Source organism: Saimiri boliviensis, chromosome 2 (assembly GCF_048565385.1).
Source record: "Saimiri boliviensis isolate mSaiBol1 chromosome 2, mSaiBol1.pri, whole genome shotgun sequence".
In the NCBI taxonomy this organism is placed as follows: domain Eukaryota; kingdom Metazoa; phylum Chordata; class Mammalia; order Primates; family Cebidae; genus Saimiri; species Saimiri boliviensis.
The window spans coordinates 9,282,059-9,426,237 of NC_133450.1; the positions used below are offsets into that span (position 1 = coordinate 9,282,059).

The 144,179-nt window shown below is 40.0% G+C and overlaps 1 protein-coding gene across 5 annotated transcripts; it reads right to left on the minus strand.

Annotated features, from left to right (window-relative positions):
* Positions 1–254: 254 nt before the first annotated feature.
* GLCE (glucuronic acid epimerase) lies at positions 255–97,271 on the minus strand. 5 transcript variants are annotated; one of them, XM_074392740.1, is made up of 7 exons: positions 97,089–97,271; positions 59,869–61,378; positions 51,423–51,517; positions 49,618–49,708; positions 20,522–21,120; positions 15,994–16,239; positions 256–8,772 (listed from the first exon to the last, which is right to left on the minus strand). In XM_074392740.1, exons 5-7 carry the CDS (start codon positions 21,105–21,107, stop codon positions 7,748–7,750), a joined length of 1,857 nt encoding a protein of 618 aa, XP_074248841.1. In that variant the 5' UTR covers positions 21,108–21,120; positions 49,618–49,708; positions 51,423–51,517; positions 59,869–61,378; positions 97,089–97,271; the 3' UTR covers positions 256–7,747. The 5 variants fall into 5 exon arrangements, with proteins under 5 accessions (XP_074248844.1, XP_074248843.1, XP_074248841.1 ...); XM_074392741.1 differs by lacking the exon at positions 59,869–61,378; XM_003929683.4 differs by lacking the exons at positions 51,423–51,517; positions 59,869–61,378.
* Positions 97,272–144,179: the final 46,908 nt, after the last annotated feature.

Below are 144,179 nucleotides of genomic sequence, written 5' to 3' on the forward strand. Positions count from 1 at the left end.
GCATCAACCAAGACGTAGCCCTGCCCTCAAGCGGTTTATCCAGGGCTCGCTGAGGATGGTTTCTCAGCCTCAGCACTGACCTCTGGACTGGGTAACTCTTGGTTGTGGGGGGTTGTCCTGTGTATTGTGGGATGTTTAGCAGCATCACTGGCCTCTCCAACTAGATGCCAGTGGTATTCCCTCCCTCCAGTCTGTGACCCTCAGAAATGTCTCCAGACATTGCCAAATGTCACCTAGGAAGCAAAATAGCTTCCGAGTGACAGTAACAGCTTGCGGAATGGATGTCGACAATCAAATCAGAGAGGACTCAGGGAGCACACTGTAGTGCCAACACCCCCATGGCTAGGAACGGACGGGCAGAGGGATGCAGGTCTGGCTGTGGGGCTATCAGGGATGCATCACGGAAGAAGGGGCTATTTAAGTTGAGCCTTGGAGTTGGCCAGACCCCTGGGAGAATGGACAGTAGTATGGAGGAGTAAAATTAAGGTAACTCTTACCAGGTAAAACTGAGGAGAAATAAGCTCATGCTCCTGCAGAAATAATTGGGCTTGACTGGGTGCCGTAGCTCACACCTGCAATCCCAGCAGTTTGGGAGGCTGAGGCAGGCAGATCATGAGGTCAGGAGTTTGAGACTAGCCTGGCCAACATGGTAAAGCCCCGTCTCTACTAAAAATATCAAATAAAAAAGCCAGGCTTGATGGCAGGTGCCTGTAATCCCAGCTACTTGGGAGGCTGAAACAGGAGAATCGCTTGATCCTGGAAGGCGGAGGTTGCAGTGAGCTGCATGAATGAAAACTCAGACCTTGGTGATGACATTGAGCAGTAGGAAATAAATAACTCCCACATGCTTAGCATTCCAATAATGGAACACTAGGCAGCAGTGTTTCCTTTTCTTGCCTACCACGAGTCGGATTTCCAGAGTCATGGTCAGTACTTAATGAGAGCTAGTTTGAGGAGCATCTATAATGGTGCCTTCTTCCTCTTGCTATTCCTAAACACTCGTTAGCAAGAAACACTAATCCAGAACCATGTTTTCGTGTACCCCAGACACTAAAACCTAATAATTCAAGCTCACAAAAAGTTGCCCAGGTAATTTCTTCTGATGGGTATTTCCAGATGGAGAGCGTGCTCTCTCTGTTGCCTGCAGTAGCTGAAAAGACAGACACTTTCTCCAAGACTACCTTGCCATGCCATTGAGAGGATTTGGAAATCTGTGTGGGGCTTCCCATTGTCTTCAACTGAACTGCAGAGATTTAACTTCACCGGTGTTAAAAAGGAAAGACAGAATAACAGGCATTAAATTAAGATCATGCATCTTTGCTATGTGTTTGCTTAAAAACAAGACCTCTTCCTCACTCCACTTCAGAGATTTACTTCCTTCTCTAGTCCCCAAAGAGGTGAACTCTCTTTACTAGATTTTCTGAACTGAAATGGAGCAGCCATTCTTATCTCAGTGATTTCACTAGGTGCTGATGAGAACAGAGCAAAATCCCAGGGGACACCAGGTCTCCTGATGTTAAGCTTAGATGCAATGAGCATTTGGTTGCTTAAGAACATTCTATCTAAACTGTGTGTTTAATACCAGCTGCTGGCTGCTCTATTTCTGTTCCTTCACAGGGCTTTCTGCCCCTTATAACTGTCCTCACTGCTACTGCTCCTTGATGGCTTGCTTTGCAGTCCTGTCATTTTGTAATATCCTCCTAGAAAAGGATTAGCAAAATTACACAGTGTTGCTGCTACTTAACATTCAGGAAATGCAGCATAGGCATGCAAGTTATCAATCATTCTTACCAGATGGTAAATGTATCTCTTTTCACCAGAAACTGAGCAGCAAACATCCAAATTCATCACCAATACAACATTTACATTCACATCCATTTTCAGTTTGACACCCTTAGTGAGCTGGTATAATGAAAACCAATATTTTATCCCTATACTGTTGACTATTTATAAGTTACAATAATACAGACGTGGGATTAAAAAATTATCATTAAACAAAATCTCACCACTATTTGCACTTTTATATACTCTGTATCTATCCCTTCCCCTGAAATACCCCAGAGTTCTGCATTCAGAATGAGCTAATGAAAATGGCTTACAGATAACAAGAATAAAAACCTAGAAGTTTATGTTTTTTAACCACTGCTTAAATTTAGTTTAAGTTACCTTTTGTTAGTTTATTACAAACTTTGAGAGCAGAGTTCTCTATTTACTGAAAGGTACCATGAGGCAACTGAAGCCTATGGTGTGAAAGAGTAAATTTTTTTTTTTTTTTTTTTTTTTTTTTTGAGATGGAGTCTCACTCTATTGCCCAGACAGAGTGTAGTGGTGTGATCTCAGCTCACTGCAACCTCTGCCTCCCGGGTTCAAGTGATTCTCCTGGCTCAGCCTCCCAAGTAGCTGGGATTATAGGCATGCACCACCATGCCCAGCTAAGCTGTGTATTTTTAGTAGAGATGGGGTATCACCGTGTTGGCCAGGCTGGTCCTGAACTCCTGACCTCAGGTGATCCGCCCACCTTGGCCTCCCAAAGTGCTGGGATTCCAGGCGTGAGCCACCATGCCTGGCCTGGGTAAATTCTTGAAGCTTTAATGGCTGAGCCAGGGAGCTCTGTAGCATTCTGAGGCCCAAGTCCAGATTTCTGCCCAACAAATGTTCCCCAGAGATTTCTGAGTTATGGTCTTCACTGATTATCACCAAATTAAATGGCAACCCTTTGAGTGGTTCTTACTGGCTTAATTGTGTCCCCCTCATCACTTACATGTTGAAATCCTAACTCCCTGGCATCTCAGAACGTGACTGTATTTAGATAGAGGGCTTTAAAGCAGTAATTAAAGTAAAATGAGGTCATATGAGTGGGCCCTAGACACAAAGAGCACAGTTGGAGACAACCGTGAAGATACAGCAAGAAAGCACCATCTGCAAGCCACAGTGAGAGGTCTCAGAAGAAACCAAACCTGCCAGCATCTTACTCTTGGACTTCAAGCCTCCAGAATTGTGAGGAGAATAAATTTATTGTGTAAGCCACCCAGTCTGTGGTATTTGTTATAGCACCCTAGCAAGCTAATACAGTAGGGTCCAGATTGGAGGACAATGCAGAATTTACACTGTATTTTTCTCATAATGAAGATATATATTATTAACTAGGGTTCATTTGTTGCAAGTAACAGAAACCAAATCTAGCCAACTTCAGCCAACAGGAATCTATCCTAAGGATACAGCGGTATCTTATGTAACCTGAGCGGAATACAGCTGGCCTCAGAAGTGCATTGGATCCAGGGCCTGGAGCATTGTCAAGATTCTGTTTTTCTTCTCTGCTTCTCACTGTGCATCTGTTTTAGTTTTTAAATCCATCCCATTTTGAATTCCTGGGGAAAAGACTGATTGGCCGGCCAGCTTGAGTGAGGGGGACTCGCCCCTCATCTAAGTCATGGCCAGAGGAGGCAGGATCACAGGCACACAGTGGCCGCCAGAGCCTGTGGATATGAAGGGAAGAAACACTCATCAGACTACCAATTAAGTTATCTGGAGTATGGAGGGCCCACCCCCTCTCAAGGGCAATGGGGAGATGAATATGAGATGCTCAGTGCGCTAACACAGAACAGCCAACATATTAACAGTTTGGCTACAAGCAGCAAAATCAAAGCAAGAGCAGCTGGAGACCTCATTCGGCTCAAGACTGCTTGCAACCTTACGGCCATTTCTCAACCGAAGATGGTGGAGAAGGAAAAGCTGCCAAGAATATTGACTAGTAGCCTGTCAAAATCTGTGCATCCATCAGCTGGAAAAAGTTGATTGGTGATCAACTGTAATTCCATTATACGAGTGGTGCAGAATGTTTATAGTCCAAAAAACACTGTGCAGTGAAACGTAACATGAACCCAGCCTCTGGTCTCTGGTTTTATCTGTTTGAAAGGCTAAATCACTACCCTCTGAGAAGGCAAACATTAAATAATGCTAATTGTTCTGAAGAGGCAAGTAGAAGAAAATACATGAGAAACAAACTCTCAAATAAAACTAGTTAAAAAATGGTTACACAGCCTGAATGAGCGTGGGAAAGGCCATCCTCTCACCTGGCATGGGCACCTGTTTTTTTTTTTTAGGAAGGAGTTTCACGCTTGTTGCCCAGCCTGGGGTGCCGAGGCGTGATCTCGGCTCCCTGTAACCTCCACCTCCTGGATTCAAGTGATTCTCCTGCCTCAGCCTCCCGAGTAGCTGGGATTACAGGCATGCGCCACCACACCCGGCTAATTTTGTATTTTTAGTAGAGACGGAGTTTCTCCATGTTGGTCAGGCTGGTCTCAAACTCCCAATGTCAGGTGATCTGTCCACCTTAACATCCCACAGTGCTGCGAGTACAGGTGTGAGCCACCACATCCGGCACATGGGCATCTATTTTTGCTCAGGTTACTCTCTCCTCTTCTTCCACCAGGTCTCCACTGCTGGAACCCCAGCTTAGGCTCTGTCTCTTCCATAACACCTTTCCTGAGTACACAATTTAGCATTTTCTTTACCTGAAAGTGTTTAGTATACATTGTTTCCCCTTGTAGACTAAGGCTCTTTAGGATTAAAGCCCATGCAAACTCTTGGTTCCCACACATTGTCTGAGAGAGCCTGGTATGCCTTTGATGAACAACATTTATTGCCTGACTTCTCGTCAGGGGTTGAACAGGAAATAGTCAGCAGTCTGCTTGCTGGGCTCAAATAACCTTTGAATAATTTGGGAAGAGAGAGAAATATCCAGATATATTACTTTTAAGATAAAAACTTTATTTTACAATTTTATAAAGCGCCTTTACATTAAGCACAAACAATCCATTTACTTTGTATAGAAACAAAATACTTTTCCATCTGCAAAAAATCAAGTTTTGCTGTATATAAAACTAACATGTGCACATTGTGCTTAAACTGCAAAGTCTGTACAGCTTTACAAAGGACTACCCTTCAGAAGGGCATCCTGTAAACACATTATTGCATATTTGACACATGGTATATAACCCACATGTACAATGGAAGAGAAACAAGGAAAACAATCACAAGGAGGATGAAAATAGCAGCTTTCAGTGAGAGGTCGCACTGAAAAAGGAAAAGGACTGCCACATCTGGAGAGTTGTGCTTGTGTCTTTTTGCATTTGCTTCTGTACACTGGATGGTTCTTGGATGAAGCCTTTATGTACAATAACTCCTAAAAGGTCAAACTTGACCTTCATCCAGAAACTTTTGGCTGGTTTTACAACCGAAGTGGCAATAGATTTAACATCAAAGTGAACTCAAGATAAGTGGGAAAAAAACAAACCAACCTAGTACCTATAATATTAAAGCAAAGAAGAAACGAAACAATAACATGTAAAAAATACCCTCCCCATTCTCTCTAAGCTCAGAATAAGTAAACATTTTACATAATTTTAAACCCTAGAAAACTCTGTAGTTTTTTTAGAGGCAAAAATGCAATGGATAGTCTAGGGCAGTGTTCCTCCCTGTATGCCCCCAGTTCACCTGCATCAGAATCACCTGAATACTCATTAAAAATGCAGACTATCATACTTCTCAGGCAGATTTACTGACTCTCTGGGATCTGCATTTCAATAAGCTCCCAGTGATGCTGAGGCATTTTCAAGTTTGAGAACCACTGGTCTGTACCAATAATGCTGCTATGGGTTCAACTCATCCTCTTAGAAAATTCTGGGATCACAGACAAATCAAGTTGCTGTTGCAATGTGGAAGGCAGTGTAAAACCAACAGCAAGGAAATTGTAACATTATTTCTAGATCAAAAGTCTTTCCTTCTTCAGTGGGAAAGGACAGCCACATTGTTAAGGCACTGATATTCATCACAGAAGCAGTACCATACTGTTATTATTGATTCCTATAATCTGAAGACCAGTTTGCAAACAAAGCAGACGTAGGAACCATTCTAAATAATAACAAATATGGGGAGTAAAAAAGGTTCCCAGATTGGAAAAAGTTTATTTTGAACATTGCCACCTGGAATAAAAATTAGGGGAGACCAGATATTCTTGCTGAGACATCTAACATATGTGAAATGCAAAGGTCAAAGGCTAGGGGTAAATCTAATAACTCAAAAGTGTTTTTATTGGGATCAAAATTAAGAGGAATGTGGTCACATAAATTGGGAGTTCAAGCTTACTTTTCTATGGCCAGTTTAATGTCTTCAGTGCAGATCTGTATCTTCTTTGCTTCTGCCCCCTTTGATGCTAACATACATATGTATATATGTTTTCCAGTTTCTAAGTAGTGCTTGGTAGGTTGAATTCAATTAAAATATAGTGTGTAACCAGGTAACCTACCTGGCTCCTAAATGTGTACTTGATATAGGTCACAGATCAATGCATTGTGTTTGTCAGACTCAGTCGCCTCAAAGTGTAGGGTATCATATTTTCAAACTGTATAAGATATAGTATTGATTTAGTGTACTGTCATACCCTAAAACAAAAGTCACAGCAAAATCAACATCCCATGGTTTTAACTTAATGCCTGAAGCCCTATAGCAGACACTGCCCATTGTGTGAGGGCTCTGAAATCTATTTATGTGAGGTACAGGAGGATATACATAACCTAAATAAAGATTGATTACACATGTATAGGAAATGCAGTAGCAGTAATCTCTTCTATCTAATAACTGGAATAATTTAAAATTAAATTTCAAAGAAACCCCAATGATGCAGAGACTCAATGCTTTGGAAAGCTGATGATCAAGAATGATCTGGGTAGGAGAAGAAAAACAACTTTGCTATGATTCGTGTATGTAGTATTTGACCTAGTATTTTTATTTAAAGGGGGAAAAATCCTAAAAAAATTAAAAATGGTGGTGGCCTTAAAACTACTAGCTCCTTTCCAAATTTAGATTTGTAGTAAGTTTCCCAAATAATGTCCCAAAAATATCTCTCTCAAAATATACAAAACTCCAAGGTGTAGTCTGAAATAAAATACAAAATTCTAGATAGTGACAAAAAGAAACTATCACGATGGGGGTTGGGGAGGGATATACTGATTATCAAACTTTTACTGATTGTAGATCAAGTTTCAAAACAGAAACATCTTTGTAATTTCTTGTGCAGTCAACAAGTTTCATTTTAGTTGTGCTTACATTATATAACTGTGAAGCCTGAACACTGGTTGTGTTTTTAATTTACACATTTCAAGAAAACCATAATTAAATATTCACCATATACAACAAATTGAACAAATGTAACAAATACTCATTTGCTCCCAAGAAATTAATCTATAGAAAAGAAACATCTTTTTAAAAAGTTGAACATAGTCCGCTATCCAGGCTACAAGTACATATTTACTGTATTACAGCATATTATTTTTCTTAAGTCTGCTTCCAACATAAATATAAATAATCACATTTTAAAAGAGCTCCATACTAAGTCTTCAGGTTAAGTGCTTACAGTTGGCCAGTAACAACTACTTACCATGATCTTTCTCACACAGAGTGACTAGACTATCTGTGGAACTGTATAGGGTGGTGGGCAAGGCAAAGTGAAGTATCTTTGTTCAGCCCATTGATTAAACATTTTGTTCTAAACGCCACCTACATTTCTAAATACCCAACCCATGGAATGCAATTACTTTAGAAGACTGGTTATAAGGATCACTTATCACTTCGATAGAATCCACAAAAACCTAGTACATAACCTTTTAAAATGTGCCTATGCTCTCCTGAGACAGAGCCTGCAGTTTCTGTGTACAGCAGAGGCTGAGTATAATTTTGGTTGTGAGCTCTAGTTGTGCTTTGCCCTGCTGCCTTTTAGGTAGCTTTTCCACCTCTTGACAAATTCTTTGAAGATTGGGGACTCATCAATGGTACTGAGTAGCTGCAACTGATTGATGTGGGTGGTATGATAGTCCCAGCGAGCCAGGTTAGGAGCGATGCCAAGCATGAAGTGACGGAGGTCGTAGATGGTTCCTGAGCCAGTATCATATAAGGGCAGCATGGCTTTAAGAGATTCCATGCCACGCTCATACAAGGCCCTTGCTTCTTTTCCGAGTTTTTCCCCTGCAGTTTCTTTTAAGTCATACAGCCCAATTAAAGAATACATAAAGCCATTTAAAACAAAAGAGCTAGGTGTGGTTGGATATTCTTCATACCAGTCATGTTTATTCATAAACACAGCTTTAACTCCATGCTGCTCAGACAGAAACTTATAAGGGGCTGTTGCCCTTAAAGCTGAATTGAGGAATATATGGTCTTTTGTTAACAGATAGGCCCTGACTAATGTAGAAATGGCTTGCCCTTGGGCCATGGCAGAATACCATCCTGGCTCTAAAGACTTGAACCCTTCCCCTAACTTACGGGTCACCATAATTGGCCAGCCACCTTTCTCATCCTGGTTCCTTACCAGCCAATCACTAGCAGCAAAAAATGCGGCCATGTGGGCAGTGGTAGAGATGGTAATGTTGTCGAGGAATCCCTTCCCTTTTGCAATCAACCTAACCACCTTCTTGGGCATTATTTTGGTTGGCTTGACAGCTTTTGTATTGGAAAGACCCACTCCTTTCCTGAGGTCAGTGACCAGATCCCTGGTAACTGTGCTCCATGAAGTTCTGGGCCCAATGCCGTAGTATATATCTCTTTCTTTAAAAGCAATTAGCTGAGCATTTGAGACATAATGTATAGTGAAGAGCTGATTCTTTTCTGTGGTCTCTAGAACCACGGACACACTTCCATTAGTCAAGAACTTGAGGTCGAATGAAATAATGAAATCTTTTGTGTTTCCCAGTTGCAAGGATACACCTTCACTGGTTTCTGTAGGAGAATATACCAACAAAGACTAGTTAGAATAAAAGCACTTTTGTATTTGAAATTTAATTGCAATTCATCCTTGACAACTCTGACCACACAAAATTAACATTTAAATATTTTTGTTATTAGATTATTCATAATTTCCTTTTTTACTGAATTAACTAAAAACAAATAACAGAATTGGTGAGTTCATGATGGCTTGTGAGCATCAGTACAAAGCTCTTACCTTTTTCCCTGTCTGGTTTATAGTAGAGAATTAATAGCAAATGGCTAAGGTATTGTTGATAAAAATTGCCTTTCCTAAATCTAGTGCTAGCTGATCAGTGATCAATGACTATTCTAGTATACCCATTCTGCGAACAACAACAACAACAACAACAAAAAAAACAGCCAAAAGCTGGCTCAGCACGTAATATTGCAAGAAAGAGGCTAGAAAAAATAATTATACATGAATTTTAAATTGTTTAATGAACATTTCATATGTACTTACTATGTTCTAAGTGCTTTACACCTGTTTACTCATTTAATCCCCTGAACAATTACAAGAGTAGGTGCTATTATTACTCGTACTTTATGGATGAGGAACTGAGACACAAGGAAGCAACTTGCCCAAGGTACAAGACTTGAACCCAGGTTGCCTAGTCTGGTTCTACAATACATTATTGATTTGATTTCAAAAATGATAGATTTGGTTTCACATACTTGCTAGAATTACTAGTAAAATTTCTGGAAATTAAGCAACAGGCTCATGTGTACAACAAAAAGTGAGCGAATGGTGGGGTGTGCAAGGTTAAAGCACAGGCTTTGGAGTTAAAAAACCTCAGATTTGAATTTTTTTTCTACCTCTAGCTTTTGAGAAGTCTGGCAAGATGCACCTCTTTGAGCTGCAGTTTCTTCACATGTTAAATAGAGATAATATTACCTTGCAGGGTAATTGCCAGGACTTTAAAAAAGATAATGGAGTGGAATATAGTAATAAATAATAGTTATTTATTTATTAATAGCTAATAAATAATAAATTTATTATTAAATTTATTTAATAAATATAATTACTAGCTTCAGAGGCTAATAAAATAGTTAAAGCTGTTTTATCTGACAATTTTTTTTTCTTTTTGAGACAGAGTCTTGCTTTGTCACCCAGGCTGGAGTGCAGTGGTGCGATCTTGGCTCACTGCAACCTCCATATCCCGCGTTGAAGTAATTCTCTTGTCTCAGCCTCCTGAGTAGCTGAGATTACAGGCGCGTGCCATCATGCCTGGCCACTTTTTGTATTTTGTTAGTAGAGACAGGGTTTCACAATGTTGGCCAAGCTAGTCTCGAACTCTTGACCTTGTGATCTACCCGGCTCAGCCTCCCAAAATGTTGGAATTACAGGCGTGAGCCACCGTGCCCGGCCTCTGACAAATTATTAAAGAGGAAATTTCTCTTGAATATTTATAGTATTAATAACGGCTAATTCCCAGAAAGATGACTTTTTGAATATTGCTCGTCTAGATCTACCAAGAAACTGAGCATATTAAAACAGCAGCAGCAACAAGAACAAAAATATATGTAGTACACATTTAAAAATATTAAGGGGAAATATGAGTATCTTGATCTTTCCACAGCTTAAATGTCCACAGTGCATTCACATGTATTATCTCATTTGACACTTAATCTTCTGAGGCTGGTAGGGCAGGAATTATTATTATTACATCTCCATTTTAGAGATGAAGATATGCAGGCTTTGCCAAGTTAAATGGTTTGCCAGATGCCAAAAGCTAATTAGTGGTAGAGAAGGGACTAGCATCCAGGTTTCCTGGACTCAAGTTCAGACTGTGAAAAAGACAAATGATATTGGAAATGGTATTCTTATGAATATTCAATAGAAGGGTTCTCCTAGACACAGCCATAGAAGCAGATCTCTGCTTTGCAGAATCCTTGAAAAAATCTTTAGTGTGTCACCAGGAGCAAAGATCAGAAATGTGACCTGGGCTGGGCACAGCTGCTCACACCCAGCACTTTGGGAGGCCAAGGCAGGGGTCTGCTTGAAGCAAGGAGCTTGAGACAAGTCTGGGCAAGAAAGCGAGACTCTAACTCTACAAAAAAATATAATAAAATAGCCAAGTGCAGTGGCATGTGTCTGTAGTCCTAGGTACTTGGGAGGTTAAGGTAGGAGGATTGCTTGAGCCCAGGAGTTTGGGGCTGCAGTGAGCTATGATCATACTATTGCACTATTGTCTGGGTGACAGAATGAGACTGTCTCTTTAAAAAGAAAAAAGAAATAAATAAAGGGAAAAAGAAATGTGAACTGACAATAGTGTACACTTGGAGGGCATCAGTATGTTGAGTTGATCATTTAACTCTTGCAACACTGGACTCTAGCAGTATGGTTATATTTGGCCCAAAGCTCTTAATTACTTCATTGGATGGAACAGACAATTTTGAAAGATGTATCAAGAATGAGAATAGCCTGATAAACTTATGCATCAAACAATGCTCTGAGTGACTTAATAGAAAAACTGATTTCAGAAGTAAACTTCTAACATAGTAAAATTCCATTTTTATGTGGCAAAATGCCAACATGTACTCTCTCTCTTAACTAGCATATTTCTGCATTTACAGTAAAATGGGATCTGAAGTTCAAGACAACATTCCTGAAACACTGCAGGATTCTGAACTGACATATGAACCACTCAAGATTCAATTATATTCAGTGGAGCAGACTATCTTGAATGCTACTTATTTTTTCCTCTCATCAGATGGGATTATTATCTATAACATCTATTCTGGCCAAACTGGATAACAATGACCCATCTTTAGAAGTCCAAATGTGAGGAAGCAGAAAGAGTACCTATGTCCTCTCAAAATTTCAACTTTATTTACACAAATTTAATGAAATGACATGGTTTAATCAGTCACTTTATGTCTTCGTATAGCAAATCAGTCCAAAGAACTCAGTCATGAACGAAGTCAAGGGATGTAACCTTTTAAAAAGCCAATTTATTAATTTCCCTAAAACCTTAACACCAGCAGAGGGGGTTACTGAGTCATCTAGGAGAAATGACAGATGTCACAATTCTCAATTTAAATTAATCAACCAACAATTATAATCTTTACAACAATCTTATAAGTCTTTTAATTCCCATTTGTAGATATACAGAGGAGGTTAAATAACCTGCTGGCATCATTCAGGAGGATCTGAGTAGCAAATGGGATGGTGGCAACCAGTTTGGCAATATAACAGGTGAGGTTCTGAGCTCTACTGGAAGTACTATGCTATCTGAAGATTCCTCCTGCAAATCTAATAGAAAGTTTTGTTTTTTTTATTGTTTGAAATCCATGACCCATCTTCTCTCTGACCAGTTATTTCCAGGAGTTACTTAACTGTTTATTTTTGGTATATGCGACATATGTATATGCACTTTAAGCAATAAAGGATGGTCAACATTTAAGAATAGTTCTGACACTGGTCTTAGCAATGATTGTTTAGATTTGATACAAAAGCACAGGCAAAAGGGGCACAGAGAAGTGGGACTACATCAAACTAAAAAGCTTTTGCACAGCAAGGGAAACAATCAAAATGCAAAGCAACCTACAGAATAAGACAGAATATGTACAAACATTTATCTGATAAGAAGCTAATATCCAAAATCTATCAGGAACTTACACAACCAAACAGCAAAAAAAAAAAAAAAAAGAAAAAAAATCTGATTAAAAAATAAGCAAATGATCTTCTTTTTCAAAGAAGATATACGAGTGGCCAAAAGGTATATAAAAAGGTGCTCAACATCATCAGTCACCAGAGAAGTAAATGCAAAGCAAAACCACAATGATGTATCATCACCTTACACCTGTTGAGATGACTATCATCAAAAACGGAAGAGATAAGAAGTACTGGTGAGGATGTGGAGAAAGGGGAACCCTTGTTTAAATGCAAATGTAAATTGGCATAGCAATTATGGGAAACAGTATGGAGTTCCTCAAAAAATTAAAAATAGAACTACCATATGATTCAGCAATCCCACTTCCTGGTATACACCCCAAGGAGATTAAACCAATTATCTCAAAAAGATATCTGCACACCCATGTTATTTGCAGCAGCATTCACAATAGCCAAGGCATAGGAGCAACCTAAGTGTCTAGTATGGATAAAGAAAATATGGGGGGTGTGTGTGTGTGCGCACGCGCGCGTGTGTGTTTGTGTGTATACATAAACATATACATATATAATGGAACATGAGCCATAACAAAGAAGGAAATCCTGCCATTTGTGACAACACAGATGAGCCTTGAGGGTGTTATGCTATGTGTGACAAGTCAGAGAAAGATACTGTATGACCTTCATTTATATGTGGACTCCAAAACAACTGAACTCACATAAACAGTGGAATGGTGGTTGTCAGGCTAGGGAGTGGGAAAAATGGGGAGATGCTGGTCAAAGGGTACAAACTTCAGTTATAAGATAAATAAGTTCCAGGAGTCTAACATATAGCATGATGACTACAGCTTATAATACTGTATTATATACCTGAAATGCGCTAAGATGTTTCTTAAATGTTCTCACCACCACCACCATACAAAGAAAGGTAACTATGAGGTGATGGATGTGTTAACTAATTTAATTATGATAATAATTTCATAATATATATGTGTATCAAAGAATCACATTATATACATTTTCCAGTTATACCACAATAAAGCTGGGGAAAAACAGCCTTTACATCAGTGTTTCATATCCAACAAAAACTGTTATCCACCCATTCATTTAATCAACAGATTTACCATGTAGCATGAGAAGAGGCCCTACTCAAACTCTTGAGAAACACCAAGAGAAAGAACAATCAGGCAGAAGAAGAAAAGCTCCCAAGAAGCCTGAGCCAGAATGGCTACAGAGATAGGAGAAAGTGAGGTCATGGAAATCAAATAAAAAGAGGGCTTGGGGAAAGGGAAAGCTCATTTAATTTAATAGAGTAGGACAGGCCTAGAGTGTCAATTATTCCACTTTAAAATTAGAAAAAGGAATAAAACATTATTCAATAAATAAAACAACAAAAATATGCTGCAGAACCATATTACATGACTCTTTACTCTTTGATTTTATCCCCTTTCAGAAGAAAAATTCAAGGCCAAGAAAGAAAAAAAAAGGGCCAACAGCATTCAGCTTGTGGTCCTCCAGGGTCTCAACTCACTTAGGCCTATGCTTTTATGTACAAATTCCAATTTCCTCTTAATGGAGATTCTCTCAATTTATCTCCCATAAGGTCTATATCCTCCCAAAAGCCTCATTTCTCACACCTGTGCTTCAATAAAATAGTCTCAATTCTTTGATTCCCTTCTCCTGCTCTGTTCTGAGCAGTAACTCCCAGGTAACTCCACCTCACCTGCCCTCATATTCTTATAGTACGCAACTGCAGGTTGAGCATCCACAGTTCGGAAGCTGAAAATCTGAAATGCTCCAAAATCCAAAACTTTTTGAAAGCTAACATAATGCCACAAGTGGAAAATTCCACATCTGCCCTCTTGATGGGTCACATATATTATTAAAAATATTTTTAAAAGTCACCCTCAGGTTATGTGGATAGCATATGAAATATAAAAGAATTTTGTGTTTAGACTTGGGTCCCATCCCCAGGATCTTATTATGCATATCTAAATATTCCAAAATGTGAAACACTTCTACTCCCAAGCATTTCAGATAAGCGATACTCAACCTGTACATGCACACACAGAATTATACAAGTGTGCATCCCATCTCCAGCTAGCACACTTCCAGCAACAGGGAGCTCCAACTTAGAATAGCTCTGTCCCACTCACAGAGTGGCTGTTACAGAGTTCTCTCCTCTATATACGTAAAACCATCTTAGGAGGTACTTTTATCTCCAGCTATTGGCTACGGAATGAGGGCCCAAGGTGAGGATCCCTCACTTAAGATGTGGGAATCTATCTTTTGTATTACTCAGAGCACCCAAAACTGCACAATGAAATCTGTTGCTCTAAATAGAACAGGGTTCAAAAGACTGTCCTAGAAAACCATCCAGGCACTCAAGAAGATCAAGGTGAGGGTTGCTGATTCTTCCCTAATGCAGACAATCATTATTAACTATCACAAAAATAAGTTTCTTGAGTATATCCAAAAGTTCTTTTGCATAGTCTAATCATTTCCTGTTACAATAACCTCTTAGGTATCACAAGCTAAATATCCTTAAATTTCCTTGTACCTTCTCACTCAGCTAAACCTGTTGTTTTACAATAAGCAAAGATGCTCTATGTACCGGAATATCACAGCATGCCATGGGAGAAAAGGAGTTCTAGTCACAGAATAAAAATTAAAGGTCACCCATTATTTGCATTGCATTCAGTACTCAAAAATCCATTACTTAAGGCTATGTAGAATGAGTAGGCTTGTATTGTGGCTTTCAGGGTCTGTAAATTACAGTCATCAATGAAGAACAAGGAGAAAATACAAAAGAGGTCTTTTTATTTATCAACTGCAAGGTTGGTGGGAAAGTGGAACAAATTCTGTACTTGACAACATTACCCCATAGAGAGTTAAGCCTGAGGTGCTAACTAAAATTATTTCATTGTCTTCTTAAGTAACGGACTCATTAAATCTCATCGATATTGATTAGTGCAGGAAAATGCGTTACATTCTAATTAATGAGACTGTCTTAGTAAATGGGAAAATGTTGTATAAAGTTAATTTGATTTTGTAAATTATTTTATTAAGGAAAATGGTTTTACATGAAGTTTCAGATAATCTAGTACATTAACAAAATCTAATACGGGAAACAGGCCTCTTCAGTAATGCTATATTATCCTGAAAAAATTAAAAGCTATTGGCAAAAAATAATCAAAGGAAAGGATGGCTTTAAAACCATTCTATTTACTGCAAAAGTTTAAAAATTAAACTACACTGGACTAAAATACTAAACGGAGGAACTTCATTCCTATTGGATATAGACCCTTGGAGGCAGGTACACATTTTACGGTAATCTGGAGCTTAACATTCAATCTATGGCTTGGCTCTTTACATAGTAAATATTCCTTTTTATAACCTTGACATTTTAGCTGTATCTTTTTTAGTGATTGCATTGGGGTGACACCATTTGTTGCTTTATATATGTAATGTAAGGGGTCTGCTTAATGTTTTTTTTTTTTTTAAACCATGTCAAAAATTTAAGGGAACATCAGGGTCCCACAAGTCAACATAAAATTAGCAGGCACACATAATATATAACTTACCTGGTGCAATAAACTGTTTGACATTGGTAAATCTAGACTTATCAGCCACATTAGCCATAAAGCAGCCCTTCGGCACAGTCCAGTCATTAGGCCTGCTGTTTTTGTCTCTGTCTTCTGCTGTTTCATATACCTCTATGTGAGGAGGTTTCTCAGTTAGATTCTTGCTGTAATGACTTAACCCATACTGTGCAATCTGGATTGGATAGAAATAGCCTTGAGGTCCCCATTGTGTAGATAATGGTACACCTATAAAATAAAGAAACAAAATGAATAATCATATCCAGACATTTACAAGCGTATTCCTAATAACACTCCTCGCTGATTTACTTCTGGGGAATCTTACAGGTTTATCAGGATGTTTTGAGCTTCCTTATAATACTGCTCTCATAATGACCAGATCTAGTACCAAATTAACCAGACATGAAAAACAAAAATTAAGTGAGTATTCATTCACTCTCATTCATTATTTGTTAACAAACAGTGAGTGCAATGCTATAAATTACCTTTTAAGGACTGACTTCTTACGCGAGTTACTTTTGCTCATGGCTACAGATGTCACGTTTCATAATCCTGTTTCATACATTCAAATTCTGCACTATCTAGATGCATATAGTTAATGTAATCACAGTTCTGTTTTCAATATTAATCCTGGAACTTTCTTAAACATTTATACTTATCAAGTTACTACACACTCATCTTTCCCTCCAATGTCAAAGTGTGGTCTACTAAGTGTGTTATCTGATGGTTTAAGTATTTGCTTAAGGAGCCAGTTGTGGCTGGGCTCGGTGGCTCACGCCTGTAATCCTAGCACTTTGGGAGGCTGAGGTGGATGGACTGCCTGAGCTCAGGAGTTCAAGATCAGCCTGGGCAACACAGTGAAACCCTGTATCTACTAAAATACAAAAATTAGCTGAGTGTGGTGGCAGGCGCCTGTAATCCCAGCTACTCAGGGGGCTGACACAGAAGAATCGCTTGAACCTAGGAGGTGGAGGTTGCAGTAAGCTGAGATCGCACCACTGCACTCCGGCCTGGTTGACCAAGAGAGACTCTGCCTCAAAAAAAAAAAAAAAAAAGAAGCCAGTTGTGACTTGGCAATTTAAATGTAAACACAGCTTAAAATTCTTTTTCCTATTTTTTCTGTTACAATGTAATTCTTAAGAATAAGAAGGGTTTTTTTTAAACATGAATTTAGGTTGCATATTTAACCACAGATTCTTGAAATAATTCATTAATGGACTACCTTTTGTAAAGTTCTAAGTACAACTTTTAAATGTTTGGTATTAGTGTTTATCTTAGTAATTTCCTGGATAGGAGCTACAAATACTACAGTTACACAGTATTGTATTGTTGAATCATGTATGTATTGAGATAAAAATTATTTGTAGTTTTAAAATTACTAAGAATCTGATAAGCACAGCAGAGACTGGGAATCTACAAAATTGTATGTGTTTTGTTGTAGTTTCAAAACAATGTTTACAGAATTAGGGTAGGCTACAGATACGCTTTTTAACATTTCTATCTTTCCTCCAAGAGGGGTATCCCCTTTGCCTGCAATTCAAATTGAAAAAAAAGAAAAAGAAAAAAAAAAGAAACTACAGGTGAAAAGCTAATCATAATCTGGTGTGGCAAGTGTCTTTCTAAGCATAAAGAGGTACAAAGATCCAAAACACCCCATAAGTTTAGTAAATGGAATTAAAAACTAAAAACCAACAAATCATAAGTAAAATAAAAAGACAACCAAATTGAAGAAATATCTTTTGAGTATTGCTACCATTACTATATAAGTTCACACAAATACATTTTTTAAAAACTCCACTTATCACCTTAAAGAGGTAAAGAACATGAAAATATGGCAAAAAGCATAAGAAAAATATATCTGACCTCACTAGTTGTTAAAGAGAGAAAATTATAATATCCCTTTGTAACCAACAGATGAAAAAATAACGTTCCATGATGGCAAGAGTTGGCTGACAAGGGCACCCTCATACTCTGCTACTGGAAATATGAGCAAGTTCCACCTTACTGAAAAACAGCTGGAAAAACAGTTTGAAGGTTTGGCAGTTTATTTGACATGGCAGTTAATTATATTCTCAGAATAGGAATATACTACACTGATAATAAAATTAAAATAGCAAATAAAGATCAACAATGAAAATCTGTAAGATTTATAATAGCAAAAAAAATGGAAATGTAGTCCCTTTGTACTATCAAATAGCAGATTTTATTCTCTCGATCCTAATTTATTATACATTTAAAAATAACTGAAAGAATATAATTGCATTATTTGTAATACAAAGAAAGAATAAACGCTTGAGGTGATGGATACCCCATTAACCCTGATGTGATGATTATTATACATTGCATGCCTGTATAAAAAAAATCTCATATACTCATAAATACATATACCTACTATGTACCCCAAAAAATTAAAAATAAAACATTAATTAAAAAACATAAAAAACCTGGAAATGACCTACGTATACAACTAAAGAGAAGGGGTCTTATACATTATGTATATCATGGCATGCCCTTACCACAAATATTAGTTATTAAAATGTTCAATAAATATTCAATAAGGGGAAATAGTCATAGCATGTTAGGTAGAAAATATCAGAATACAAAATTGACCATACGGTATGATCTGCCGCAATAAAAAAGAATGAGATCACGTTCTTTGCAGAAATATGGATGGAGCTGGAGGCCATTATCCTTAGCAAACCAACGCAGGAATGGAAAACCAAATACTGCATGTTCTTGCTTCTAAGTGAGAGCCAAATGATGAGAACACAGGGACACATAGAGGGGAACAACACACACTAGGCCTACTGATGGAGGGTAAGTGGCAAGCAAGGATCAGAAAACTAACTGATGGGGCCTAGGCTTCATATCTGGGTGACAAAATACTCTGTAAGATGAACCTCCATGACATGAGTTTACCTATGTAACAAACCTGCACATGTACTCCTGAACTTAAAAGTTAACGTAAAATAAAATAAAAATATATTTCTACAACAACAAAAAGATTAGAAAAAAATAAAAATATTAATAATGGTTATGGATACTTTTTACTTTTCTATTTTAGATCTAGGCACCTATTACTTTTATGCATTAAAAAAATGCTGAAAAAAAGGCTTGACTATGAATATCTTTGAAATCTCTATTACTCTCCTGAATCACTGTATAGCAAATATCATTACAAATAGCTAATACCTATGTCTAAGTACAAAGACCTCCAGAGAATATACAAAAATAGTAATAATTATATTGAGGTGAAGAGTATAGGTGAATCTCCTTCTCTCTTCTAAACATTTGGTAAAGATACTGGCCAGGCACAGTGCCTCATGTCTGTAATTCCAGCACTTTAGGAGGGAAAGGCAGGAGGATTGCTTGAGTCCAGGAATTTGAGACAAGCCTGGACAACACAGTGAGATACTGTCTTTACAATAAATAAATTTAAAAAAATTAGTTGGGCATGGTGGAGCACCCCCATGGTCCCAGCTATTTGGAAGGCTGAGATGGGAGGATCACTTGAGCCTGGGAGCTCTAGACTGCAGTGAGTCATGACAGTGTGTCACTCCAGGCCTAGGTGACAGAGCGAGATTCTGTCTCAAAGAAAGAGAAAAATACATTATGAAAAATTTATATAAGTAGTAAAAACAAAGGAAAAAACTCCTGCATCAGAATATGTAAATTCCAACTTCCAATTTGATGAATAAATACACAATTAACTTCACAGACATGGGTGGGCTATAATCCTTTGGTCTGTGGGGTCTGAAAACATCCACATGGTCACCAAGTGAGCACAAACTACTCTCCAGAGTAAAAAAAATATATTTAGTTAAAAGCTAGTTTCAGTACAGATTTTAAAATATTAAGATCTTCAATCACTTTATAACAAATTGAGGAAAATAAAACCTAAACCAAGAAATCTCAAAACATATTAAGCTTATTAAAACCAAATTCAATTTGGTTTTCTGGTTTGAAAAACAAATTCCAAAGCATATTAATCGTATCCACAAGGAACCCTTACTGCCCCAGGTTTCAAAGACAATGAAAAACAGTATGTGATAGACTATAGGAGTTCAGCATAAGTTCAGAGAAAAAGCATCTAGGTTTTGAAGATTTGAAACCTCCTTCCAGAGATGACACCTGGCTAATTAGGTAACCAGACTGCACTGGTATATTGATGGGACCACTGGATGGTCTCTCTCCTTTTCCAATCTCTCATAGGATTCTAGCTATATATTTCTGGAGAGGCAGTGCTTTCACCTTACTGGTGAGAATTTTAGATTCTGAGTTAAGTTAATAAAATAATAATATTTGCTCAGGTATGGTCTCACTGCAGCCCTTAAGTCATAGCATCTTGAAAGTTGCCCTAGGTTCAGACTTAACCTGCCCCCCTGCTAAATTAGAGTGATGAAAGGTCTTTTGACAGTAAGCTATGTACTTGCTGTATAATTAACAACATTTTCTTATTCCTCAACACAATCAGGCTTGAAAAATGCAAATGAAGCAGACAGATACCAACCTTCAACCCCACTTATGCACTTGACTCTGTCTCGGACTTCCACGTTGTAGCCTTCAAAAGACATAAACACACCATCAGGATGATAGGGGGCTCTCTGTGCGTAGACTTTGGAATAGCTATGAGAGAATTCAAACCGATCATAGCCATCATACTGAACCACCTTTCCATAAACATCAAAATATTTCTCAACCCAAGTGAAAGGAAGAAAGACTTCAGTCCCCTCTCGTCTCCCTTTAATTGTGTGTTCATCATTTATGAGACAGTCAATTTCTTCATATTTGAGCCCTAACATCTTACTTCCCACATTGCTATTGAAGCCCCCAACAACAGGGGGTGCTTTCTGCTGTTCCTGAGGGAATGCTTCCTCAGACTGTTGTTTGGCCACATGGTTCGCATAGTTGTTACTCTCAGATGCTGCTGCCCTTTTTTCTAATCCATCCACTCGGAAGCCACTACTCAAATGCCGTGGAAACTGGATCGCTTTGTCGCTGGAACACTTATTCCACAAAAGTACTGTGACAAGAGTGAAGAGTGCGCAGATAATAATCAAAGTCTTATAGTTGACCCGAGCTGCCAAGCAACGCATATTCAGAGCATACCTATGGAGGCAAGAAGAAAAAAAGTCATGTAAAGATGTACTACTGACATTTCATAGGATAAAGTTGGTTTTTTTGTTTTGTTTTGTTTTTTGTTTTTCTTTTTCTAATGTTGAGCAACTGTATTAGGACAGTTTTGGATTGAATTTAAAATTGCTAACTCAAACTTTTCAACACAAAGAAAAGGTAAGAGGTACTTCCTCCTTTTGGTGAAATCCTTATAATAAGCTTCCAAAGCAGAGATGTTCAAACTTTCTTAGTTTGTGGCTCCCTTGGTATCTCATTAATTTTTCACAATGCCCCCTAGGCCAAAAGAAATAGCTAATACAGTTTGAGTATGCTGTACCCAAAGTGCTTGGGACCAGAAGGGTTTTGAATTCTGGATTTTTTTCAGATTTGGGAATATCTGTATTACACTTAACAGTTCAGCACCCCAAATCTAAACTCTGAAATGCTTCTCTGAGTATTTCCTTAGAACATCATGTTGATGCTCAAAAAGTTTTTGATTTTGAAGCATTTTTTATTTTGGATTTCTGAACTTGGGATGCTCAACATACAGTTTCATTTATTAAATAGTTGGGGCCAAATAACTACTTATGTACAAGCATTTATGTCCTAACATCTTAGTAGCTATCTGAAAAAACATAGTAGACCTTTTCAAGGAAAATACCAACATCCATGTTGCTAAATCCAACAGTGAATTTTTAGTGCTCATCCTACTTGACCTCTTAACGGCATAATATAGTCAATGATTCTTTCCTTCTTGAAATATTTTCTTCCCATGGTTTCTAGGGCACCATTCTCTCTTGGTTCTCCTATTATCTCACTAGCTGTCCTTCCTCAGTCGTCTTTGAGTCTTCCTTTTCATCTCCCTAATTCTTAAATGTACGAGTACCTTAGGGTCTCAGTCTTTTGACTTCTTTATCTCTGTTCACTTTGATCTCACCCAATCTCATGCCTTTAAATACCAGGCTGACTATCCCCAAATTCTCTCACCAGGCCAGACCTTTCTTCAGAGGTGGATACCTATATTCAGATACATCTATATATATCTCCAAATACATATATCTTTATTTGGAGGTCAAATAAATAAATTTCTGAAATAACATATAAAACTTAACTCCCAATGTCTTCCTCAATCTGTTCCTCCCTTCCTACTGTTCAGGTTAAAAATCTTGATCCTTTCTTATCACTCAATATCCAGTGCATCAGAAATTCTGTTGGCTTTGCCTTCAAACTATACCCAGAATCTGACCTCTTTTAACCAACTACATTGTTACTACCATGTCAGAAACCATTGTTGTCTTTTTCCTGGAACACAGCAGGGATATTCAAACTGGTCTCTCTCCTTCTACCCTTACCCTACTACTCCACCCTCAAGTCTATTCTCAACACAGCAGTCAGAATGATGCTCTTAAATTTAAGTCAGATCATGTCATTCCAGTCTTGATGGGAGGAAAATCTGATGCTGCCACTCCTTCTGGCCATATGGTATATCAGCTTGTTGTGATCACAATGCAAGTAGTCCTGGGTCACCTATTGCTGGGATGATTGGAAAACATGGGAAATTATGGATAGTTCTATGTATAATATAAGTTTCAGCCTGCTAAGAGTAAAGGGAGTAGTTTCATTGCCATTTGCCACAGTAGCTCTGTAATTCATTGTATGGTGTGAATCAACTAATTTTATTGTTTTTAATCCCCCCTTCTCATTTTCTCCTCAATCTTTTTGGCATCAATGAGATATTTTTAATAAAAAATCAAGTGCTAAATTTCTGTTTCTCAAGAAATTGGTGGTGAATATGTAATTCATTCATTTATTTTACTTCCAAAGGAAGCAAACTTTGCACACTCTGTGTCTGAAAACAACTGTATTCTGCTCTTACCCTTGATTAATAGTTTGGCAGGATATTGAATCCATGGTTGCATATTATTTTCTTTCTAAATGTTGTAGGCAATACTTTGCTGTCTTAAATCATTAAGAGTTATTAATAAGGGTTTTGATTTCAGTCTCTTGTTACTATGCGTGTGATTTCTTTCTGGGTCTTTTTTTATCCTAGGAATTCTGCAGTTATGTCACAGTGTCATGTTTGATTCCCTATATCAGCGCTTGGTGTGTCCATGCAACCAAAAAACTTGTGTCCTCCTATTCTTGTTTAATGGATACAGTAGCTTCTTGGATCTCTGAATATATTAGATGACTTCTTGTTCTTTAAAAAAAATAAAGTTCCTTCTGATTAGTTTTACTTTTTACACTGGCAATTTTCCTGGTTATTTAGTCTTTCATGCCATTAGTTTTTTCCACCATGCCTGATGATCTTTGGTTACTCATTCACATTTAAGAGAGAATGATTCATTAGCGAACATAGATTTCCTGTGTTATTTTGAAGACAGTCTGATTTTGGCTATATTATTCCCTTGGAGGGGATAAAAAGAGGGAACTCTGTGTGGGCTGGACATAAGCTGACTGGCAGTGTTTCTACAGGGTGAGTGGGTGGATAGCCAGCAGACCTTTCAAATGCCAGAAAGAGGATTGTGTTTTCTCTTTTGTTACATGAACATAGCACTCACTTTAGAAGCTTTCGTCTTTCTCATGCTCTCTAAAGAAAATCTGCCTAGTGTTTGCCTGGGATTCTTGCCAGCTACCTGTATCCAAGTGCAGGGGTGAGAGAGGTATGAGGAAGGAAGGAAAGTTGGGCCTACTGGTACTCAAATAGAGATTCTGAAATCTGTTCAACGATCATCTTTGGGTAGTCCTTCTATTTATTGTTACTGGTTTCTTCATTTCTCATTTTTAGACATTTTATTTTGGTGGGGCATCAGAAGGGAAAGGAGGTGAATACAGATTTTAAGAGCTGAAACCCAGTAATACATTTTTAACCCTATTAACTGGAATAATTCATTTCATCATCGGCATTATTACTATAAAAAAAATGTTAAATGCTAAAAAAAAGCACTTTGGGAGGCTGAGGCAGGTAGATCCCGAGGTCAAGAGATCGAGACCATCCTGGTCAACATGGTGAAACCCCATCTCTACTAAAAATACAAAACATTAGCTGGACATGGTGGCGCGTGCCTGTAATCCCAGCTACTCAGGAGGCTGAGGCAGGAGAATTGCCTGAACCCAGGAGGCGGAGGTTGCGGTGAGCCGAGATCGCGCCATTGCACTCCAGCCTGAGTAACAAGAGCGAAACTCCGTCTCAAAAAAAAAAAAAAAAATCAAAGCGTGTAACAAGCAAAACTTTAGAAGTCATATAAATTGAGGATTTCCTTATATTGTATTGGGGGCAAACTGATAACACTAAATGGTGTTTTTTTTTTTTTTTTAAATCCTTCATTTAAAACACTTATATGTCAACAGCTAAGTAATCTGTCAGCTATGCCTAACATTTTAACCAATTAAAATAGAAACAGAAAGCTTTTTATCCTATCTTTAAGAAGCATCCTTCCTCCACTACTCGAATGACAGTAACCTTGCTTACAGAGCAAGGCTGCTGACATAGTTTGGATATTTGTCCCCTCCCAAATCTCATGTTGAAATGTAATCGTCAGTGTTGGAAGTGAGATCTGGTGGGAGGTGTTTGGATCATTGGGAGTGCATCCTTCTTGACTGCCTTAGTGCCATCCCTTTGGTGATGAATGAGTTCACATGAGATCTGGTTGTTTAAAAGTATGTGGTACCTTGCTTACACTTCCTTGGCTCCTGCCCCGGCCATGTGACCTGCCTGCTCTTGCTTTGCTTTTTGTCATGAGTAAAAGTTCTGTGAGACCTCCCCAGAAGCTGAGCAGATGCTGGCACCATGCCTGTATAGCCTGCATAATGGTGAGCCAATTAAACCTTTTTTTAAAAAAAAAAAATTACCCAGTCTCAGGCATTCCTGTATAGCAATGCAAGAACAGACTAACACAGCTACCAATATGACAAACCACATGATGGGAAAGTAAAGCAAAATCAAATTTAAAAACTTTCAATAATCCTTATGTCCAGGTTTTATTGTCTGATGCCATTCATTACTAAAGACACTCAGGGCTTCTTAAAGAAATGAGTAAGCCCAGGACTAGGGATGGGATACCTTGCCACACCAGAAAACAAATTTTCAACTACCAATGAGATCAAAATCTAGGGTGTCAAAAAGCAGACTGAAACACACTGAAGCAATACAAATCCATGTATCTACAATAATATTTAAAAAGGAGAAATATAACAAAAAATTTATATAATCTTCTGAGCTGATGAAAATTGGCCACAGAGTAAAAAAATTTTTTTACTTATCTTGTCTTTGTAGGAGCAACTATATTTTGGAACAAATCAATAACCCTAGTCAATAAAGTACTCTATTTGACAAAAGACTATCTAATAATAAGAAGTAAAATTTTTAAAAATCAGAAAATTAGCATTACATAATTCCTCATGAAATTACAGATCCAGGCAAGTGCTAAATGCAGATATGTGTTTGCCATGACCTAGATTCACACTGTGCAAAGTAATACCAAATACATTATTTTCTAGTTGAAAGAAGAAAAAGATTAAACTTGCCAGGGAAAGGATCAGATAGTCATATCCTAATTCAGTGGTCAACTTCAGTCTCCTTAACTGTGACCCATCCAGACGCTGTCTCCTGATAAGTCATAATAAGAAATATATCACTTATCATATATTCCAGCCCAAAGTGTTTCACTTGGATCTCTCAGGACTTAAAACTTAATCTCTGGCTAACAGGGAATACAAAGGATAGAGGAAAAAGTTAAAGGAGGAAGCAATCAGACACATCTGGCAGGTAAGACATTCTGCAGAACAGCTGGTCCTTTCTTCTCAATTCAATTAGTGATACAAAAAAAAAAAAAAAAAAAAAGAGAGGACTGGGTTTTTTTTTTTTTTTTTTGAAGAGACTTAGGTACATATAACCAGATGTGAAACTTGGTCCTAGGCTGAGAAATTCAACAATGGACTTGATAAAATGGAAAGATATTGAAATGAAGATTGTTAACTGAAAAAAATAGATTATAAATAGCACATTTAGTATTATCTTGTTTTAAATAAACAATGTATATGAACATCTTTATTTTCTAATTTTCCATGATTATGCTTACTTTTTTTTAACTATAAAAAAATGGCATGTGCCTGCAGTCCCAGCTACTTGGGACTGGGGTAGGAGGATCACTCGTGCCTAGGAGTTCTGGGCTACAGGGTGTTATGCCGATCAGGTGTCCACATTAAGTTTGGCATCAATATGATGATCTCCCAGGAGTAGACGACCACCAAGTTGCCTAAGGAGGGGTGAACCAGCCCAGGCTGGAAATGGAGTAAGTCAAAACTCTCATGATGATCAGTAGCGGGATTGCACCTGTCAACAGTCACCGTATTCCAGCCTGGGCAACATAGCAAGATTCCATCTCTTAAAAAAAAATGAAAAGCTAAAAAGGGAAAGGTCAAATTTGTTAAAATACTGAAAGAAAAAAATGTAAGTTAAAAATTTGTAGAAAGACTTAGCTTTCAAATGAGCACTGGCTTTTTTGGGGGGATGGGGATGATTAGGGAGATGGAAGGAGGATGAAGAGAAGGAAATCTCTTGAGTGTAGACATATAGTATTAACTAAAAAACAGGCTTATCTAAAGAGAAACTTGGTAATTTCATTATAATGTTGGCAAATTATAAAAAACTGACCACAGGCATCGAAATTTTAAGTAGATTGCACTGACATTCTGCTAGATATAAATGATGGTAACCTTGAGTGGTGAGAAGCTTCCTACTTATTTTGAAGCTTTTGCCACATCCACAAAATAGATTGATGTTTCAGGTAAAAAAAAAACAAATGAAAAACTCATAAATAAAATAAAAAATCTTGAAACCTCACCTACTGCTGACCCTAAAGATTTATTTCATTAGAAACAGAATCCAATAAACATGAGGTCTTATAATGCTGGAGATCTAAAACAGAAAATATCATGCAGTAAGCTTCATAAAGAAACTAGGATAATTTCTTTGTAGAAATAGTTAAAAATTATGAAAAGTGAATTATAACTTTTAGGGGTTTTGGGGAAAGCAAATTGTTCTATTCTAAAGCAATTTGCAATTCAAAGACCTTTTCTGTGATACTTTACTTTTCAGATTTATTTTCCTAATTACTTCAAGTAACTATTAGAGTAATTCACTAAATATCAGGAACTATGGATACCATCATGAGCTTTCAAAATATGAAGGTTGTATTTCAGTAAAGAACAACCTTTCAACAGGTTTTAAAAATAATTCACTTACATTGTTACTGGCTTTTTTTCCTTTGAATAATGTAGGCCAAGGTTTTCCTGCCTATTATTTCTCTTATTTACTTATATATCTAACTATTTATGTTTCCTATAATTCCTTGATTGAGAAAAATGCTTACTCTGATAAAAAAAAATAATTTCTTGATACTGAGTAAGAAGAAATAGTAGGTATTCAACAAATAATCAAACTCACTGACTGGTTCAATCAATATTTGTTCAGCAGCTACTATCTGGTGGGTAAGGCATTATCCGTGTCCCTAAAGGACAGATTAGCAGACATAAAAAATAATAATGCTATGATTTAAGAACTGCAAAAAAAAAGGTATGTAGATTATTCTATAAAACACCTTACCCTTTTAAGGTGTTAAGAAAAGCTTCCAGATAGAATGAACTGATGATTGACAGCTAAGCATGCTCCTATGCCAGGGTATTTGCGCTTGTCATTCCCACTGCCTAGCACTCTATTTCCACAGATATCCATTTGGATGGCTCTCTCACTTCATTCAGGTCACTGCTTAAATGCCAATGTATTAGAAAGGGCTTCCCTGACCACCTTATCTAAAATAGCAGTTCTTGCCCCATCATTCTCTAGGTCCTTACTCAGTTTTATTTTTCTTCATAGCATTTATCACCATTTCACATATTACACATTTACATTATTCATCCCCAATCCACTAGAATGTAAGTTCCATGAGGGTTGGGGTTTTGCTTCTCCTGGTCACTGTTTTATCCCCAATACTTAGAAATGTGCCTAGCTTGGCTCATGACTGTAATCCCAGCACTCTGGGAGGCCAAGGCAGGAGGATCACTGGCTGTGGTGGTACACACCTGTTGTCCCAGCTACTTGGGAGGCTGAGATCCCTTGAACCCAGTAGGCAGAGGTTACAGTGAGCTCAGATCGCCATTGTACTCCAGCCTGAGCAACAGAGACTCCATCTCAAAAAAAAAAAAAAGTTTGCCTAGCTCACAGTAGACATTAATTAAAGGTTTGCTGAATAAATGAACACTGTTAAATATTCTTTCCTCTCTGTTGCGTCCTCCTTTCCTTCCTTCCTTTCTTGAAAGCAAGCAAGCAAGCAAGCACTTGGCCTATATAATTAAAAAAAAAAAAAAAGACAGACATTTCAACAAGATGGCTTTGTTTTCTTTCCAATATTTGGGTATTCAGAAATCGTAATCCAAATAAAAATGAACATAACTGACATAACAGAATATGGATTGTGATGCTGTATATTGGCCAACTTTAAAACACATTTACAATTTAATTACTGCTGTTAGTAATGTTCCATCTGTTTATTGCTTAATAGACCAAGATTTAAATTACACAGTCAAATGGTTAAATATCCAGGGATAGATGTAACTCAAAGGAGAATTGCCTAATATGTTTGGTTGTTAGGACCCTTCCAGTAATATGAACAAGTAGAATTCTATGGCAGCTACTCACAACAGTAAGACAAAACAGGAAGGAAATTTTGCTAGTCCACTTTACTTATTTAGTAACAAAATTAAAATGATCTCTGATACAAGTGCTCATAATACTTCAAGTAAGGTTGTATTTCTGGGAAAAAGATCCCACAAAAACTGAGTAGGGGGTATATATGGACATGCTTTGTGTTACTGAATTCTCATAGTATTTCTGGTATTTTCTCATAATTATATCTGTTATGGTGATCTGTGATCAGTGATCTTTGATGTTGCCATTGTAACTGTTTTGGGTTACTATGAACTGCACTCACATAAGACTGCAAACTTTATTGACAAATGTGTGTGCTCTGACTGCTGCAATGACCAGCTGTTTCCTGTTTCTCATCTTCTCCTTGGGCCTTGCTATTTTCTGAGATAAAAACAATATGAACATTAGGCCAATTAATAACTGTACAGTGACTGGTAAGTATTCAAGTGAAAGGAAGAGCCATGTGTCTCTCACTCAAAAAAAAAAAAAGCTTGAAATCATTAAGCTTAGTGAGGAGGGCATATCTAAAGCCAAAATAGGTTAAAAGCCTGGCCTCTTGTGCCAAACAGCCAAGTTGTGATAGCAATGGAAAAGTTCTTGAAGGAAGTTGAAGATGCTACTCTAGGGAATACATAAATGATAAGAAAGTGAAACAGCCTTATGGTCGATATGGAGAAAATCGCGGCGATCTTAAAGTCAAACCAGCCATGATATTCCCTTAAGCCAAAGGCTAATAATCCACAGCAAAGCCTTAACCCTCTTCAATTTTATGAAGGCTGAGAGAGATGAGGAAGCCACAGAAGAAAAGTTGGAAGCTAGCAGAGGCTGGTTTATCAGGTACAAGGTAAAGCATCAAGTGCTGATGTAGAAGCTGCAGCAAGTTATTCAGAAGCTCTAGCTAAGATAAATGATGAAAGCAGCTACACTAAACAGATTTTCAATGCAGACACAGCAGTCTTCTATTAGAAGAAGATGCCATCTAGGACTTTCATAGCTAGAGAGAAGTCAATGCCTGGCTTCAAAGCACCAGTTGACTCTTGTTAGGTGCTAGTGCAACTGGGGACTTTAAGTTGAAGCCAATACTCCTTCGTAATTCTGAAAATACTAGAGCCCTTAAGAATTATGCTAAATTGGCCGGGCGCGGTGGCTCAAGCCTGTAATCCCAGCACCTTGGGAGGCCGCGGCGGGTGGATCACGAGGTCAAGAGATCGAGACCATTCTGGTCAACATGATGAAACCCCGTCTCTACTAATGGTGCAAAAAATTAGCTGAGCATGGTGGCGCGTGCCTGTAATCCCAGCTACTGAGGAGGCTGAGGCAGGAGAATTGCCTGAACCCAGGAGGCAGAGGTTGCGGTGAGCCGAGATCGCGCCATTGCACTCCAGCCTGGGTAACAAGAGCGAAACTCCGTCTCAAAAAAAAAAAAAAAAAAAAGAATTATGCTAAATCTACTCTGCCTGCACTCTATAAATAGAAGAACAAAGCCTGGATGATGGCACATCTGTTTACAGCATGCTTTACTGAATATTTGAAGCCCACTGTTGAGACCTACTACTCAGACAAAAGATTCCTTTCAAAATATTACTGTCCATTGATGATACACCTGGTCACCTAAGAGCTCTGATGGAGACATACAAGGAGATTAATACTGTATCCATGCTTGCTAACACAACATCCATTCTGCAGTCCATATACCAAAAAGCAATTTGACTTTCACATTTTTTTTTTTTTTAGATGGAGTCTTGCTCTATTGCCCAGGCTAGAGTACAGTGGTACTATCTTGGCTCACCTCCGCCTTTCAGGTTCAAGCGATTCTTCTGCCTCAGCCTCCTGAGAAGCTGAGATTATAGGGATGCACCACCATGCCCAGCTAATTTTTGTATTTTTAGTAGAAACGGGGTTTTACCTTGTTGGCCAGGCTGGTCTTGAACTCCTGAACTCATGGTCTGCCCACTTTGCCCTCCCAAAGTGTTGGGATTATAGGTATCACCGTGCCCAGCAAACTTTCAATTCTTAGTATTTAAGAAATACATTTTGTAAAGCGATTCTTGTGCCTCAGCCTCCTGAGTAGCTGAGATTACAGGTGCCTGCTACCATCCCTGACTAATTTTTGTATTTTTAGTAGAGATAGGGTTTCACCATGTTGGCCAGACTGGTCTTGAAATTCTGACCTCAAGTGATCCACCTGCCTTGGCCTGCCAAAGTGCTGGGATTACAGGTGTGAGCTACTGCGCCTAGCCAGGTCTGTATATTTTTTAGACATAATGCTATTCTACACTTAACAGACTACAGTATAGACTAAATATAACTTTTATACGCACTAGGAAACCAAAAAATGTGTATGAGTTACTTTATTGTTATATTTACATTATGGTGATCTAGACAACCTCCTGTATCTCCAGTGTATTCTTATAGTAAATTATATTATTTGAATTTCAGAAATGAAAAGACTAAGGCATAAGAAAAAGACTTACTAAAGGAAAAGGACAGGAACAAAGCCAAGATGAGAACTTGAATCTGATAAAAAAAATTTGTGCATTCCCTACTTACAGATGATGAAACTGAGGTGTTGTGGTGTTAAGTAATTTACCTGAAGCCACACGATCATTTGATGATTCACATAACTAGTATTAGGAATGGTATTTTAACTCCATTTTTTTAGTCTGATTCCAAAACCTGTGCTCTTGATATGTCACAGGGTATCTTAGAACAGATACATAAATATTATATTTCAGAAGCTGAATACTTCCCTTCTCCAGAAGATTTTAACTTATAACAAGTTACTAGATTATGAACTGAATTCAGACATTCACAGGTCTTGTTTTGGCTATAGTTTAATTTTACCTTAAATCAACAGTTCACACAGGTACATACAATTTTAGGAAAAGTTATCTAATTATTCTAAAAACCTATTAGCATTTCTGAATGAAGCTACTGAAATTTCTGAATTTTCTTGAAATCTAATTAATTAATTATTAATTAATTAATAATTAATTCTAATTAATATTAGAAAAGGACAGAAATGAGAGTCATGATTGTGAATGCTATGTGTGTGTGTGTGTGTGTGTGTGTATATATATATATATATATATTCTAACAAAGCTACCTGGTCCCCAGGTGGATCAGAATAATCAACCTCTTGAAAACAGGATCCTCAGTGGCCCCATAAATCCAGCAATAGCTTACATATGCATTATAATGCCTTATTTCTGTTAATAATTATTGTGATGTTATGGTATAGCTCATTGAAGCAAAACTTTCCCCATGTTAATCTGAGGTTTTGAAAATGTATTGGTGTCCTAAAAGCCCCAAGGTGGCAGTATATATAAGAGTAACTAACATTAGTACAAGAAATTAGGATGTAAAAAAGACGAATCTAAAGATAAAGCTGTTTTTTTGGCTGGGCATGAAGGCTCACAACTGTCATCCCAGCATTTTGGGAGATCAAGGTGGGAGGATGGCTTGAAGCCAGGAGTTCGAGACCAGCCTGGGTAACATAAGACTGTCTTTTTAAAAGAAAAAAAATTATTTTACTCTATAACTGTCTTTTTATTAGCCATAGCAAAAAAAAATAAAAGAAATCAAGCCGAATAAAAGACTTTAACATTTTTTTTCTACTTAGTTTAATTTCTGGCAAGAACATATAATCTTGAATACAGAGTGTAATTGCCCTTAGAATGAAAAATCACCACTGACATCAAAGATCAAATTTACTTGCCCGGGTGCCTCAACACAAATCAGCTTTTTCTTGTTTTTGTTTTTGAGATGTGGGGGAGGGTCTCACTATGTTGCCCAGGCTGGTCTTGAACTCCTGGGCTCAAGGGATCCTCCCATCTTGGCCTCCCAAAGTGCTGGGATTACAGATGTAAGCCACTGAGCCCAGCCAATAAATTGGCTTTGAAGCTGTGAAAGAAAAAATGCAAAACAGAACTGAGAAGCTGGGGGAAGACATATTCGTGGTTATTGTGCTTTACTTTTACTTATAAGGAGACCTGAGGCTACCTGGTGGCTTCTATTAGCTCAGGGTGTGGAAATTCATATTCTAAGCCTACTGGGCCTTCTACTTGACATACTTTTGTGGGAAAATCTTCGTTTACCCCTAACAGGACACCAAAGCAATTCCAATTTTCTTTCTTTCTTGTTTTTTTGAGACAAGGTCTCTCACTCTGTCACCCAGGCTGGACTGCAGTGCCATGTTCATAGCTCACTGTAGCTTCAATCTCCTGGGCTCAAGTGATCCTCCTGCCTTAGCCTCCTGAGTAGCTGGGACTACAGACGCACACCACCATGCTTAGATAATTTTTATTTTCATTTTGTGTAGAGATGAAGTCTCAGTGTTTCCCAGACTGGTCTTGAACTCCTGAACTGAAGCAATGCCCTGTGCCTCGGCTTCCCAAATGCTAGATTACAGGCATAAGCTCCAGTTTATGCCTGTAATCCACACCCAGCTCCAGTTTTTTTAACTTCAGCAACCATAAACCAGGCAGAAAGAATAATATGGTGAATTTAAAAAATGTTAAGAAGTACATATGTTGAGTGGTTCCAGACCAACAAACTTTTCATACTACTAGAAGGAAAGCTGCTTGTATCAAAGCACTAAATTGATGAAATGGAGAAAGAAAATCCTCATAAATTCCTACAACAGTTAATGGCAATGAGCTAATGAATGGACTAAATTCAATGAATGAAGCATTTTACTTAGTATTACTATATATCTATAGTACATAGATATATAGATAAACAGCTTAGCCTCAGATCTGATACTGAGGAAAATACAAAATATATACAGTACAATCTCTGCTCTCAAATAACTTAGAACCTTGAACATACAAGACTTGAATATATAGAAAGCAACTGAAAACAAACCCACATTGAAAAGGTGGTAAAATTTTAAAAAAATAAAATAAATATAATAACTGAATTTGAAAATCAAATAAAAAGTAGTATGGCTGATAGTTTAGTTAGGAAAGGGAAAGATGCTAGAAAGAGCTATATGGGCAGAGCACTTTACTGAAGTCCAACACAGATAGTATATAATGGTCTCTAAGAGAATATTAACAACCATTAAGCGAGGCCCTTTTCAAACACAGGATAATGAACTTACAGCTATGGATTTCCTTATCTACACTGCAAAGTACTTTTGTACTCATCTCTTCATTTAATTTCTGTAACAATCCAATGAAATGGTCAGGAAAGTGAGTGCTATTTTACAACAGAAAATACTGACGTTCAGTGATATTAAACAGCTTGTCCAAACTGATAAGGTGGCATGAAGAATAGAATTTAGGTCTTTTGGTTCTAAGCTTTATCAGATCAGCGATTTCCAAATCCAGATAATTAAGTCTCATCTGGGCTGACAAAAGATGTTTCAAAGTCTTCACAAGTGATTCTGATGATTAATTTGGTTTTGAGAACCAATATAACTGGTTCTAAAATTTCACTGGGCATCAGAATTACCTAGAAGGCTTGTTCAAACATAGATTGCTGTTCCCAAACTCCACAGTTTCTGATTTACGAAATCTAGGTAGAGACCTAAGAACCTGCTTTTCTACCAAGTTCCGGTAAAACCTATGCTCCTGGTCAGGGGATCACGCTTTGAGAATCACTGTAATATACCATATGCATTAAGTAGGTACTATGTTCAAGTGGAAACATATATGCTGCCCAAACTCAGAACTATCTTGGGCAATTCTGAAAATTAAGGTCATTAGCATATTGATTCTTGCAGAATAATTAATTTATGCTCCAGTGAGAATGACTTTAGTTAGCTCTTGAATCAATTTACAAGGCAGTGATTCAGGAGTTAGCTAAACCCTAAAGTCACGCTTGGAAAAAATTTGTAAGTTTTGGCTTTTGCCTGTATGTTGAAGAATGTCTCAGTTAGCTACAGTATGTTTAGAAATAATTCTTTTGGAAGGGTAGGTGGGTGGGTGGTATATATATTGAAGTCTTGCAGAATTGAAAATATGTGTTGCTTCTTCATCAAACAACTTGGCTGAATAAAGAATTTTGGGGTCCAAATTGCCTACAGAAGTCTGTATACACTGCTCAACTGTTTAATGGTAAGAACAAGCTGGTGTTTCATTGTTAAGAATAAGCTGATGTTTCATTGTAAGAACAATCAATCTAGAGCTAGTCCACATTTTCTCCCCTTGTGAACAACTTGTATGTTTTCTTGTTTTTCTACCTTCCTGGATGACTGATGATGATGATGACGATGATTTTAACAAGGGAAAGTACAAAGTTTCACCAGAATAGATTTAGTCATTAGACTGTTTTCATTAATTTTTCCTGGTGTTTGGCAACAAGCCTGTTTGAATTGCAGGCTCAAGATATCCTTCATTTCAGAAATGTTTTTATCCCATAGTGTGTTCAATAATTGTTGAATTTATTCTGGTCTCTTCCAAAATGTCAATTGTATATATTGAATCTCTGTACTCTGTCCTTTATGTCTATTACCTTTCTCTTCAAATTTTCTTTTTTCATCTCTTCTCCCCCTTTTCTCTGCATTTTCGGAGAGCTTCCCAAACTTGTAGTCTGTATCACGAATTCAATTTTCTAATCCACTCTCTGTTGTTCTGGTGCAGTGTAATTTATATACTGCATATTTAGGTTTCATTTTATTGTTTCTTATTTGGATATTGCATTTTTTAGTTTCTATCCTATAGGCCTTACTTACTAGTGCTAAAATTCTACCTCTAGGAAGCAAAGTGAATTTAAAAAGAAGTTTAACATATACTGAATTTGAAGACATTACACTAATGTTTCCCCCCATTACTATTGCCCAGGGTAGGGAGGGAGAAAGCATTCAAGTATGTTACTGATATCTATTTCTTTTTTTTATTTTTTATTTATTTATTTATTTTTTTTTTTTTGAGACGGAGTTTCGCTCTTGTTACCCAGGCTGGAGTGCAATGGCACGATCTCGGCTCACCGCAACCTCCGCCTCCTGGGTTCAAGCAATTCTCCTGCCTCGGCCTCCTGAGTAGCTGGGATTACAGGCACGTGCCACCATGCCCAGCTAAGTTTTTGTATTTTTAGTAGAGACGGGGTTTCACCATGTTGACCAGGATAGTCTTGATCTCTCGACCTCGTGATCCACCCGCCTTGGCCTCCCAAAGTGCTGGGATTACAGGCTTGAGCCACCGCGCCCGGCCCCTACTGATATCTATTTCTTGAATTAAAATGTAATTTTTCTTGCAGTTTCTTGGTACACAGCCTGAATGCAGAGATAAAACAAGGGGAATTTATAAACTAAAAACAAACATAAAGTCAATAAAATTTTGATTTCTCATTTCTCCATGTTAGTCACAAGAAGTGACTGAGGAGGTCAAACTTCAAAACTTTTGGAACCCATATAGAATCTTTTTACATGTTTTTCATACTTTACCCCTAAATCCTTAGAGGTTATAGAGCACCCAAAAGTTAAATGTGCCCATTTAACTGGACACACTTTCCTGAAAGGAACCCCCTTATGATGACTATGAAATTTTAAGCCAGTATTCCTTCTTTCAGCTTTTCTAGGATAAGAAGCTACCCTAAAATGCTCAAATATGAATATTCTGCAATATTTAATAATCAACATCAAGTAAGTCATCTTACACTGTTAGAAAATTGTTTCTCAATTGCATATTCTTGGCTTCTTTCCTACTGTCTGCTGCTCCTCCCCAAACAGCATATTCTCCACCCAAACAGGAATACTCTCATTTAGTCTATGACATTAGAATAATCAAAAGCTTACACTCAAGGATAAATGTCTTACATGTCCTTGCTGTTGCATTTATGTCAAAAAATAAACTCCTTGAGAGGAGAGGCCATGTGTGAACAGATTTTCCCCCCTTTTGTTTTCAATTTAATTGTCTAATTGTTTCTAGTATACATATGAACAAATGCTGTGAATATAATTCCCCCCTCAAATTCTACTCTGCTATTCTAAACACTTACTTTTTCCCTGTAAGAAGCAGCAGCTAGTTTAAGAAGTATAAGGGTTCTAAGCTCTGCAACAATAAAAACTACAAAGCAATGCATCAATTTTTTTCTAAAAAAGTACTTGAAATATTTTAGACAACTGGCAAAGGCACAACTCAATGATTCCTATTTTCATGACAATTGAGGAACAAGAACATATGGACATATTAATGTACACACACACACACACACACACACACACACACACACACAACCAAGTGACTAATCAAGACTTTTGTTTCTAGGAAGACATTTTGTAATACAACACAAAACGTATCTCATCTTCGGAGCCACTGCCTGAAAGTATCAGCGATTACTAAGGACATAGTATTAGTCCTAGATTAGCACTAGCTGTTAGAAAGGCATTAATGACTATTCTACCATACTGTCCTACCAGACTGACACTATGGCTTGACCCATTAACATACTAGACACAGGAAGTTGTCCTCTAGCTCAAATAATTATAATTTTGTTATTTTCTTACAAATAAAAGGAAACTATAATCACTCAGACAATACCCTACTTTACTCCATCCAAAGGTATATTTAAAAACCTGAGGACAGGCGTGGTGGCTCACACCTATAATCCCAGGACTTTGAGAGGCCGAAGTGGGTAGATCACGAGGTCAGGGGTTCAAGACCAGTCTGGCCAAAATGGTGAAACCCTGTCTCTATTAAAAATACAAAAATTATCTGGGCATGGTGGTGTGTGCCTGTAATCCCAGCAACTCAGGAGGCTGAGGCAGGAGAATTGCTTGAACCCAGGAGGCAGAGACTGCAGTGAGCCGAAAATGCGCCACTGCGCTCCAACCTGGGCAACAGAGCAACACTCCATCTCAGGAAAAAAAAAAAAAAAAAGAAAAAAGAAAAAAAATCTGTAACACACGTATATTCTAACTGGGAAAAGCTTATAGGCATATATAAAGATATTTGAAAGTCCTTTAAGAGCTAGAAAAAAACAAAAACAACAAAACAATGAAATGAGGGCATTTGCTGAGGATGTTGCCAAGTGCTCAGGGAATACTTCATCAACCTACTTAACATGTGATTTTTTAGGAATGACTGGACAAAAACTGGTAGTAAAGGCAAAATCCTTGGCTGCTTATAAAAATTGGTAAAATTAGACATTTTAGCTTCAAAAATCTAAAGTATAATAAAATCTGTCTCACCCCTTACTTACCCATACCTAAGTAGAGCACCAGGAGAAAAACCATTGTCAGAATTGCAAAGGGGATGTAAACTGATACTTTGTTTCTTTTTCAAAACTTTTACTTTCATGGTCTTGTTTGAATAAACCAAAAAAGTGGTTTTATTCACTTGATGGATTACATATACCAAGTATTCCATCTGAAATACAGGCCTTTTTACTTCTTTAGGAGGGAGCCCTGACCAATGAATGCAAACAGCTGCTAGAAGTTGGAACATGCAAGGAAAAGATCCCCACTACAGCTTCCAGAAGGAACATAATCCTGATGGCCCCTTGATTTTAGCCCAGTGATATTGCATTTTGAACTTCTGACCTCCAGAACTGTAAAATAAATCTGTGTTGCTATAAGCAACTAAGGTTATGGTAATTTGCTATAATAACAATAGGACACAAATACATCTAGTAAGCCCCAATAAATATTTGCTATTTTTACTGACCTCTGGTTGCTGATACTTCTAAACCAATTATTGAGAAAGAATAGAGACTCCAATTATAATTGTGTATTTGTCTATTCTTCCTTTGAATTCTACCAGTTTTCCTTCATCTATTTTAATGCTCCATTATTAGGGGTCTATATGTTTAGGAACTACTATATACTCTTGGTAAACTGACCCCTTTTACATTATCATTGTCCTTCATATTTCTTGCTCTAAAACCTATTTTATGTGATACTTATTGTGGAACTCCTGTTTTCTTTCTATTAGTGTCTACACGGTATATCTTTTTTTTTTTTTAATTGAGATGGAGTCTCACTCTGTGACCCAGGCTGGAGTGCAGTGGCATGATCTCGGCTCACTGCAACCTCTGCCTTCGGGTTCAAGCAATTCTCCTGCCTCAGCCCCCTGAGTAGCTGGGATTACAGGCGTGTGATACCATGTCCAGCTAATTTTTGTAGTTTTAGTAGAGACAGGGTTTCACCATGTTGGCCAGGCTGGTCTCAAACTCAAGTGATCTCTCCTCCTTGGCCTCCCAAAGTGCTGGGATTACAGGCATGAGCCACAGCACCCAGCCTCATCGGTTTATTATTAACTTGTGTTTTTGTTTTTTTTTTTAAATTTAACCTGTGTTTTTATATTCAATGTGAGTTTTTGTAAACAATATGTAAATAAATTATTTAAATCAAATCAGATTATCTCCATCTTTTAACTGCAGTGTTTAGAACATTTACATTTAAGGTGATTATTGCTATGACTAGATATATATCTATTATCTGGTTATTGGTTTACTATTTGTCTCATCTTCCCTTTGTTACTTTTTTTCTTACTTTTTTAAACAGTAAATCATCCTTGATTTAGGCAATAATTATATATATTTTATACTCATATCTTTTTCCGTACTGACATCCAACTCAAGAATATACTAATTAGAAAGCTCACTCTTGGCCAGGTGCAGTGGCTTACGCCTGTAATTCCAGCACTTTGGGAGGCCAAAATGGGCAGATCACCTGAGGTCAGGAGTTTGAGCCCAGCTTGGCCAACATGGTGAAACCTGGTCTCTACTAAAGCATAAAAATTAGCCAGGTGTGGTGGCAGGCGTGTACTCAGCTTGCAGGAGTGGCAGTGGGCAAAAAAAGGACCTTGTCCTCCAAATATGGAGCTCTGTACTCTGATCACCGATTGTTGCCAAAGACCACGTGGCGTAGTCATAGAGGCTGGCAGCTACTGTTGTTGCACCTCCTCCCACTGTTGCAAGGGCCCCCTGCTTCCCTGAAATGACTTCTAGGGAACTTAAAGGACCAGAGCCAATTTTTCTTCCTGTGTTTATTTTTCTCTTTTTTTCATTTTTGGAGCCAGACATAAAAGACTGGGACATTCAAACACAACTGTAAATATGGACAAAATTGGAAAACGATCATACATGCCCAGGAAAAGGTACAAAGAAAATACCTGAAAAGACCTTAGTTTATATTTCTATCCCTGACATAGGCTGATCCCTGTTTCCTTACCCAGTCCACAAAAACCAAAAACAATAAACAAAATGATACTAAAACAACAAGCCCCAGTGAAAGGAGAAAATCTGATTTCCAGAGTTATCACATTATTAGATTTAAATGTCTAGTTTTCAACAACAACAAAAACCACAAGGCATAAAAAGAAACAGGAAAATACGACACATTCAAAAGCAAAAAATAAATCACAGAAATTGTCCTTGAAAAAGACCTGACAGCAAATCTACCATAGCTTGTAAAATGCTGTCTTAAAGATGTGCAAAGAACTAAAGGAAGATGCAGATAAGAGTCAAGAAAATGATGTATGAACAACATGTAAACATCAATAGAGATACAGAACCTAAAAGGAACCAAAAAGAAATTCTGGAGCTGAGAAGTACAAAATGAAAAATTCTTCTCACAGCTCCACTAGGCAGTGCCCCAGTGGGGACTCTGTGTGGAGGCTCTGACCCCACATTTCCCTTTGGCACTGACCTAGCAAAGGTTCTCCGTGAGGGCTCTGTCCCTGAAGCAAACTTCTGCCTAGACATCCAGGTATTTCCATACATCTTGTGAAACCTAGGCAAAGGTTCCCAAACCTCAGTTATTGACTTCTGTGCATCCACAGGCCCAACACCATGTGTAAGACACCAAGACCTGGCGATTGTACTTTCTAAAGCAATGGCATGAGGATGTATGTCGGCGCCATTTAGCCACAGGTGGCGCTGAAGCAGCTGGGATGCAGAGAATCATGTCCCGAGGTTGCATACAGCAGAAGAGCCCTGGGCCAGGTCCATGAAACCATTTTTCCCTCCTAGGCCTCCAGGTCTGTGATGGGAAGGGCTTCCAGGAAGGTTTCTGACATGCCCTGAAGACATTTTCCCCATTGTCTTAGTGACTAACATTTGACTCCTCATTACTTAGCAAATTTCTGCAGCTGGCTTCAATTTCTCCCCAGAAAATGGGGTTTTTCTATTGCATCTTCAGGTTGCAAATTTTCCAAACTTCCTCTGCTTCCTCTTAGCCATGTGATTAGCATTAATAGGTATTATGCCGATAGTTCTCTTATGATTTGTCCAAAGTCACACAACTGCACCAACACTAGAACGATGTTTCGTGATTATTTACAAAGGCTTTACTTCCTATTACAGCTTTCTAACTTTGTTGTTCTACCTACAACACTGAAAATAAATACACAGACTCGGATACTACTTTTATATATCCTACTTAGTATTACGATATACTTTACCCTGGGATGTTATAAAAGAAATATTGAATTATTGGACTTTTCCCCTTACCAAATGTCAACTAACATTTATCACTTTTTCAACAGAAAGTCTAGAGTTTGACTGCTTATATATACTGAAACAACTGTCCATACAATTTCACTATCCTTGAAACATGTTCTGTATTTTATTGATTTTAAAATATTAATATGCTGGAAATAAATACTAAATAACTAATGACTTGCTTACAGATAAATTTATATTAAATGTACAACAAAACTGCTAATATAATAAAAATTTTAAGAAAAACCTTTACAAATGATAATTCTACATAAAATTATTAATGCTTACAGTATAACATTACTACATTACTATCTCAATATCATTAAGATAAAGACACTTTAATCACTATGCAAATGGAATTTACTGATCTACCATAAAGAGTTTATTGACAAAACAGTTTAAAAGCATTATTTGCAGCTATCTGAGTTTGTTCTGCAAATATTGTAGTAAGTATCATTTTAAGAGTTTAATTGGACTATCAGAAAGTTATATTTGCAGTGTTGAATCTTTGAGATGAGTATTTTTACTGCTAATAGCAATTCAGATATGTGTATTATTTCTGATTCACAGATAATTTCTGTTTCCAAGAAAACTTTTATCAGTAATATCATTAATCTTTTCCAAGTTATCAAATGGATATTTAGCCATATAATTAGCATTAATAGGTAATATGCTGACAGTTCTCTTGTATAACACACATAAAACAGGTTTTCCAAAAGTGAAGCTACTTGAGGTTGCGAAAAATACTGCATAAGGTTGAAATTTGAGTCTTGTCTAATTATTAGTTTCCCTCCCAGAGGCTTAAGTTTAAAGAGACTTTCTAATAATTCGTATTACTTTTCTTTTTCTGTGTTTTCTTTTTTGAGACAGGGTCTCACTCTGTCCGCCAAGTTGAAGTGCAGTGGCTCAATCTTGGCTCCCTGCAGGCTCTGCCTCCCAGGCTCAAGCAATCAAATAATTTTTGACAAGGGTGGCAAGACCACACAAAGGGGGGAAAAAGCACAGTCTTTTCAACAAATGGTGTTGAGAAACTAGATCTCCATACGCACAAGAGTGAAGGTGGATACTTACCATACGCAAAAATAGATGAAAGACTTAACATAAATTCTAAAACTATAAAACTCTTAGAAGAAAACAGGACAAAACTTCACAATATTGGACTTAGTAATAATTTCCTGGATCTGACTCAAAGACACAAGCAACAAAAGAAAATAGAGAATTTGGACTTCATGAAAAATTTAAAACGTGCATCAACAGACAGTATTAGCAGAGTAAAAAGGCAACTTACAGAAGGGGAAACAATATTTGCAAATCATGTATCTAATAAGGGATTAATAACCAGAATATACAAATAACTTCTAAAACTCAACAACAAAAAGCAAATGACCCAATTCAAAAATGGACAAAGGCTGCCTCTCAGCCTCCAGTGATTCTCTGGCCTCGGCCTCCCGATTAGTTGAGACTATAGGTGTGCACTACCATGCCCAGCTAATGTTTTTGTATTTTTTGGCAGAGATGGGGTTTTGCCATGCTGCCCGGGCTGCTCTTGCTCCTGAGCTCAAGCAATACATCTGCCTTGGCTTCCCAAAGTGCTGGGATTACAGGCATAAACCACCATTCCCAGTCTACTTTTCTAATCTTAAGAGAAGCAATATAGCACAGTTGATAAAAGTATGAACTTTCAAAAGACAAAGGTTCAAATCTTCACTCTAAGACTATTAGCTATATTCCTGTAAATAATTTTTGTTCATAAAATATGTGTAATCATGCCTACTTTGTAGGCTGTGAAGATTAAATAAATTGTGAGGATTAAATAAAATTATAAGGAAACAAAGTGCTTGAGTCATAGTCAACCAAAGAATAGCTATTCAAAAGAAGTTAAATTCCATCCTTCCTCAGTCCCCCAATTTTAGAAGTGCTGATCTCGACAATGAAGGTGAAATTGATAACGTCATCTGCCATACATGCACAATTGCTAGCAGGTGCCACTTTATTATGTTTCAGGTTCTAAAGTATACTCAATTGAAGTCACAAAGTTCACCTTCTTAGTCTCCTATAAACAAGGAAGTAGGCTACTATTAAGATCTTACAGAACAAATAAAAACTCACATTCTTTGCCTTTTTTTCCCTGCTTTTCAGGAGAAGGAAGAAGGAAATAAAATATGTATAATGTATGCATAAATAGTAATTTTTCTACTTTTACAAGGCTTGGAAAACAGTCTGTCTTATTTACATCTCATTTACATTTCTAGGAATAAGGATCAATAAAAAACAAACAAACAAAAATACATCTCATTTACAAATAGGGTCTGAGATGGGAAGACAATGTAAGATTATATACAATGACTACAGCAGCCATTATAGAAAGGTCTGCCCTTTCAAATATGTTATATGTTTTATATTGGAAAAGGTGACCTTTCTATAATGGTTTTGGTTTAAATCAAAGACTGCCATCATCATCATCATCATCATCATCATCATAACAACACTGGGTTTAGCCATTAGAAACATCAGTCATGTGATCACACTATTAAATATGACATTTAAAGAGTCATGCTTATTCTAAAGCAGAAAAAGTCTTCTTCCCATATGTAATGACTTCTAATACTAACATTATTTTCAGAATCTGAATATGTAAATAAAACATTGTTTCATCTGATTTTCTCCTACTGAAATAGGGAATAACTTACTCAGCTAATCAGAATTATCAACAGAATCAATCATCATTACCCACATAATGTGACAGGAATGCTATCCTTTAAGGCATACAGTATTTTCCAAATTTAAGTATATTATTTTATGTAATATAGTAAGTTCTTAAAAGGGCAAGAACTATACAACAGTTATACAGTTTGCTGTATAACTTTCTATTTGTTATACAGCAAACAAATAGAAAGGCCTAATTAAATAACATGGCATCCCTGCACATATTCTAATGGGTTAAACATAGGTTTTTGCAAAAAGACATAGTAAATATCAGGCCTAAATAGGGTTGAAAACTCCCACTGAAACTTGCTATGTCTTTATTCCATTCTGACAGAAACTAAATGTAAGCCTTAAGTATTTTAAGTTGTTAGTTTAAATCTTTATGTAAAGTAGCCCAAGTTTAAAAACATTCATTTCTAATCTCTTTCACCTAATATTAACTGATTAGTTGTAAGAACATACCAAAGGTTGTCCATATTGACAGATATCCCAAGAGAGCATCAGTTTCTTTGTTCATTTGATACTCAAAGGTGAAAAGATCTCATCAAATACCCTAAAATTTATTTTTCTAAAGCAACATTTGTCAACCCAATTGCCAATCTTCAGCACTAGCAGAATTTATTAGTTTGTCTTATCTTACTGTTGTTTCAGTCACAGATGTAATCTTTGGATAGATTCCTACACTGCAGTGTAGCTTCAGACAACAATAAAATTATCATTCGATTACTCAGCTATATAAAACTATACATACATTTCCTTTGAATAGGTACTGATAACCAAAACTCACATGGAAATGTGTATTTTATTATAAAGTATAGCTAAATAGAGATAATGGCAGCTAATTTGAGTAAAAAGATATTGGAAAGACTATTCACCTGGTTGATCAATAAAAGAAGAAAATACAGAGAAATAAAAGAGACCAGCTACCTTTTCACAAACATATAAGGATGACACATGAAAAGGTGCTCAACATTATGAGGCATCTGAAAAACACAAGATGCCACTACACATACATTAGAACAGATAAAAGGGAAAACTACACTGCACAGTATCAAGTGCTGACAAGGATGCAGAGAAGCAAAAATTCTTATCTACTGGTGGCAGGAATGCAAAATTGTACATTCACTTGGAAACAGTTTAGCAGTTTCTTATAAAATTAAATATACACTTAAAATAAGGTCCATAATCTCACTCCTAGATATTCACTCAAGTGAAATGAAAACTTATGTATATACACTCACACATAAACCCTATTTTTTTTTTTTTTTTTTTTGAGACGGAGTTTCGCTCCTGTTGCCCAGGCTGGAGTGCAATGGCGTGATCTCGGCTCACCGCAACCTCCGCCTCCTGGGCTCAGGCAATTCTCCTGCCTCAGCCTCCTGAGTAGCTGGGATCACAGGCACGCACCACCATGCCCAACTAGTTTTTTTGTATTTTTAGTAGAGACGGGGTTTCACCATGTTGACCAGGATGGTCTCGATCTCTCGACCTCGTGATCCACCCGCCTCGGCCTCCCAAAGTGCTGGGATTACAGGCTTGAGCCACTGCGCCCGGCCATAAACCCTATTTGTAAATGTAGTAGCTTTATTCATGATTGACTAAAACAGCAAACAACACAGATGTCCCTCAACAGATAAATGAATAAGCAAATTAAGTACATATAATAAAATACTACTCAGCAACAAAAAGGTACAAACTAAGGATTTATGCAACAAATGGATAAAACTTAAAAATGTATTTCGCTAAATGAAAGAAGCCAGATCTAAGAGGCTACACATTGCATGATTCCATGTATATAAGATTCTGGAAAAGGCTAATAACTAAAGGGATAGAACACACATTAGAGGCAGCCAGGAGATGGGACTGGGGAGACAGGCTGACTACAAAGTGTCAGCACAAAAAAACTGGGGGTGGGAGGTGTCACAGAACTGTTGTTGGTAGATATGTGACTCTACGCATTTTTCAAAATTCACAAAACTGTACAACACAAAGAATGAATTTTACTGTATATAAATTAAATGCAAATAACCAGGATATCAGGGAAACCCAAGATGGAATGCGAACTGTGACAAATGAATCTAACTGTGGTATGAATGAAATGGCAGAGTAGACTGAAGGGGATATACAGAAGAAAAGACCTGACAGCTAACTTTGGAACAGAGCATTTTGGCTGGTTAATGTGAGAATAAAGATAAAAATAACTGTACACAAACACTGTATTGTGTTTGGTAATGTGTTTTTCACAGGAGTATGGGTTAGCAATTTGGAAACTACTATATATATATAATAAATACATAAATATAAGTGTAGAGAATGAGAGTCAGTTTTCTCACTGTGAGAGAAAGAAACTCCAAATAAGCAGAGGGGAAATGCTAGAATAATCCCTGTGGTGCAAAACTGGAGTTGAAGGTACCAGTATGAATTAATATTTTAAGCATGTATATGAAAGTAAACACAGATATAAATATAGATGTCTGTGTATATGTGGGTTGGTATATGTATTCGTCTGTTTTCACACTACTATAAAGAACTGCCCAAGATTGGGTAATGTTTAAAGGAAAGAGGTTTAATTGACTCAGTTCCACATGGTTGAGGGAGGCCTCAGGAAAATGACAATCATAGGAGAAGGGAATGTGTTACATGGCAGCAGGCAAGGGAGCAAGTGTGTTAAGGAGGAACTGTCAGACACTTATCAAACCATCAGATCTCGTGAGAACTCACTCACGAGAAATGCATGGGGACACTGCCCCAGATCCAGTCACCTCACACCAGGTCTCTCCCTCAACATGTGGGGATTATGGGGGTTATAATTCAAGATGAGATTTGGGTGGGGACACAAAACCTAACCATATCAGTATACATACCCTAACTCTGACCCCCGAAAGGTCTAAAAGCAGTAACAGCTCAGCAGCAAATACCTAGGACCCAGATGCTGGTTTCTAAATACTATCCTCCAATAAGTTGGACCTGGGTTCCTTGGAGAGGTAAGTAATTTCAGTGCTAGAGCAGGGAAAATATAAGTTGAGCCTGAAGCATCTTATATAGTCAGAAAGTAAAGAATTGCTTTAAAAAAAGAAAAGAAAAGAAAAAGACAATGACATATTGAAAAGTGCTCCTAGTGGCCAAAGCTGGAACAATATGAGCAACAAAATAAATAACGAAAGAATTTTGATTCTAATCCAGAGAATAAAATAAATATCCATGAGGTCACACTGATATAAGTAAATGACTGAGTAAATAAATATGAGGAGGGACTATTCGGTATTACAGAAGAATTATAATTGGTAAATGTAGAGGAAATATGGAGAACAGAAAGAAGATCTACCTATAAATGCTAAAACTAGTGGCCAAAAATTAAAGGAGAAACAAGATATTTGTGAAGCCTCAAAGCATTTTCCCCAAATATTTATTAATTAAGGGAAAAGTATTAACCTTTTGTTAATATGGATGAGGTTTTACAAAAGTAAAAAGCTAACATTCTCTTTTAGTCTGAATGACTTCAAAGACTTGAACAGAGAAAATTCCAAATCAGGTCCATTCAGGCCCTTTTTTATCTAGCCACAATATACTTTATAAGATACACAGTATATTCAATTTAAAGAAAAAATTCTATGCCTGTCTTTAACGTATACATATTTAATTTCAACGATACTATCAAACTGGTAATAACTCAGTATTTGATTTTTTTATGCCGAGCTAGAAAAATCTAAATAATCTAAGATTACATGAAAAAGAAACTCAAAGTGTAAACTTTCCTGTAAGTTTATTTCCCCTTGTTTTACTTTTAAGTAGCACAACTAGAACATAAATCAGGGAAGTTTAAAAAAAAAAAAAGGATGTCTTAAGATATGATATTAATAGATACAAAAACCATTAGCATTACCTTCTTGTATCATCCATCATTTAAAAGAAAATTTTACTTATTCATAAGTCTTAGTTTACAAATCAGATACTCTCCACAGCTAAACACACACAATGCTAAGGTGGCCTTATTAACATATTAAAGCTATCAAGATTTCCATCCCTTCTGGAGCTTAATTTTATCACCTTTCATGATTCAAATGTATAAGTACTCAAATTCTAAATCCATACTGATTTAAATATAAAATGCATGATGGCACAAAAGGATGCAAAGTATTTTCTTCCTGGTAAGTTTCCAGATTTCCTCCCTTTAAAAAGTAAATTTTAAAAAGTTTTAAATTTGCTTTATAAAAATGCAAGCAAAGATACCTCAAGTCTATTAGGAAACCAAATATATTTCAGGTTAGGCATGATATACAAGAGGCTGTTTTCAAGTCAAATAATAGTTCTTTATGTGATGAAGACTTCAGAAGCTGACTTTATTTTGCTAAAATTACATAGAAAATAGCAAAAATAATTTGTTTCTGATTTTGGTGCCCTGAACAGAGAAATTCCTTTATGATACTGATTTTGGTGCCATAAACGGAGAAGTTCCTTTATGATATTGGTTGGAAGTTCTAACTTACATGGCATGTTTTTAATATATACTTTTTTTTTTCTTTAGCCAAGAGATTCCTGAGGAGTGTAGCAAAGATTTTATAGACTTTCTAGGCTCCAATTTTAATTTCTCCTTCTATCTTATGTTTTTTAAAATACTCATAATTTTAAGAATCACAAACAAGTATAAGCAGTTCTATTTAAATCTCAGAGAGAAACGTAACTCCAACTTTAGCCACTAAATGTAGTTTTATATTAGCATGTTTTCAATTAAGTTTATATATGCTAAACTACTTAAATTACTAGATTAAAAACACACAATCATCACTCAAGACATTATTCGTTCCATTTAAATTTAGTAGGAAAGACAAATATAATTAAACGCATTTGTGTGAGTAGTTTTTAGAAAGGAAACAAACTTGACCTTTATCATATAAACTTTTATTTTTGAAAATCTAAGCAAAATGAAGGCTTCTACTTAAAAAATAAGCACCTAGTATTTAACTGCTAACAACATTAAGTCTTATTTTTAAAGTCAATTACTTCAGAAAACTAGCACCTCCTCTAAGTAATAACACAGACCCTTCACTTCAAGAAATTAGAGTTCCTGTAGCTCCATATACACTTATATGCATATTTAAATCTCTAGTAAGTTTTCATACATTATAATTACATAGCATAAGATACCCTGCTCCAGTTTTCTAGGCCAAGGGTCAGCAAACTTTCCTAAAAGAGCCAGATTTTAGGCTTGTGAGCCATACAGACACTGATCCAACTAAAAACTCCGCCACTGTAGTGCTAAGACAGTCACATACGGTATTAAGTGGGTGTGGCTGTGTTCCAATAAAACTTTTTTATCAAAACAGGTGGCTGGCCTGTAGGCCATAGTTCGCTGACTCCTGCAAACAGATTTGATATCAGTATATAACACTTTCAGCGAATGCATAATCATGTTTTCCTTGTATCTAGTAGTTGTTACAAGGAACATTAGCTATTTAAATGGTAAAGAAACCAGGAAAATATTTCCCGAGGTCAGAATCTCAGATTAGACTGGGAAATTTAAACATGTTAATAAAATACACATTAAAATATGTCTAAAAATGCAGAGTAAAGGTATAATTAAATTTTATTAAACAATCTTACCTTAATCAAATGAAAGAATCTAAATTCTAACACATCTCTGAAAATGTATAGTAAAGGTATGATTAAATTTTATTAAACAATCTTACCTTAATCAAATGAAGGAATCTAAACTCTAGTACATCGCTGGTTTCAATTCAAAATATATCTGAATCAAAATTTCAGTTTCTTGTCAAATTCCTAGAGAAACACAATTGAAAACCTTAAGTCAGGTTCCAGTTTCAGATAAGATGGGGTAATTACATGCCAACAAGTTAATGTAGCTATAAGACCTGGACAGAAGGCATTGAGCAGCTACTAGGGAACTTTGAAAAGTAACAGTAGCAGGCAGATTAAGTAAGACAATCAGAATTTGATATACCACTGAAGCAACCACAGGTTTACCATTTATAGCCTCCTACCCCACTTTCTTCCAGACTAAACATAATACAGACCAAATGAGGGCTTCAGAAGGATCCCTCTATCTCTGGCTTGAGAAGAAGGAAAGAAGACTCCTAACACTCACAAGAAAGTATGCAAATCCCCCCCTTTTCTTCCCTTCTTTCACTCTCTCAAGGCCAGCCACCCATCGCAGCTGTGGCAGCAGTGGCACTGGAGGCCCTTAGGAACCTAAAACTCTGAGAGAGGGAATCCAACTCTCTGAACACAGAAGCTGTGGTCCCAAGAGGATGTGGTGAATCCCTATTGTTTCTTTCTCTGTCCTCTTGCCACTTGGCCCTGGATATGGGCATAGTTGCAGGGAGTGAACATTAAAGAGAGAGAAAGATCCACTTCCTGGTCAGAAAAGGGGAGGTAGGCAGAATTAGAAATTACTGGGAGATAACAGGCAAGGAACACGGGAAAGCAATACCTCAAAGTTGTTTTATGAACTACTGGACTCACCCTCAAGTGGCACTTGTGTGCATCTGACCCAAACAAACATACACAGGCTTTGAGAATTACGGAATAGACCCCCACCCAAGTTCCAGACTGGCAATGGGTGATACCCATGTGGGACAGAACCAAGTAGTATGGTAAAAGCTTTGAAAATCAAACTTATGCTGTAACTATAACCTACAGAAACTTGCAGTGTGAATCTAACTGGGTTGACGGTCTACTAAAACAAATACATCAACATTCTGCATAGTATTTAAGCAAGATCCAATGTCTCCTAACATAATAGTCAAATGTCCAGGATATAATCCAAAATTACCAGGTATACAAGGAATCAACAAAATCTCAACTTGCACAGAAAAAATGCCAACATCAAGAAAACAAAGATGTTGAAATTACCTAAGATATTAAAGATATTAGAGCCATTAAATAAGTAAATGGATGATCAAGGACAGGTTTCTGTTAGAAAGGAAAGCTACAGATAAAGCAGAAAAGCCTAGAATGAACCCTGTGCTACTGGATTAGTCACAGACATCAGTATGAACTTGATATATATACAGCATAACATGTAATACAAATAGATACAGAAACAATTATAGATAAACATAAATATATGATTAATATGCAAATGTATTATTTCCTAGCTCTATCCTTTGAGAAGGCCTTGAAATGGTGATACCCCTGTATCAACAAGTATATCTAGTACCCAGAGAGACAATGGATCTAAACACAGTTCTCCAACACAAGAAACTAGGGATCCTAAAAGGAAATCGCCAATTCTACGGATAAGGCAGACAAAATGTATGATGAACCTGGAGTATCTTGCAGAACCAAAAATTAAGGAAGTATTCAAAAAAGAAAAGGATGGGGACATGTCAAAGGAATACAGGGATCAACATTGGAACAATTTTAGCAACAAAATAACAGTACTGAATTATAAGCCAATGTATAAAGTAAGTATACATATTGATATAAATAACTGAATAAATAAATGGAAAAGAAGGGACAAAAGCTTACTTACAGAAGAAATCTTAATAACAAATACATATACCCCATCCATAAGATGAAACAATCTCCCAAGCACTTGGATTGTGGGTTGAAATTAGCAACTCATTTCTAAAGAACAGAATACAAAAAGACAAAAATGTCAACTTTACAGTGAAGACATCTGATAAACAGTACCTTAATCAAGTAATGTTGTCATCATGTACTTTGATAAGATGTGAGGAAAAGGGCATTTCCCTCTGTGGATTCTTCCCTAAAACTTAGAACCTAAGTCTAATCACAAGAAAAACATTAGACAAACACAAATCGAGAGACACTTTGCAAAGTATCTGACTGACACTAGTACTCAAAACTGTCAAGTTTATGAAAAACAAAGAAAGGCTGAGAAACTGTCATAGACTACATGAGATTTGGGGAGAGTGACAAATGTAACATGTAAACCTGGAATGGATTCTTGAACAGGAGACCAGTGGAAAATCCGGCAAAATCCCAGCTTGGAATCTGGAGTTTGGTTAGTAGTAAGGTACCAGTGTTGGTTTCTCGGTTTTGAAAAATCCATTTGGTTTTGTAAAATGTTATTATTATGGAAAGCTATGTGAGGAATATAAAGGAACTCTTTGTATTATCTTTGTAACTCTTCTATAAATCTAAACTTCTTCCAAAATAAAAAGGTTCTTTTTAATGGTCAAAAGACCTGAATAGATCCTTCACCAAAGAGAGTGTAACAAAATATACGACAAAATGTGCAACATAGTACTAGCTATCAGGAAAATGAAAATGAAACTCATTATCAGGTACCACTGCAAATCTATTAGAATGGCTAAAATGAAAAAGATGAACCACACCAAGTGCTGACAGGAGAGCAGAACAACTAGAACACTCATACATTGCTGATGTAAACGCAAAGTGGTATAGCCATTTTAGAGAACAATTTATCAATTTCTTCACAACAAACACCATATGACCCACCAATCCCATACCTATGTATTTTTACCCAACAGAAATGAAAACTCATTTGCACAAAATCCTATACACAAACGTTTATAGCAGCTCTATTCAAAATAGTTAAAAACTGGAAACAACTCAAATGTCCTCCAATTAATGAATTTAAACTGTGGTACACATCCATAAAACTGAATACTACTCAGTAATAAAAAGGAATAAAATATCAATACACAGAACAACTTATATGAATCTTATAAGGCATTATACTGAGTAAATGCACACCTAACAGCCTTAACTGGCTTCATGCTCTATTATTCTACTTAATGATCATTTTTGAAAGGACAAAAGTAAAATGGCAGAGTTACCAGGTATTGAGGGGTAGGGAGGGAGCACAACTACACAGGTATAACACAAGGTAATTTTCTTGTGCTAAGGAAACTATTCCAGATATTGACAGTGATAGCGGTGAGATAAATCTATATACATGCTAAAATTTATCAACTATACACAGAAAAAGTTTTACTGCATGTTCATTTGAAAAAATAAAATTTACGATACTTAAAAGACTTTTAAATCATCAAGGCTTTTTCAGAATTATTTAGTTTGGATTTTATAGTCTGTAAAAATCCTCTTGTTTATTCTGCCTATTTTTAAGATAGAGGAAGTGACAGATAGCTCAGTCCTGACATGTAAAATCACTGGTCTAAATGTCAGTTCTCCTAAGCAATGCATCACTGGCAAAGGAGTCTAATCTGCTCATCACCACTATCCCACCTAATTGAAGAGTAAATCCTGACATCTGTTTAGTGGTATCATAAAAGACCCTTCATTAATGATTTTTTAAAAAATAATACTGATTTACAATCAGTAGAGAATTCCACATTGTGGGGCAGTGAGAGGGATTCTACTTTCATTGCATAATAAGCATTCTGAAGACAGAAAAAGTAAAACAGGCCAGGTAAGGTGGCTCATTCTTGCAATCCCAGCACTTTGGGAAGCCAAGGTGGGCGGATCACCTGAGGTCAGGCATTTGAGACTAGCCTGGCCAACATGGTGAAACCCCATCTCTACAAAAATACAAAAAAATCAGCTGGGTGTGGTGGCACACACCTGTAGTCCCAGCTACTCAGGAGGCTAAGTCACAAGAATCGCTTAAGCTTGGGAGGCAGAGGGTGTAGTGAACCAAGATCACACCATTGTACTCCAGCCTGGGTGACAGAGTGAGACCCCCTCTCAAAAAAAAAAAAAAAGTAAAACAATCATTAGTTTCTACCTTTCTTATCAGGGAAAAAATAGTCGCTTTATTTGAGTAGTGGGATGAGGAATACAAGCAGGAAAACATAGTATTTCAGAAGTAATTCCACTCTTCTGCAAGAATTTCTTTGTCGTACTTCAACTAATATAGTACACTACAAGCTTACAGTGAATTATTACTATGCTATACATGCATGTGGTCCTAAAACATTAAAACCTACATAATACAGGCATTTAAATTTTTAAAAATTAAGTACAAAGGTACTACCTCTTCTGAACACTTTTGTCATGCTAATATATTTGGTTCCTACATTTACCTTAAGTATTATTTTTAAAAATCATATTTAGCCAACTATTTCCACTTAACCTAGATTATGTGTTTTTAAGGATACTGTTCTCAGTTGTGTTACTAAATTCAGAAACACCTTCAGATTGCTATATTTAAAAGAATATGAGATTTAAAAAAAAATCAGCAATTGCACTAATTTTAAATGGAAAACTAAAGGCCTCTATAAGCAACAGTTTTTGCCTTAAGGCCTTTTGTTCTCATAATATCACATCCAATTATAAGTGAAATTATTTGCTTCAAGAATTTAGGTTATTTTCCTCAGAAACACATTTGGAAAAACTGATGACATTATCTGGTACCACACCCTTTCTAACTGAAGCCATTTGTGTGTAGTAGCTATAGTAATTCACTAAAGTCAGTTTAGTTTTGATACCCAATAAAATCCACTGAATGGAGTACCTACTGCAAATCTGTATGCTTACTGCTCCATGTAATCTTCTCACTAGATTTTCAATTTACTAAACAAAGGCTGTTTTATTAATAATCAAAATCTGATTTCCACAGATGCACTACACCTGTCAAAAGTTTCAGTAGGTTAGTAAATTTCCTGTCTCTTCTCTCTGTAATACTGCATGTGTTTAAGTCACTACTATATTTTAATGACGATAAACACAGGAGTTTTTTCCCCTCTCTTTTTCAAATAATCAAGAAAACCTCAGTGATTAGTATTGCACTATTCACAGTTAAACTTCCAGTTCTCTTCAAAAGTTGCCAATTAATAACAATTTTTACATATGAACTAAACCCAACAGGATGCTTTATCTTACTAGCCACTGAAATGCTAAATTCACAGAAATCAACATTACCTAGTAACATTTTAAAGATTACATACAGTACAATAAACCACCTATCTCTATAAGAGTGGCTATTACTTTCCTTCATCCAAATTAATATCATCCAAACTTAAATATCACAATAGCCATCTCTACACTTAAGCAAATCAAATGAACTTTCCACCCATTATTCCAAAAGTTCTTCTTTAGAAATGAAATTTATATAAAATATATTTAGGCTATTTGTTAAGAAACACAAAAGGTCAGAATAAGAAATTATCCATAAAGAATGTTAAATTATCAAAGAATCGAGAAGGGATTTGGAATAGAGAACTTAGTATGTACTGAAATTAAGAAGGCCTCATGTGATATTTACACTCTGTAGCCCAAACCTGTGTTACAAGTATATTTAGCCACTTGCTAATAATTCTATGATGGCCCAGTTTGAAAGCAATGCCTGGGTAGACTATAAATCTCATACACCTGTGCTTACTCCAATCCACCATTACTAAAGTTCCCTATTGCTGCATTGGGAAGCTACGTGATACAGAATTGTAACCATGACCATTACTGAGAGAAATATGAATAACTATCTTTAGAAGGCATTTAACAATTGGTAAGAATACTGCAGTTTTTCCATGAAGAGTAGACCCACACTCAGCACACAGTGGGAGCACAACAGGAAATTGTATATGAGAAAGACAGAAAGAAGATCTAAGAGCAATAAACAATACATAAAATAAGTCTATCTCATAAAAGCCATATTGAAAAATTTAATTTGCTTCTGAGTTGGCAATTCTTCACTATAGGTGAATACTGGTTTAAAGCAACTGCTGATTACTATTTTTTAATTGGGTAAGTACTTTCTGACTGTTGAATCTAGGAGGAGAAAGCAAGGCTGAGCACTATGGTTCATTCCCGTTATCTCATCATTTTGGGAGGTCAAGGTAGAAGGATAGCTTGAGCCCAGGAGCTCAAGACCAGCCTGGGCAACAGAATGAGACTCCGTCTCTATAAAAAATTTAAAAATTAGCCAGACATGGTAGAGTGTGCCTATAGTCCCAGCCAGTTGGGACGCTGAGGAAGGAAGATTGTTTGAGCTGAGGAGATCAAGGCTACAGTAAGCCTATGTTCATATCAATGCACTCTAACCTGGCTGACAGAGCCAGATCCTTTCTCAAAAATAATAATAATAGGAAGAAAAAGCAAAACAGAACTGCCCTTAGCACTTTAGAATCTTTACCAAGAAAAGTAAAACGGAGTAAATGGCCATTCTTAAGGCCTTTTTAAAAATTCCTCAGTGGGTATCTCATTAAATCTTAAATTGTCCTCTAAGTCTGGATTTTTGAAGCAGAAATAGCCGAAAAGAGAGATAAGTGAGGTTCCTAACTCAATGCAAAGAAAAACAAAGTAAGTCTTTGTTAGCAATTCTGTAAAGCATCTAGTATGTAAAACACTATTGTAGTGATGGGATGAGGAAAGGGTCAAAACAAAGAACACTACTACTGGCTTTCAAAGAGCTTACATAATATGGAATACATGAAGAATTCTTTATAAAGCAATGCTATATGTTTCACTTGTTTTTATAAGTATACTGCTAGACACACAAGGGCAGATACTCTGCCTTGTTTACCATGACAGCCCCAGTGCCTACTGCAATTACTAGCACATAGCAAGCACTAGAAAAATATTTGTGGATAAATGAAGACTTTCAACAGCTATGTCAGTAATGACATGTGGCTTTCTTGACTCCAGTGATCTAGTCCTCTTTGACAGACAGAACAATGGCCCTCCAAAGATGTCTGTGCCCTTAACCACTAGAACCTAAGTTACCTGACATGGCAAAAGGGATTTGCAGTTGTAATCAAGGTTAAGGAACCTGAGATGGGAGAGATTATCCTGTATTATCCAGGTAGGTCCAATCTCATCATATGAGGCTTTTAAAGTGGAAGAGGAAGACAGAAGGTGGATCAGAGAATTTAAATGAAAGGAGATGGAGATATCAGAAGCTTGAGAGGGACCTGACCTTTGTTACTGACTTTGAAGATGAAGGAGGGACACATGTCAGGGAATGAGAGTGGAATGTTGGTGCTAGAAAGGGCCCTGATCAGGACAAATGCTACAACCACAAGGATCCCAGTGCTACAACCACAAGGAACCGAATTCTACCAAAACCCCTAATTAGCAAGGAAAGTGATCTTGCCCTACAGCCTCCGGAAAGGAACATGGCCCTGCTGAAATTTTTATTTTAGCCCAATGAGACCAGAATTGGCCTACTGACTCACAGAGCTGTAAGATTAAAAAATTTTCTGTTTAAGCCACTAAGTTGGTATTGATTTGTGATGGCAGCAATAGAAAACTAACATGCCCCTTATCACTTCTACTCTAGCAACCCAAATATATAGCTTTTCTTGCCATCACCCTGATACTGCTTCAACACAAGATTTAAAATTCTGAAATGCTTTAACCTGATCATAATCTCCTATTCTTACTTCTTCTACTTCATTCTCCCTACATAAGTCATATCAAAGAAAAGACCTTGTTTAAAAGAACAATATATAGAAACAAAATGCCACTTACCAATCATGAATTAGCATTTTCTAGTTAGAATGTTTGGTCAGCTTTATATCCCAGAGTATAAAACAGCACCACAGAATGGTTATAACCAAACTACAAATATCAAATTCCTTGCAACATTGCAGTACCAAGGACCCACACCGAAATGTGTTATTAAACAACCCGGTGTGTCAAATTCTGATTAATCTACTTTCAAAGAAAAAGTCTTTTGTTTTTAAATCTGGAACCATTTCTTTGCCTCTTTATATTTATATGCTTACTCTAAAATATTAAAAACAACCTCATAAACAATCTGTTTAACAGTAATTAGAATTTTACCTAGTTAAAACAACAGCAGAGCATGCCACAACACAGATGGCAGAAAACTTTCTCCTTGTCTGATCAGTGTCAAAAAATTGTTCTATTTCATGATTAGGAATAATTTTGTCACAGGCTATCTCCCAAAATACTAGTGAAAGGACAGTTTTATTAAGAAAGTCTTTGTTCAGCATAAATCTTAATTATTTCTCAATGTAAAAATTTTTCTTACTACTCTGATAAAACCCAGCCAAATTTGTGATTAGGGAGTCATAATGGATAGAAGTCAGTACTACTGATTTCACTCTAGTTCCAATTCCTTAAGCACACTAATTCTCTGTGGAGTAGAGGTTCTCAGACTATGATGCACATTGAAATCACCAGGGGAGTGTTTAAAACTTCCAATGACCAAGTTCCAACCTATACCAATTAAATCAGAACGTCTGGGTATAACACAGGCATAAAAGTTTTTAAACTCCCCCAGTGGCTCCAGTATGGTTTATTACTAACAATAAGGCATGACACAGTGCACTGAATGGAGCCAGGAGGCCTGGGATCTGGCACTAGCTATGCTACCAACAAGCTTGGGTACGTCACTGGGTAGCCATTTCCTTATCTATAAAAATATAGGATTGGACAAGTTATTTCAAACATCTAACATGTTATAAGTTTAGGATGAGATTCCTTAGTTTTTTTCAAAAGATTAAATCACCTCAACATTTAAACTATGAAAAGAACATTGAAATCCATGATCTGATGATGCTTATTCCTACCTGTTAAAATCTTATTTTCATAAAGATTATTCCATAGTAGAGATCAAATTCAACTACATTTCAATTGCACTAATTTTTATACATCCTTATGATCATCCATGTCATAAAAGGATATATATGTTAGGAATGACTGGAAGCTTGAAGTATCTCAAAATATAGCTTGCTATCAGATTATTTCTAGAATTCCTATTAAAATATATTGCATGTATTCTCATTTTCTTGAATAGCATTCTTGGTTTTGGTTGGCTCCTGAAGATACAAAATGACTTTAACTTTTCATTATTTCATAAAAGCAAATCATTAAGGAAACCAGAAACATAGTTGAAATAATCCCTGAATATCAAGTTATTCTGTATACAGTCTCAAACCAAATTCTTACCTGTGACCAGCTCTTACAAATGTACACTACCAGTTATGAGGGTGCTTGGAAAAAGGTTAATTCATTCAACACATTAAGCATTTTATAGTTCCAGAGCTTGGGATCTAGGTGGCAGACTTCTAATGTGTCCCTGCAGTGATCCCCGCCTTCTGACAGTCACATATTGTGTAATCCTTCGTTTAAGTGTGGGCTAGACCTAGTAACTTGCTTATAAAGAAGAAAATACTGGCCAGGCATGGTGGTTCACATCTGTAATCCCAAGACTTTGGGAGGCCAAGGCAGGAGGATCACTTGAGCCTAGGAGTTCAACGTGGGCAACATAGTGAGACTCTGTCTCAATTTTTAAAAATAAAGAAAATGTGGCAGAATCGATGGGATGTCAATTCTGTAATTAGGTTATAAAAATTGTGATGTCCTTCTTGCTACCACTCTGTTTTGCTGGCATTCTTTCTTGCCCTCTTGCTTGTTCGCTCTAAGTCAACTGCCATATTGTGAGATACTCTATGGGTTCATGTGGTGTGGTTCCAAGGGAGGCCTCTGGCCAACAACCTGAGAAGAAATGAATCCTGCCTTGTGAGTGACCTATAAATAGATCCTTCCACATCAAGATTTCTGATGAGGCTTCAGGCCTTATCAACACATTGGTTCATAACCCTGTAAAAGACCCACCACCTATGCTGTTCCTGGATCCCTGATTCACTGCAATATAATAAATACGTGTTTTGAGTGGGTGTGTTTTAAAGTAATTTGTTATGTAGCAATAGGTAACTAATATAGGCATGTAGCAATGAATAAAAACACTGCAGTCAAAGAACCAATAGTTGAATAGTAAGACAGATCAAGGTATAACAATCCAGTAATGGGTGAGACATGTAAATACATGTAATAAAGTATTTTAGGAGTTCTGATAAAAGTATACCTGTGTTTGAATGCCACATGCAATAAAAGAAAAAAGTATGCCTGTGAGGGGTAAGGTATAGACATAAGAAAGGATATATATATATATATAGGCTTAGGCACTGATGTTCCTTAAAAGGGAAGAATATGAGTTAAAAGCATCAAAGAAATATAATGATCACTTTGGAAAACTAAAAGTAATCCCAATTATTTCTCACCTATTCAAGAAAACTGCTGCGGCAATTATTTCTTCCTTCTACTGCATCGTCAAACATTTCCCTGCTCCTGGATTATTCCCATCACATTAAATATGGAACCAAAATAATTGTTTCAAAGCCCATTGTCTTAACTCTACACACCAAATGTGCATAGTTCCCCCTTTACAATAAAACTCAAAACTGTTGTCTACACTCACTGTCTCCACATCTCCCTCCCATTTTGTCCTGAATCTGTATCAACCAAGCTTTTCATCCCATCTGTCTACCAACCTTATTAAGGTCACCACGTCTTCCACATTGCTAAATACAACCATTGATTCTCTGACTTCCTCTTATTTTACCTATGAGCAGCTGCTGATACAAATGATTCTGTCCTTGAACTATATGGCTCTCAAAACACCCAACTCTACTGGTTTTAATCTTATTAGGTTGGTGTAAAAGTAATTGCAGTTTTGGACCATGAATTTTAGATCATTATATTATAACTAGGCCCAAACACATCTTTATTAATCAAAACATAAAACATCACAATCAACACATTTTTTTTCCCAATGAGAGATAAGTTTGTTTATCCTTGTAGTGTAAAAAAATCCATGCTTTGGGATTCAATAAACTCTTGGAAAGCTTTTGCTGCATTCTGGTTGTAGAAACATTTTCCTGGCAAAAAGCTGCTGAGATGCTTGAAGTGGTAGTTGGTTGGCGAGAAGTCATGTGACTATGGCAAATGAGACAAAACTTTGTAGCCTAATTCATTCAACTTTTGAAGCATTGGTTGTGCGACACACTGTTGAGCATTGTGGAGAATTGAGCCCTTTCTGTTGACCAATGTTGGCTAGAAGCATTGCAGTTTTCTGTGCATCTCATTGATTTGTTGAGCACACTTCTCAGATATAATGGTCTCGCTCGAATTCAGAAAACTGAAGTGATCAGACCCGCAGCAGACCACCAAAAAGATCTTTTTTGGTGCAAATTTGGCTTTGGGAAGTGCTCTGGAGCTTCTTCTCAGTCCAACCACTGAGCTGGTCCTTGTCAGTTGTCATAAAAAATCCACTTTTCATTGTATATTGCAATCCAATTGAGAAATGGTTCGTTGCTATTGCACAGAGTAAAAGAACACTTCGAAATGACTATTTTTTAAAAAAATTTCGGTCAGCTTGTGAGGCACCCACTTATCAAGCTTTTACACCTTTCTAATTTGCTTCAAATGCCAAATGACCACAGGATGGTCAATGCTGAGTTGATGTTGAGTTCTAGTGTCGTTGTAAGAGAATGGATGATTGCTCTCAATTGGTCATTGCCAACTTTCAATGGCTGGCCACTATGCTCCTCATCTTCAAGGGTCTGGTCTCCTTTGCAAAATTTCTTGAACCACCACTGCACTATACCTTTGTTAGCAATTCCTGGGACAAATGCATTGTTGATGCTGGGAGTTGTCTTGCTTATGACCCATTTTGAACTCGAATCAGAAAATCACTCAAATTGGCTTTTTGTCTAACATCATTTCCATAGTCTAAAATAAATATAAAATAAACAGCAAGTAATAATTAGCAAAAACAAACAAAGCAAGAAATGCACATTAAAATGATTCAGAACATAACCACATTTATTTAAGAAATGTATTCCAATATCAAATGGCAAACTTCAAAAAATGTAAAAACCGCAATTCGTGTGCACCAGCCTAAAACTCTTTGCTCAGTCCACTTCAGCCACACTGGTCTCCTCCTTGTTCCTTGAACATACTAGGCACACACTTGGCTCAAATCTGTTACCCCTGTTATACCTTAGAACAGGAATGCTCTTCCCTGAGATATCCATATAGATTCCTTTTAGGTCTTCACTCAAATGTTACAATCCTTCCCAGGCCTGCCTTCCTCCAATCATCTCCATGCCTTCCAACACTCCCCCGATTCCCTTTTCCTCCTTTACTTTGCTATCTAATAAAGTATACATATTTTATCTGTTAGTTTCAGTTTCCCTCTCCGCTAGAATGTAAGCTCCATAGAGGCAGGAATTTTTGTCTGTTTTGTTTACTGTTGTATAACAGACAACAGTACCTGGTAATAGTAGATATGGTATTAATATTTCTTTAATGAATGAATGAACCAACCAAGGAATTTCTCTCACCCATCTAATGTAATTAATAGAGTAATTTAATAGTCTCAAAGGTACCAAAATATTGCATTCATGTTTCAATCACTGTGATTTATGTTCTGACAGATTTAACACCCTCATTATACATACCAGGGCTATATTAGTCTGAATTCCCCTGAAACACACCAATCAGGAGAAAAAGTCCAGAACTGTCTCAGACAACAAGGAGCAAAAAGATTGATTTTAAAAAATAGTCTTCCATGGCTAATCCAAAGTAGAAAATCCACATACAACATGTCAGAAAATCTAACTGATACAGATTTTTAAAGGCTAGAGATGAAAGAGAAGGTAAGTAAAAATTTCAAATTTTGTTAATACACACACATACACACAAATACTCTAAGGAGATATTATCAATTCTCTCATAGGTAACTTTTAGCCTTTGATAATGTGTTTTCCATCCACTTTCCAATATACATATTTTTCACTTCTCTTTTTCTAAGCTATCAGTGATTTAAAAAAAAATTCGCTGAAACTCTATTTACAGTTTCCCAAAGATAAAAACAAGATTCAGTTGTGCTGAGATAAAATAACTTTACAAATATCATTTTTACATTTGTATGTATATGTTCTTTACACATTTTCTCAAGTGCTTTCACATCTTTATTATGATCTTCACACTGACATGAATAATAGGCAGGCAGATTTTATCACTTCCTCCCCCACCTCCTACATACATACACATACTTTGCAGATGGAAAAATACTGACTCTCAAAGAGATTAACTGGCCTGCCCAAGGTCACAGAGCTTCAGCAGTTCAACCTGGACTATAATTCGGTTTTTTAAAATCCAAATTCACTGTTTTCTTTCACAACATATTACCTCACCCGGTAATTAAAGAAAGGTGCATTGCATGTTATCTACAAAGACTTGACTACATAAGCATCTTCCTTCTGGATTAGAAATTTTTACATTCCAATCCATTATAAAAGTGCTTTGCAGATGGTACAAATATGCTATTATTCTTATTTTTTAAAAAAGAAAAGCCCAAGAAAATAAATAAAACTGAGTATCTAAAGCAGTAGCAAGATGAGATTAATGGTTACTTTCTGCACACAAGATCAATGTTTTAGAATCTTTGAACTATCAAACAGATAACAAATACCACTTCCAAGTGACAGAGGAAGATATTTAACAGAGGCCATTCTGGGTTAAATCACTGTTTATTACAGAACCCATACCTACATCACTACCTGAAAAATCCCAGTAATGTGGACTAAAATTAGAATGAATTATTTTTACCCTTCTCTCCTAAGATTTAGTTCAGGTTCAGATAAACAAATGGTTCCATGAGTTACTTCATCTGGACTTCTTCCTGTCTCCTTTAACTTTCTAAGAAGAGAGAAAAGAGATTCCTTTATCATTTCAGCTGCAAAGAATACCCTAAAGAAATCCAAAACTGGGTCATGATGCAAAGACCTCAGAGAGAGTATATTTTATGTAAGATTAAAAACTTTGTTCTTCCCACCAACAGAGACCAACTGCATGTCCCTGACCCACATTAAAATTCCTCTTTGTAGAAATCTAGATTCATTTTGAAGCCTAGTCAGGCTTACTTGGGACTCTCAAACTGCAAATACGGCTGCATGCCCAATGGGAAACAGCCCTCATGGAATTAATGGAATCTGGCCTAGGTAGGGAGAGCCACTGTTTTCTAGGGCCAAGGCAGACTAAACTAAAAATAAGTAAGGCTTCAGTAACATGGTTTTGGCTTTGGGGACAGTATTTGCTATCTTGAATACTCCTTTCTTTCATTTCTCAGCCAATACTAAGGAACTGACATTTTACATCAGACTTTATTACAGCTCCTACAAGAAAATAGATGGTTAGAGAGAAGTTTAAATAATTTAACTATGAAGGTAAAAAAGACTTACACCTACTCCAAAGGAAATATATGATCTAGTTAATAATGGTTGGAGACTAATGCCTTAGGGTAATAAAAGTGATCAGAGTCTGAAATATCCACTGCAAAGCCTGCACTAGACTAAGGCAAACAAGGCACCTAGAGTACAAAATTTAATGAGACACTCGCTCTTAGATGTCAATCCTGTATTTATAACACCTGGAGAGTAAGTGTCTCCTTAAATTTTGTACCCTAGGTGCCCCACTTGCCTCACCCTCCTTGGAGCCCAGATCCACAGTGATACCTAGATGTTCATCGAAGGCATAGATTTTTGTGACTATAAAAATTTGAAGCAATATCTGAACAAAATCTGAAGTTTGAGATCCTGATCACATCCATCATTATTATCTTCTGAATGTAATAAGAAAAAGTAGAAGAGGCTTGACGTTTTCACATGTTACGAGGATGAAGTTGCTTCAGAAAAGAGAAACATTTATGGTATAAATGGAAAAGTATGAAATGTTTATAGGGAGATTTCTACTTCTGAATATGAAGGACAATGACTGTCTGGAAATATTCTTCTCCCTAAATAACTAGAAATTGGACAAAATAGAGCAAACTATTTGCTGGCACTGAACGAAGGCAGCACAAGTCTATGATACCAGACTATTGCCCTAAAAGGGCAATAATGAGAGGGCTTTCCAGCTTCTGCCTGGAGATAATTCACAAACAATGGCACAGGGAAAGGTAATCTCATAAGGACTTAGCCACATTGCTGAATTGAAAAGACATGTATCAGAGTTTAGGTAGGCCAAAACAGCTAGAATTCAGGGGGAGAGGGAGCAGATGCCTAAGAGAAGAGATCAACACAGAAAGTGATCCTAAAAAATGCACAGCCAGCCTACTGGATCTTTGGCTGAATACAATTTATACGTGTGAAGGGTGAACCCTCAAGAGGCTGGGCAAAATAAAAATCACCCTTTACAAAAAGAAAATTACCAAAAGTTGTAAGATAAACAACTGTCAGAGCTCACAAAGGGCCAGGAATTGTTAAAATTCCTATTACCCAAAGTGGGAAAATCTTGCTGAATAGCAGGGCAGCAATGAGTGACTCCAGAAGGACCATGCATTAGAAGTGAAGTTAAAACTAGTCCTAAAGCTACTCTAGATTCTCCCTGAAGCTGCATAAAAATAAGCCTTGAAAGGATCAAACTTATCTGTAAATAACAGTGGCATACTAGAAAAAAATCCAACATCCTTTAAATAATGCAACCAAATTCAGCAAATAACATAATATTCACAATAATGAGCATTCAATAAAAATCTATGAGACCTATCAAGAAGCAATAAAATGTGACTCGTGAACTAGATAAACAGTCGATATTAACAGAACCAGATATGAAAGAGATGATCAAATTAAGAGATGAGAACATTAAAATAGCTATAATAAACATTTCCTCAACAGCATAAGAGAAAACCCATACACAATGAGGAGACAAAGAAACATAAAAGAATCAAATACAACTTCTACATATTAAAAAACACAACACCTGAAATAAAAATATTTTTAGGTGGGATTTGTAGCAGATTAGCCACTGCAAAAGAATATATTAGTAAATTGAAGACACAGGAATAAAACTATCCAAAAATGAAGACATGAAGACCAAAAGACACACACACAAACACACACACACACATACACACACACCCTCACACACACACCCTCCAAAAAATAAACATTCAATGACCTCTGTAACAGTGTCAGCAATCAAACATAACCATAATGAAAGCATGAAAGCAAAAAGAGTAAGGCAATATTGGAAAAAATAGTAGCTATAGAAATTTAGAAATTTCCACTTTGTTGAAAACTACAAACCCACAGTTCCCAGAAGTTGAAGCAATACCAAACAGGATAAATATAACACACATTGACATACATATTGCTGAAAAAAAAAGATAAAGAAAAACATTTAAAGCAGCCAGAGGTAAAAAGGTACATTATATTCAATGGAGCAAAGATAAGTCATCACAGATTTCTCCTTGAAGGTATACAATCAGAAAACAATAAAATAAAATCTACAAAGTACAGAAAGGAAAAAACAAGGCTACTTTGTATGCAGAAAAAAGGTAACACAGCAGGCTCAAGAGTGCTATCCTTAGAAAGGTCTACTTGTAAGGTTAGGCCTTGGCTGTTGTCTAAGAACTTGAATTTCAAAAGGGTTCCTGACATTCCCTAACTAATAAGGGTGGTTCACTGTGCCTAAAGTATTTATGCAAATAATATTCTAAATATCTACTTTCCTTCTTGGAAATTGGCATTTTGGTACATGCTAGGCAGAGGACGTTTACCTGACCAGCTCCCAATAAAAACCTTGGGCACTGAGTCTCTAATAAGTTTTCTGTTAAACTGTATTCACAGTGTCGTCACAACTCACTGCTGGAGAAATTAAATGTGTCCTGCATAATTCCACTGGGAGAAGATTCGTGGAAGCTTGTGCCTTGCTTCCTCCAGCCTTCACCCATGAACCTTTCCCATTTGCTAATTTAGCTTTGTATCTTTCTGCTGTAATAAGTCATAACCACAAGTTTGACTACATGCTCAGTCCTGAGTCCTCCTAGCCAACCACCAAACTGGAGGTGATAAACTACAATTTCAGTACTCAGTAAAAATATCTTTCTGAAAGGTTGATGAAAATTTTAAGATACATGAAGGCTGAGAAAATCTGTCACTAGTAGACACGCACAGGAAAAAAAGTTAAAGATTTTTTGCAGAAGAAAAATGACACTAAACAAAAACATGGAACTATACAAAGAAATGAGGTACAGCGGAGTAAATATGTGGATAACTATAAAAGATGTTTCTTATTTTTAAAAATCTTTAAAATAAAATGGTTTAAAACAACCATAATTACAATCTACTGTGGGTTTAACAAATATAGAAAGAAGTAAAATATAGAAGTGGTATAATATGTGTAGGAACACTGTGTAAGTAAAAGATATAGAATGTAATCTTAGAATAACCACTAAAAAAGAAAAAAGGTACAGTTCATAAGACAACAGTGCAAATAAAATGGAATACTAAAAAGTTCTCAATCCAAAAGAATGCAAGAAAAAAAAAGAGAAACATGCAAAGAACAGATGGGACAAATAGAAAACAAACAGCACAACAGCAGACGTTAAGTCTAATCATACCAGTCATCATATTAAGTGTAAATGGTCTAAACTCCTGATTAAAAGGGATAGAGATTGTCAGATTGTATTTAAAAAGAAGCAAGACCCAACTACATGCTTTCCTCAAGAAACCCACTTTAAATATTTATTAAAAAAAAAAAAAAACCATAATGGTTAAAGGATTGTAAAGATCTACTGGGCTAACACCAATCAAAGAAGAGCCACAGTAGCTGTATTAATATTAGATAAAGCATATTTTACAGTAAAGAATATTATTAATAAAAAGAATCATTTCATAATGATTAAAGGAATGAATCAAGAAGACAAATCCTAAGCTAGTAACACAGCTTCAAAATACATAAAACAAAACATGATAGAATTATAAGCAGAAATAGACAAATTCACAATTATTGTCAGAGATTTCAACAAATCTCTCAATAATGACAGAATAAGTAGACAAAAACTTAGTAAAGACATAGCAAACTTGAACACCACTAGCAACCAACTTGATGTAATTAACATTTATAGAATATATCACCGAATTATAGCAGAATACACATCTTTTCAAGTACACTGGTAACAACACCCCAACACAGACTATATTCTGAGCCATAAAATCATTCTCAGTAAGTTTTAAGAATTTCATAGCATACAAAGTATACTCTCTGATCACAATGAAATTATATTAGAAATTAAAATCAGAAAGACATCTAAAAAAAATCCTCAGACATCTGGAAACTAAACAATATACTTCTAAATGTTAGCAAAGAAGGTCTCAAATCAATGACCTAGGCTTTCACCTTTAGAAATTAGTTGGGGCCTATTGGAGGGTGGAGAGTGGGAGGAGAGAGAGGATCAGGAAAAATACTAGGCTTAATACTTGAGGGATGAAATAATTTGTACAACAAACTTCCATGACACAAGTTTACCTATATAACAAACCTGCACATGTACCCCTGAACTTAAATTAAAAGTTAAAAAAAATTAGAAAGAGAAAAGCAAGCTAATCCTAAGCAGTAAGTGTATCTTCCTCTTCTGAAAGGGAAATATGCAGAAGAAGAAAAGATAGGTCAGCAGGAATTAAAAACACAAACATACAACAGAAAAGAAATAGAAAAAAGTCAATGAAACCAAAAGCTGGTTCTCTGAGATCAGTAAAATGCAAAACGGTAAAGCCACTTTGGAAGACAGTTTGGCAGTTTCTTACAAAACTAAATATACTCTTACCATATGATCCAGCAATCATGCTCCTTGGTAGTGACCCAAATGAGCTGAAAACGTATGTCCTTATGTTTATAGCAGCTTTATTCATAATTGCCCAAACTTGGAAGCCACCAATATGTCCTTCAGTAGGTGAATGAATAAACCATGGCACATTCAGACAATGGAATATGATTCAGTGCTAAAGAGAAATGAGCAATCAAGCCATGCATGAAAAGACATGGAAGAACCTTAAATGTATATATTACTAAGTGAAGGAAGCCAATCTGAAAAGGTGACATACTGTATGATTTCAACTGTATGACACTTTGGAAAAGGCAAAAACTATGTAGAGATGAAAAGATCAGTGGTTGCCAGGGGTTAAGGGGGAGGTAGGAATAAACAGAGCACAGAGGATTTTTAGGAGAGGGGAACTATTTTGTACAATAATACTATAATGGTAGATATATGCCATTACACATTTGTCAAAACCCACAGAGTGTACAACATCAAGAGTGAATCCTAATGTAAACTATGGACTTCGGGTGATAACGATACATCAGTATGGGTTCAACTGCAACAAATACACTACTTCTGGTGTTGAATGTTGAAGTGGAGACGATTGGGGGCGGGGATATAAGAACTGTATTTTCCACTCAATTTTGCTGTGAACCTAAAACTGCTCTGAAAAATAAAGTTTACTAAAAAAAATTTTTTAAGTCAATGAAACCAAAAGCTGGCTCTCTGAGATCAATAAAATTGATAAATCATTAGCCAGACTAATGGGGGAGGGGAGTGTGGAGAAAGTACATAAATTACTAATATCACAAGTGAGAGAGAGAAAGGCAGACATTAAAAGGATAAGAGAATGTCATAAGCAACTTTGTCAGTAGATTTAACAACTTAGATGAAATAGACAAATTCCATGAAAGATAAATTAATAAAGCTCATTCAAGAAGAAACAGATAATCTGAATAACCTTATATATATTAAATAAATTGAAATTGTAGTTTAAAACATCCCCACAAAGAACTTCCAGGTCCAACTGACTTCACTGGTCAATTCTAACATTTAAGGAAGAAGTAATACTAATTCTTCTAAAAGGCTTATTGAGAAAATTGAAGAAGAGAAAACATTTCTCAAGTCATTCTACAAGGCCACTATGACCCTGTATCAAAAGTAGACTAACATATTGCAAGAAAACTATAGACCAAATTTCCTATGAATATAGATGCAAAAATACTATAGTCTATAAATCAAATTCAACACCATGCAAACAGTACAATACCTCATGACCAACTTGTGTGCGGGTGTGTGCTCATGGTTTTTTTTTTTTTTTTTTTGAGACAGAATCTCACTCTGTCACCCAGGCTGGAGTGCAGTGGCACGATCTTGGCTCACTACAACCTCTGCCTCACCAGTTCAAGTGATTCTTCTGCCTCTGCCTCCTAAGTAGCTAGGACTACAGGCAAGTGCCACCACACCTGGCTAATTTTTCTTTTTTTCTTTTTCTTTTTTTTTTTTTTTGAGAACAGGTCTCCCTCTGTTGCCCAGGCTGGAGTGCAGTAGTGCTATCTCTGCTCACTGCAACCTCTACCTCCTGGGTTTAAATGATTCTCCTGCCTCAGCCTCCAGAGTAGCTGGGCCTACAGGTGCATGACACCTTGCCTGGCTAATTGTTTGTATTCGATTAGAAACAGGGTTTCGCCATGTCAGTCAAGCAATTATTGAACTCCTGACTTCAAGCAATCTGCCCGCCTTGGCCTCCCAAAGTGCTGACATTACAGGCGTTAGCCACCACGCCAGGCCCCAAGTAGTGTTTATATGAGAAAAAGCAAGGTTGGTTTAACATTTGAGAATCAATCATTGTAAACAACAACAACAAAAATTTATATAGGTTTCTAATCCCTAATGTAGTACGTATTTTCATTTTCTTATTCTTTAAATTGTACATTCATGTTAATGTTTTTCTTCATCTGCAAAATGAGAATAACATCTTCCTCAAAGAGGAGTTGTATAATTAAATGAAAGCAGGTACGAAAAATGCCCAGTGAAGGTAAAAGGGAAGGAGAAAGCGTGGGATTTCTCCATCATAGTTAATTTTGTTTATTTAATCTCTATGTTTCAATGAAATGTGCTATCTCTTTGGTAATAACAATGTTTCAATGTTCCCTTTTGTAAAATGCGGACATTAATACTTTCATCAGGTTGAAGGGGGAATTAAATGATACAAATGTTAAATGTTTGGTATGGTTGTACATTGTAACACAGTCAACATATATTAGTTTCCTTTTCCTTTCAAGGCTTGTATATATTAATAGTATCTCTTACATAAAAGAAAAAGATATGGTAAGATAAGCCTTTTCATCTAGAAAAAGCTATTGACCCAAGTCTAGCATGACATATAATAGTGACTAGCTCAAAATAAAAAGGTGAATGACAATTTAAGAAGCATATATGCTCTGTTTTACCAATAGTAATGAGATACAGAAACTATAGCTAATACAGTTTATTAGGATACTCAGATTCACCATGAACATTAACCTAAGACATGAAGGATGAAGAATATACTGATTTTTTAAAAGTCAAATTCTTTAGTGTCATCTTAATTTCATTCTACTCCAAATATAAAGTCTTGCTCTTCAGGATTCTCAGCAATGAAATGTGCTCTCTCTTTTGGTAATAACAACCGAACTCCACCCAGTGTGAAACCCTGTGGTTCTTCAAAAGAATGATATTCCAAGAAAGGGGGGGGAAAAAGTGTACTTGAGAAAACAGTCAATAATTTGAATAAATGTGTCTGTCATACCTTGTAAGCTACATAAAGCCCTAAAGCTCAAAATACATAGTTGACACCTTTAAAAACAGCTTTAGTAAAGGGGCAAAAATTTAAGTAAAACAAATTCTGGGGAATACTTGAGACATAGCCATAGCTAACTATTCATTAAGCATCTACTTAAAAAAAAAACACACACACACAAAACTGCACACACCCTTGTCTTCTACTGACATACCTTAGGTACTCAGAAACTAAGATCAAGTATTTATTTTTTAGCACCAGAATCTCCTGTGTTTTTCAGGTTTTCTCTCTTTAACTGCCAACCCTTTACTATTAGAGTATAATAATTAAGGCAATTTGAAATTGTTTACTACTCTATATTTATCAAATTTCTTTCATATTAGCTTATTTTGTAGTGGGAAATTAGAGATTTGGAAAGACTGATGGGGGTTGCAGGAGGATTTTATTTAACATGATTACGAGCTTAGTGGAACCGCTTTTTAATTCTGAGGAAAGGAAAAAGAAAATGGGGTGCCTTTTATGCACCTAGGTGGTACAGGATGATGAAGTCGGAAGCAGGTTTTACAGAAGCCAGAACAAAGAACAGTTACATTAACTTGTGACATGTTGCGTGATACACTTTACATTTGAAAAGTAACATTTTGAGAAACACATTTTAGCAGTTTTGAGCCTATTTGCTTTGTGACCTTGCAGCTGGTGAGCGAGAAACACAGGAACTTTGCTAAGAATGTGAGGAGGATAGATGAGGTTAAACGGTTTACAGGGAAGCAGTTAATATTTTGCCTTAGCGCTAGGGAGGTATTTTATTAAAAAGCACGTAACATAGCAAAATTTACTTTATCATATAGCAACTACAAATTGTGAGGTTTTATTATTGTTATTATTTAATTCCTTTTTCAATTTAACTCTGTGGCATTACGATATACATACATTGATTTTCATTCATGGTTTCTGGCTCCTAACCCCAAAGCCCTTGTTTGTCTTTTGTTATAATGGTGGGGGTGCAGGCCTCGGAGGCAGGCCTCCGATCTTCCCAGCCTTTCTGACAGTAGGTCTTAAGACCCTCCGCTGAGAGTGTCCTGCCTCATACCCTGGAGGAAGAAATGTTGATGTCATGAGGCTTCTTTAAAAACCCAAGAAAACTGGTTCAGAGAGCTTCTGGAGAGCTGAATGCTGAGGTTTGCAGGCGGTGTGTCCAGACAGGACATGAAAGCTCTGTACCCCTTCCCCCATACTTCACCCTATGCATGTCTTAGTCTGTATCCTCTACATATATCCTTTATAATAGACCAGTAAAGGTAAGTATTCTCCTGAGTTCTGTGTACCACTCCAGCAAATTACTTGATCCCAACTTGAAGCCAGTCAGTCAGAAGTTCCAGGGGCCCAGATTTGCAACTAGTGTCTGACAGATGGGGTGGCCCAGACTTATGACTGGTATCTGAAGGATGGGCTGGCATTGTTCCTAAATTCTCCAGGGATATAGTGTCAGAATTGAACTGAAGGACACCCAACTGGTGTACACTGCTTAGTGTGTAGGGGAAAACTCCACACCTTTGGTCACAGAAGTTTTCTGTGTTGCTATTTTTGTGGTGGTGTGGGAGTAGTTTCCTCTACTCCTCTCCATGGTTGGAGAGTTTTCACTACACTAACTCCAATAAAAATAATTTGGCAAGAAGACAGGTAGCTCTCTCCAGGTTTACAGAGAAGAAAGCAGAAGGTCTGAGGAGCGTTATCTGCCCATGATCACACACATCTGGAAAGCAGTGGAACTAGAATTAATTAGAAACTTAATCACAACCCAGTCCACTTTGTACTTTTCCACAATGCTTCAGGCAACTTTCGACAGAGAGAAAGGACACACAAATCAAATTACTAAAGTTTCTATGTAAATGATAGCCAAGTCAATTACCTGGAGATGAAAGAGGTTAAAAACTATTGGTTTTAAGGAGGTACAGATTCAAACCTGCCAACTATCCTCAATCTTTTCACTATTCTAACATTTTTCCCTTTTTTGCAGAAAGGAATTCTCAATAATTGGTGTACTCTGTATGACAGAAAGCTCTGAACATGGCAATTAAACCAATAAAGTGTAACTAAGCATATTTTAACTCACTATAAAACATTAACAGATAAGAATGAATAAAGAACCTCAGAGCATTAGAACACAACCAAGGCAGACATTGTAAACAGACACTGTGACTGTCTTCTCCAATATCCACACCACAACTCTGAGTGGCAAAAACTGGGAGAACTAATTTTAGCTCAAGGGTGGATCTATCCTCACTGCCAGAAACTGACTCAGATACGAAGAAGAATCATGTCAATGAGATAGAAGAGGTTTGCTGATGGCCTCTGGTTAAGGCTGTCCTTTCTGTTAGAAGGAATCCAGACTTCCCCCTTATAGAACATAGGGTTCCTTCCTGGTAATCAAGTTACAAAGAGAATCTGAGAATCTCACTCTGGTATAAAGCCAGCACTGTGGACAGCAGAGTAGAACCATGGAAATGATCTGAATCTTTGGTGTCTTCAATTAGGTACTGACTGACTAATACTAAAGACTGCCCTTCCTCTGGACTTCCAGCTATGTTAAGCTAATAAATTTCTTCATTGTATAAGGTTGTTTGAATTGGGCTTTCTGATACCTAAAGTTGAAAGACACCTAACTGAAACATATTAGTGATATAATACACTTAGCTGATGGACAAAAAAAGGTGCTTAAGAACCAAAATGGCCTCTTGGATTTCTAAAAATATTTTAAGAAAATTTATTCTATTAGTGGGTAATTTAGATGTAGTAATATAAAATAGGTGAAACAGATTCTAGAACAAACTTTGGGAAAGAGATGGGACAAATCTATGCTTATTTTTTATATAAGATTTTTCTCTGATTTGGATATTCCTGAAAGACTTGGTGGGAGGTAGAGTTTATAAGGGAGGAGAGACGTCATTATTCCACATTGCATGCCCAGAGCCACAACTAAATTGAAGAAATGGCTGGAAAGCTGTAATAAAAATCATTATTAATGTTCAGGATCAGTATTAAGCCATGTCCTACTGATTTCAATCTTGGGGTTGATGTTTATTCTTATGAAATTAAAGAATACACAGAGAATGCCTATAAATTGTACGTGATACTAATAGGAATATGACTACAAAGATATCAAGCTGGGATAAAACTTAAATTCTAAACTGCACTAGAGTTTCGGTTATTCTCTAAGACCAACCAGTATACATTTTGTGCCCCTGTTTATGGTGTTTCCTCTATTTAGGATATTCTTCACTGGTTCTACTAGTGAAAGTCATTCTTGCTCTTCATTACCAGCATTTCCCCTGAAGCTTTCTCAAGTGTTATTATTTTCCCTCCCAACTCATCGCACCACAAGGCTTAGAAGTGAGGTAGGTCCTCCTTGATTCTACTGACCTAAAAGAAGAAACAGAAGTAAAATTAATTTAGAGAATTTATTTGAGCCAAGTTTGAGACCTGCAGCCTAGGACACACTTCCAGTTGCCTCGGGAAGTGCTCTATTCAGCCTTTGTTACCAGCAGGTTTTTAAAGACGAAGGGGGACAAGGAGCAAACAGATACATAATTGTTTGACAGGAATTCTCATTGGCTTACAGAATTAGCATTGATTAGTGATTGACTATATATTGTTGAACTATAGGGTATGAGTTATGGCATCTAGCACATGGCATTTTATGGCTACCTGGTGTCAGTCTACAGTCCACACAGCAAGTGGCTTCCAGAAGTAATTATTTCATTTCAGTGCCTCTCTGGGCCTGATAATGGTGGCTCAATTCCTCAGATTAAAAGCGTCTATTCTTTCTCAATCCTGGTTGCCCATTCCAGACAATTCTTCCTCACTCTTCCCTAAAAACATCCAAACTGAAATCTCATCATCAGACTGTAACCATTCTTAATTGCAGTTATCTACCAAGCTCTCCACTTTATTTCCTGAAGATTTTAGCTGCTTACTCATTACACCATCTCCAACATCATTATTGTCATAATGCTTGAGAATCTCATCATCCACACAAACAATCCTTTCCAAATCCTTGCTTGTCAGTTTCTTGTTATCAGAAAGGAAGTTTTTGCCCTTCAGTAAATCTAGGATCTTCCACTGATCCTACCCTCAACCCTATTTTATACTCATTCCCATAGTCAAATCTTAAACCTTCTCAATTTTAAGAAATACAACCCTTCCAAAATACCTTTCTATTTTGTTTTTTTATGAGACAGGGTCTCATTCTGTCACCGAGGCTGGAATGCAGTGGTGCAATCACAGCTCAATGGACTCAAGTGGTTCTCCCGCCTCAGCTTCCTGAGTAGCTAGGACTACAGGCACACACCACCACAACCAGCTAATTTTTGTATTTTTTGGTAGAGGCAGGGTTTCACCATGTTGTCCAGGCTGTTCTCAAAGTCCTGACCCTCAAGTGATCTGCCTGCCTTAACCTCCTAAAGTGCTAGGATTATAGGCACGAGTCACCAGGCCCAGCCTCAAAATACCACTTTAAGCATCACACCCTGATACCAGCTCACTACCTCTAATATCCTAACTCCAACAATCCGCCAACCTCACAGACCTGTAGTCCACTAATCTGAGGACCTCTGCACTTCCCTTTACCTTCCCTGTCCTCAATCCCTTTCTTACCCAAGTTAAATCCATATTCAATCATTTACTCACTTCCTTCTTTTGCATATACCCTTAACTACTTGTCTTCTTTCTGACTATATCAATCTTGCTTGGCTAAAGTTGGTACCAAGGCAATTTTCTGACTATTCTATGTTGATACCTACATAGCTGCATGTGGCTGGCTGGACTCTCATTCTCTCTCTCTCTCTCTCTCTCTCTCTCACTCTCACACACACACACACACACACACACACACACACACGATGTCTGATAACTGGTTTCTCTTTAAATTCATGACCAGGAGCCTCAAACGAGTCTGTAATGTTGACTGACAATTATACCTTATTTTCCTGATTCATTCATTCTGCCACTCTCTTACATAACTATTTCATACATTTTACTCCTCAATCTTCCATCACCTTCCCTCTCATCCTCACTTCTTTCTGATGACCTTGTTTCCTTAATTTTACTAAAATACTAGAAGCAATAAGAACTTTTACAAACTTTCACAACCACATCTACCTAACTACACTTGTGCCCATATATTCTGATTTCTCTTTCATGACTAGCATGAACTATTTCTGCTCTACATAAAACCCAACCTTTTTACTTATGCACTAGATCTCCACTAACCACCACCACCTCTTCTCCCATCCATCAAATTTTCCATTTTTTTCTCAGCCTCCTACAAACACGTCAAAACAAAAACAAAAGACAAAAAATCTCTTGGAATATCTCCCACAAGTTACTATTCCACTTCTCTCCTTCCCACTTTAGCAAAATTCCTCAGATGAATGATTCTTTCTGCCTGTCTCCAATTTCTCATTTCCCTTTCTCTTGAATCCATTCCATGAGTCTATTTCTCCACCATTCTATCAAACTGGCTCTTGTCAGAATCACTAATGAATTCCACATTGCAAACTAGAGTGACCAATTCAATTACCAGTTCTCCTCTTACTGGAACTACAAGCAGCATTTGACAGAGGTTCATTACTCCCTCCTCTTGAAACATTTTCTTCATTGGCTTCCAAGATTCCATGCTCTCCTGGTTTTACTATTCCCTCAGTGATTTCTCCTTCTGAGGAGTTTGCTTTGCTGTTCCTCATTCCCCAACTTTAAATGTTGTAGTGCACCAAATCTCAGTCCTGGGGCCCTCACCTCTCTATGCTTACTCCTGTAGTGAAGTCATCTGATCTAATTTATTTAAATAGCATGTATCCATAATCCCCAAACTTAAATCTCTAGCCCATTTCTTTTTTTCAAACTCTAGACTCAGATATTTAGCAGTCATCTCATTTAGATACCTAAGACGTGTCTTAAATTTACTTTGTCCAAGATCCAATTTCTCTCCTCCAAAATCCTCCATCATAGTTGTACCCAGCACAGCAAATGGGTAACTAGCTTTCTAAGTGCTCAGGCCAAAAACTTTGTATCACCCTTAACCTCTGTGCCTCCCCCTTTTTTCTCTCCCCACTTCCCAGACCCTCAAATCCTGTTGACTTCAAAATGTCAATTACTCACCACCTCCACTACTACCATTTTGGTCCAAAACATTCACCTCTCACCTGAATTACTGCAACAGTTTCCTAAGTAGTTTCACTGCTTCTGCCCTTGTTTTCCTTCAGTTCTCAACAGTTGCCAGATGGATTCTTTGAAAGTCTAACATGTCACTATTCTGTTCTAACCCATCCAATGTCTTTCTATATCATAGATCACTTAGTCTAAAAGCTGAAGCCCTTAAAATGGTCTAGAAGACCCTGCTTGACCTGGCATCAAGGCTAGCCCATCAAGACCGCCATCATTACCTTTCTGACTTCATCCTGCATTACCCAGTCTTTTACTCAACTCCAATGGCAGGCTTCTTCAAATGTAAATATCTCAGGCATGCTCCAGCCTCAGGGACTTGACATTTGCTATTCCCTGGTTCTAGAATGCTTTGTATTGTGTGCGTATCTCATTCACTGACTGCCTCCATGTTATTTAAAAGTCACCTTATCAGTGAATTTTCCGGGCTATCCTTTAGAGAAGTGTAACTCCTCTCATACTTCATTGCCCCTTCCCTGCCTTATTTTTCCTCTTTACTACTTATCTTCTAACATGCTATACATTTACTTTTTTTTTTTTTTAATTGTGTCATCTAAAATGTATGTCTTATCAGGATAGGGATTTCTGTGTGTTTTGTTCACTGAAGTACTTACAGAGCCTAGAGCAGTCCCTGACATAAAATGGTCAAATATTTGATAAATGAATAAAATCACAGCCCTCCTTCAAGGATGATGCCAAGTTATCCACAGTATTAAGACTATACTAAAAGGAATCATTAAAAAAAACTTTCTCTCAACTTTCTTATTTTATACATCTAGTTAGTGGTGTTTGTTTAATGCAGGATCAGAACTACAGCTAGTTCTCCTTATAACTATACTGTAATTCTTTCCACGAAGAGTTTTCTGATCCTACTTTAATATTGGATCACTCATAACTCTCAAAGCAATAAATACGTTCTTTTGGCACTTGTTAGGTTTTTGGTTTTGGTTTTTGAAAGAGTCTCACTCTGTCGCCCAGGCTGCAGTGCAATGGCGCAATCTCGACTCACTGCAACCTCCACCTCCTGGGTTTAAATGATTCTTGTGCCTCAGCCTCCTGAGTAGCTGGGGCTACAGGCATGTACCACCATACCAGCTACTTTTTGTATTTTTAGTAGAGACAGGGTTTCACCACGTTAGCCAGGCTGGTCTTGAACTCCTAGCCTCAAGTCATCTGCCCACCTTGGCTTCCCAAAGCACTGGGATTGCAGGCATGAGCCACTGCACATGGCCATTTGTTTTGTTATTTGTACTGGATTGTTAGTATGTCTCTAGTATCTCCTCTATAAGACTATATGCTCTTTAAAGCCAGGGGTTAGGTTGCCAGTGGTTAAGATGACAAAATATGACTATAAAGGGATAGCACAGGGGTTTCTGATGTGATGAAACCTCTTTATTGTGATAGTCAAAACTACATGTGAAGAAACTGCAAACAATTACCCACATACAATGGGTTTTTGCCTAAAAAACTGGCGAAATCTGAATAAAGTCTGTGGATTGTAACATCAATTTTATAGCTTTGATAGTGCACTAGGGTTACATAAGATGTTACGAGCAGGGTTTGAAATTGGTTGAAGGGTATATAGTACCTCTCTGCATGAATTTTCCAACTTCCTGTGAATCTATAATTACACACCACAAATTTTTTCAATGTAATATTCTCTTGACAAGAAATAAATATTGAAGCAGTATAAAAGTGTACACAACCAAACCCAATCACAGACTTACTGAGATTTGATTTCTAATCTCATGGTCTCTTTTTTTAGTCCCTCTTCAGAAGCTACTATTCCCTTTCTTGTGTATCCTTCTAGAAAAGTCTATGCATTTTCAAGCAAAATGTGTTAATTGTGCATATACATGTGTATTTACACCAACACATACACAACTTATTTACAGCAGTATCAGCGGCACACCATAAACACTGCTCTGCAACTTACTTATTTATTTTTTTTTACCTAATGTGTCTTAGAGTTTATGGAGAAGTGCTCCTTTTTGTTGTTGTTGTTATGGTTATATGAATTGCGCACCTGCAGTCCCAGCTATTCTAGAGGCTGAGAAAGGAGAATTGCTTGAATCCAGGAGGTGTAGGCTGCAGTGGGCAGAGATCGTACCACTGCACTCCAGCCTGGGCAACAGAATGAGACCCCGTCTTAAAAACAAAAACAAAAACCAAAAAAATAACTTCCACTGAAAACTACTAAACCACAAAAATTAACTCCCTTTAGGCTTTCATATGTGGTAATGCATATAATCACATCCCATGCCAAATAAAAAGTGGCTCTGGATTATCCATTTTTCATTAGTTCAATTACTTGAGAGACATAGCACTAGTATATAATGCACATGTAGCTTCTAAAATCAAAGTGAATAGTGTTACATGACAAAGTACAATGTAAGATTTCCCAGCCAGTAAACTCACCTCCCTAACTTGTGATATGATATTTTTCTGCTCAAGGGTCCTAAGGTTATACTCAGCAAATTCACACATTTCCGGAGTGTCTTCAGAAATTTTATTTAACTAAAATAATAACTGGAAAATAGCAATTTACATTGCAGAGATGCTCCCAGATGAAGAAGCAGTGAAAGCCTATCATATAACAGGAAATCAGCTTTAGTGAAGAAGGCAAACAGATCTCTGATATGGACCCAAACTTTCCCTGAGCAAAAGCCAATCAACACAAAATACAGCAATGCTACTCTGATTTTTAAGCATGCTAAGTCTGGAATACCCACTGGTTATAACAAGTATTTTGTATGGGGAATGAAAAATAGAAAATGAAGCTGGTGACTATAATTTAATCAACAGCTCAATTAGATGTCATAGACATACTTCTCAAACAAACATTTTAAAATATATTCTATTTTACTCATTAAACTTTTTGGTGTTCATATTAATATAACAAAGTAAAAAGTACACCACTGAGGTACAGTAAGTACATTTACTATAATGTATCTCCTGATTTTTATTTCTCATAAAAAAATTCATTTTGAAATAAGCATTTTAAAATTATTTGCCACTTTTGAGGGCTAATGACAAAGACATTGGCATATGCATTGAAAAACAATAAAAGGGGAACTCCAAAATTTAGGAGATAGTGATATTAAGAATGTGAGGATGATGAAAAATTCTTTTTCTTATTTTTCAATTTTAAAGTGGGTATATTACTATTTGTAAATTTTATGATACATCAGATGAAGCCAAAAAATAAAGATCATGCCCATTCAAAAGTGGGCAAAGGACATGAACAGACACTTTACAAAAGAAGATATATGTGAGGCCAACAAACATATGAAAAAATGCTCATCATCACTGGTCATTAGAGAAATGCAAATCAAAACTAAATTGAGATACCACCTCAAGCCAGTTAGAAGGGCAATCATTAAAAAAATCTGGAGACAACAGATGCTGGAGAGGATGTGGAGAAATAGGAACACTTTTACACTGTTGGTGGGAGTGTAAATTAGTTCAACCATTGTGGAAGACAGTGTGGTGATTCCTCAAGGACCTAGACATAGAAATTCCATTTGACCCAGCAATCCCATTACTGGGTACATATCCAAAGGATTATAAATCGTTCTATATAAGGACACATACACACGAATGTCCATTGCAGCACTGGCAGCACTGTTTACAATAGCAAAGACCTGGAATCAACCCAAATGCCCATCCATGATAGACTGGACAGGGAAAATGTGGCACATATACACCAAGAAATACTATGCAGCCATCAAAAGTGATGAGTTCGTGTCCTTCATAGGGACATGGATGAACCTGGAAACCATCATTCTCAGCAAACTGACACAAGAGCAGAAAATCAAACACTGAATGTTCTCACTCATAGGTGGGTGTTGAACAATGAGAACACATGGACCCAGAAAGGGAAGCATCACACACTGGGGTCTGTATCAGGGAAATAGGGGAGGGAGAGCAGGGGGTGGGGAGTTGGGGAGAGAGAGAGCATGGGGAGAAATGCCAGATATAGGTGATAGGGAGGAAGGCAGCAAACCAAACTGCCATGTGTGTACCTATGCAACAATCTTGCATGTTCTTCACATGTACCTCAAAACCTAAAATGCAATTTAAAAAAAGATCATATTGCTGAAAAAAAAGGCAGAAACTAAACATGGAAATTCCACATAGGCTTTTTTCTGTGCTACTGTTTCAATATTAGATAAAATTCAACAACTGAGTCTCTCAATTTTAATTTCATTAAATAGTTTTCAAGCCCCAGTAAAAGAGTCCTCAAGGGACTTACAATGCTTTTTTTAAAAAAAAAAAACCTTACATATTACAAAGCAATTAGTAACAGTATATGATATAGTATTAATAAATTACCAAACTGTTAGAAATGAAAGAAAATTATCAGTGTTAGACAGAGGAACCTGAGATCACTTTAAAAAATGGATCACGGGGAAGTCCTGAAAATTAGACTTTAGATGGGCTTAAAGAAAGAGAGTATTCTCAGGATAAAAAAATATGAGGTCATGAAGGCCAAAAAAAGCTCTTGATTTGTACAAGGGATGACAGTAAATAAAACAGTTTGTTATTCCATTTTGGATTTAAACAATTGAATCATTTAGAAGTTAATAACCGGCCGGTCGCAGTGGCTCAAGCCATAATCCCAGCACTTTGGGAGGCCGAGGCAGGTGGATCACAAGGTCAAGAGATCGAGACCATCCTGGTCAACATGGTGAAACCCCGTCTCTACTAAAAATAGAAAAAATTAGCCGGACATTGTGGCGCGTGCCTGTAATCCCAGCTACTCAGGAGGCTGAGGCAGGAGCATTGACTGAACCCAGGAGGCAGAGGTTGCGGTGAGCCGAGATCACGCCATTGCACTCCAGCCTGGGTAACAAGAGCAAAACTCCGTCTCAAAAAAAAAAAAAAAAAAAGAAGTTAATAACCTTTGGTTTCTTTTTTTTTTTTTTTTTTTTTTTTTTTGAGAAATAGTTTTACTCTTGTCATCCAGGCTGAAGTGCACTGGTGCAATCTCACTGCAACCTCCACCTCCTGGGCTCAAGTGCTTCTGCAGCCTCAGCCTCCTGAGTAGTTGGGATTACAGGTGTCTGCCACCAAACCCAGCTAATTTTTATATTTTTAATAGAGACAGGGTTTCACCATGTTGGCCAGGCTGGTCTCACTGGTGATCTGCCCACCTCGGCCTCCCAAAGTGCTGAGATCACAGGCATGAGTGGTTTCAGTTTTTGACATTAACTTTTTTTAAGATACACAGAAGAGAAACCACAAGCATTTGAATTTAATGCTACTTAGGCCATCATCTTTAAAAGCAACTTCAAATAGTTATTTGTAAATTTTAGAAATGTAACATTTCTAAAACAAGACTAAAATCTTATTTCCTTTGGAACTGTGAATAAACATTTTTAAAACCACCTAAGGCCAGGAGCGGTGGCTAACGCCTATAATCCCATCACTTTGAGAGGCCAAGGTGGGCAGACCACTTTGAGCTCAGGAGTTGAAGACTAGCCTGGGCAACATGGCAAAACCCTATCTCTACAAAAATACAAAAATTATCTGGGTGTGGTGGCACACACTACTGTGGTCCCAGCTACCTGGGAGGCTAAGGCTGGAGGATCATTTGAGTCCAGGAAGCAGAGGTTGCAGTGAACCAAGATCACACCACTTCACGACAGACTGGGTGACAGAGTGAGACCCTGTCTCAAAAAAAATAAATTATTTCATATTCTGATTTCAGATTTCAATTATCAGGAAGGTATCCTTTTCCCTAATAGCATCTGATATTATTTGAAGCCATAAGTATTATGAATAAGTGTGAATAAGTGGCCAAGAAGAAGTTTTGCCAATTGGAATTACAACCAATGAAGAAAATGTTTGAAAGGCTGGAACTGGAAAAGTCCTTAGAGGATAGCTTGAGTAAACCCTACTCAATCTATGCTTAAGTGCCTCAGTGAGTGAATGTTTACTCTGTTCAAATTGTCTACAGCCTAAGCAACAGAGCAAGACTCATCTCTTAAAAAAAATAAAAAGGCTTCTTCATTATGAACCAATATTTTCCTTCCTCTAACTTTCATTCATTGTTCCTAGTTCCATCCTCTAGACTGCAATGCAAAAGATATGCTTAAGCCTTCTTCCGTGTGCCATCGCTTCATGTTTCACAGAATCCCAGATTTCCAAACAGATGGAAAAACATTCCATGCTCATGGTTAGGAATAATCAATATCATGAAAATGGCCATACTGCCCAAAGTAATTTATAGATTCAATGCTATCCCACCAAGCTACCAATGACTTTCTTCACAGAATTGGAAAAAAATCACCTTAAACTTCATATGGAACCAAAACAGAGCCCACATAGCCAAGACAATCCTAAGCAAAATAAGCAAAGCTGGAGGTATCAAACTACCTGACTTCAAACTATATTACAAGGCTACTGTAATCAAAACAGCATGGCACTGGCACCAAAACAGAGATCTATACCAATGGAACAGAACAGAGACCTCAGAAAGAACGCCACATAACTACAACCATCTGATCTTTGACAAACCTGACAAAAACAAGCAATGGGGAAAGGATTTCCTATCTAATAAACGGTGTTGGGAAAACCGACTAGCAATATGCAGAAAGCTGAAACTGGATCCCTTCCTTACACCTTATACAAAAATTAACTCTAGATGGATTAAAGATTTAAACATGAGGCCTAACACCATAAAAACTCTAGAAGAAAACCTAGGCAATACCATTCAAGACATAGGCATGGCCGGGCAAGGTGGCTCAAGCCTGTAATCCCAGCACTTTAGGAGGCCGAGGCAGGTGGATCACGAGGTCAAGAGATCGAGACCATCCTGGTCAACATGGTGAAACCCCATCTCTACTAAAAATACAAAAAGTTAGACGGGCATGGTGGCGCGCACCTGTAGTCCCAGCTACTCGGGAGGCTGAGGCAGGAGAATTGCCTGAACCCAGGAGGCGGAGGTTGCGGTGAGCCGAGATCACGCCATTGCACTCCAGCCAGGGTAACAAGAGCGAAACTCCATCTCAAAAAAAAAAAAAAAAAAAAAAAAAAAAAAGACATAGGCATGGGCAAGGACTTCATGACTAAAACACCAAAAGCAATGGCAACAAAAGTCAAAATAGACAAATGGAATCTAACTAAACTTAAGAGCTTCTGCACAGCAAAAGAAACTATCAATAGAGTGAACTGGCAATCAACAGAATGGGAAAAAATTTTGGCAATCTACCCATTTGACAAAGGGCTAACATCCAGAATCTACAGAGAACTTAAACAAATTTACAAGAAAAAAAATAACGCCATCAAAAAGTGGGCAAAGGATATGAACAGACACTTTTAAAAAGAAGGCATTTATGCAGCCAACAAACATATGAAGAAAAGCTCATCATCACTGGTCATTAGAGAAATGCAAATCAAAACCACACTGAGATACCACCTCATGCCATTTAGAATGGCAATCATTAAAAAATCAGGAGACAACAGATGCTGGAGAGGATGTGGAGAAATAGGAACACTTTTACACTGTTGGTGGGACTGTAAATTAATTCAACCGCTGTGGAAGACAGTGTGGCAATCCCTCAAGAATCCAGCAATAGAAATTCCATTTGACCCAGCAATCCCATTATTTGGTATATACCCAAAGGATTATAAATCATTCTATTATAAAGACACATCCACACTTATGTTTACTGCAGCACCGTTCACAATAGCAAAGACTTGGAACCAACCCAAATGCCCATCAATAATAGCCTGTATAAAGAAAATGTGGCACATATACACCATGGAATACCATGCAGCCATAAAAAAGGATAAGTTCGCATCCTTTACAGGGACATAGATGAATCTGGAAACCATTATTCTCAGCAAACTGGCACAAGAACAGAAAACCAAACACTGCATGTTCTCACTCATAAGTGGGTGTTGAACAATGAGAACACACGAACACAGGGAGGGGAACATCACACACCAGAGTCTTGGGGTTGGGGGACTGGGGAGGGATAGCATTAGGGGAAATACCTAATGTAGATGATGAGGCAATGGATGCAGCAAACCACCACCATGGCACGTGTATAACTATGTAACAAATCTGCACGATCTCCCGTAACGAATCGGCACAATCTCCTGTAACAAATCTGCACGATCTGCACATGTACCCCAGAACTTAAAAGAATAAGAAAAAAATTAAAATTAAAATTAAATTAAATTAAAAATAAAAAAAATAAATCCCAGATTTGAGTCAGGAAGAACATTAAAGATCATCCAATTACCCAATTAAAAAAGTATTATCATATACCCCAAATCTTTCTTTCATGCTAAAAAACCTCAAATGTTTCAATTACTTCACAACTACCCATTTCAAGACACTGCTTCATTCTGATTACTCTCCTCTCACTATATTGTTTATTAGTGCCTATCTTAAAATGTGTCGTATAGAACAGAACTAAGCTAGATGCTGAGTTGTAAAGAATAATCAACTATTTTGGACAATAATGTAGCTTAAGCAGGTGTTAGCTTTTGGGATAGTTATAATAAGCCATGGACTCACCAACTACAGACAAATAAGGAGACACACCCAACCACATACCTCTGCTTAAAACAAACACATCTACTGCTGTTAGCCCTCCAAGTTTCCCACCTTGTATTTATGCAGACTTCTGAAAAAAAAAAAAAATTCATTTACAGGCCTGTCTTTATCAAATATCTACACAACAAATATAAAATCTTATAACACTTTTCATAACAAATATTTTCTTAATACAGTCTGTCACTCTATTAGAAATAAGGCAGTAAGAGCAAGTGAAGATCCTGATTCTGTACATATACCAGCATTCCCTCACAATTTTGAGAGTAACTGATAAAAATCTTAAATAGGACATGATAGCTTCTTTTTTTTTTTTTTTTTTTTTTTTTTTTTTTTGAGACGGAGTTTCGCTCTTGTTACCCAGGCTGGAGTGCAATGGCGCAATCTCGGCTCACCGCAACCTGCGCCTCCTGGGTTCAGGCAATTCTCCTGCCTCAGCCTCCTGAGTAGCTGGGATTACAGGCATGCACCACCATGCCCAGCTAATTTTTTGTACTTTTAGTAGAGACGGGGTTTCACCATGTTGACCAGGATGGTCTCGATCTCTTGACCTCGTGATCCACCCGCCTCGGCCTCCCAAAGTGCTGGGATTACAGGCTTGAGCCACCGCGCCCGGCCATGATAGCTTCTTGAGGCACACCACTAAGAATGTACTGCAGTTTGATTTTAATATGAGCCCAGTAATCATCAAGCTCCGGATATGGCCATGTAATCGATTACAAATCCACCTGTCTATTTAACTATTCAGACCACATTTTCCAACTAGTCTAAAAAGATATCATAAAAGGATGTCAAATGCCATATGCATAATATATACTTATATACTATATGTTCCTCTCCTCATCTGTAAAACAACAACTTAATGAGAACAACCTATGTAAAAGCATGTAATCCAGTGCCCAGCACATAATTTAAAATCTAATAAATGTGGTAATAATTCTATATACACCATGGCCAAAACATCTTCTGATATACCTACTATTAATAGTTGACTTATCCTATGAGAAAAAAAGTGAAGCTAGGTGTCATGACTTGTTCTTTGTGAACCCATGATGGCTCCCAGTGGTCAGTGTCTTCTTTTGTAAGTACCAACAACACATGTGTTCAATAATCTGTTTAAGAATTTGTTCAAGGAATGACACCAAGCTCATCAGTCTATTGTTATTATTTGTAAACTGTACTTGTTTTCCCATCTTGTACATATTTCAGCAGCCAAAATACTCTTTTCTACATAGTAGGTCTTCAAAAAAAAAAAAAGGTTAACTGAATTACCTTTTAAAAAAATCAGTATGAATTTCTTAGTTTTGATCAATATGACACGATTACATAAGACGTTAACATTAGAGAAAGCTCAGTGAAGGGTAGATGGTATATGGAAATTTTCTGTACTATCTCTGCAATTCTCCTATAAAGATACAACTATTTCAAAATTGAACATTTTTAAAAAATCAAGATGATCTCTTCCCTCTGACAAATTGTTTCTTCAAATTGCCCAAATATTACCAACCACAATTAGGTATAAATTCTTTCAGCAGCCCTTAAGAGTTTTATACTCTATCCTTAGTAGGAGACATGAATTCCAGTAAACAGGAATTCTTATAACACCCCTAACTTATCCTTGACTACATCAATGCGTTGCTATGTAAACAATAGTCATCCCCAAATTTTAGTTTTTGAAATAAGGGTCTTAAAAAGAATCTATCCCAAAAGTAAGTATCTTTTCCCTAAACCATTAAAACCCTGCAGAATCCAATTAAAATTTTTGACTCTTGTTGCTCAAACCATTTATTTAACAGTGACATTCAAGTCAAGCTCAAAAATATTTTCTGTATGAGACAAATTACTACTATATATTATCATGAAAATGTCTTAAAATATTTTTAAAATATGTTTATATTGAGGCTGATGGGTTTTTTAATTCGGTAAATAAAAGTTTAAGAAAATGAAGAATTTTATTTGCAATTATTCAAGCTCAAATTTTCATTGTTAAACCGTAGTCATAGGAATTCTGCTAAAACTATAACTGTCAAGCAAATAAATCCTAAAATGCTTAAATAAAGTATCATTCTCCTAAATACTTCCAAATAGCTTTACAACATTTAAAGAGTTTCTTTCCGGTGTCATCTGTCTAATTTTCAAAAACTTGGCTTTTCACTTTGGAACAGTACTACAGAATCATCACTATAAACAGAAGTGCTACTGTCAAAGAACTGATCCAATAATAAGGAGAGCCGCCAGACCCTGCTTTTCTTCCTCCTGGGCCAGTAGCCAGCTACTAATCATAGCTAGACCCTTTCTAATTTTTAGTACACAAAATGGTACACAATCCCACATCTAAACTAGAAGGTATTTTAATGAATGGTTTCCATAATTTATCTAATGTTTTGGCACATATATATACATACTACACACATATATGCACACACACTTACATATTGTATATACATACATTTACACACATACACATATACACACATTTATACACATATACATATATATCCATAGTCTATAATATCTTTACATTAAAAAATTGGTAACAATGGCTGCCTCTGGAACAACTGTTTCTGTCTCTGAATTTTGTTTGTTTTTGTAATAACTATTCAAAATTTATCTATTAAAAGGAAAAACTATAATAAAGAACATGAATTGTAGCTAAAATATCTTTTGCCTTACAAGACAATGTCTGAGGCATTCTTTTAAAAATCGTTTTATTATAAATATTTTGCCGGGCACGGTGGCTCAAGCCTGTAATCCCAGCACTTTGGGAGGCCGAGGCGGGTGGATCACAAGGTCAAGAGATCGAGACCATCCTGGTCAACATGGTGAAACCCCGTCTCTACTAAAAATACAAAAAATTAGCTGGGCATGGTGGTACGTGCCTGTAATCCCAGCTACTCAGGAAGCTGAGGCAGGAGAATTGCCTGAATCCAGGAGGCGGAGGTTGCGGTGAGCCGAGATCGAGCCATTGCACTCCAGCCTGGGTAACAAGAGCGAAACTCCATCTCAATAAAAATAAAAATAAAAATAAAAATAAAAATAAATAAATAAATTAGCATCTTTCTAGAAAGAATATGGCAATATCTAATTTTTTTTAAGGTCTTACCTTTTGACTATATGTTTTTATTCCTATTCTTTAAACAAATCAGGTACAGAGAAAGACTATGTACTAAGACTTTAATCAATGTTATTAGCACAAAGAAAAAATTATTTTAATACATCTGAAATAACCTTAAAAGATTAGTTAATAATTCATCTTTAATCATTTAATGATCATCTCTCATGTGATAAGAACCATGTGAGCATAAGAATTACATATATATTTGTGTGTGTGTGTGTGTGTGTGTGTTTGTGTGTGTGTGTGTGTATATATATATATATGGAGATATATTTTATTATAAATTTAAATGAAATGCTTTGCCAAATAATGCATTTTTATGCACACCAAAACACATGTACAAAATTGTTAATGGTAGCTTTGCTTCTAAGAACTAAAAACTGGAAACAGTCCAAATGTCTGTCAACAGTAGAAGAGACAAATAGATACTCATACAATGAAATAATATAGAACAATGAAAAAGAATAACTACTACTAACTCAAAAACCATGGATTTCACGGACGTAATGTTCAAAAGAGGAAATTAGACATAAAAGAATGATTTTATTCCACTTACATGAAGCTCACGAATAAGCAAAATTATTCTATAGTGATGGTGATCAGAAAAGTGGTAACTTTTGTTAAGCATTGACTAAGAAAAGGAGGGAGGATTCCAAGATCCTGGAAATGTTCTCTATCCTGATCTGATTGTTGGTTACATGTAATTCATTGAGCTGTACACTTATGATTTGTGTACTTTATTGTATATGTTTTTTTCTTTCAGTCCTATCAATTTTTTAAAAAAATGGAATGGATGGGCCGAGTGCAGTAGCTCACGTCTGTAATCTCAGCACTTTGGGAGGCTGATGGGGGCAGATCACCCAAGATCAAGAGTTCGAGACCAGCCTAACCAACATGGAGAAACTCCATCTCTACTAAAAATACAAAACTAGCCGGGCTTGGTGACATACACCTGGAATCCCAGCTACTCAGGAGCCTGAGGCAGGAGAATCACTTGACCCTGAGAGGCAGAGGTTGCAGTGAGCCAAGATCAAGCCATTGCACTCCAGCCTGGGCAACAAGTGCAAAACTCAGTATCAAAGAGAAAAAAAATGGAACAGATGAAATGGAAAGTTCCTCTTTCTCCATGCCTGCCAGCAAGAAAGAAAGAAAAGAAGAGAGGGTTAGATCAAATGATTTTTTAAAGTTTCACTGTCTTATTAATTTAACAAAAATTTGAGCGCCTACTTTGTAAAAGATACTGTTCTGTATGTTGATGATATAGCATTGACTAAAATGGGTAAAAATCCCTATTCTGGAGGGTCTTACATTTTTTCGTTTTTCATTTAATTTAACTTACTTTTGAGCCAGGGTCTCACTATCTTGTCCAGGCTGGTCTCAAACTCCTGAGCTCAAACAATCCTCCAACCTCACTCTCCCAGGTAGGTGGGACTACAGGCATGCATCACCATGTTTTGCTCTTACATTTTTTTTAGTAAAGGTAGAAAGACAATAAAAATTTAGAGTATGTTGGATAGTGAAAAGCACAAAAAATAAACAAAGCAGGCAAGAAGGATAGAAAGAGTACGTGTGGAAGAGACACTGTCATTTTGAACAAGGTAACAAGTAAAGTCCTCAGCTAAAGAATAATACTTTAATTAATACCTAAAGGAAGTGAGGGAGGGAGACATTCAGATATCTGAAAGAACATGTTACAGACCTTATGAAACAGTGAGCAGTGTGACTGAAGAAAAGCGAGCAAGGGTAAGATTAGCAAAAGCTGAGATTAAAAAACAACGACAACAACAACAAAAACTTTTCTCAAGTGTTTTTCTCCTTCCATACCATTCCAACTCTTCATTTAAAGAATTAAGTAGAAACTTTTCTATATAGACATTTCTGTAACCACTAACCCAGCCCACATTTATCTAATCTTCTGCGCTGCTAACGCTGTATTACTCTTGGTATCTTTATATGCTACCTTGCGATTCGATCTATACTGGCTCCCCCTCCCAAACAGACCAAGCTTCTTCAGGGTAGTGACTAGACTTCATGCATTTCTGTATTCCTATTAGTTGGCCCATAGTTGGCACTTAAATGATAACTGGCAAGGCCGATGCTCTAACAATCCAACAGGCATAAGATCAGTTAACTGTGGACAAATTTTTAAAAAGAAAAAGTGGAAGGAAAAAGGCCAAGATTAGGGAACCATGTGAGTAAAGGCTCTGCCGTGTCTCCATGTGTCATGATCCAAAGTCAGGATTTTCTCTGATCCATGTCCTTAAGGCTCTCAGATCCTCAGCATCACTTTTCTAAAAAGCCATTCTAGGCTACTTTTTTCCCTTGGAGGTAAAATCAGGCATCTGGTATCCCTTTCAGTTTTATAACACCAGTGTTCACAACCAGCTTAACAAAGAAAATCTTATAGACCAACTAGTCATATGATCTTGAGCACATGATGCCACAACTCTTACATATGTGTTTCCTCATATGCTAAAGGAAGGAGTTGGATTAAATGGTCTCTAAAGTCCAATTAATCTCAAATTGTCTACTTTCGCTTTTTTGGAAGAACTGAATGGATAAACCGTATGACCTACTTCTTCAATTTACAAAATGAATTAAGTATCTGTTAATAATTTTAAACACTGAATAAGCAGTCATATTTAGAAAGCAGTGTAGTAGAAAAAGCAGAGTCTAGAGTCAGTCAGACCTAGATTAGTCATAGTCTGCATCTTCGTAGACAATGACACTGAGCAAGTTATTAAATGTTCAGGATTTGTTTTGAAAATTAAAGTCAATGTATGTAAAGCAATTATTAAAGCCTATATAAAAACCTGCAAACATCAGCTACTATCATTTTCCAAGTACAAAGCAGCCCAGGTAAAATATCTACCTAATAATGATATTCAAGATTTAAAACACCCAAACTAGTTAATATCTCTCCTAGTAATTTTGAAGATAAGGATTAGTAGTTGCCTCAAAATTCCACAAGACTTTTCTAAAAGTTTAACAGAGTAACCCTCACCTCTTAAAGTGCTAGAAATCTTACTTCTTAAACACAAAGCTAAGAACTACCATTCTCATACCAGTTTTTGGTCATGGGGCAAGAGAATAAGATACTTTAGAAACCCCCAAATTTTAGGAAAACAGGACAAGATTGAGATTTGAGTTTAACTCACTGACATTATGAACTTATCAATCTTGGTATTTAGAGTTCAAACATGTAATGATAGCCAATTATGTATAAATAAGCACCAGGAATTCAAAAAGTAGTAAGACAAATATAAACCTGCCTTTGAGTCCAAGAGGAAAAAGAGACATAATTACAACACATTAGTAAACACGAGAGAATGAATGAACATGATACAGTGAGTAAGTAACACCTAGGGTTGGGAAGAGGAAGGACCAGAAGACTTAAAAAGCAGACAGTAAAGAAAGAAAAAAAGAAAAAAATGGTAATTAAAAAAAAAAAAAAGGCAGACAGTGCTTATGTTGTATCTTGAAAAATCAGTAGACTCTGCCAGCCAAACAATAGAAGGAAAAGCATTCTAAACAGTGGAGAGAACATATGTGAAGGCTCTGAGTCAGGAAACAGTATGGCTCATTCAGTAAACTGCTCGTATTAGTACAGGTGGAACTTGAGATTTATGGTGGGGGAAATGCATAAGACGAGCCAGATGATGAAAGGCCTTGTAATGATAGAGAGTTGAGGCTGAAAAAAGTACGAGCTTTAAGAAAGAAGGGTGGGGGGTGGGGACAGAGAACTTCAGGAAGAGAAGAATAGCTAATGAATGCTGGGCTTAATACCTGGGTGATGGGAATGATCTGTGCAGTAAACCACCATGGCACATATTTACCTGTGTAACAAACCTGCCCATTCTGCACATGTACCCCTGAACTTAAAAGTTGAAATATATATAAGTGATGATAAAATAAGCAAAGATAAAAAAGCGACTTGCACTTTAGAAAAATCACCTTGGCAGTAGTATAAGGATGGATTAAAGGGGGTCAAGTCTGGAGACAACCACTAGAGACCTCATTCTATATCCAGAATTAAATAAGGACATATTATCATATAGATAATCTACTACAGAACCAGGGATCAGAGCTAAAAATAATAATGCTTTAACAGATAAAGCTAAATTATACAAAGAAAATCATCTACCTACATGAATCTATATTCTGGAATTAAATACTTGCCATGTATCTTTAAAAAGAAGAGGCTTCTAAAATTAGGTATAATATGTAAAAATTACATGGAACTATTTGTATCCTGAGAACTAGCTACTTTTAAGGTATCTCTTCCTTTTTGTACATATAATACTGCAGACTTGCAACATAAAAACTGTATAGATGCATGTGTGTATGTATATCCTTTATACATATTTTATGTATTATACATATTATATTCATATATATGTATATAATGTATTACATACACATGTTATATATTATATATGATTAAAACAAAAAAAAATATCCAATGTACGTATGTATAATTCATATGTGTATATATGAAAACTAGGGCCCTGAAAGACTAAGGAATTATCCAAGGACACACCATGAGTAGCGCAGTGTTCCTTTCTAGAAACTGCTTTAGTATATCACACTTATGATTCTAGAACTCTGAATGATAATTCAAAAGACACTTTGACACTTTAGTACTGTCATTTTCAGCAGTGTAATAATGAAACTATAAAACTATTTTTATGGTTTGTATGCTTCACAAGCAAAATGTATCTATTAGATGTGTATATGTTTGACAAAAAGAAACTTCCTGAAGCCTGTACCACAGTAAGAATACCTATTCCCCCACCCTATTCTCCTCTAGGAATCTAAAGATTTCCTTTTTCCAACTCAGGAAACAATTAAATTTGATAAAAGAAAGTCCTAAAATTAATTTATCTTTACATAACTAAATATCCAACAACCTTAAAATGTTTTAACATTTTCCTTAGGTCTATGTCTTTTCTTATTTTGTAGTGCCACCACCCTGCCCTTGCACCCCCTTATAATTTTCAGATACTTGAAATACCCTTTTCCTTCATTGGTATACACAGGTAGAAGTGGCAACATTGACAAAAGCCTTATAAATACTGTACATTTCACCAATTTGCATAGTGACTGAAATGTTTTAATTTGGGGGCTTCTATAAGTTGTACTTAAAAGTTGTGTCTGTTCATTGAAATAGATTCAAGTAATATAAAACTAAACCACTCTCTTCTATTCCTCTGTAGCTCCCTCCTGAAGAATCATCTAAACATGGTTAAGTCTGATGTGTATCCTTATAGACTTTTGCATGCTTACACAGCACAAGCATCTACAAACAGTCAACATACATTTAACACCTAAAACTCTACTGATCATTTCTTCTTTAATAATTCAGAAGGCAGCTAACTATTTTGCTTTGGTTTCTGATGATCACAACAGATATCAATTGTATTATCATTCGGGGGTTATTTTAAAAAAAAAAAAAAGAGCTGAATCTCAAGTATCCTGTGTATTTCTTCCTTAGCAGCATCACAATTTTTAACTCTATGTATTTGTTGTCTTCCTCTCTCTGTTGACTTAGATTGGAAAGTCACATGACAGCTTTAATCAGTGTACCTCCAAAGTTGTGACACCTAGCAAATAATCAAATATTTGTTGACATATCAGTCAATGCCTTACTTAGAAATCATGAAAGCTGCTTTTTTAAAAAAAGTTCCTGAAACCTGCTTAATTTGTTCTTTTTCTCCCAAAAATAGTCAGGAAAAATAAGATCTGCTTAAGGATTTGGGGGCTGTCATTCCAACCGAAAATCTGCTCAAGCAATCAGCTGTGACAGCTGTAAAAAGTCAACCAGGTTATTTTGGTCTGAATAACAACAACAAAACTTATGTTAGTCCCTTCAAAGTATTAAATATTGCTGTGTGGGATTCCCTTGTTTTTCGAAATGACATAAAATTCCAAAATTAAGTACTTTATCCCTAATCTGTCAGATCAGAAGAAATGACATCTTTTTAAACAGTGTGTCTAAGAGGACTGGCACGTTGACTCACGCCTATAAATCCCAGCACTTTGGGAGGCTGAGGCTGGAAGATCACTTGAGGCAGGAGTTCAAGACCAGCCTGGGCAACAGCACAAGACCTGGTCTTTAATTAACTGAATAAACAAATAAAATTAGTCATGCATATGCCATGTAATTCCAGCTACCCCACTGGGGGTGGGGGTGGGGGTGGGGGTGGGGGTAGGGGTGGGAAGTTGAACTGGGAGGGCTGCTTGAGCTCCGGAGGTCAAGGTTGCAGTGAGCCATGACAGCGATGTTACAATCCAGGCTGGGAGGCAGAACCAGTCCCTGTTTCAAAACAAACAAACCAAAAAACAAGAAAAAAAAAAAAAAATGAAACGAAGAAAAACTAAGGCAGGCAAAATTATTTGGTTCGGTACACTCAGATTTGTCTGTTATCCCCAGATTACACATTTACAGAATAGCTCTGTATACGGACTTCACTGCCTGCCACATTATATTTCATATACAGGCCTCTGTGATAGAGTAACCAAAAGAAATGTCAAACAAACCCACAGGTTTTCTGACCTATATAATTTTTTTTAACCAATACACATAAATACATATCATTTCATTTAAATCTCGCCCAAGCCTGCGCTAGTTACCAAAACCTCTGTAATATCCAAGGCTAAATATACTTTTACAATACAATAAAACTGCTAAGCAAGATTCTCTTAAAGACCTCGATTAACCATCCTTACAGGTCACAGAAAACGCTTTTGCAGAGCTCTGGCTTTGAGATTTCAAATTCCATTGTTTTCTGGAAGTTGAATTCGAAGTTAACCCTCTCGACAAATGCTTTTCAAAGGACAGAAAGACGCCAGACAGAACACGCTTTCCAGCACTATCTGACTGCCTAACACTCACTCAGGCAAGACTTCAGACCAGATCTAATAATGCAGGATCAGCAAGGCAGACCACCACTGAGGAAAGCAAGCCAAAAATCAAACAGTCTTCCCTCCCCTCAACATATTCCAGTTGCTCAGGAGCTGTATCCACGCTCAACCTGCGGACACTGGCCTCTTAAAGAACCTGCAGACCAAATGCCCACCGAAGGTGCTGCCGCTCTAGCTCCCCGAGCTCCAGCGAGACCAGCGTGGCCCCCCACAGGGATCCCGGGGCAGAGAAAAGAAAACTGCAGAACAAACGCACTGCTTCTTCAACTAGGCAGCAACACCGATCCATCGTCCAACTAAGCATTGAGGGAATCTCACCCGGAGAGAAGGAGACCTGAACAAAAACGTTTCAGGATGTCGCCCAGCCGCAGACTGGGCGGGCTCGCGGTGGCACTAAAGTCCTCTCCCGTCCACAGGGGACCCAGCGCCCACTGAGCCGCGCCCACCCCGAGAGATCGCCCGGGGACCAGCTAACTCGCCCCGTCGCCTCCCAAGGACTGGAGACCATGCCAAGTGACCGCCCCCCTCTGGGCAAAGCGGCCACCCCGGGACACACGCTGGTCGCCGCCGTTCACCCTCAGCCCCCAACAACCCCCAAAGGCGGCCCCGGCCCCCCGTGGGGCGGATACACCGCTCTCGGAGACACCGATGAACAGACGCCTCTCCCCAGAACCCGGACACCCCGCTTCTCCATCCCAGCGGTGCGAAACCGACGCTCACGTCCGCTCCAAGGACCCCCGAGACCCTGACGGTCCGCCCCAGAGGCGAGGCTGACACCGCTGTGAACCTTGCTCCACTGCATTCTCTGCCCGCAAGGAGCTCGGGACCCGGATAAAAGGACCCCTTGTCCCGGAACCCCGCGGCACCACCCCGAAGACGCTCAACACCCTAATAAATCTCCCTCCACGTCAAAGACCCGGGACCCCGTGTGCCCCCGCCCACCCCCACCTCCAGCCGGAAGAGCCCCCCACCAGGACCCCTAATAAATTGCCCCCTCACCTCCGGAGCTCCGGCACCCGCTAACACCGCCCTCGGGCGCCCGCGCCCGGATCCCACCGCACCGCCCTCTCGCCCCCCCTACTCCCAAACCCCGTCAAGCCCCGCGCCCACCAGGCAGCGCCGTGCAGCCCCCGGAGCCGCCCCCGTCAGCAGCCCGCCTGCCCCGGCTGCTCCGTGTCCCCGCTGCCCGACCGCTTCTCAGCCGAGACGCGCTCCGGGCTTCCTAACCTGAGCAGCGTCGGAGGGCGAGCAGACCAGGGAGCCCTGAGAAAGAGAAGGAGACAGCAGGGAAGGGCCAGCTCAGGCCTGCGGGGCTGCAGCTCCAGCCTCTCGGCTAGGAAGCGCTTGTGTGAGGAAAGCCCTCCCGCTCCGCGCCAGGGAGACCGAGCCGCCGCCGTGCCCGCGGCTCTTCCCGCGAGATCCCAGCCACGGCGAGGGGCGGGGCCCCGGCAGGGGGCGGGGGCGGCAGCGGCAGCTCCTCGAGTGACAGTCCTGGCAGCCTGTCGGCGGCGGGACGGGAGGCAGGCCTCGGAGTCTACTACGACCAATTGCAAAAGAAGAGAGGCGATTCGCCCCGCCCCTTCTCCGCCCCTCCTTAATAAACGGAGCAAAGGCCGTAGTGACCTGAAGTCGTAGGAGGCGGTGGACGTGGGCGGCGGGGTGTCTGGAATGACGTGCTCGGTTTGTGTGTGGTGCAGCTAGGCCGCCGTAGATACACCTGGTTCGGGGAAAAGGCTGGTCTTCACACCGGTGTAAACCGAGGCGCGGTTACCCTTGGTTACGGCGTTGTCTGAAGTGCGCGGGGGGTTCCCACCTTCCAGGTTGCCCACCCACTCCGCTCACGCGCGTCTAAACCTCAGTTTAATTCCTTCCCCCGATTCTGGCCTCTCCTCCCTCTCCACCTCAAACAGGGCACCATTTGTTAAGATGCCCATGTGTTTCAAACCCCAACCCGGGACATCTGGTCTCACAAAGGACTCGTCTGATGACTGCATTTATTTCGACTTAGAGCCTTCCAGAAGAGTTAAAAGTAAATCTCGAGTTACCAACATAACAAATTCCAAAATTACATGAAAAGTCGTACCTTTATAGACCCCCGTGCCCAGTAGTATTTGGCACACGCAGGGCACTGAATAATGTGAAAGGAATAAATGAAGACTGTTATACTTAAATATGTGAAATCTGGGCCTGGCCCCAGAAAATTCGGCTTTCCTAGCCTTTCCTCTATAATGGCAGCCAATGGCTTCACACTTAAGTCCAGTCTTTTCATTATTATGCCTATCCTGTAGCTTCATTCATCTTCCCTTCTTCAGTCCCTTACCCACAGTAAGAAGTGTCCTTTCTCCTCATTTAACCCCGGCACCTGTGCACTGTCTCAGCCACTCCCGGATTTTATTCAGCTATTCTTTCCCCATTATTAATTTCTTCCGCTAACCTAAATTCTTTCTCCCACATAGTCTCACCCGTCCTTTGAACAGAACAAAGCCACCCAATCGCTTCCACCCAAACTACCTTCTCCTTTCTCATAGGAATCACCCTTCTTAAGAAACACTGGTCTATTTGCTGCTGGACACTGTGGCTCATAACTGTAGTCCCAGCACTTTGGGAGGCCAAGTTTGGAGGATTGCTTGAGTCCAGGTGTTCAAAACCAGCCGGGAACATCATGAGGCTCCCATATCTACAAAAAATAAAAGCAGAAAATCAGCCAGGTGGGGTGGCACACACCTATAGTCCCAACTATTGGCAGGGGTTGGGGGGGACTGAGAGGATCGCTTGAGCCTGGGTGGTTGAGGCGGCAGTGAACTGTGACCTTCCCACTGCACTCCAGCCTGGGTCATAGATTGAGGCCCTGTCTCTAAACAAATTAATAAAAGTATATTTGCTGTCTCCGCTTTCTCATCTCTTCTTTTTCCCACTACAGTGTTGCCTTTGCTCACACAATCTGCTATTCTCTCAATGGTTACAAACGACCTCTTTCCTCCTGGAAGAATGATCTATTTTTGGGTATCTTTCCCGGTGACCTCTCTCAGCTTATTGACAATGTTGACATCTCTTCCCTTAGTAGCTGTCTAACTACATTTTCCTGATTCTTTGGCGACTCTTCTTTTTTTTTTTTTTTTTCCCTGTCTCCTGTCCTGGTTTGAAAACTTGCATATTCGTGACTCCATATCTTATAGCCGCACCTTGTGAATAATAGGAAAAATGGCCACACACACTTGCACACTTTGAGTGCCAACAAGTGGCTGAGACAAAAGCTGTTAGAAGAGTCCAGAGGGAGGAGACCTGGCTGTAAGGCTTGAGCTGGGTCCTAATGAAACGGTAGGTTGGCTATATAATGCAAGGCAGAAATGGAGGCCTTTCAGAGGAGAAAAATAATGTGAACCTGAGCACAGAGAGGAGGATGTGGCTGAGCCTGGGCTGTGGATTGACGGGTTTGACAGCTAGAAGATTCCTGCAGAAAAGTAGTGGAAGGTAAGATTAGAGAAAAACCAAATAGTAAAAGGCCTTAAAAATGAGGCCAAGCTGATTTGACTTGGATTCCATATTAAATGGGGAGCTGGGACCAATTTTAATATTTGTAGCGCCCGTGGGAAGGCTACACATGGAGACCCACACACCAAATGTCTAAGCATATAAAAGTGAAAAAGCTAACAAACGGTGTACTAAAAGCATTGTATCCTTTCACCTTGACAAATATACTATCATAACAACTTGGGAGACCCAGTTTGAATTGAGAATTTTGAGACTTCTCAGAGCTCCTTGCTGGACCAAGGAGCAGGTCAGAGAGAGCTGGTCCCCACATGGAGCAGTCTTTCGCCCTTTGCTTCCCATGGCCCCTTCAGCCCTGCAGTGCCAGGTACCCTCCATGCCACAGACACTTCAGCCCCCATATCCAAACTCCATCTTCACTTTCTTCCCTCCAAAACAGTCATTTCTTGGCGATTTCACAGGTCCAGGATGCACATCTCAGGATGTAGGGGAGAAGCCTCCGCAGGCTCTGGAAGTGGCTTAGGGCCCTTTGAGTAGGGAATGCTGGCTCCTGGGTATCTGATGTGGGGTCTGAAGGGGTACAGTCACCTCCAGGTGGACACATTTCTTGGCTTAATGGACTCCTCATCAGATGTAGAAACACAGCTGGAGAAGGGCCAGAGCAGAGCCTTTAAAGGGAATCCCCTCCTGCCTGCATCTAAAGGTGGTACCAGCAGAGCCACAGAATTTCTTGGTAGGATAATGACATGTAGAGTTGATCTACATCTTGAAGTATAAATCTGTGCCTTTTCTATGTTTCCCACCCTCTGTGCTCTTGCACGGGAGTCTTAATAGCAAGAATGTACTGGAAAGACTCTATCCTTATGTGACATCTTTTCTTCAATGCTCAGTTTCATAAGTTATACCATTCTATGATTCCCTTGTTACTTAGTGTATCGGAAACCTGGTAGTCTCTAAATGTGAGGAAATAGCAAAGCTAGGAAGTGCTCGCAGCCTGGAATCAAGCTTGGAACACTTATATTTGACTTCTAGATAAAAATGCTTTGGGAGTAGAAGCTTTTGAAGAGGCCCATTTGAAGGGTACACAGGCAGTAAGAGTATTCAAAAGGCAGTGAGCTGTCACGGAGTGGGGCACCCCTCTCGGCCATCTGTCTGTATGGTGCGATGCTTCCCTCTGTGGTCTGACAGTCATGCTCTGTTCCCGCAACCTCTCCATCTGGTACCAAATGTTCCCTTCCTCATGTTGTACGCGTAGAGCCACCAAGGGGCCAGAACCACTGTGGTCTCCGTTTTAGCTATCCAAACCTAGAATTCTGCCTGTGGATCCTGCACCTTGCTCAGCGGTGCTGCGGATAATGTTAGTGTGAAGCTTTGGCACTTGCTTGATCCCAGAAGTGGGATCTACTTGTAGCCTCCCTGTCACCATCTGTGACTGGCCTTTGCCAACCGGCAGAACAGAACTAGCGAGCTTCTTACTCAGGTCTAACCATCTGCTGCCTCCATTCTGACCTATTAGTCTAGGTGAGTACAGCCAAGCAGTTCTATCCCTGTTCAGAAGCCTTCCCGGTGCTCCATTCCCTAAGCACTGCCCAGGAAAAGCTACCTCCTGGCCACTGCATATTCACAAGGGCACAGAAGACAGTATTGTTTAAAAATCTGGCTCTCTCAGTCAGAATTTCCACTTTATCCTTTTAGAGCTTTGAGGAGCACCTATTTGGTTAGGTTGGAAGCATGAAAATCTGTGTGAATTACCCCAAGATTGAAGGAACAGTTATTTATCTGTTCGTATGCTGACTCCAGACTAAACCCCGACCTCGGTTGGTTTGTTTGTCTGTGTGTTTGTGTTTTGCAGATAGCCAATCATGAAGGAGGGAAATCAAGAGAACAGTGGCAGTTTAAAAATATGTCCCAAAATTATTTGATATACCTTCTCTCAAGAAGTGGGGCTCAGTTCCCCTCCCCAAGTATGGGCTATACCTCCTAGTAACTCACTTCTAGCAAGTAGAATATGGCCAAAGTGACTACTTCTTTTTTTTTTTTTTTTTTTTTTTCTTTTTTCTGAGACGGAGTTTTGCTCTTGTTACCCAGGCTGGAGTGCAATGGCGTGATCTCGGCTCACCGCAACCTCCGCCTCCAGGGTTCAGGCAATTCTCCTGCCTCAGCCTCCTGAGTAGCTGGGATTACAGGCACGCACCACCATGCCCAGCTAATTTTTTGTATTTTTAGTAGAGACGGGGTTTCACCATGTTGACCAGGTTGGTCTCGATCTCTCGACCTTGTGATCCACCCGCCTCGGCCTCCCAAAGTGCTGGGATTACAGGCTTGAGCCACCGCGCCCGGCCCAAAGTGACTACTTCTAAGACAAGGTTATAAGAGGCACTGCAGCTTCTTCCTTGGTCTCTCTCTCTGATCACTTACTCTGGAGGAAGCCAGCTGCCATGCCATAAGGGCCTTCAAGCAGGGGCCTCCATGAGCAAGAAACTTAGGCTTCCAGCCAATACCCATGTGAATGCGCCATCATGAAAACCCCATTCCAGCCCCAGAAAAGCCTTCCGATGACTACAGCCCCAGGCCAACAGCTTGACATAGCCTCTTGAGGCATCCTGAGCCAGAAGCACCCAGCTAAACCTCTCCCAGATTCCACACAGAAAATGTGTGAGATAATACATGTTTATTGTTTGAAGATACTTCATGTCAGGATCACTTTTTACACAGCAATAGATAGCTAATACGAGGGTGTTGAGTGTAGTTCAGTCCACTCCTGCTCCTGGACAAAAGATATAAACATTTACATCCTTCTAATCAACAGGCCTTAACATTACGTAAAGAGCAGAGGACAATAGCTTTGTCGCCATAACTCTTTACAACTGAAACTCAAGTGGTACTGCACCAAAAGAAAGTAGAAGCCATTTCTTGGTGGAAACAAAGATTCCAGTGCCTTCAGACTCTTCAAAGCATCACAGCAATTAGAGATAACAATAACTGTGGAGCCATTTGGAGATAGTGAACAGTAGGTGTTGAGGACCAGAGGAAACGTTCTCTCTTCAAAGCTTAGAGTGCTTCACAACCATGCTGTTTTCCTCCGGTCTTGTGGGAAAGTATGTTTTTATGGAAACAGAGGAGAAAACTCAAACATCCTCTTACCCATTCATATTAGCTAAGAATAAAAAGTGGAAAATTCCATTTATAAGGACTCTGTCAAAATAGAATTGACATCCTGACAACATTAAAGTGCCCACATGAGAGCAAGAGGTGTTTGAGCAGCAAGAAGATTGAAAGTCTTTCTGAATATAACACTGTATTTCTGAAGTCTTATCAGTGTGAATTACAATTCAGTGAAAGAGTGATTTCTTTATTAAAAGTGAGGAAAATCCCCATAAAAAGCTGGCTGAGTTATGTATATTGCCTGTATGAATTCGTTTTACCTATGTGAGAGCTATATAGATTGGCCATACATACAAAGAGTCAAACGACTTCCAAGTTGACCAGGAGATGACTTATTGCTAAGAAAATGTATTTGAGATATATTGGGATCTCCAAGTTGACCAGGAGATAACTTATAGCTAAGACGATATATTGAGATACACGTGGATCTCCATGATTCCAATGCCATAACACAGATGTGTTGACCTTTGATTTCCTTTAGCAGTGAGGGCAAAAATTAAGTCTTTGAACCACACAATCGCAGAGAAAACCTGAATCTTCCACCCTTCCCTCAACCCCTCATTGTTAAATATAATCAACTAATACTTACTGGATGACTCCAACATGTAAGAATGCAAGTATAAGCTACAGAGCTTGCCAGAAGCTGTGGGAAGAAAGAAGCAGATGGAGAGAGGACTTCCCCCAGAGATAGAAAAAACTTCCACTCCTGGAACCCATGGGTGGGGTCAGCCTCACGGAACTGCATGAATGAAGCATGAGGCGTGGGTGGTTCTCCAAAGGAAAACTGAGATATATAAGCAGAGGAATAGGTAAAATGTCTCAATTTTCCTTCGTGGGGGTAGGGGAGAACCCATGCAGACTCAATTAAAATTTGAAATGCACCGTACTTTGCATGTACGCACAGTAGGTTCTCTTTTGTACTTAGAGAAATTTGAGGTCGGTCCCATTGCTTGCACCTGAAAGAGTTCTAACACTAGTGGTCTGAGACTATTGAACAGAGAAGATGGAATATGAGTTGTTCTCTCAGAATGGATAGAAGTTTTTATAAACAGAAAGACAGGAAGTGCTTCTGGGTAGAGAAAATAAAAGCTTAAAGTCAGTGAGTAAAAACGTCTGCTGGAACAAACAATTCATCTTAGAAAGGAAGTTAATACAGAAATAGAGGTCAGGATCAACATACAGAAGGGCTTGAGGAAGGCCAGGTGGAGTCTGAACTTTATTCTGTAGCCAACTCTAATCCATCAGAGGCTTTTGAGCAGAAGAATGACCTGGTCAAACCAGAGTTTGGGGGAAGATTAACCTGGTATGATCTCGCGAGTTGAAGTGGGGAAATCCCAGACATGAGACAATGAGGGCACAACCCAAGTCCGGATTTCTGTCCGAGATGGAATTACCTTAACAGTACGTGCCCACTCAGTAAGGCGCAGCTAATCCACTGATTACCAAACTGCAAGAGGACTCTTGATGAAGTTTTGACTTAGAGATTTAGTATTTAAGTTTGGTCATGTATACATTCCACAGATATTTACTGTAAGCCCACCACTCTGATAGATGTTTGATACAAAATAATAGACAAGACAGTGTAAAGACCAAAATTAATGAAGTATACTTCCATGAAATAAATAAGCACAACTATGAGAAGGGCTATGAAAATTATTGGGTGCTATCAGATCATGTATCAGAGAGCCTAATCCCATTCTCACTGGGTTCCTGAGAGTCAGCGAAGGCTTGTCAGAAGAACTAACATCTAAGATGAGATGTGAAACAGGAGTAGGAGTTAGCATGGTGAAGGAGGTTGACAAGTAGAATGCTCCAAGCAGAAGCATGCTAAGATTAGATGGTATTTTGATCAAAGATCTGACAAAATTCCAATATGGCTTTCCTCCAATGACACAGAAAGAGTCTAAAGAGTTAGGTAGGAGGCAGGATTATGCAGGGTCTTGTGTGCTATGTAAAAGGCTTTGGGACTTTATCCTAATAGCAATGTTGGCACGTTCTTCTGAGATCGATCAATTCCATTATCTGTTTTGATTATACAAAAAAAAAAAAAAAAAAAACAAGGAAAGGGACAATTTCATGCATATTCCAAGTAGGTGGTCAACAGATGGTGTGACTCTAAGGTTTTGGAGAAGGCCTTCTACTTTGAAAATATCTTCCCTGCTTGCAAACTGTCTCTAAAATTTCTTGAACAGGGAATCATTTGATACAACAACAAAAGATTAAATTAAAACAACTTACATTTACACCAAAGTGCAAACAACTCACAGCTCAACTCTCCTAAGAATAGGTTTTGTGGTCACAGGGAAGTGAAGGACAGGAGGAAATCTGATACCTGAAGTAGGAAGAAGAGAAGCTACAGAGAGGGAAAAGAGGCACACAAAAGAAATACCGGTGGCACCAGAGAGAATACCTAGTACATAGTACATGCTCAACAAACATTTGCAGGAAGAAGTGAGAGAAAGGAAGAAATAGAGCTCATAATTTTATCCAAACTTGCCTTCTATTTCACGTAAGCACACTGGCTCCTTTCTCCCTCAGCCCACACATATATACTAAGACTAAGTTCAAGGAAAATAGAAACAAAGCACAAATCCATTTTCCAAGCCGAGTGTGGTGGTTCATGCCTGTAATTCCAGCTACTCAGGAGGCTGAGGCGGAAGGATCACAGGAGTTCAAGGCTGCAGTGAGCTATGATTGTGCCACTGCACTCCAACCTGGGTGACAAAGTGAGACCTTGTCTCTATCATGTACAGTATACATCTAAATTTTCCAAAAGGCCTCAGAATGCATAGTTTGTAACTTACTATCCTGGGACTACAAGATCAAACTCTGACCATGCCTTCCAATGAGAAAGACATCCTTGCTTTCAAGGTGTATAATGAGAGAAAGAGAGAGAGAGACAGAGACAGACAGAGAAATGGGCACTTTTGCCCCAGAAAGACTGGGAACCTGGAGAATGAACAGGGATGAAGCCCCATGAGACTGGTGGGCAGACACTACATTTCTGTGTCTGCAAGGTGGAAGCCCAGCACCTAGATGGTGGTGACCCTCCATCTCTGACGTCTCACTTGCAAAAGCCACTGCCTTTCTTCTGACATTTCTTTAAATGCCCCTGGAACAAACCGTTCATTAGCAGCCCCTAAACGTTTTGTTTAAACAGCCATATTGAATCATTATTATTGACCAACAGTCATCCATACCTGTAGACTTTTTCACATCTATTAGGCTAGAAAACTCTAAGAAAAACTGCTTTCACGTAATTAAGAATGATTTCTCTTTTTCTTACCATGCCATACAAAAGACAAACCTCCTATTTTCCTTGTTCACATTTCAACTAAATATTGGCCATATTCTTACAAGCCTCTGCTGTCAGAATAAAAATACTTCTAAAATAGCTTAGTAAACTCACTGTGTTAATGGTAACTTGACCTTTCACTGATTTCAAATTAACCAACGGGGAAACAGTAAGTTGCCTTAATTAAAGCATTATCATCGTTAAAGGTTATTAGATGAGTAAGAGGAGGGTTCCCAGAAAATCAGCATGTGCTCTGGTCATAACAACCCTGACATTTTGAAGGTAGCATGATTGAAAGGTCTAAAATTGAATTTGGTGATTAGACATCTCTGCAAAATCTGAGCTGTGTTAACAATGATTTCTTTCCCTCAGTGTGTTCTAAAGATGGTTTCCATGGTGATCTACATTGTTTAGTCTAAATTTTTTCTCATGCCATTTTCCCTCTTCATCTAGATATTTGCAAAGCACCTATCACTTGAGTTTCTCTTCTCTGAACAAGTCCCCAGGAGGGGAAAAAGAATATTTCTTGGAAGAAATGAAAGGCTGTCACTTGTCAAAAAGAGCCCAATTTGCAAGATTGTGTAGGGCTTGAGGGTCCCTCTAGGGGGGCTTTCCCTTGGGAATCACCTTCTGTTCAGGTGGTAGGAAGGCAAAAACCCTGGTTCCCATTTTCTGTTGCTTCTGAAATGTCTTCTCAGGAGTCCAGTCATTTCCAGACTTTGGACAGAATGATAAACTGGAGTGGGAGATGTAAGCTGCGTTGGGAAGAGATAGCACTTAGAAAACAGATGTTCCACGGTGTAGCAGAGACAATGCCACTCTTACACCAGATCGCTTCATTTTCTCCTGGCACTCAGGAAGACTTCATCTTCTAGGTAAAGTCAGGTACTAGTTTTAGCCAGCGATGATGAAGTCAAAGCAATGAACATCACTTCTTGGTCAGCCCCTAAAAATCTCCTAATATCTCCTTTGCTATCTTGCCTCTCTCATCCACTGGTTGGCTGGATACAGAGGAACCAGTCAAGGATTCCAAGGTACTAGAAGATGGAGGGCTCACTGGATGGAAGGAGCAGGTCCCTGAATCATCTGTTGAACACTTGGACTGATATGAGAAATAAACATGTTATTGTGTGAAGCTACTGAGGCATGGGGTTGTTTGTCCAGCAGTTGGCCTATCCTGGCATTAATCAATGAGATACGGCAGATTTCTGGGCAGACCCAGCAACAGATGGCAGGAAGAAGTCCATGCAGGGAAACAAAGTACAATGACCAGAGATGAGAGGGACAGGCAAGGGATCAGAGATGAGATGGACAGGCAAGGGATCAGAGATGAGATGGACAGGCAAGGGATCAGAGCCGGATTGGAAGTCAGGGTCTCTTAAGTGGTCCCAGCAGCCATAGCCTGGCATTAGCTGAGCATGACAGCAGGGAGTCTTGGAATCCAAGGACTGGAACTCCCACTAGACTCTAGTCCATGAGAACATAGTTTTCATGGTGAAGGCAAGACAGAATCTCTCTTCTAAAGGATATGACAGGAACACTTAGAAAGGAATTGGGCAGGGTAGGGGTTCAAGCAGAAGGATGAGATATAGATCTGGCAACTTGACCATGGCACAGGCAGAGGCTTGGGACACAGGGGAACAAGATGAGAGCCTCTTTCCCAGTGCAGCGACCGTGTCCGAGGAACAGAAGTGACAGACATATTACAAATGACTCAATGTTTGGGTAACAATACTGGAGGAGGGATTGGATAGAGTTGTGTATAGAAGGGTACAAAAATAGCTTTGGCAACCACAGAGGACAGCAAGGCATGGAACAAAGGTCATCAGTGCAGTGGGAGATCAGGAAACCAGAGATCAAGAGGTGAGACAAATCAAGAAGCCATCTACGGGGATGGGCCTGAGAGATGGCAGAAAGAAGAGGTTAAAGGAGAAATTGAGAAAAATCAGTAAGAATGGAGTTTAACGATCAGCCAAGCGCATTCTAATACCAAGTCGGGTAGACTTCAAGGATGGCGACAAGGGGAAGATGAGAACACCACTTACGAGTGAAGAGATAAGGCAGTACCTGACACCAATCAACAATGAAAGAAGGGCCAGGCATGGTGGTACATGCCTGATGTCCCAGCTCTTCAGGAGGCTGAGGTAAAAGGATTGCTTCAGCCCAGGAGCCGAGTGCAGTGAGCTACGATCATGCCACTGAACTCCAGCCTGGGTAACAGAGTGAGACCCTGTCTCAAAAGAAAAAAAAAAAATGGGAAAGAAACCCCTAAGGAAATTCTCCTCTCCCTCCCTTGCAGAACTGTAAATGAACTGTGTCCATATGTTGGTAAGATCTGGCTTTCCCCGAATATTGCTGTAACCCACATGTTCTCACATAGAGAATCAATACACATCTTTCAGGAAAGAGGAGCTGGAATGATCACTCTAGCTGTAGGCAGTGGACAATCACCTGTTACTTAGACACATATTAAAGAGTTTTTATAGGCAGCGATCTATGAGACTCTTAACAATTACATTCTGCCCCATGCCAAGGAGTTTGGCTTGCTGATGTTGATCATTATGGGTTGTCTATTGTATTTTATTGGGAGAAGTGGTTAGCAGCTCTTGGAAGAGTTAAGCTCTTATCCAGAGACCAAGGGAGCTCAAAATGACCAGGAATGATGCAGGCACATTGAGTTAGACAAATGGTTAGTTTGGCCCAGGATTCTGTCTCTGGTACAGAGTGGTGAATGTTTCCCCACAAGACTCTCACTCTGGGCTGGAATTTCATTGGCCATAAGAATCTCCACAACATTCTTTCAAACAAGAGAGATATAGCCTTTTGTTTAATAAGCTGAAATAAAATTTCTAATGAAGAAAATGCTCCAAGCAGCTAAACTCAGGTATATATTTGGGGAAGGGACTACTCATAGTATTAATGGTTTGGAGCTAGGTCCAGTTTACAGAATTTTCATGTTGCCTTTTAAAATAATTTTTGTTGGTGGTGAATGTATTGTACATAAAAGTGGGAAGGGTGGGTGGGGATGCGGAAGAAATGGGAGTCCTGACTGGTGGGTACACAGCAGTGGAGCGATCTTTATCTGTTTACAATCATGTCACACTGAATACTTTTGGGAGCTGGAGATGAAGGTAGGAAAGGTTTGATCTTATAATACGTCACTGTGTTTCCTTGCTGGCCAGCCAGCCTTCAGAATAGCTAAAGGCCGTCCTTCCAGTCAGCCTGAGAGGGAACACTTGTCCCCTCACCATCTGGTGTCTGTCTCCGTTGGAGGCAGAGTGCTCTCAGGACTACTAGAAGCTTCAGCCCAGGAGACGGGCTGCTCGCTCACTCTGGTGGCCCAAATCCTGGATGTGAGAAAGTGGTGTCCCTTCCTGGTTTTGCCACCAGCCCTACCGAATAGCTGTAAACCAGCATCAGGAATTGGGATGGCTGGAGTGTTTCATGTATTAGAAGATGAGCCATGCCCATCACAGACCTCCCTGTCGGGCCTGTGGTCTAGAAGGCACCACACACAGCTTTCCGGCATGAATCACATTTTGTGGAAGTGACTACTCAGGTTTGTATATTTTAGTATCAATAAAGAATTGCACAGGAAAAAAAAAGAAAATGCTCTAAGAAAGAACACATTGGCTTTTAGTCTATAGATAATATAATTTATACTATAGTGTGAATGACTGATATCCAACATTCTCCAGAGTAGGTTTTAGTTGTGGAGAAGTATAGATCAAGATCGCAGAAGTAGGGGTAAGGTGGGACTGTGAGGAAGATAAAGTTTACAGAAAGGAAGTATCTAGGGATGCTACTGTCACTCCTTTACAATCTGACCTCAGTTTTCCAGTCTGCTTCCCTGCTTGTCTGCCCACCCTTCACAGCTACCCTCCCACATTGGCCAGATGTCTATCTTTCTCAGGACACATCATGTCCTTTCATGTCTCTGTGTTTCCTCATGTGCATTCCCTATGCTCAGGTCTATTGTCACACCTCGCTGCCTCTGCCTGGACAGCTCTTACCTCTCCCTCCAGGTCCAGGTGAAATGTTATCGCCTCTGTGAAGCCATCCAACCCCCCAGGCAGTGCCCATAGCTGCGTTCTCTGTGTCCCATCAGTGTTTTGTTCAGGCCTTCTTTCAGCACTGATTATATTGCATTACCTAGATGTCTCCTGGAGACTGTGAGGCTCTCGATGGCAGGGACCATTGTCACCTTGTCTTCGGATTCTGTGTCAAATGTAGGACCAGGCACTGTCATTTCCCAACTGATGGCTGCTGAATTAATAAAAAAATAAATCCTATTTCATAACTTTCCTCAAATTCCAACTCTTTTCTCAGACTTTACCTTGTGTCCTTGGCTCTTTTTTTTGTCTCTCAGCTTTCATTTTTCTTGTTGGTAAATTGGAAATAAATACACTTAGGTGTTGTCAGAATGGATGAAGATAAAAGTAAACTCCAAGTAGGAACCATCAAAGAATCAAAACAACCTTAAAGAATTGTTTATATAGCTTTGACTTTGGAAAGGATTTGAAAGCAAATGTTGATTCGTAAGAAACAAAACACACACAAAAAACCCAATCCTTTACTAAAAGCCAATTATATTCCTGGTGCTGAGCTGGAGGCTAGAAAGAGACATGAATAGCTTTGCCTTTTAAGTTAATTTTAATGGAATTAATATACATTTTCACTCCAATTTTCTGAGAACAGATGAGAGAAGTGTTCCATCCACGAGAAGATACAGCTTTCCTGGGCTGGCCGTGCATTGCCATGATGAGGATTCATATTTTAATGAGTCTATTCACTGAATTAATAAAGAGTTAACTCAGAAAGATGAAATGAAGAACCCAAACCAGCATGGCAAAGAGAGGGCTCAAATCTGAAGTAATTGGCTCTAGTCCCAGCTCTGCTCTTAGTAAATGTGTGTGAATTCTCTGTCTCTTTCCTCATCTTTCACATGAAGAGGGCTTGGCAGATTATATTTTCTCAAGAAAATACAACACTGTCTCCCATTCCACATGCTGTTCCTCCTCCATGACATTGATTCTTCTCCCATCATGTCCCTTTTTTGATCCTGGGTGAAACTTTGGGGATGCCTCAACCAGCAGGGCATGGCAGAAGCAACACTATGCAACTACTTCTGAGTTCAGATGATAAAAATACAGTGCAATGCTGCCTTGTTCTTGGGATACCAGCCCTTGGAGTTCAGCTGCCGTTGTGTGAGGAAGCCCAGACTAGACCATGTAACAACCCCAGAGAAAGGCCATGTGTCGGTGCTCCAGTCAGGAGCTCAGCTGAAATGAGTAAGGACACATCCAGATGAGTCTAGCCCATGGCTGATTAGTCACCACCAGCCTTTATTCTCTCTGGCTGAGGTCTCAGACATTATGGAGCAGAGATGAGCATTTCCTGTTGTGCCCATCCAAATTCCGGGGTCAAAGAATCCATGAACATAGTAAAATGGTAGTCTAGTGACATAGAGTCTTCAGCTGGTTTGTAACATAGCAATAATTACTGGAATAGTTGGTCATAGCTGTCCTAATTACCACAAATCTTGAGGACGAAATGAAATTAGAATGTATGAACATATTCTGCACATTTTACAGTAGTCTACTAATAAAATTCAATGAGCCAACATGGAGCAGCTGTGCCTGGAACTTGGCTAACCTCCTCACCTCTGCCTTTGCAGGAAGCATGCCCTTGCAGGGTCTGGGATGCCTCTATGAACCCTAACACTCTGAGAAACCTGGTTTGAAAATCACTGTTCTCATCTACCCTTTCATTCTGTGGAAGAGAAAACAAAGGCCCAGAGTGACTTGCCCCAAATCACACAGCTGGCTATGTGCTTGCTCCAATTTGTCACGCTGTCTCCAAAAAGAGAACTATTTAAGGTAGGGCCATCCTTGTCTGAGATCCAGAAAGTCGCAAGCAGGAACAAGCAAGATCATTATGTGATATTTCTCTTCAAGTTTCAAACAGACACTTGGCGCTGCTGCCCAACCATGCCAAAGACAAGCCTATTTCATTTCCCTCCTTCCCTCCCCTGCTCCTCTCCCACTCAGTCCTGGTAGCATAGATCATTTCACTGGGTAAAACAAAGACAGAGAGCCGCATGAGCTCTGCGAGCTGTCAGCTCGGTGATGAATGGAGAGCTGAGCTAATGCAGAAGTGCGCCTGGTTTGGGTGAAGCTCCATTTGATCACTAGTTATTGGCATTCAGGGAGAGTTCCTAATTGTCACTTGGTGATGGGGTGCTGCACTGTGGTTAAGTGCGTGGGGGCCTCTCTCAGTTATTAACCTCTATGTCGCCCTATTGCAGTGAGGGCAAAGACAGCCTGGGATTCTGATCAAGTTATATTTAATGCACTGCCTCTCTTACTCAGCTCATATCCCAACTATTTCAGTGGAAGAAAGAAAAATAAATAAACCCCTAAACCAAAGCAAGCAGGATGGATAAAGGTGAAAACTATTGACCCAAGTACAGTAATGTCTTTCCATCAGATGTCACATGTTTCAATACCTGAGAAGGCCCTGTGGATATTGAGGAAGGACCCCTGACATTCCACAAGCCACAGATACATAAATCATTGAGTTTGAAAGAGGCTTTGGTACCTGTCCCCTGAAATAAGGGTGTCGTTCATTTAAGATTTATGACCTTGGGGAAGACAATTTATCTAAATGGCTTCCGAGAACATTAACGGGAGACTTTAATGTTTCCAGTCCCATGGGAGCCATGGAGCTGGGAGCTTTACATGAGAATCCAGGATGGCCCGATTTAAATGAACTTTCAAAAAATCTATGGATTCAGCAAGGACTGAATAATCATTTGGTTGAAACATTTGTGTCTGCATACTGAAGGCAGAGACAATGCATTATCTTTGAAGACAAAGCAAGATGTTTATAAATATTGCTTCATGGCAGAGGATGAACATTTTAAATTCAAAAAATTTTAAATGAACACTTTTATTGCTATAAAAGTGTGTGCTCACTGAACATAGCATAGTAAATACAGAAAAGGAAAAGTCTAAAGCAAAACTTACCCACATTCTTCCTCTGTGATGATAACCACGGTAAATATGCCATCTTTCCTTCCATCTTTTTTCTATGTGTGTACACTCATATGATTTTACATAATATATACATACATATAATTTAAAATTATGAACTGTGGTACTATAGCTTTTTGCATTTTGCTTCTTTGTTTTGTGTTTTGGGGGGAGGGGGTTGTTTTGTTTTGTTTTTGAGACAAGGACTCCCTCCGTCACCTGGGCTGAAGTGCAGTGGTGTGGTCATGGCTTACCCCAGCCTCAGTTTCCCAGGATCAAGCAATCCTCCAGCTCAGCCTCTCAAGTACTGGGACTATAGGCATGCACCACCACACCTGGCTAATTTTTATGGGGTTTTTTGTTTGTTTTTGTAGAGCCAGGTTTTCACCATGTTGTCCAGGACAGTCTCAAACTCCTGGGCTCAAGCGATCCACCTTCCTTGGCCTCCCAAAGTGCTGGGATAACAGGCATGAACCCCTGCACCTGGCCTGCATTCTGCTTCTTGACATTATATGAAATCATTACACATTTTTCAAAAGTATGTTCTGTAAAGTCTACAAAACATTGGACCATGTATATGTGCCATAATACATTCAAGAATTTTTCTATTATTTCGACATTTGTTTTCAGTTTTCACTCTGTCTATGAAATTTTTGTTAGCTTAAACCCTTGAAGAGAGATTCCTGGATGAAAAGACATATTCTTTTTTGCAAGTCCCTTGACACAGTTGCCTTTGAGTTTTTCAGTCATTTTCTTTCCTTTTTTCTTTTGCAGCAGGCCACGTGTGAGCTATGGGACTTCAACTGACCTTTCATCCTTCTCCAAGAATGATCACTGGGCGTTTCAGTGACCCCACAACTCCCCAGTCCCACAATTCCACAGCTTGGATGTTTGCCCTTGGATTTAATTACTCCCGTACTTTACTTGGGAATTTGTTAACTCGGTGTCCCCTGCATCTGTGTGGCCTTTGCCACCTACACTCACTTTCCCTCTTTCCCACCTCCTTCACGTCCCACTGATCCTCAGGATCCTCTTTAACTCTCTCCTTCCTCACAGAGCCTTCCCAGGCCACTCTGTCCTCAGGCTTCTCTCTTTCCGAACTGCTTCATAATTTATGTTCTTCACACCACTCCTCTGACAATTAATCACCACTTACCAGCTGTATGACCTTCAGTAATCCCAGAAGCTTGTCGTGAGGATTTAATGAGATCAAGCCTATAAAATAAATACCTATCACAGTGTGGGGCACACATTGCAGTTGAGCAATAAATGGAAGCTGTTATTATTATTACAGCCAGTTTGCCTTGTGATTTCTTCTGTTTAATGTTACATACACCCTCCTCTATTGCTATTTAACTATGTGTAACCTGGATTCCAAATTCCCTGAGGGCAGCCACTGCACAACACCTAGAGCTGTGTTGTCTCCTAAGAAGCTCACAGGGAATATTGCTGCTTGTCACCAGAGAGCGAGGTCACCCAAGTATCTCTCCTTTGCCTTCTCCACTCAGTTTGCTTCCTACATAACCCTGGAATCCAAAGCACTGAACTTTTCTACCTCTTGAGTGTCTGTCTAAGCTGCTGAAGTACATAGCAAGTTCCAGCAGGATGCAGTGGTTCAATGCTTGGAAATAATCCCATTTTGTACTTAATTTGAGCAAGGGGTACAAATGTGACTGTGTATGTAACTCAGAGTTTCTGAATTGGAAGGAAGCTTAAAGATCACGTTATCTCCTGTGCCCATTTTCTGGATATGGGAAGACACTTTAGTGCTGTCCTTGGGTTGGTTTCTAGGTGACATGGTCTCTGGCTCTTCTATTTATAAAGCTTTGTGCCCTGGATGAGTCACTGTTCTTTCTGGTTACCAAATGAGCAGGTTGCACTAGATAATATCAAAGATGACTTTCAACTAATTTTATGGTTCTACAAAACTAAAGCCCAGAGAGGTTAAGAAACTTGTACTCAACTGTAGGAAATAAGGACTAAAATAAAAGTTCAAGTCCAGAGCTTTGTCAATCACTCTGGTCTATCTTGCCAACCAGTGGTACTGATCTAGTGCCTTCCTAGAAGGATCACAAACAGGTGTAAGTCAGGGGCCTAGTTCTTATGGAGCTTTTATAGTCTAGCTGGGAATACAGGCATAGACAGAAAATTACAACTCCAAGTAGAAGTCGAAACTGCTAGGTTGTTCCCCGATATCCATTCATTTTTACTGGGCATGTATTGATGCAAAATAAAGTTAAAAGCTCTCAACCTTGGCTGCAGCCAAGTGTGGCTGCGTGATCAAGTTCTGGACAGTGGAAGGTGATCCTAATTGTTGTGCAATTCTTTCTTATTGCTTTTTCTTATTCCATTTTCCCCTTTTCCAGTGTCTGTCTATGGACATGGTGATGAGCCATCTTGGGCTACTAGAACAAAGGCACCATTGTAGGGATGAGCAACAAGATTGCAGGAGCCTGGGTCCCTGATGTCCTGGGGCCACCAATGGACTGATTATTCCAGTACTGTGAGAGAAGACAGGGATATATTTCTAGGTGTTAAATGAGGCAAAACTGCTGTTTTGGGTCTCTCCGACAGCTTTTAAACTCTCATCCTGACTAATATATGTCAGCTGAGAGCCAAAGATGTTAATGCAATACAGATGATGGAGCATTCCTGGAAGCTATGGGAGCCAAGATCCTTACAGAGGTGTTTGAGTGTGAGCTGGATGAGAACAATGGGTGGGATAGAAAAAAAAAAAAAAAAAAAAGCCAATCTAAGTGAAGTCCATGGAATAGAGCAAGGTCGCACAGATGGGAATATGGATGGGACTTGGAAGTGACTTTCTGTGTAAGATGATAGTTTCTAAACTAACTAATGATCACAATCACTTGGAAGGCTTAAAAATACAGATAATTGGTTCCAGTACCAATTATTTGGATGACAGTAGACCAAGGATGGAGTCCAACAATCTGTATTTTAAAGCTTCCAGGTAATTCTGATGATGAAAAGCATTGTGTCTGATAAGAAGAATCCAGAATGAGATCAGATCACAGTGGACTCTAAAGACCACAGGAAGAATCCATTGTGCCGCAAGACTGGGCTTGGCACCATCTACACTTCCCAGATTATGCTTTTAAATATGATTGTCAGGAAAGAGGAATTCTAAGAGAAATAACACATGGTATCTTAGAAATGTCAGACCTGGATCTTGTTCCAGCTCTACGCTTTGCCAACTGTATAACCTGAAACATAAGCTTCACTTTCTTTATCGGAAGGATATAGAAAATAAAGATTGTTGCAAAGATGCAGTGGGAAATTGCATGCACAAATATCTAGCTTAGTGTAAATACCCAATAATGTCACTGAAATGTTAGTTGCCCTTCAGCCACGGTGCTTGAGCTCTGCCTGCTTTACACGGGGTGGGATGATGGTGGGGTGTGTGCACTGATGGTCCAGAGGCCAGGACTGCAGTCCTGCCTCTGTCACCCACTCACCTTAGACCTGGAACCCTGGTAAAAGTGGACCGTGCCATCATGAGTCATTAGCCTCTGGATAAATAATTCAACCTTATTATTATTTAGCACTCTGTGGTCACTGCTGGAGACTTGCCAAAGTCAGGCCAGACCTCTGTGGCATCGAAGGGCTCTTGTGGACTCCCCAGCAGGCTCAGCCTTCAGCCTTGATTTCCATTAGTTCAGGATGGAGGAGAAAGGGCACATCCTCAAAGCTCCCAGGGTTTTGCATTGTGACTTCGAGAAAATCAAAGGGCATAATTACTTTGGGCTAAAGTACACAGGCATTTGACATTTTGAAAAATAGTTTTATGACATTTCTTTGATAGGTCTGGACCAAAGGCAGCTGCTTATACTTTAGGGAGGCAACAGAAAAGAAGAAGGAGAGAGAAAGCAAGTGAGGAACCTCAGTATTTTAGCAATTTTCCCTTATGTTTACAGAGTGCTTTATACTTTTCAAAGCAGCTTTACATTTATTACTAAGTTATTTGATTTTCGTAGTAATTCAGCAAGGGAAGGCAGAGGGTAAAGAAACTCTGTCATTTACTAGCTGGATAAGCCTCGGTAAATTAACTTCTCCTGGGTCAGTTTTCTCTTCTTTGAAATGGGGATATCATCTGCAGGCTTGTGTTGACAGTTAAATGAAAGGCAAACATAAATGAAGCCCCTGACATAGCTGCTGGCACAGAGCAGATGCTCGCTAGCCCTGAGTTTCTGTCTCCTCCCCTTACACAGATAAGAAAACTAAGGAGAGAATAATAATGTGAGATTACTAATGTGAGTCCATAAAGAGACAGGAAACATGTCTGTATGTATGCGTAGTTTGGGGATTTTTTTTTTTTTTTAACTACAACAGGTAGATTCTCAAGAAAGACAGTTTCACAGAATAAAACAAAATCCTGCTTGGCATATTTGCCTCCAAGTTCCACTCTGGTGGTACAGTTGAGATGGATTTGTGGGGCTCCTGCCTAGTAAGCAGGACAAGAGGCAAGTGGGGGGAGAGAGACTCACGTGGAAGACATCCACCAGGCAGACGGACTGGGAGAAGGAAGCGCACGTGTGTCTGGCTTCAGACAGTGTGTCTCCTCTGCCAGGCTTGCGGTGGAACACACTGGCACAGGGCACAGAATGAAAAGCACCCAGAGCTCGAGAAAATTCCATACATCAGCCAGACACAAGCCTGGGAGGACCTGCCACTGCAATGCCTCACAAAATCAAGGTGGAAATTATCTCGACAGATTTAATGAAATGAATCAGATGAAATCCCAAAAGGCTAAACCCAGAGTCATGCGTTGGGTTCAAACATCCAGCAGCATAAAGCACTGCATGAGAAAAACGGACTTGAAAGTAGAAGACGCACTCTATTTCGCCTCCAAAATGGCTGCCAATCAGGAGGCAGCCTGGTGTCCTCGAAAGAGCATTGGATCAGGAGTTAGGAGTCCTGGCTCGGCCCAGCTCCACACAACCTCGGAGACTTTGCACTATCCTGTGACCTCTCTGGGCCTCAGTTTCCTTTCTGTAGTAGATTGGACCAGCAGATAATCCTTGTGGATTATTTTAACCTTAACATATAACGCTATTTTATTTTATCCATGTCAACAAGGCTTGGTAGTTTTAGTTGCCCCTAAGTTCAATAAGAGCTAATAGTGCGCCGGGCGCGGTGGCTCAAGCCTGTAATCCCAGCACTTTGGGAGGCCGAGGCGGGTGGATCACGAGGTCGAGAGATCGAGACCATCCTGGTCAACATGGTGAAACCCCGTCTCTACTAAAAGTGCAAAAAATTAGCTGGGCATGGTGGCACGTGCCTGTAATCCCAGCTACTCAGGAGGCTGAGGCAGGAGAATTGCCTGACCCCAGGAGGCGGAGGTTGCGGTGAGCCGAGATCGCGCCATTGCACTCCAGCCTGGGTAACAAGGGCGAAACTCCGTCTCAAAAAAAAAAAAAAAAAAAAAAGAGCTAATAGTACGTATATCGTAGTTAATAAAAACTTACGGTGCACAAGTAGGAATAGAGTGGTCACTTAAAACCAGGCAATGAATTGAGCACAGTGGCTCATGTCTGTAATCCCAGCACTTTGGGAGGCCGAGGCGAGCAGATCACGAGGTCAGGAGTTCGAGACCAGCCTGAGCAACATGGTGAAAACCCATCTATACTAAAGTAGAAAAAATTAGCTTGGCATGGTGGTGGACGCCTGTAATCCCAGCTACTCAGGAGGCTGAGGCAGGAGAATCGCTTGAACCCAGGAGGCAGATTGCAGTGAGCTGACATTGTGCCACTGCATTCCAGCCTGGGCAACAGTGAGACTCCGTCCCCCCAAAAAACAAAACAAAACAAAACAAAAAAAACAGGCAATAACCCAGCTGACCTCAATTGCAGGGCAGCCCTCTTTGCAGTAGTCAGTTTGGGTAATGGGGCACATTTTGAGGGGTCTCTAGAGAAACCAGAGGCTGTCCAGAGAAACATCTTCAGGATTGTGAGAAGTCATATTTGAATTGGGAAAAACTGAGAAACTGGAAGTATTTATCCTCAAGAAAATCCTGAAAAGGAATGTAATAGCTATGATTTAAAAAATCTGAAAGGCTGCAGCTCAAAAGATGAATCAGGATTATCCTGAGCTCTGACTTATGCAGTCCAGACAAAGTGGGTCAACTTGAGCTGAACATGGGAACATGCCTTCATGGAGCAGGACAGGAGGCTCATGAAGCAGAGAGAGCAGGCTGTTGCTGGAGCTGGGGGCCACGGTAAGGGACAAGCTTCTGGGAGGCTGTGGATGGGGCACCTGTGCTCCGCACGGGAGAACCAGCAGCTCCTCAAGATTTCTTCTAATTCTGAGTTCAGAGGATTCAGATGAGGAAGAAGCAGGGAGGACTGAAGACGAGGCAAGAATCAGGGTGGAGGGTGGTAGCGAGCAGATAGTGCCTGCCTGCCTCTGTAAATGCCATGTTAATTATGTGGCCACTGCAGGCAACGTGTTAGACCAATTAACAGAGAACAAGAGGCTAAACAGCAGGGGGTTTGGAGGTGGGCTGACCTTCACAACCTGAAGTGGGGGACACTGATCAAGGTGGGAGCAATGGGTCAGCAGCGCTCAGTGTTTGCTGGTTTCTGTCCATTTTGTCATTTAGATGTTGGACCCCAGAGAGCAGGGATCTTGCTTAGATCTTTCTGTTTCCCCATCGGTTAGCTTCTGGCACCACATCAGACACACCACTGGCGCTCAATAAACATCTTGTCAAGTGACTGCATGAACGGACAAAGGAACAGCTGGAGCTCAATAAACAGTTATTGACTCAATTAATTAATGAATTAATTAATGGAAAATTGACCCGGCTTTTCATTCCGATCTCAAGAGAGTGAAATTATGAGAAAGGACGCTCACAATGGAGCCAAAGATGGGGTTGGTGAGAACTAAGGAAGCAAAAAATACCTGAAGGAAGGAAAAGAGGGTGGGAGGAAAACACATGCATAGTAATCAGTAATAGAGGACCGTCAGTGCTGGCTTGCAGGGCGGCACACCGTTCATCCATTCATTCACCCACCTAGCCGTCTGTCCCTCCTTCCTTCTTTCTGTTAATTCATTCCTTTGACCAGACTTTTTTTGAGGAACTACCATTATGCCAGCCTGTACTGGAGACCACGGAGGACACAATGAGACATAAAATCCAAGTACTGCTTCTAGGGTCTATACCAGGCGTCCCCAAACTTTTTACACAGGCGGCCAGTTCACTGTCCCTCAGACTGTTGGAGGGCCGCCACGTACTGTGCTCCTCTCACTGACCACCAATGAAAGAGGTGCCCCTTCCTGAAGTGCGGCGGGGGGCCGGATAAATGGCCTCAGGGGGCCGCATGCGGCCCACGGGCCATAGTTTGGGGACGCCTGGTATACCTTCTAGATACAAAGGAGAAACCAAAGTGTGTTTTTTCTGTTCTCTACTCACCACAACATAGTATAGAATTCTTCTGTGACCCCAGATGTGTGGGGGTATTTCTCCATACACCAAGCCATCTGTAGCAGACACCAGCTGGGTGAGCTCCAATTCAACGCCACACTATTCCCTGGAGATAGTGCCAGGTCCCACAAGACATCCCCCTTTTTCAGATACCAGTCACAAGCCCCCAGCTGCTTGCTGTGCTTCTGACCAATCTACTATAAATCCAGGTTCCCATGACTCCCTCGTTGGCTTTGATTAATTTGCTAAAGAGGATCTCGGAACTCAGGGAAACACTTTACTTACATTTATCCATTTATTATAAAGGATGCTACAAAGGAACAGCAGATGGAAGAGATGCTTAGGGAGAGGTATGGCAGAAGGGGCATGGAGCTTCCATGCCCTTTCTGGGTGCACCACCTTTCAGGAGCCTCCACATGTTCAGCTGTCTGGAAGTTTTCTGAATCCTGTCCTTTTGGGTTGGTATGAAAGTTTCATTACACAGACATGAATGATTACTTCATTGGCCATTGATGATCAACTTAACCTTCAGCTCCTCTGCCCTCCTAGAGGTTAGGGGATGGAGCTGAAAATCCTGACCAGAGGGACTTCCCTGTGGCCAGTCCCCATTCTAAAGCCATCTAGGGGCTTCAAGCTACCAGTCATTTCATCAGCATGCAAAAGACACTCTTCTCACTTTAGAGATTCCAGAGGTGACTTATAAAAAGAATACTTGAAAAATGACATGAGATGCATGATGGCTCAATATCATACTCTAACTCTAGTTTCCTAGGCTGCCAGGGGCTGGACTGGAGGAAACTCTAGGAATACTGTTTTAAAACCCTCCTCTGGCTGCTTCCTATTCATTCTGTGACACCTTAAATTCCTTCCCAGGTTGCTCTGGGGGCTCCCAATGGGTGACTGGCTGTGCTTGTGGAGGACGCAGAGCCCCTGACGCCAGCTTGCTCATTTGCTCTGCCCCACTGTGCTGAAGTCTTTGGTCACCACCAATGTCATAAGCAGCAGCCACAGAGGGTATCTGCCAATGCCTGCTGCATGGGGGGTGTCACCAAGGGCCCTGCTGTGGCTGCTGCTCTCTGGTGCGTATGCTGAAGATGCCCATGCCCATCACCTGCTGAGCCCAACACCTGGCATGGGGATCTAGGCTGGAGGCACTATGTTCCCTGCCATAGTGGAAGCAGTTACTGGTCTCAAAGTGGCAGCTGTCTTAGACCATCACTATCTCTGACAAGTATTGAGAAACTGCTTTTATAATTTTTGTGTAGCCCTCCCTATAAAAAAGGGCTCAGGCATCTGCCTGGTAGGGATGGGCAGAGGTCACCCTGAGTGGCAGATTCTACATCCCCACTTCCAGCACCATGGGCCATTACCTTGAACCTAACTTCTGCGACTCTCTTCTCTCTTTTCTTAGCATAAATTCTTCCCCGGGAGACTCCTTAGTCCCTGGGAAATAGACCCCAGTGGGCCTGCCCCAACAGTCTATTGAACATTCTGGGATCATAGCTTAGGCTTCAGCTGGGATTCCTTCATCATGAAGGGATGAACTGAAAGAGCTCTGCAGACACTGGTCTAGGTCCTAGCAGATTGTACAGCATGGAAAACCATGTTGAAGATTCTGGGGCCTCATTTGAGCTTCGCAGAACAGAGGACAGTCCAGCGATTGATTACTGATGCCTACCACAGGCTCTGGAAGAGAGGAGCAGCATGTGTGCCACAACTATGTCCTCTCTTGTCTAGGTTACTGTTTGCCTTTGGAGACTGATACGGTTTGGCTGTGTCTCCACCCAAATCTCATCTTGAATTGTAGCTCCCATAATTTTCACGTGTTGTGGGAGAGACCCAGTGGGAGATAATTGACTCATGGGGCAGTTTCCCCCATACTGTTCCCATGGTAGTGAATAAGTCTCATGAGATCTGATGGTTTTATAAGGGGAAATCCTTTTCACTTGGCTCTCATTCTCTCTTTTGCCTGCCGCCATATAAGATGTGCCTTTTGCCTTCCACCAGGATTGTGAGGCCTCCTCATGTGAAATTGTGAGTCCATTAAACCTCTTTTTCCTTATATGTTAACCCAGTCTCAGGTATGTCTTTATCAGCAGCATGAAAATAGACTAACACAGCGACTAATGGTGGACAGGAAGGGAAGAGACTTAAATTTTGGTTATACAAATATTTAATAATGGCGATCGCATTATTTTTCACAAGAACCCTGAGGAAGAGGTATTATTAGCAATTTTTTTTTATAGATGAAAATCTGAGACTGAGAGAAGGTGAGTAATTTGCTTAAGGCAAGGCAGCTACTAAGTGGCAGAGTCAGGATCCAGACCCAGGTGCCGGATTCCAGAGGCCAGGCTTTATTCTACCACCTCACCCAGTCTCCTAGAATGCAATGGGTTGGATCACAAGACGATTGAGAGCAGCTGTGAGGCTTGTCCTAGACAGAGCTTTATCGAAGTACCACACATAAGCAGGCTTTTCAGGAACTCACCCTGGCAACCATGAGGGCTGATAATGATGATAAACCCTGTGGTAATGATGCCCAGGAGCCCCTCCTCATAAGGGATTGAACTTCACAGGAGCAGAGAAAGGGTTAGTTGCTCCCAGAGGCGTCTTTACATATGATGGATTATCAGGTCGACTCCTGATCATTTCAAAATGCACATATTCATCAGCATTATCCAAGCCCCACAGGAGCACTCAGCCAGGAGATTCACCTAAATGCTTTTTCTAAAAGCAGACCCTGTCTTTATCCTCGTTGCTAGCACCAACCACAGAGGGCTGGTCACCTCTGACTGCTGGCTGCTCTTGATCGAGATATCTGTATACAGATATATAGCTTTCCCATGTCATTTTCCAACCTAACAAAGTATGACACATGTATGCTTCATTTTCATATGTATGCATCTCCAAATCCAACCTCTTTAATTCAGGAGTGTCAAGGTTTCATGGGAGACAAATAGACTATGTTCCATGTCCTTCTACTCCGTGGACAATGCCTGACCACCTCCCTCCCGCCCACCACATCCTTTCCATACCCTTCTGGGTGCAGGAAGCAAAGTTACAGCCTAGAGGAGTTACTTTCTTTCAATCAACAATGAATCATCACTGATACACTGAGCACTCAGCCCAGTGGGGAAGATAGAAAAAATGGAATTCACGGACCTTGCCCTCAAAAAGATGAGAAGACCACTGAGGTATAACAGTACCGTGTAACATATAATTAAGTGCTGGTTTCAAAGCCAAGGGAAAAAAAAAAAAAAAAAGGAAAAATTCAGAGGTAAATGTAGACTTTCATTCTCAGGGAAGACTTCCTGAAAGGTGAGAGGCAGTCAGGAGATTACACCTTGGTCTTAAAGGAGGTTAGGATTAGAACTTGGAGATAAGTCTGAATTTGGGTCTGGGCTCTGCTCTTCACTAACTCGGTGGCCTTGGCCACATGCCAGCTCTGAGTCTCAGTTTCCTAATCTGCCAAATAGATAACGATACCCCTCCTAGGACTGGAGATCCTCTGCTCCAGTGCCCAACAAAGTGGCAGTATGACAACACAGTTCTTTAGCAACAATTCTGATACCCCTAGTGCTCTGACATCTAAAACTGATTTTTGTAACTCATTTTGCAGCCGCATCTGACATGACCTGAGTACATTAGGTGGTAGAACCTGGCTTGCATTGATGGGAACATATCTGTGGTCTTATTTATTGTGTGTAGAGGGCATAGTTACATATTTCACTACAGAAGAGTGACTGTATTTGATTATGGCATGTTGTTCCAGACCCCACCATGGGTGATGTCTGATAGTTCCATATACGCAATGCATACACTGAAATCCAAGCAGCTTTGAGCTCTGAAACACACCTAACCACAAGAGACATGTATTATCACCCAGCCTTGGCCAAAAGGAGAGCAGTAGGCAATTCCATAACCCCTGCAACTGTGAGAATAGCTATGAAGAGCAGGGCTTGGTAGGCTTTTTCGGTAATGGGCCAGAGAGTAAATATTTCAGGTTTTATGGGCCACATATGGTCTCTGTTGTAACTATTCAAGTCTGTAGCGTGAAAGCAGCTACAACAAATGGGCATGGCAGTGTTCCAATAAAACTTTATTTATAAAAAATAAAAAAGGAAGCTGGCTAGGTTTGGCCTGTGGGCTGTGGTGTACCAAACCTGATGTATGGGAACAGGTTTAAGACCTGAAAAGACCACCCAGTGGTCACCTACTCCATTCAACCTCTATTCCCTAATCTGATCTCTAAGAGGGGCAGGAAAAGACAGAACCAGGTTCAGAGTCCAGGCCTGTGACTCTCTCAATTCTCACCTCTTGCTTGAGCTCTCCTGCTCTCTGAAGTGGATTCCACCCTGCAGCACAGACCCTCTGACTATTGGGAGCAGGGCAGAGGGCCATGGAGTCTCTTTTGACCCTGATCCAGGGTCAGAGAGCATTGGAAGCAGAAGAGGATCTGAATTTCCTCATCCAACAAAATGAAATTGCCAACCCTGAAATCAAAAGCGATGAGAAGTAGAAAATGAAGTCTCAGAGCTCCTTGTCTGTAAAGGCCATTTGGCTGACTGGCTGGGCTGCAGCGTGGGTGCTGCCAACCAAGCAAGATCGCAGCCAGAGTGAGGGTGGCAGGTGACGGGCCCCCCAGGTCGGGGCAAGGGCAGCTCTGCTCACCGTCTGCCACGCTCCTTCCCTGTCCCAGCCAGATGGGGAAGAATCTGGCCTTTTGGCCAGGCCCCACAGGGTGCCACTCCTCCCCCAAACTTCACAACAAGAAGCAGGAAGAAGTGACAGATGCTCACTGAAGGCCCTGGGGCAAGTTGGGAAGGCAAAGCTTTGGATGGAAGCCATAGCCTGTGCCTGCTATTGAAGGGACAGCTGGGGGCAGGAGCTGAGCAGTCAGGCTGGGCCCAGGAAGCCAATGAAAATATGAGGTCCTGGGAACAGTGCTGGAATCCTAGAGCCTTAGCAGAAAAGAGCTTTAGTGATTCTGCACTCCAACCCCTGCTCCTGTTTGACAGATGAGAAGACTGAGACTCATCACACACTTGCAAGCTGCGAAGTAGGAGCTACAAGCCAGGTGTCCTGATTCTCAGAGTCTTTCCAGCAACAAATGTTTCTCTTACCTTAAAGACTTTTGTCCACAGGGAATGTGTCAATGTGCAAAAATGGCCATGATAATAGTACCTACCTCGTGGGGTTATTTTGAAGGTTAAATGAATAACACCCAGGCGTCCCCAAACTACTAACTGCGGGCTGCATGCAGCCCCCCGAGGCCATTTATCCGGCCCCCCGCCGCACTTCAGGAAGGGGCACCTCTTTCATTGGTGGTCAGTGAGAGGAGCACAGTATGTGGCGGCCCTCCAACGGTCTGAGGGACAGTGAACTGGCCGCCTGTGTAAAAAGTCTGGGGACGCCCGAACTACACAGTGTAAGCTTTCTTAGAAGTGTGTTTCATCAGCTGGGCCATGCTGCTGCTCCTCTTTGTTAGTTCAGACTGACTAATTGATTTTTGTGTATGTGGGTGAAAGGAATGCTCTGACTGGTCATTGATCCGCTCAGCATAAAGACTTCTGCCTGTGTATTAGCCAAGAGAGAATGGATGATATGCTGCTGACTCTGTGTGTGTGTGTGTGTGTGTGTGTGTGTGTGTGTGTGTGTGTGTGTGTGTGTACATTTTAACATATATTTAACCTTGTCCTAGAGACCAGCTCAGTGACAAACAAAATAAAACGGTCAATTTCCAGTGCCCTCTCTGCCCTCCCCAAGGACAGGAAGAGTATGGGCAGGTATCAGAACATTCTCAAACCCTCCACCCTCTGCGGTAGCCCTGGCTCTCAGTTGACTGGTAGATGCATCCACTTCAAAGCAGCAAGTCCCAAATTGCAATCATCACCTTCCTCACGCGCTGGCTCCCTTTTCTGATTATACAGATGGAGACAGGATAGCATAGTGGTTAAGGATTCAAGGCCTGGGACCCAGACTGCTGGGTTCACATTCCAGTTCCCTCATTTACTTGCTAGGTGACCTTGGGCTAGTTACTGAAGTTTCTCTGTACCTCAGTTTGCCTACCTGCCTAATGGAGAGAATAGTGGTACCCACTTCATCAAACTGTTCCGAGGGTTACATTAGTCAATACACTGTATATACAGATTAAGCACCAAGCAAATGTAAGCTATTAGCATTCCCATGGTTCTGCCCAGAGGGCCATTCTGACTTTTCCCAGGCCCAAAATGTGGGGCAGGCTTGGCTCCAGTCACACTGGTCCATGACTCTGGGCCCCAACTACGCTTTTCACTTCCAGCCTTGCCTTTCCTTCTACCATAGCCTCCTCTGAGAACATTTCCCATCCCTTCCCCTGTTCTTCATCTTCTCTTCCATCCCATCTCTCCCCAGTGGCCCCTGCGGGCCCCTGCTGAGGGGGGATTTCCCTCTTCAGAAGCCTTCCAGCAACACCTCCCCTGCCTTTTGCAAGGTTCGCTCCCAGGCTCGGCCTTGCACTGCCGGTGGCCTGTTTGTCATGAAGAAGGGTTCACTTCTCAAAAGTTTAATTTTAGGAGCCTTGAATTTAGCTTCCTGCCTCTGGGTCGGCTCTCCTAGTGAGAGTTGGACACTGCAGATAGTAACACACTGTTCCTCTTTCCTTCCTTTAATGTTTAAAGTTACTGATTCACTTTCAAGAGTGGCTCTTTTTAAACTGTGTGATAACATTTTCTCCCTAGCAAAGGCCTTGAGGGCATTGTTCAAGCACCTCCCCAGGATACCTTGAGAAGTGCTCAATAAAGACGGCTCTATTGGTTAATTAATTGACTGGCTGATCAAAAGGCCTTGCCGCAATCTGTGTGCAGGGCTCCAGAGCCAGCTCTGGGGGCAGGAAGCCTTGTCCAGGGGCTGTAGTATCCTGGTCCCAGGGAGGAAGCGAATCTCAACTTCAGTAAGCCCTCTACCCTAGTGTCTCTCATCTTACTGCAGTTTCCCATTTCCTTGGGGTGTACTTAGGTCCCAAATTACTCCTGCAAGCAATCTGCTGGGCTCCTGCTCCATCAGGGCCAGAAAACCATCTCCTGCAAATGCTGGTGTTGCCTTGATGAATTCTGCCTGGCAGGAGGATGGTGGCCCTGGTGTCCAATCGATAATGCTCAGCAGAGGCCTTTTGAGAGCAGAGCCAGAGAAAAATAGCAAGCGTTGTTTGCTTAGTAAATGAAACTTTGCTAGAAACAGTATTTTCTTTTCCTTTTTTCTCTTAGCTACTTGTCAGTTATTCTCTCGCTTCTCTTGCCTCTTCTTCTGCCCCTCCTCTGCCTCTTCCCTCTCTCAGCACTGTCCTATAGCAGCAAGGCAATAGCTTTTAGCATTGTTACATCTGCTTCAAATTGGAAGAAGATAAAATATAAAATAAGTGAATGAATGAGGCCAGGTACTGTGATCACACCTGTAATCCCAGCACTTTGGGAGGCTGCGGCGGGCGGATCACCTGAGGTCAGGAGTTCAAGACCAGCCTGGCCAACATGGCAAAACCCCATCTCTACCAAAAATACAAAAATTAGCCAGGCAGCTGTAATCCCAGCCACTCAGGAGGCTGAGGCAGGAGAATCCCTTGAACACAGGAGGTGGAAGTGTGGTGAGCCAAGATTATGCCACTGCATTCTTGCCTAGGTGACAGAGCAAGAATCATTTCAAAAAAAGGAATAGATGAATGGATGAATTAATACATCATAGCAAGCTGAGTACATGCCACTTCAGCTTGTCTGCCTATTCTTTAAGGGGACTCTTTTTGTCTGGTTTTCTAAAGTCATAAGGATAGAGACAAATTAAATGCTGGACAAACCTTCCTAACAATGCTGTTTTCTTTAAATTAGGCAATTTAATTAAATTAGGGATTTCTTCACTTGTGTTTGTGGATTGAGTTTGTCAGGCTACTATGTCCTTCCTGGGTAATCTAGGCATGCTGTCCCCAGGAGGTGGGTTGGTGGTGCTCTCCTATGGCCCACTATCCAAATGTCTAGGGTTTCCATAGTCAATGCTTAGAAACACAAAGTTAACTTACCTTGTTCAATTCCCTTATTAAACAGATGGGGAAACTAAGGGTTCGTGGGATTAGGCGTAAGGGTTAGTGAGATTAGGGGTAAGGTTTAGTGGGATTAAGCGTATGGGTTAATGAGATTAGGGGTATGGGTTAGAAGGATTAGGGGACTGGCCCATAGTAATGCAGTAAGTTAGCAAGAGCCAAGACTAAGGAAGACAAACAGCCTGAGCTTCCTGGAACCTGAAGCAGGGTTACTTGGATTGGAATCCATCGACGGCTATCTTTGGCTGGAAGAGCAAAGAAAACCCGATGATTAGAATCTCAAAGGAGGCCCTAAGCTTAAGCCAACTTCCTCTCCTACGGTCTAATTTCTAGTTTGCTAACATTTGGTTGAAAAGGAGAATGGAACTTTCTCCTCCTTCAGATATATATATATATATATATATATTTTAAGGAAAAAGAACCAGAAGAGAAAAAGGAGTGGTCTTTTTTAGTCTAGAGAGAAAAGAAGCTGGTTTGTAGAAACTGGAAGAAAAAGAGGCTGACATTGGTGGGCAGCCCAGGCAACCGCTGGACTGAGAGGTTCTGAGTCTGGGTTGCGGAGGAGCTGAGCCTCGCTGCTGCTCTGGGCTTACGCCACGGGCCTTCCTGGGTCCACAGTAGCCACTCCGTCCAGTAGAAGGCACCTGTGTGTGGCCTAAGTTCTTTCGTTCATCTGAGCAGCCCTCTGCTTGCCCAGCCCCTCAGTGATCTCTCAGAGCATAACAGACTGTTTGCGGAGTCACAGAAAAGACCACCCCTAAAGCTGCCGTGGATTCTGAAAATTGTCCTATTAGAGGTTCAATCTTTTGCCTAAAGCAAACTTTGGAGCGCATGGGAATCACCTGAATTCCTGTGAAAACACAGATTGCTGCCTCTTCTCCTCTGTCTAGGTTGCGGCCTGATAATTTGCATTTCTAACAAGTTCGTAGATGATGCAGATGCTGCAGGTCCTCATACTGAAAATCCCTGGCCTGATGCATTGCCCTTCTCAGAGGCTTCGTCTTTCAGGAGAAGGGGGGTGCTTAGACAGGAAGATGATTCAGCGTGGAGTTAGACATGCGAGGTTTCACTCTGGTTAGGTGTCCTTGGGTAAGTCATTTCACCCTTCTAGTCTTAGGTTTCTCACCTATAAAATGAATGCATTGAATATTCTTTCTGAACCTTGTCTTAGACATACTGTGAAATTGATGTGAATTTTTTTTTTCCAGGACTCCTATCCCCCTGAATTGGAATCACCTAGGCACTTATTAGAAATACATAATCTTGGCTGGGTGCGGTGGCTCAGGCCTGTAATTCCAGCGCTTTGGGAGGCCTACGTAGGTGGATCATGAGGTCAGGAATTTGAGACCAGCCTGGTCAACAAATTCTACTAAAATTTGTTGACCAGATATCTGGTCAATATCTACTAAAAATACAAAAATTAGCTATACGCCTGTAGTCTCAGCTACTTGGGAGGCTGAGGCAGAAGAATCGCTTGAACCCAGGAGGTGCAGGTTGCAGTGAGCCAAGATCGTACCACTGCCCTCCAGCCTGGGCAACCTAGCAAGACTCTGTCCAAAAATATATATATATATATACAAATTATCTTTATTGAACCATCATTTTGGCTAGAGACTCATAGTTTTTCTTCCAAAACCCATTCTCCCCATTTCTTTTATTAGCAGACTTACTGAACTTACCTGATCACATAGCACTCAAAATAAAGGGAGTGTTGTTTGCAGTCAAATGTGACCATATGACTAATTTTGGCTACTGGGATGTGAGTGGATAAAATGTTGCCACTTCCAGGTTATACGCATACAGGAAAAGAGTTTGGGTTACATTGTGCCTTTGCCCTGTCCCTGCCAGTGGAAAAAAGTAGTGCGACAACTTCATTCAATCAATCTCTTCCTCTCTCTCTTCTCTCTCCAATCTCTTCCTCTCTCTCTTCTCTCTCTTGATTGTGTGCCCAGCCAGTCAGCCAAATGGCCTGCACAGACAAAGAGCTTTGAGCCTTGATTTTCTACTTCTCATTGCTTTTGATTTCAGGGTTGGCAGTATCATTTTGTTGGATGAGGAAATTCAGATCCTCTTCTGCTTCCAATGCTCTCTGGCCCTGGATCAGGGTCAAAAGACGCTCACTGGCCCTCTGCCCTGCTCCCAATAGTCAGAAGGTCTGTGCTACGGGTGGAATCCACTTCAGGGAGATCGAGCAAGAAGCGGGTAGTGAGAGAGTCACAGGCCTGGACTCTGAACCTGGGGCTGCCTTTTCCTGCCCCTCTCAGAGATCAGATTAGGAAATAGAGGTGGAATGGAGTGGGGCCGGGGAGAGAGAAAGAGAGAGAGGATTTTGCTCATCCAGGCTAGAGTGCAGTGGCATGATTATAGCTCACTACAGCCTTGAGCTCCTGGGCTCAAGCAAGCCTCCTGCCTCAGCCCCCTGAGTAGCTAGAACTACAAGTGTGTGCCACCTCACTTGGCTAATTTTTATTTTTTATTTTTTTATTTTATGAGACCGAGTCTTGCTCTGTCACCCAAGCTGGAGTGCAATGGTGTGATCTTAGCTCACTGCAACCTCTGCCTCCTGAGTTCAAGCAATTCTCCTGCCTCAGCCTCACCAGTAGCTGGGTTACAGATGCCCACCACTGCACTCAGCTAATGTCTGTTTTTTTAGTGGAGACGGGTTTCACCATGTTGGCTGTGGTTGGCTAGGCTGGTCTTGAACTCCTGACCTCAGGTGATCCGCCTGCCTCAGCCTCCCAAAGTGCTAGGATTACAGGTGTGAGCCACCGCACCTGGCTTAGTTTTTTAAAAAATGTTTTGTAAAGATAGGGTCTCACTATGTTGCCCGGGCTGGTCCAAACTCGTCTCTTCAAGCTATCCTCCTGCCTCAGCATCCCAAAGCAAAATAATAATAATAATAAATTAATAAATAAAATAGAAATTAAAAATATTATTGAGCATCAGGCATATCCCTGGAACTATTCTAGACACTGGGATATACTAGTGAATAAGCAAAACAAAAATCCCTGCCCCAGTGGAGTTTCTAGCCCAACAGTGGAGACATATAATAAACAATAAACATAATACAAACGAACTATACTGTCTATTAAAATATGTGCTATGGGGAAAAAGAATTGGGGCACTGACACAGTGCAGGGGGGCAGAGTAGGGGCCAGTTGCTATATTAAATCAGTCAACCACAAGGCTGGCCATCATTCTAGGTGACGGTGGAGGCCAGGTCCCTGACACCCAGGAGCTACCTTATCAGTCTTCACTGCTTATGCTCAGACTCTTATGTGAGATAAATAGAAATAAACTTCCATTGTGTTTAAGCTGTCGATTGCTATCTGGGGTCTTTGCTGTAGCAGCAGCTCCTGTACCCCAGCTCATCCTTAGTTACTGAGTCTGAGCCACTCAGTATGTTAGGCCCTGTGTGGTCCATGTAACAAATTACTACAATCTTGATGACTTAAAAGTAACAAAAACGTATTCTCTCACAATTCTAAAAGCCAGGAGTCTGAAATCTAGGTGTCCACAGGGCAGAGTTCCTCTGTAGGCTCTAGGGGTAAATACTTTCTTGCCTCTTCTAGCTTCTAGCAGCTGTCAGCATTCCTTGTAGCTGTGCCTTTCCAATCTCTGCCTCCATTAGGACATGGCCTTTTTCTCTATGTCTTTCCTGTTGTTTTTCTTTCTTGAGAGGGTCTATCTAGCTCTATCAGCCAGGCTGATGTGCAATGGTACAACTTCTGCCTCACTGCAACCTCTGCCTCCCAGGCTTAAGTGATCCTCCCGACTTAGCCTCCCACGTAGCTGGGACTACAGGCATACACTGGCTAATTTTTTTTTTTTTTTTTAAGAAATGGAGTTTTGTCATGTTGCCCAGGCTGGTCTCAGACTCCTGAGTTCAAGTGATCCACCCACCTCAACCTCCCAAAGTGCTGGGATTACGGGTGTGAGCTACCAAACTGGGCCCTGTTTTTCTCTTTTAATGGCACCAGTTATTGGATTTACAGCCCACAAAAAAATCCAGGATGATCTTATCTTGAGATTGGAAACTTAATAATATCTAAAAGAACCTGCTTCCAGATAAGGTCACATTAATAGGTTCTAGGGGTTAGGACATGGACATATTTTTGGGGGGCCACCATTCAGCCAGTGACAGGCACTGAGAAGCATGCAGTATATCATTTTAAAGTGTGTACTTGGCCACAGCGCTCAGTAAGTCAAACCCACTCAGTCTGCAGGGTGGGTTTCTGTGAAGTGGGCCAGGCAGCTTTGACTGCTTAATGTACAGTGGGGGATGAGTCCCAGGGCTGTGGGTGTGCCAGTGTAGACAAAAGACTAAGAACGGTCTCTCCTGTACCACTCACCTCTTCTCACCTTATCACATCTGAAATCAGCCCACAAGAAAATAGGCATAAAACCACACAAAGACCTAAGAACATTTAGAAAGCAACACACAAACCAGGTCTTAACCTCAATGTCTCAACTTTCAGTAGAGGAAACAAGGGGTGAAATGAAAAGATGAAGGAGGATAAATTGTAGCCGGACTTTAACCGAGGAAAATAAACTTGGGAGGCCCAACGTTGCCAAGCATGAGGACTGTGAAAGTCGTTCTTTCTCTGGTGTTCCAGGAACTGAAGTGCTGTGTGCCTTATGTACGTAATCTTGCATCACCATGATCAAGGATAATATATAGTATTTAACAACGGGTAAGGCCCAGACACCAGCCTGTGAGAACTGAGTTCGGTTACAGCCCTACAGCTGGGTCTGCAGGTTCCTACTGGGTCAGGCGTGACCCTTAGGCTGCTGATTCTATGGATGTCTGGGGGCCTCAGAGGAGGTAGCTGCAGTGTTTAGGGTGAGGGAAACCTAGGGTCTTAGAATCCTGGCTTTTCACCAATCAGTATGGATGTATTTGAACATTGTAGCAACTGGAATACCTACACGGATGTGCACAGGCTGAATAGTAGATGTTGATTATCTGCAATTTAGAGATAAGGGTGCCAAGGCTCAGAGGGGTGAGATTACCCTCAAGTCCATGGCTAGCAAGTGCATTACTTGGTTGGGAAGGAAAAGATGTCAGGGCTGCAGGGAGGGTGTGGGAGTGTCCAGACCACAGCTGTGGAGGGAGTGAAGGATTTCAGCCAGGAAATCTCCCCTGACAGTTTTCATCCAAGGAGCTTAGAGAAAAGCAGCCACTCATCAGATAGCTTATGAGGGGGATCTCAAAGCAGCTTCTTCCTCCCTAGGGAGCCCCATGTCTTGATATTAAATATGAGTGAAAACTCATCAGCTGTGCCCAGGTACTGAACCTCCCTCCCCATGGGGGACAGTGCAGCATTTCCAGCTGGGCAGCCCTGTGTGCAAAGAATGGAGTGGAATGGAATGTCCAGATACCGCCAGGTGGAGGGACGTGGAACAGAGCACTTCAATGTGGTGGCAGGAAAGGGCTGGCAGAAATCAAAACAGTTGGCTGGTCCTGAGTGTTTACGAAATGCATGGCATGTGGAGCATTTCAGGACAGAAGGGTCAGCCGGGGCTTCTTTCAGCAGGTTTCAAGTTATGCAGCCGGAGGAGAAGGAGGAGGCTGAGGCTCCCTCTGCTTCTGCCACTGCACTCCTTCATCCTTCATCTGGTTTATCTATTAGGGTGCTGATTCTAAACGAAGAAAAGGAAAAAGAAAAAAACGGCATATCACTGACTTCATGAGCTTGCTACATTTTATGAATGAGGAAACTGAGGAACAGAATGGGAGTGACCGTCACACAATGAAAGAGGATGTGGTCTCTCAATGACCAGTACTCTGTGTTCACTTGGCCTCCCACCTCCTTACCATGTGTCCAACACTCTGCTAGGCCAGAGGGTGGGGGAAGAAAGAGAAAAACTATATATACATTTATATATGCATATATGGATATATATGTGTGTGTATATATACGTACATATATAATACGAGCATGGTTGAGATATGCATATGGCCATCAGGATTTCTTGTGTAGTCATCCAAGCCACCGCCACTAGAGTACTTTTATAAACTCCAAACTGGCCTCTGTTTCAACATTTGTCCCTGAATTCATTCTCCACACTGAGCCATAGTGATCTTTTACAAATATAACTCAGGTCATGTCATTGTTCAGCTTAAGACTCTTCAGTGGCTCTCTGTCATCCTTAGCATAACATCCAAACTCCCTGCACGGCCTGCAAGGTTCCTTGTTACCCGGCCCCTGCCTGCTCCTCTGACATCACCTTCCTCATGCTGCCCTTCAGATACTGACCACTCTTTACAATTCTTACTTCATTGGGGCCTCTCCCCTCCCACTCCCCTGGAAGGTGACCTTCAGGAGAAGAGGGACCTCGTCTCTCTGTTTATGGGTGTACCCTGAGTATGGTACCATGAGGGTCTGATGCTTGCTTGGTAGGCACCCAAACACTGTTGAAAGAACGAATACAAACGTTCCAGTAGACAGCCTCCAAGATGACCCCCAAGGATCCCTGCCTCCTAGTATTCATGCAGTGGTATCATCCCCTCCCACACCGATAGGGCCAATTTGTATAATCAATTGAATCAAATATTGCAGAAGTGACAGAGTGTGACTTCTGAGGCTAAGTCATGAAAGACATTGCAATCTTTGTCTTGTTCTCTGGGATCACTGGCTGTATGGGAAGCCAGCTGCCATGCCCCAAGAAAACTCAAGAAGTTCTACTGAGAAGTCCATGTGGTGAGAAACTGAGGCACCCTGCCCACAGCCATGTAAGTGAGCTGTCTTGGCAGCAGCCCCTCCAGCCCAGGCAAGCTTCAGGAGACTGCAGCCACAGCTGACATTTTAATAACGACCTCAGGACGGTACATGAGCCAGAAGCCTCTTCTCAGTTCCTGACTCACAGAAACTATGAGGTAAGGTTTGTTATTTTAAGGTGAAAAGTTTGGGGGTAATTCGTTATACACCAATAGATAACTGATATGCTTGTATCCTGTTCTTTTTTTTCTTTTCTTTATCCTATGTTAGGATCATAACATAGATACTGTTCAGAAACCAACTTTCCCCATTTAAACAGTATATCATGAACATCTTCCATGTCAGTAAATCCATCTCTACAATCATTTTTAACTAGCATTCAGAATTCCATTGAATAAATATACCACTTTTTTTTTCTTTGAGATTGAGTCTTATTCTGTCACCTGACTGGAGTGCAGTGGTGTGATCTTGGCTCACTGCAACCTCTGCCTCCCGAATTCAAACCATCCTCATGCCTCAGCCTCTGGAGTAGCTGGGATTACAAGTGTGCACCACCATGACTGGCTTTTTTTTTTTTTTTTTTTTTCCAGTGGAGACGGGGTTTCACCATGTTGCCCAGGCTGGTCTCGAACTCTTGGCTTCAAGAGATTCAACTACTTTGGCCTCTCAAAGTGCTGGGATTACAAGCATGAGCCACTGTGCCTGGTCAAATGTACCACAATTTAGTTAACCACTTCTCTAAGTCTCAGACTTTTCACTAATATAACCAAAAGGACAATTTTAATTGTAATAATTCTGGTATTATTTTGGTGGGTAATTCTAAATGGCATGCATGATTTCTTAGGATAAATTCTCAGAAGTGTAATTGTTGGGTCAGAGAATATATTTTGGGTTACGTGTTTTCAAATTGTGTCTTCAGAAAGATTGTGTGATTTTTTTCCAGTAAGATTTGAGAGCACCTGTTTAGTGGCCAACTTTTCAAAACCTTTTACTATTTTGCCCATCTGATAAGGTTAAAAAATGGCCTTTGATTACTAGGTACATTTGTTTGATTCTTAATTACAGCAGCTTTGAGGCCTGGGGCAGGGAGGTCTGAGAGGTAGAGGGGGTTCAGCCAGCCCTTTCTTTCTTTTACCCAGCCCATCACTCCACCCTAGTCTTGGATTTCCTTTTTTTTTTCTTTTCTTTTCTTTCTAGTTGTGTTTTTGTTGTTATTACTGTTGTTGTTGGTTTTTGTTTGTTTGTTTGTTTGTTTGTTTGTTTGTTTGTTTTTTGATGAGATGGAGTCTCACTCTATGGCCCAGGCTGGAGTGCAATGGTGCGATGTTGGCTCACTGCAACCTCTGCCTCCCAGGTTCAAGCAATTCTCCTGCCTCAGCCTCCCGAGTAGCTGGGATTACAGGTGCATGCCACCATGCCCGGCTAATTTTTGTATTTTTGTAGAGACAGGGTTTCACCATGTTGGCCAGGCTGGTCTCGAACTCCTGCCCCCAAGTGATCCACCTGCCTCGGCCTCCAGAGTGCTGGGATTACAGGCAAGAGCCACTGCATCCAGCCTGGTTTCCTCTTTCTAGATGACTCCCTTCTTTGTTTTCCCAGCAGGGTAGGGAGAGTAGGGGTCAAGAGTTTTCTTTCTGGAGCCAGGTCAGGTCCTTGGTTTTCCCCTACAGATGAAGGTGCTGGTATTGCCAGTCCTCAGCCTGCTGGCTCTGCACTGTAGGCTGGCAGGCTGGGGTCCTGCTGTCTGACTGCTTCACAGCTGGGTGGGGCTGGCCACCAAGATCCCAGTCCTCACAGACTGAGAGAAAGCGCTGCCTCCATTGCCCTACCCCTGGTCTATCCTACAGAGGTACAAGCAAAAGAAAAGCAATGGGATTTAAATCACTGATGCCACTGGCAAAATCTGGGTTGTGCCACTTTCAGACTAGGCCATTTAGAGCTCCGTTCATCAAAAAGATGATGGATGGTGATGCAGCTGTCCTCAGGACGCTTCCAGACTCTGTGGCCTTGGGGTCCGCATGATTGGGAGACTTCCAGTGGGCACACTTTTCTCCACTTGCCAGAGGTGAGGAGGAAGAATAAGAGGAAAAGAGAGGGAAGGAGGAGAGGGAAGTTGAGGAGAGAGAGAAAGAGGGAAAGAAAGGAGAGAGGGAGAGGAAAAGAGAAAGAGGAAAGGCCAGAAGGGGAGAAAAAAAGGGAAAGAGAAATAGAGGGGAGAGAGGAGGGAAGAAGAAGAGAAGTAAAGAAGGAGGAAGCAGAAGAGCATGAGGCAGGTGATTTGTTGCCACACATGCAAGACTTGCTGGTAGTTAGTGGCATCTCCAAAACATGGAACTCAACTCCCAAGAGCTGTGGTGATGTTGATTTTATGGCGATTCCTTGGGGAGATGGAGGTGGTTGCATCATACCCCAGACCAGCAGACTGTAATTCAACTTTTTTGGGGTCGTATTCCCTAACTCTCCCATAGCCTATTTTTTGAAAAGCATTAGAGACAGAATGCTTGTTCCCAGGTACCACAAGGAAAAATTAGCATTCAGACAAAGAAGTTTTCTCAGCAAGACAATTTTGCTTTCTGCAGAAAGGGCACTACTCCTCAGCCATCTTGCCACAAGAGTGTAATGAACAAAGGAAAGGCAGGCATATTCATTCCTTACACATTGGGTCCTTGCTGTTGTGTCTGATCTCTATTGGTTGGAGCTATGCCTCACAATCTAAACTAAACCCAATTGGCTAACAACTTAAAACTTTTCTGAATAGGTAAAGGCAATGGAGAATAGAAGGGAAAGAGGAAGTCCAAATAAGAAAGAAGGGGGAAGTCCAAATAAGGAAGGAAGAGAAAGTTGCGTGTGAAAGGGCTTAGAAAAGTAATAACATAAATATCTTGGTTAAAGTACAAGGACATAGTATGTACTTATTCTTTTATATCTAACAGCTACACAGGATAGGGCTTAACAAAGAGTTATCAGCAAAAAGCAAGAAGGCTTTGAAGAAAGTTAGTCTTTAAAAGAAACTATTATTTCTAACATTTGTTATTATTATTCTTTAACAAGAAGGGAAACTTTAAAGAGGAACATTTTACTTTCTACAAAAAGTCCCTTAATTTCCAAATTGTTTCAGTTCTTCATCTCAGCTTAGGTACTCACTGAATAGGATAAGCACCCGGTCTGCAGGTTGGTCACGTCTCTCATACCTGGTGTCTCTCTGGCCTTTCTCTCCCTCCTTCCCTCTCCTGGGTCATTCCAGAAGCCTGCTCAGCATTACAGCCAGAGCTGTGTGATTCTCTGAAGACTCCAGGTTCCCTGGAGCCCCCGTAACCCCTGAAAGCCCCAGTTTACTCATCCAGCCTCTTCCTAACTGATTTTTTTCTTAGGAATGGGACAGATGGTGGTTACCTGGTAGATGTTAGAGTGTCATGGCAACATTCACCTTCCCTCTGGAGCCATCCATTCCTGGAGTAGACAGGTCTCCATCTTCCCTCCAGATAATAAAGATTCTGACCTTTAATATACCTGTTGCACGTTTGCACATCTTCAAACACTTTACAGCTATTATCTCCTCAGAGCATAGGGCTGAGAAAAAGAAGGTAGGGGAGAACGAGTCCTCTCCGGCCATTACAGGACACTGGACCACAGAGAAAACTGCAACCCCAGATGCACGATTTGCTCAAAGTCTTGGGGTCAATAGGGCCTGAGGGAGGACCACAGATTTGTCTTCAGACCCATTCAAATCTTTTCCAATCCCATGCTCAGGACTGACTGGATTATGATTTCCCTCAGCCCTAGGCACTTCTGCCTTTGTAGACCCCTTCTGCCATAACAAAATATTAAAAGTTATATATTACGATTGCATGGGTTTTATAAAGACAAGTATAATGGAAGCTGCATTCATTTCTTTATATCATTATTATTATATTCATTTTTTCTTCCTATTTTAAAAGAAACCAGAATTTAAACACCTTCACAGCTCCTGAAAGTCCCATGGGCCCCAGGCACAAAGCCTGCTGTGCTTGATGGAAACGTGGGCCCTGCCCTGCCCCTTCTATTAAACACTGCATGTATGCACTGCTGCCTGCTTTTCAAAGAGCTTCCACAGATGTGGAGGGAGACTAGATTGTTAAGAAGGAAAAAGATCTAGCTGATTAATAATGTAAAACACCCGCAAGCCTCACAGATCTCCAGCTGGGAAACACACAAAAGCTGCAATTGATCTCCAAAGTAGCCATGGGGTGAGTTTGGACTCACCTGGGGTGCTTGATTCCTTTAAGTCCCACCCACCTCTGGGTCCGCAACTCCCACCCCACCCTGATGAAACCGTCTTCAAAATCTTTCTGGTTCACAGTGTGTCACAGCACTGTGTCTGGTGCTACTACGAGGGAGTCCTCCCTCCTGGAGAGTACACTATTATCAGATCAAGAAGGCTGTGCCTTATGACTGGGGACAGCTCCGATGTTCCAGAATGATAATGGGAGGCTGCGTTCAATTAAGAGGCTAAGTTACTCTTTCTGCAGGAGCCTTTGAAGATCCCAGGTAATGGCTTCTATAATTCTACTCAGGTAATTGCAAGAGTCACAGCCTGTCTTTTTGCCTTCAGGCAGGAAGCAACTAGAGCAGAGATGGCGAATGTGGCTTGCACACGCTTTCAGAACCCTGCCCACATTGGAGCAGACATTTCCACGCTGTCACACGCTGTCTGCCAAGACCGCAGTCGGCTGCCTTGGAATCCTTCACAAACTGACAATGCAGTGTACCGGGCATCTGCGAGTCCACCCACATTCAGCGCTGAGACCTATTAGCCACCCCTGATCTCAACCATTCCCTTCAGTTCTTGATCCTCCAACTCCTTTTGTAGCTGTAAAGAAATATATTCATAAGAAATCCAAATAATGCACTGTACATGTTTAACCCTGAAATAATCAGCACATCTATGTATATGCCTGTGTGTGTGTATAAAACACTGTCCCTATTTTACAAAGGCAGAAAGTGAGGCTCAAAGAGTTTAAATATTTAACCCAGAATATAAGAACTAACAAATGGTAGAGCTGGGATTTGAATCCAGACTGACTAACCCAAACCCAGAATACAGCTTAATGGAGATGAAAATTCTCATAGGGATTAAACCCTTAAGTTAATGATGAAACACTGACTCTGAAATTCCTGGCAATGGAGAGATAGGGAACTGGCTTGGGGTTGGGGAGGTAGAATTGCCCGAGAGGCATATCATGTGAGCTCTCCTAGTGAGACTGAGATCTTAATTTGCTCTCCCATCAAAGGCTCAAGACAGTGTGAAGTCTTTAGAAGAAAGGGAAGCTCGCTGTTCTGGGGCACACACACCCGCTTCTCCTTCTCTTGAGACGCTCTCTGCTGCCTGCCTGTTGGCTGGCTGGGAGACCCTGACAGTGTCTGAGCAAGGTCAGGTCACCACAGTGGTCTCTGCACCAACTATTGGCTCTTTTCTTAACCCTAAAGATCCTGAGTTGCAGTAAAGCTCACCATTTCTATATTTCCACCGGTCATATCTCCCTGCAGGAAAACTTCAGACCTTTAAGTCATGCACCCACAGAGGTTAGAATGAAGAAGGGGGAAAGTAAGCAACGAATCTGGAAAGGGTGGTGATGAGACTGGGCCACAAGAGATGAGACCCTGGCCTTAGGGCCAGTCCCTGCAAAATGGCAGAAGCCAGATAAGTGGAGTCTAGGGGGCTCCTTATTCTCATTTATCCTCCGCACTTCCGTGTCTTGACATCTCATCCACTTCCAGCCCCTTTCTTTCCTGGTTCATGCCTTTATGATACATGAATTTCCCACCTCTGGTGCCTTCCCTTCTGACATGCCAATCTGCCTAGACCTCTCCTCTATCAGAGAGGATGTGGGGTGCGTTGGAGAGAGCGACTGCTCACTCGTGAAGCACCTATTGTGTGGAAAGTACTTTCTACATCTTATTTCATCTTTAGCCCTGGGAGTTGGTTACACAATCTGAATTTTACAGTGGAGCAAAGGAAAGCCGAAAAAAATGAAGTAATAATTTGCCCAGGGCCACAGAGGGAGGAGGAGGAGCTAGGAGTCTATGCCAAGTCCGTCTGACTGCTCTATACCAGACAAGACATGCCCTCCCCTCCCCTCCCCTGCCCCTGTCCCTGTCCCTGTCTGTACCTCCTCGTAGTCCATCAAGCTGAGCAATAAATCAGAGTTATAATGCTGATGAGTTTTTCCCTCCTGGGTGACGTGCCCTTCAGTGGGGTTGCAATCACCCACAGGGCCTAAACACAAATACTCCCTCCTCTAGATTCTGATTCAGGGGGTCTGCAGTGGGAACCCAAGAATATGCATTTCTAATAAATTCCCAAGTCATGTGGATGCTGCTGGGGATGGGGTGGGGCAGAGATAGACCTCACTTTGAGAACCACTGCTCCAAATTAAAAAAGATTGAGTCTCCAATGATGGAGTTTCAGGTTTACAGCAGGAAAATATTTGGAGCTCAAGAGATTTTTCCAGAGACCCTGAAATCACATCAAGCAGGCAGCCGCCTCCTCATCCCCAGGCAGGCTGCTTTTCTCAAGTCTTTGTTCTTCAAGGTGAGCCAGAGAATGTGTTCTGTTACTTGATCTTTGGAGAAGGGAACCTCAGTGCTTGTGTCTCTAGTGCTGGTCGTGCTGTGCGGAGGGCCAGAGCTGCCAAACACAAAGGAAAAGGAGAAAGAAAACAGAGACAGCAGCTGCGGAGCTGCTCCAGGCTGTGGCTCTGAGCTTTTCATTAGCTGGGGCCCTATCTGCCCTCAGGGTCGAGTCTGACACAGGCTGATGGGCCACAGCAGGTGCGCCCACTCACAGCAACTGCCCCCAGCTGCCCAGTCATTGATACGGAACAGGGAGGGGGTTAAAAGGCAGAGTGACTGCTCACCTTGCAGAACCCCTCCCTGTCAGACATGTTTAGGGTACAGGAGACACCATCATGCTTACGTGATGTTCCCGGGAACACCCACCTACAGAGAGGGGCAAACCCAGGCAGGTATGTGAGGGTTAGGTAAGGAGGGCTGTGTCGAAATAACGGTGAAAAGCCAAGTCCCAGCCGCTGCTAAGGAGGGCTGCATTGTAATAATCATGAAATCTCAAGTCCCAGCCCATGTTCATGCTCCTAAGAGCTCACATATTAGTGTTGAGAACTGTAGCTTACAGTTGGCTCCTAACAAGGGACTTGGTGCATATCAGAAAGACTTGGAAGAACCTTTTCAGTAAAAGAAAAGGTTGGTAGCAACAACAATGACCATTTTTGAGGTCTTACTAAGTGCTGGGCCAGGCCAAACATGACTCCTTTAATCCTCACCCCAAATTCAAGAGGTAAGCATTATTATTTCAATTTAATGAGGAGGAAATAGAGGCCCAGAGAGGCTACCCAGCCAATAATGGGCAGAACCAGGATTCGAACTCACGTTCCGAAGCTTTTTCCACTGGATGAACAGCTTTCACTGAGTCACTGACACAGTAAAGAGAACTCCAGCCTAAAATTCAAGGGGAATGAAAGGAGGCCGGATAAAATGGCCAGACCAAACTCAGTGGAAGCAGCCTTTGCTCTTCCACTAAGTTTTCTATTTGGTCATTTCAATGTGTTAAATAACACCTCCCGTCTTTAAAAAGCCCTCCCTTGACTCCACTACTCCGTTCGATTACTGCTCCATTTCTCTGCAACCTCCACAGAGTTGTCTGTAGTCGTGTGAGAAGATGTATGCAAAGTGAGCTGGGGAGGAGGGGAGAGACATGTCCTGCGCCGTCGTTAGAGGCAGCCGTGTACCAGGTGGGGTTAACCTCGCTTCCTTCTCCCTTCTCTCTCTGCCTCTCTAGGAAGGGCGCTGTCTACCCTAGGGAAGAGGAAGAGCTGCAATAATAGGAAAATGAGCTAAGAGCTGAGATAGGGGGCTGGATCTTGCTCACCTGGAGTGTGGGCATGTGGTCTGAGGTGTGTCTGTTGTTCAGACTTCATTCTCCAGTTCCAGTTACACTCACGGTTATTTTTTTGGAATCTGAAAGAAACCAACATTTGTGGGAAACCCACAGTGTGCTAGATATTGTACTAGATGTTTAATATCCTTTATCTCATTTGCTTCTCAGACAATGCAATAGGCTGTCTTTATACTACAGAGGGGAAACTGAGGCACAAAGAGGTTAAAGTCCTTTACTAAGGCACCCAGCACGTGTGAAGCCAGAATTTAAATCCAAGAAAGGGACTGGGAAGAGCTTGCCCTTCTGCCTTTATCTTTATCTGCAAGAGTATCCCGAAGAGTATGTGGGATGGGAGGAGGGGAACACAGCAGCCACAATGACCTGAAACCCACCTACACCCTCATTTTGAACCTTGACACCCTAAAGAGAGTGTAAACAGCCAGGCTTGGAGGTGGACAACCTGGCTGCTGCCCAAATACTTAGTTCATGGGAAACACTGCATGATGCTCCGAGATCCACACATATTTGTAGCCCACATGTCAGGACGAGCACCTGATGCCATCATTTTATAACAGGCCAGAAAGGAACGAGTGCGGGGTGTTGGCAGCAATCCCGTGATTTAGGCAGCCTGAAGGTGGAGGCCGTCACAGAGGAGATGGGATTCTGGACCTGTTGGGTTAGGAGGCAGCTTGTGTGGTGGTTGACAGAGGGGATCTTGTGCAGGCACAATGGCCCACCCACCTGTAATCCCAGCACTTTGGGAACCCAAGGCAGGAGGATCGTTTGAGCCCAGTTCACCTTCAGAGCAGCTGCTCACTCCCTGTGTCTTCCAGCAGTGGCGACAGCTCTGGAGAGGTAACAGGGTGATCCGTAACAGTCAGGGATGTAGTCAGGCCACCATGCCCGGGCAACCTGATGAGACCCCACCTCTACAAAAAAATTGAAAAACTGAGCTCGGCCTGGTGGCATGTGCCTGTAGTCCTACTTGGGAGGCTGAGGTGGGAAGATCAAATATGCCCAGGAAGTCGAGGCTGCAGTGGGCTGTGTTCATGCCACTGCACTTCTAGCCAGGGCAACAGAGTGAGACCCTGTCTCAAAAAAAAAGGTAAGAGGCCGGGCGCAGTGGCTCAAGCCTGTAATCCCAGCACTTTGGGAGGCCGAGGCGGGTGGATCA

Coding starts and splice junctions, on each gene's coding strand:
- GLCE (XM_074392743.1), bottom strand. CDS start 21,107: ATGCGTTGCTTGGCAGCTCGGGTCAACTATAAGACTTTGATTATTATC. Junction 16,240..20,521: donor GTGCATAAGTGGGGTTGAAG/GTTGGTATCTGT, acceptor TTTATTTTATAG/GTGTACCATTATCTACACAA. Junction 8,773..15,993: donor CAAACAGTTTATTGCACCAG/GTAAGTTATATA, acceptor ATTCTCCTACAG/AAACCAGTGAAGGTGTATCC.